The 144,179-nt window shown below is 39.8% G+C and overlaps 1 pseudogene; it reads left to right on the top strand.

Moving 5' to 3' along the window:
• Positions 1-36,246: 36,246 nt before the first annotated feature.
• Positions 36,247-121,226, top strand: LOC132650491 (zinc finger protein 431-like; annotated as a pseudogene).
• Positions 121,227-144,179: the final 22,953 nt, after the last annotated feature.

Below are 144,179 nucleotides of genomic sequence, written 5' to 3'. Positions count from 1 at the left end.
AAGAGTAAAAATGGGAATTATAAAGATTTCCTTCCTTGGCAGTATCAGAAAGCAGAATATGCCAGGCTACACTTATCAATGGAAAGCACTCTCATGAATTAAATGTGCAATGACTAAATAATTGTAAAAGCTTAAATGTTAATTCACTTCCTCCCCTCAGATCAGAAGGTGTGTATCCCTTGCTCAAGTCAAGAGTACCCAAACCCTGAGAGAAACTATTGCCTGCCCAAGGGATTGACCTTCTTGTCCTTTGAAGATCCTCTGGGCATGGCTCTAGCCTGCACAGCTCTATGCTTCTCTGTCAGCACAACTGCAGTTTTGGGGATCTTTCTTAAACACCGAGAATCACCCATTGTTAAGGCCAATAACCGGACTCTCAGCTACATCCTGCTCATCTCCATCCTCCTCTGTTTCCTCTGCTCTTTTTTCTTCATTGGCCGTACAAACACAACCTCCTGCATACTGCAACAAATAACATTTGCACTGTGTTTACCTTGGCTATTTCCACCGTTTTGGCAAAAACTATAACTGTAATTCTGGCCTTTAGAGTCATGAAACCAGGGAGAACAATGAGAAGATTCTTTGTCTCAGGTGTCTAAAATGCTGTCATTCCCATCTGTGTCCTGATCCAACTTATTCTCTGTGGAGTCTGGCTGGGAACCTCACCTCCCTACATTGACACAGATGCACACTCTGAAAATGCTCAAGTCATCATTTTATGCAACAAGGGCTCAGTAACTGTTTTCTACTGTGTGCTGGCCTACTTAGGGTCCCTGGCCCTAGGCAGTTTCACTGTGGCTTTTCTGGTGAGGAACCTGCCTGACACATTCAATGAGGCCAAGTTCCTGACATTCAGCATGCTGGTGTTCTGCAGTGTCTGGGTCACCTTCATCCCTGTCTACCAGAGCACCAAGGGCAAAGCCATGGTGGCTGTGGAAGTCTTCTCCATCTTGGCCTCCAGTGCAGGACTTCTGGGATGCATCTTTTTCCCTAAGTGCTACATTATTCTCTTAAGACCTGATATGAACTCTTTGAGATGTATTAAAAACAAAAAATAGCAAATAAAAATTGATCGTTTTGATGTATTAGTTTTCTAATAAACCCATTAGTATACTAAAATTAAATTATTTACATACTTTTAAGTAACCTTTTTCTGAAATGTATATTTAAACAAAAATAAGAGCTCCTCACTTTGTCTCACAATCACAGACATTCTATTTCAGAATAGAAGCTGCTGCTGAAATAATTTTAGTAAGATATTCATGTTACTTATTAATTTGTGGACAATATTAAAAATGTAATTACATGATAGTAATTTAGATAAACAGTGCATGAACTAAATACTTGTTTTATTTCTTATTTTGGGGAGTATAACAGGGCTTTTGGTGGTATTTGAGATTCTTCTATAGAACAGGCATGAAAATAGATCTCTGGAAAGGGGGAGGGTCTATTAAACAGTTCAGCCATTCCAAAAATCAGAGTAGAGAATTTTCTAAAAGAAAAAAAAATAAATCACTACCTGGCCCTGCTCTCCTTTCCTAGATTCAGCACCCCACTCTAGAAATACTTGCTCAGTCACCTTCATTGCTATTGTGTTCACAATAGGTAGGAAATGGAAAATTATAAATATGTTTAACATGATAAATATCATACACATAATTAGTTGTAAGTAGAAAAATTATAATTTAGGTAACCCATATCCAGAAGACAAATATCTCTCATTCTCTATACTGGGGCATCTAGATCCCATGTTTCAGATGTGAGTATCACCATGTAGAAACAAGAAAAAATGTTGGGCAAGCAATAAAATGGCAGGTACAATTGATCTGATTGGCATAATGTGGGGAAGGTCCCCTAATTATCAAGGTGGATAAATATGAAAGAATGAAGCAGAACAAATAACAGTAAATATTTGTGAAAGGGTTTTAAGCAATCATACTGGGAATTTATCTACATAAAATCCCTATAATACATGTAAGTCCATGCATGAATATGTTACATGTTACAACCTAAATATTTTTAATAATGAACACAGATAAGTATAGTTCACCACTGTCAGAAGAAGCTTTTCTTTGCAACAGCAATCATGACTGAAAAACACAACCAATCACAAGGCAGAATTCTGGAGAACACTCACACCTGATAAATCTACAAAACAATTCCCAGATCTAAGGCTCAGAGATTATGCAGAACAGGTGATGAAAAATTATATAAGGCAGAGGATCAGAGTATGTTCTGGTAGTGTGTCTCCTAATAATACCAGAAGCTACACCCATAAGATGAACCAATATTAAAAAAAAAAAGAAAAAGAAAAAAAGGCTTACCAATGTACCTGCACAAACATGAAGTGAAAAATGGAAAACACCAATAGGCATGCAAAAATGGTCCAGGAAGAAACCGTTGTCTTTAATCCTATGTAAAAAAAAAAATATATGTAGGGAACTAATAAAAGCTGCGAGTGTGAGAAAAAAAAATCTTTCCAGGAAAGAGCATAAAATCAGTTAGTTATTCAACACCAAACAATCAACCCTGAAAACATACAGGGGACCCAGAAATATCCTGAAAAGCCCTTTCCAGTTGCCACATTGCACACAGAGTTTCCCCTGGTTCCCGGTGTCATGTAAATGTCCCCATCCTTCACCATTGGCTGTCTTCAGAATCCAGAGCTTTCAGGGATTCGGGATTCCTGATGCCATCGCCCCGCCTATCTGCTTTCGGAAGTAAACAGGCCTGGATGCTGGAAGTCTCATTTGTGCGAAGGAAAAAATGTGCCCTTTGATTTCTCCTGATCTGACATGGTCCGGCTGGTCCCTGGTCCCTGGAGAAGGGATTCTGGGGTCTCTGCCCCCCTTTTTTAGTCATTTTGACTCTCCCAGTCAAAACAGAGCTGGTCTCTGGAAGGCAAAAAGGCACTCACACAGATAATAAATCTGTTTTAAAGATTAAAAAAAAAAGCTGGAGGCTGGAAAGATGGCTCAAAGGTTAACAGAGCTGACTGCTCTTCCAAAGGTCCTGAGTTCAATTCCCAGCAACCACATGGTGGCTCACAACCATCTATAATGAGATCTGGTGCCTTCTTATAGTGCACAGGCATAATGCTGGAGAATGAATGAATGATGAATGAATGAATGAATCTAAAAAAAATAAAGAAAGAAACAAATCACAGGACTCAGTGTCTCATGCCTGTCATCCCAAAAGCCAGGGGGCTCTCTGAAGCAGAGAATCCCTCTCTCTTCCCTAGGTGCCTGGTTCTATCCCCACGGATCACAGCATCATCTGTCAAGGGATGTGGTGCCCTCTCATGGCAAGCATGTGTCACTTAATAACGAGCTTTACATAGATGCTGTAATTAATTTAATACTATGTATTTATTTCAATTTAATAAGAACAGAGCAAGGATTGTCTCCAGAGCCGGCCTCCTCCTCGAGTCCTGTGGGGTTGGAACTCAGGAGGATTCTATGCTAGATCAAAACAGGGCCTGGGAACCACCTAACTTGAGTCCACCCTCTTCTGCTCTCCCAAACGTGATGGTAAGATTCTATTGCTGAGAACAACACCTCCGTTCATTGGACACAGAGAATCCTAGCTGGCACCTACCTAGAACCTTCACCTCCTTTGGACTACTGTTCATGATACTGGAACATTCACTGAGTGCCACCGGAAGAGAAAGGTCCACACCAACCCAGCCATGCAGCCTTTGCTCTCTAATGGTGACATGCCTACAAGATTTGCTGGTGCACTTGTTGTACAAACATCATGGAAGTGACCAACTAATATCTGGTTGGGTTTCAGGAGGCCCACGCCATGAGAAGGAACCTCGATCCAATACTGCTTGGGTACCCAGGAGCCTGAGTCTACACATGCCAGGAATATAAGAGAAATCTAAATGCTACAGTTACTCTAAAGGAGAACAGCCATAGTCACAGATCTGTGCCTTCTTTGGACATCATTGGGAACTTCCTCCTGCAGCAGATGGGAACAACTAAAGAGGCCCATGTCCAGTCGACCTGCAGAGAGAGAGAGGCCTTGAACCATCCCACCCTAAATGAGATGTCTCCAGCAAACTCTCACCCCTAAGGGCTCAAGGTACTTTTGTGTCTAGAGTGTAAGTGCCAGAGGGGATGAAGGACAGGAGGGTAACAATGCCTTGTAAACACTTCAGGACCAACACAAATAAGAATGTACCCTGACCCACAAGCTATCTTTTCTATCACTTTCCCCTTTCAGGGCTACCTCACCAGGCCACAGGGGAAGAGGATGCTCTCAGTCCTGATGTGACTTGATATGCTGACATGGGTGGACTTGGGGTTGGCGGATACCATTCTCTGAGGAGCCAGGTGAGGGGTGATAGGGGAAACAGGGAGGGTAGGCCTGTGAAGAGAGGAGGAAGGGGTCTACGACAGGGATGTAAAATGAATAAATAAAAATAAAAATTAAGGGAGCTGGAGTGATGGCACAAAGTTTAAGAGCACCAGCTGTTCTTTCAAAGATTTGGAGTTCGATTCCCAGCATCCACGTGGCAGCTCATAATCATCTATAGTAAGACTTGGTGACTTCCTCTGGCATGCAGACAGAATACTGTACAAATAATAAACAAATCTTCTATAATAAAAAGAACTACACCACGAATCATAAATAAAGTTTCACTCCAAAAAGAACACTCTTTATCTCTTTAAATACTACTACTACTACTAATAATAAATGAAACACTTAGTTTTCTCCAAGAGAGTCTCATTGGGGCAACAAACCAGACTAAAATCCTAGGTCCCATAAACAGCAACAGATGGCAACAGAAAAGCTCAAGGGTATACTTGTGGTTTGTCAATGCTTTATATGTATATAAACACACACACACACATATATAAACATATATATATATATATATATATATATATATACACACACTTCTGCCTACATACACACACACACACATACATATTTATATACTGTTCCTTTGTGTACATTATGGCTTCTGGTTTCATGCTTTTATGGTATTTCTTTGTGAATGGACATCTGTATCTCTGCACCCATATGTTTCCCACATGTTCTTTCTTTGCTGTTTTATTAATTACAATAGACATGTAAATCATTTTAATGATTTCTGGAAAACTGGAGCCTAACAATTTCCTCTTCATGAAATAGGAAAGTGTGTGTCCATGAGATAAAGCCACTTCCCCAAACAAGTGATCTGCCCCACCTTTTAGGGTCCTCTGGTTATCGCTTTGGCACAGCTCTGTTGGTCTTTGTTATCACTGCTGTGGGTTCCAGTCATTGTGTAGATTACTAAGCCTTGACCCTTTGTTGATGGTCCCAGAATTCTAAGACATATCTTGATTATCTGGTGCTGCTGCTGCTTCATCTGCAGTGATGTGATGATGTTGGTATGTCCAGAGCCTAATAACGATTTGTGTTGGGCCATCTTTAGCCCTTATTGGCCATTCTTTGCCAGCCTCTTTGGTGGACCTACTCTACTAGGACTGAGGAATACCTGTACGGTTGTGCTAACTGTAACACAAACTTCTACCAGACCCGGTGTTAAGAATTTTACCTGATGGCACTGGAGGCCCATAGCTGAGTTTTCTATGCTCTGCCATAACCCACTTTTGTAAGGTATAACTGAGAGAATTTATGGCTGTTCTTATAGTAGAAATACTTCGTGTGACTACCTCAGATGTGCTCAGTTCATGAGACCACAAAAGACCACCAGGAGTTGAATCCATTGCAAAACACATGAGGATCTTTTTATTACAAGCTATAGGGCCCACACCCTCACTGACTCAGCGGTTGAGAGTAGAGTACCTTGTGCTTAGGGTAGGCAGACTTGACTCCTTTCTGTTACAGAGTGCCAACTCTCCTAGTCAAAACAGGGCTGGTCTCAAAAAGGCAGACACATACACAGAGATTATAAATCATTTTTAATGATTATAACAAGAAGCCAGGTGTGGTGTCACACACCTGTGACCATCAGTGGGGCAAGCAGAGGCAGGTGTCAGTTCCAGGACATCCAGGTTTGTAAAGCAAGGCCAGGACATGAAAGCCCACACAGAGAAACCCTGTCTCCAAAAACAAGGGCTTGCATCCCCTGCCAGCTCATCACACTCACATGTCTAGACATGTTCTAAGTTACATAGTATGACTTTAACCAGGCTATAAGAGCCTGCTGCCAAGCATGGTGGCACAGAACTTTAATCCCAGCACTGGAGAGGCAGAGGCAAGAAGATGTTTCTGAGTTTGAGGCTAGCCTGGCGTACAGAGCAAGTCCAAGACAGCCAGGGATACACAGAGAAACCTTGTCCAAAAAATTCAAAATATTATTAATATTAATATTAATATTAATATTAATATTAATATTAAACCAAACATCAGAGCCATGCCTGCAGGCAGTTTGCAGGGTTCCTTTCACAAGGAAGGCACACAGTAGAGTTAATAGAAAAAATGGCAGATGGAAGAAAGATTTAAATCTTGATTTTATTTCAACATTTAAATCTCCATTATAAGAAATTCTTAATGGGTTGAAAACAAAAGAAGTCAAAGATGGCAGGAGAAACTACAGAAGACCCATGGGGCAAGGGCTAGAGGGAGACACAGGGTTCTATTTTTATTTTGTATAGAGAACATGTGAACACCTTCTACTGAAGAAGAATGGTATGAAACACTTGAGGAAATATTCTGCACATTAAGGTCACATTATCACGGTGCTTCTCAGCTACATCTCTTCAAAATGTGCTTTTCTGGTTGTGATGCCGATTACACATTTACTTTTTAAAAGACACATTTGTTCGTGTGTGTGTGTGTCCATGGAGGATAGAAGAGGATAGTGGATTCCCTGGAATTGGAATTTCAGTTGGTTAGGGGTTGCCTGACATGGCAGAGTGATACATTTTAATATCTTACTAAATGTGTGAGACATATTAAACATATCAAGTTTGGAAATCTTAAAAGGTGATAATCATCACAAACAGATAAATATACCATCTGCTTCAGTATTCTTACTTTAGTGGCCCAAGCTTTGAACCCCAGCATTCAGAAGGATGAGACAGGAGGATCACAAGTTCAAGGTTGGCCTCCCCACCTCCTGATGAAAAGGCACAATTTACTCATCCATCCAATTAGCTCAGCTAAGGCAGCATACAGCCTCCTAGTGGTCATGAGTAAGAAACACCATCCTGAAAACACAATGATAAATTTGATTCACCACATGGTGATATAAACTGCTGAGATATACTCGACAGTATTCAAATTTATGTGTGACCATAGTAAAGAATCATTAAGACATCTGTTAATCATCTTTTCATTTTCTTCCTTGAAAAAAAACTGGCTCCTTCTACATATGTTCATAACACATCATTTATGTTTTAGAATATTTAAGTAACATGAAGTAAAGAAAAGTGAGACCAGGGCTAGAGAGGTAGCTCAGATGTTAAGAGCATTGGCTGCTCTTGTAAAGGTCCTGACTTCAATTCCCAGCAACCACATGGTGGCTCACAACCATCTATAGTGAGGTCTCATGCCCTCTTATGGCTTGCAGTGGTACATGCAGGCAGAACACTGTAAAATAAGTAAATAGATAGATAGATAGATAGATAGATAGATAGATAGATAGATAGATAAACTAATAAATCAGAAGAAAGAAAGTAGGAAAGAAAAAAAGCACCATGAACAAATTAATACCTTAAATTCCTTCTTAATGTTTTTGGATGATGCTGGAGAGGTGGCTCAGAGGTTAAGAGCACTACTCAATATTCTTCCAAAGGCCATGAGTTCAATTCCAAGCAACCACATGGTGGCTCACAAGCATCTATACAGAGATCAAGTGTGCAGGCAAATGTTGTATAAATAGTAAAAAAAAATCTTTAAAAAGTTTTGGAAATGTGATCCTCCTGCCTCTGCCTCCTGAGTGCTTACCTTGCAGGTGTGTTCCCCACACCTAGCCTTACCAGGCCACAGAGGAATACACTGAAGCCACTCCTGACTAGTCCTTATAGACTAGAATCAGAGGGAAGGGGAGGTGGACATCCCTTATCAGTGGACTGGGGAAGGGGCACTGCTGGGAGAGATGGAGGGAGGGTGGGGTTAGGAGGGGAGGTGGGAGGGAACTACAAGGGGGATACAAAATGAATAAACTGTAATTAATAAAAATAAATTAAAAAATTCAAAAACATGATGTAGCCTTGTAGGAGAAATGCTAATTAATAGACATAAAGAAGGGGAGACAATTAAACAGATCAACTGTGCTTAGCCCACCTCAGAGAAATTGTATGAACAGTTCCTAAGTATAAAAACAATGGGTAAGCTGGGTGTATTTTGTCATGCCTTTAATTCCAACAACCCTCAGGAGGCAGAGGCAGGTATATCTCATAGAGTTGGATGGTAGCCTGGTCTATGCAATGAGTTCCAGAATAGTCAGGGGCACAGAATACTCTACCAAAAATTAATCAAACAAACGAAAATTAATCAATCAAATCAAAGAACTGACAGCTCTTTGCTCAATTTTCTACACAAGCTATTCATTCCCTCTAATTATGTACATATCATCTAGAAACTTGAAGTGCCTCACTTTAAATTATAGCATTGATATGATCTTCCTAAAATGAAATCTATATTTAAACAGTTACAAATAACAGATGAAAGCATCAGCAATGTAAATGGTGATCAAAAATAGGCAACATAGGGCATGAGAGTTGGCTCAGCAGAGAAGAGGTTTTGCTGGTCTTGCAAATAACTAGTCCTGATTGCCAGTATTTACATAAATATGGAAATCAGGAACCATGGGGAACTGGAATGAGTGGCAACAGGGCCCACGCAGAATCCTGGGAATCAAACACCAGAGACAAGACTAAGAGGGGCATATCTAACTTTATTATCCATTGTAACAGCCTGTAAATGACTGAAAGCCCAATCAGAACCTCCCATGCTATCCTCAAGTACCAGGAACAATCAATGCAGTTGGTTCAACTATAAGGAAAAGTGGGAGTTGAGTGGAGAGGCAAGGTCATGTTAGGAGACACATTGGGAAAGAACCTTCACCAACCCTTTATCTGACAGAGGGCTAATATCCAGTATATATAAAGAACTAAAGAAGCTGAAAAGCAGCAAACCAAGTAATCCAATTTAAAAAATGGGGAACAGAGCTAAACAGAGAACTCACTGTAGAGGAATATCAAATGGCAGAGAAACACTTAAAGAAATGTTCAACGTCATTAGCTATTAGGGAAATGCAAATCAAAACGACCTTGAGAATTCACCTTACACCCATCAGAATGGCCAAGATGAAAAACTAAAGTGACAACACATGCTGGAGAGGTTGTGGAGAAAGGGGAACCCTCCTCCACTGCTGGTAGAAATGTAAACTTGTACAACCACTCTGGAAATCCAGCTGCCGATTTCTTAGACAACTAGGAATAGTGCTTCCTCAAGATCCAGCCATACCACTACTAGGCATATATCCAAAAGAGGCTCAAGTACACAATAAGGACATTTGCTCAACCATGTTTGTAGCAGCTTTATTTGTAATAGTCAGAAGCTGGAAATAGCCCAGATGCCCCTCAACTGAAGAATGGATACAGAAATTGTGGTACATGCACACAATGGAGTATTACTGTGCAATGTAAAACAAGGAAACCATGAAATTTGCAGGTAAATGGTGGGACTTGGAAAGGATCGTCCTGAGTGAGCTGTCCCAGAAGTAGAAAGACACACACGGTATATACTCACTCATATAGACATATAACATAGGATAAACCTACTAGAATCTGTACATCAAAAGAAACTAATTCAGAGAGAGGATCCTGACTAAAATGCTCAATCCCCATCCCAAAAGGCAAACAGGATGGACATCAGAAGAAGAAGAAAACAGGAAACAACCTAGAAACCTGCCACAGAGGGCCTCTGAAAGGCTCTGCCCTGCAGACTATCAAAGCAGACACTGAGACTTACGGCCAACTGTTGGGCAGAGTGCATGGAATCTTATGTAAGAAATGGGAAATAGTAAGACCTGGAGAGGACAGGAACCCCACAAGGAGAGCAACAGAACCAGAAAATTTGAACACAGGGGTCTCCCCAGAGACTCATACTCCAACCAAGTACCAGGCATGGAGATAACCTAGAACCCCTGCACAGATGTAGCCCAGGGCAGTTTAGTGTCCAAGTAGGGTCCATAGTAATGGGAAGAGGGACTGACTCTGACATAATCTGATTGGCCTGCTCTTTGATCACCTCCCCCTGAGGAGGGAACCAGCCTTACCAGGAAACAGAAGATGACAATGCATCCACTCCTGATGTGATCTGATAAACTAAGGTCAGAAGGAAGGAGAGGAGGACCTCCCTTATCAGTGGACTTGGGGAGGGGCATGAGTAAAGAAGGAGGAGGGAGGGTAGGACTGGGAGGGGAGGAGGGAGGGATTTATGGGGGGATATAAAGTGAATAAAGTGTAATTAATAAAATTAAATTTAATTTAAAAAATTCAGGCTTGGCATGAACACTCACTTTCTGGGTTTTTACCCATTTTTATTGAATAAAATTCCTAGGGTTTAGGAAGATGTGCTGCTATTCAGATGAATTAATTCCTGATTATATAATTTCTGATTTGATTCAAACAATTGTAGAAGTTAACTTGCTTAGAACTTCTAAAACAATTTTACAGTTTTATGGCTGCAATAAATACTTTTGTGGTTCTCCATAAGCCTCACTAAGAGAAGGGCTTGAGACTAATTGTGGCTTCAGATAAGCTCTCACTCTAGGGATAGCTCCATTCATTCTTGTATACAGCAAAAATATAGGCAAGTTTACACGTCTAAAAATGGAAATTATAATGGGGCAACCAAGAAATGACTAAATTAAATACAAAACTTGATGTCAATATATATGAATTGTTTCACTGTAATTCCTATGCCTTGTCAGCTTATGGCATAAAATACTATCAGTCTAAATTCACTTTGTATCTTGGAATGGAAGACAGATAAAATTTTGGCCCTGAACTCACTACAAACTAAGAGATAGCTGGATAATCTGTAGCTAGGTCAGTCCTAATTGAGCAGACATATATCTTCTTCTAATCTCTTGGACCCTGTTAACCTTTAACTCCTGTCAACCTTTGTCATTCTGAACTCGCCATGAAATTCTATAATGGATACACAAATACAAAATATTTAGTTTTAATGAAAATACATGTAACCTGTTACAGTTTTTAATTCCTCTTTATCTGTAATCAATTACTTTTTTGATTATGAATTTATTCCTTTGTCTCAGAAATAAAAAAAAGCTAAGACCAGGCCATAAGCAGGACTGAAGCCCCTTGGAAGTTGCTTCATCCATGAGTTGTAAATATATAAATATGTGTATTGATGTGTTTGCATGAAATATGTCTGCTTTTGTACATGTTAAATGAGTGTATGTCAATTGCTGCCTGTAAGGTTCTCCTCTTTTGCATCATCCATGGAATATGTGCATAAATATGTACAGGTTTATATATCTGATCATTTGTCTATGTGATTGTATGTGGGAGCCAGCCATAACTGGTGAACAGGGAAGATCTTCTCCCAAAGGCAGCCTAAATTTGCTGCAGTTTATGCAGAGGAAATGCTAGCTAAAACCAACACCATCATCATTATCATATGTAAGCTTGTGGGAATTTGTTTGAAATGTTTCAGTGAGTGTGTATGCCTGAGACCTCTTTCTTTCCTCTCCATTTCTCATTCATCATTCACAGAAGGACAATGGGACCCTAAACCTCTACCAGCCCTGGGAGCCTACCTCAGAGAGAGGACAGAGGATGGCCAGTGAGCCCATAGTGTCCTGAAGAAAGTGTCTGAGTAAACAAGCCTGAAGCACTTTGTCAGTCTAATTAAGACCACCTGTTGTTAAGCAATAACAACATTAGGGAAAGAGTAATTTTGGTGGGAGGGAGACCAAAAAGCCTTAAGTGGCTCAAATGGTAAAGCACCAGGCTCCAAGTAAGGAGACTGGGGGTTAACACCTAAATAAAACTACGTTTGACTTCCTCATCAAGATGCTCAAACTAAGTTTAGGTATACAGAAAGATACAAATATCAGTCTCTGACCCTGAATTCATGTGCCACAGTCTTTTCACCCTCAGTATTTACTTCTGGATATTAAAATTTATCAATTATTTTGAGTCTATGGTTTCATCACAAAATTTCTTCCTTCCTTTTTTTCTCCCTCCAGGCCTTCCCACATACCCCCCCCACATACTCACCTTCAAATCAAAGACTTCTTTCTTCTTTGTTACTTCATGTGTGATATATATATATATATATTGAAATACAAACTGCTTATTTTTTACAATGCTAACTATATGTATGTTTTCAAGAATGAACATTTCTTTATATAAGACTAAGATCAGAAAGAAGGAGAGGAGGACCTCCCCTATCAGTGGACTTGGGGAGGGGTATGCATGCAGAAGGGGGGGAGGGTGGGGCCGGGAGGGGAGGAGGGAGGTGCGTATGGGGGGATACAAAATAATAAAATAATAATAAAATAATAAAGTGTAATTAATAAAAGTTAAAAAAAAGAAAAGAAAACTAAATATTCTAAGTGATTGTACTTATAGTTAAATACAGGAATGAAAGTAACGAATAATAATCAATTTTAAAAAAACTAAGGAAACACCAAAATGAACAAAATAATGGGAATTTATAAACATCTTTCAGTAAAACCTCAGTAGTAAGAGACCCAATCCTACAACAAAGTGGCAAAGATTGTTAGACAAAACATTTAGACAAAACAATTAGAATTTTTGCTGCATTCAAAGTTTAATACATCAATTACAGTGATTTTATTTGTTGTTTTTATTATTTTTTATTTTATCAATTACAATGTTATTTCAAGCATAATGTAATTTCATCATTACCCTTCTCATTCCTCCTTTGAAACACTCTCATATACTCCTCATTGTTCATTTGCAAAATTGTGGTGTCTTTTTTCATTGTTATTACACACAAAAAAAAAAAACAAACACACACAGTTTTTGAGCATAGCATTAGAAACAATAACAAAGAAAAAATATCAGGCTGGAAAATGCTTGCTTAAAAACTACCCCACACTCAAGAATAACTGCCAGCACTCACAATTCCTGAATGAAACCGCAGAGGCAGAACTAAGTCCAGAAATTTATACACTGAAACCCCAAATTTATGTCCTCCAGCATATCAAGCCACTTAAAATCCCCAGCCCCTAGTACTACAGCACAGATTCTCCACTTCTTCCCTCAAAAGACTAGCACATCAGTGTTCTGACTGTGAGAAAAATCCTGCTTCTGGAAATACCTGTCTTCTCTCTATTAATTCCGTGTCAACTGCATCAATTTCGATATAACAGACACGATAGCATGCATTGAGGAAAACAGGAATCATAGGTTCATATTTTAACTCTTCTTTCAAATAAACATTCCAATGTAAAATATAAATTGGTAGAGTTCTACATGTATAAAATCTAACAAGATTAAATCAAGATGAAGTAAATTATTTAAACAGACATATAACAACCAAAATAGAAAAAATAATTTAAATTTTTCAAATAAAAAGAAAATAAATAAAAGAAAGCAAGCATAGGTTTAGATTCAGCATGAATTCTACAAAATTCTCAAAGAACTCACTGCAATACTCCTTAAAGTATTCCACAGAAGGGAAAAGGAAGAAACACTTCTATATTTTGGTAAGACACCAGTATTATCCTGATAACAAAAAATCAACTCCTGAAAATTAGTAACTAAACCTAATACTGTGATAACTAATTCATAACTCATGTTATTAAAGAACTTCTGTATAGGTATACAGTTATCTGAACAAGAGACATATTAACTTACCGAACATATTATGACTAGAAGCCATGATTATAGACTATGTCAATATCTATGTCAAATATTACTTATTCCCATAACACTAAGTTACACAGTACACTAAAGATTCAGAGTTCATCTTGTATTTACCTATCATTGACTGAATGTAGAGATCTTGAAGAGACTTGCTCAACAATATTCTTGATGATACCCTATTTGGAGGTGATCTCCAAGGCTTGTTAAGTGTAAATGAGTCCTAAGTCTATATATTGTTTGTTTAAAATCCTCATATTACATTTATCACCAATACAATGAAATACGTCCCAGGCTCAAGAGCACTGTCTGTATTCCAAAATTTCATAATGGAAGCAGTTTTGGTTTCAACTTCATCTTACTTTACTAATACTAAATAATACAAAATACTAAATTAAAATTTGAAAGCAAATTACTTTTCAGTTACTGTTGACTCTAGGACAGAGTATTTATTGTCCACAAAGGGATCTTCTTATGTCTTGTGTCATAAATATAGATTGTAATTTTGGTGAAATGGCTACTTTGGATATGATCCCCTTGTTTATATCTTATGGTATTGGACATATTCCATGAAATATAAAAAAAATTGTTACTGAACTTGCTATATTTTTGCAATGATTACGCTTACAACTTACAGAATTTTATCTCACATTGGAGAAACATTTGTTGAAATATATTCAAATTTAATGTCTTGAAATTGGTGCTTTCAGTCTCAAAATCATGTAAGATAATCATATTCATACATGCATACATTGTAATAGTTCCCTTTTCATTTGAACTTATACTTTTAATTATAAGATGAAAATGTTTTATTGGCTTGACCACAGTAAATAACTTACCAATAATGTAAGATCCTGGTGCTTCTCTTGCTCATGGGTGAGGCTTACCAACCATGGTAGAAGTCCACCCTTGTTTTTGTCTTATTTAGATCCAATTTTTTTATTTCCTCAAAAGCATTTCATGGACGGTATAGGCCACTGCATACACTACATTCCATATAGAATGGCTGGACTCAGAATTGATCATTACAGCCATTTCTTCTAGATTAATCTTCATAGAAATATGTTCTGGGTATGGATTACAATTTCTACAAAGCAAAGCTGGATGCGAGCAATCAAAATTGTCAATCCAGGATTTATGGAAGTAAGAATCTCCTGGGTACTGGGTAAGTCTAGGTGCCTTGAGAAAATGCTTTAAGCAAGGGATGGTTCTTGTCTTTGAATATGTGAAGCTTCCTCTGAAAGTTCATCAAATCATTCTAATTTGATACAGACTCTAAATACAATGTGCTGCTTTGCCATGTTCAACAACTTCCTTCTAGTTGAAAATGTTATTTGCCATGAGGAAAAACATCAATTATTTATATAACTATAGAGAACGTGAACATTTTCCTATGTATTCTGGTTCAAGTTCAGCAAATTAACACCAAATATGATCCAAGTTTCAAATAGGTGGGAGTTTTTTTGAAAAAAAAAATCACAGACTGATCGATCTTTCTTCTTTCTTTCCTTCCTTCCTCCTCCACCTCCTCCTTTTTCTCTTTGCCCATGTGTGTATGCCTTCAGGTCAGCAGAGGTGGCAGGATTCTTATGTACTGTGTACCCAGCACCCTAACCACTAAGCACAGAGCAATTTTCCTACTCAGCCCCTAACTCCCTAAGCGTTATTTACAGTGTCCTGCCTGCTCGGGCACCTGCAAGACAGCAGAGGGCGCCAGAACACCCTTTACAAGGTCGTGTACAACCTCAGCCCTGGCAGGGGTAAACCCATTTCCCCAGGATGCACGCAGGTAGAGTGGGAGAGGCTTGTGCCTCTCTCTTCCCGCCATCCCCCTGCCTGTGGTCGGCCCCAAGCACGAGTCGCTCGAGGACTCTAGGCAGGCGGGCGGTGGACTGGGAATCCCGCAACCTCCTGATTGTGGAGTTCTGGCGAAGAGCTTGCATAAAGATGCTGACCTGGAAAACCCCGCAAAGGTACTGGCGCACCGATTGCGGAAGTCCCACCCCTTCCGGCTTTGTTTTCGAATCTGCCCTGCAGAGAGCAGAGACTTCAGGGCTTGGAGGCTCTGAGTCCCCTCCCCCACCCCCTTTCCACTTCCCAGAATCTCCCTGGCCTCGGACACTGGTTCGTAAATACAAATCTTCTAGTCACAGACCAACCATTGTCATTGGTTTCCCACTTGGGAGCGCTCACTGGTCAGTGAAGTACCAACAGTCCCAAGATGCATCGCGGCAGAGACCCACCTGCCTGAGAACTACAAACATGGCTTCGGAGCAAAGACTTCTGGGATTGTATCTGAGAACTACAAAAATGGCGTCCGGTCGCGCGATGCCTTCTCCCGCATACACCGTTGCCAGGGTACCGCCTACAAATCCCAGAACACCCCGCGTGCTGGACCCACCATCACATGTTGGCGTTCCTGGGCTTAACTCTCGGGTGGTTAGGCGAGTAGCCCGGCAGTAGGCCCAGTAAGCCTCTTCACCATGCTGATGGCCGCTGTGGCATAACGTCGTCCTCAAAGCCCACAGAGCCTTTCCCCTGGTCGGGGTGTATGTAAATCTCCCTGCCACGCCATACTGATTCTAGCATCACGATTGGTCAGAAGCTTTGTGATGTCATCGCCCCGCCCCATGTCCCGTAGTTAACACACTTAGCTGCTGTTTCTGCTTCTGCTGCTGCTGCTACTACATACAGTAATAAAGGCCCAGGCCCTGGTAGCTGGAGAAGGAGTCCTTGGTTCTCCTTTAATTACGTCATTGGGAGTCAGACACAGATATTAATTCTCTTTCAAATATTAAAAAAAAAAGATGGATGAGGCGGCACACGCCTGTCATCCCAGCATTCCTACAGACAGTGGGAGGAGCGTCTCTGAATTTTATGCACTGCAAAAATTTCACTATCTGATGAATTGTACCATTTTGTTTGACAGTGATTGTACTATATTTTTAAAATTACATAATGAGCAGTGGATAAAGCAGTGTCTACTCTTCGAGGTGAACCTAGGTTCAATCCCTAACACCTACCACTATCTGTGAATCCAGATCCAGGGTATATCACACCCTCACACAAACAGGAAGGCTGAGAGATTTTTTTTTTCTAAAAATATAAAATAAAATTTCTTAGTCATGAGAATAAAAGCTCTGCTCTGAGAAGGACTGTGAGAAAGGCAGCAATGACTGATTTAACATCTATGCACCCACAGACACACACACTGATAATAATAATCAGAGGTCCCCTCATTCACACACTCAGAAACTTTTTAAAAAAGATTAGGATATATGAATCCCTCCCTTAAACAAATTCTTAAAAGTCTAAGGTCCTGCCAGGTGTGCTTGCACAAGCTTTTAATACAGGCACATGAGAGGCAGACACAGACCAATCTCTGTGAGTTCAATGTCTGTCTGGTTGGCAAAGAGAGTCCAGGATAGACAGGCCTACACAGTGAAACCCAGTCTTAAAAAAAAATAAGATTAAAACAAAAAAAAAACTGAGCCAGGCATGTTGGCACATGTCTCTAATCCCATCTCTCCAGGAGACACAAACATGCTGCTGTATGAGTTCAATGTCACTGGGGTCCACAAAACAAGTCCAGGACATCATGGCTACAGAGAGAAACCTTGTCTAAAAAAACAGGTTCCTTTGCACCCACACGACTAGATATGTCTGAAACCACATAGTGTGCCTTGGCTATAAGAAAGTCTTGTTAGGCATGGTGGTACACATCCTTTGTCCCAGCATTTTGGAGACAGATGAAGGTGGGTCTCTGTGAGTTCAAGGTCAGCCTGGTTTACAAAGAGAATTGTGGACTGGCAACGATGCACTGAGACACCATGCCTCAAAATTAAAACACATTAAATTAAATTAAATATTAAATTAAAAGAAAAATCAAAGCCTGGACTGGTAGCAAATGCTTCTAACACCAGCATTATGACTGGCAGAGGGAGATGGATCTGTGTTAGTTCAAGGCTTGCTTGGTCTAGAAAGCACGACAGGTCAGTCAAAGCCATTCAGAGAATCTCTTTCAAAAAAAAAACATCCTAGGATGTAAACAAAAACATTCTAATGATGAAAGATAATTTCATTTCTTCACTTTTTAAAAAATTTATTTATGATTTTATAAATTACAGTTTATTCACTTTGTATCCATGTGGTAACCCCATCCTTCTTCCTCTCTTCTTCTCTTTAACCATCCTTCCAAACTTCCTCCCATTCCCACCCCCAAGTCCACTGATAAGGAGGTCCTCCTCCACTTCCATTTGATCCTAGCCTATCAGGTCTCATCAGGACTGGCTGCATTGTCTTACTCTGTGGCCTGGTAAGGCTGCACCCCCTGAGGGGGAGATGATCAAAGAGCCAGACACTGAGTTCATGTCAGAGACAGTTCCTGTTCACATTACTAGGGATCTCAGTTGGAGACTGAGCTGCCATGTAATACATCTGGGCAGGGGTTGTAGGGGTTCTAGGTTATTTCCATGCATGTTCCTCAGTTGGAGTATCAGGCTCAGAAAAGATCCCTGTGCTCAGTAGTTTTTCATTTGTTGCTTTCCTTGTGGAACTCCTGTCCCCTCAAAAGTCTTTCTTAGTTATCAGAAAAAAATGCAAATCAAAATGACCCAGAGATTTCACATTACACCCATCAGAATGAATAAGATAAAAAACTCAAGTGACAACACATGCTGGAGAGGACGTGCAGAAAGCAGAACCCTCCTCCACTGCTGGTGGGAATGTAAACTTGCACAACCACTTTGGAAATCAACCTGGCACTTTCTCAGAAAATTAGGAATAGCGCTACCTCAAGATCCAGCACATGTCCAAAATATGCTCAAGTATAAAACAAGGACATTTGCTCAACCATGTTTGTAGCTGCTTTATTTGTAATAGCCAGAATCTGGAAACAACCCAGATGCTCCTCAGTTGAGGAATAGTTACAGAAATTGTGGTACATTTACACAATGGAATACTACTCAGCATTTAAAAATAAGGAAGACATGAAATTGGCAGGCAAATGGTGGGATCTAGAAAATATCATCCTGAGTGACTTATCCCAGGAGCATAAAGACACACAGGGTATACACTCACTCATAAGTGGGTATTAGACATATAATACAGGATAAACATACTAAAATCTGTACACCCTAAGAATTTAATCACGAAAAGAAACATTTTTTGATCTGTTTTTCATCATAGCTTTGGAGGAAGTAAATTATTTACCATGTTCACTTATAATGTAATGGAGGAGGTCACCAATTGTGGTTTGTGTGCTATATTTTGAAACATTGGTGTAGGTATTGAAGTTTGCTGTATGCGTATCAAATCCAATCACAGAAGCTTATTAGGTCTTTCTGATATTATTTCTGTGGCTGTTGTTGATCTAATGCATTTCTACTTGGTGATAGGTATTTTTCTCCTGCAAAGTATAGAATGGGATTCCCATCATCTATATAATCCATTGCTTATTAATATTAGGTAGAGTGTGATCATGCTTTTCAATGAAGGGTCTCTGAGAAAGTGTGGTGATTTTTTTTCATTTTCACAAATTCCTCTAAGATGTTTGTTTTCAAGCCTGATTTGGATGTCAGTAATTAGGCAAAGCTACATTTGAAATCTTGATTCTCATGTGTCAGCCATCTGAGTACACATCCAAGGGTGGAAGATGTTCCCCAATGTGTTCTATTTTTACCAACATTAATGTTAAAATGCTTAATAGTGTGTATGAATGTATGACTGTATATATATATATATATATATGTGTGTGTGTGTGTGTGTGTGTGTACAGTTTGAAGTTCCATTCTTCTTCATGTTCCCTTTAGTTACTATATGGCACCTAATGTTGAAGTACTGCCTTCTGAATGAATTAGATAGAGGTGCTAACTAATGTAACAGCAATTATATTTATTTCAAAAAAGGATGTTATGGTGTGTAATGTTATTATGGGTTCTTAGGCCATGACAGATGTGTGAAGACCTGGTGACAGCTTTGTGGGGCTTATTTTGGTCATTGTTATATGATGTTCAAAGTCATGTTGCCAGTTTTGCTTACCACAGACATTCTCCACTCATTTCATTGATACTCAAATAACCTTAAATGAAATATTACATCAGTAAAATATTGTCTTCTATCCAGATTATAAACTTATTGTTATATAAGGATGGAAGAACATGAAATAATTTGAATAATAAATGCTATTTCCAAATTAAAATTATATAATCCTTTTGTGTTTTGGAATATGTTTGTTCAGTCTTAGGAGTAAAGACTTGCTCATGACACTGTCTCAGTTCTATAAGTGAATGTCAGAGAACTGTCTCAGTGGGAATAGTTGGTTGTTTCTGAGCCTGATAATTTGAACTGAATTTCTGGGTAGCCCATATTACTCCTATAGAGTTTTCTAATATTTCTATACTTGGTCACTTGTATATACAAATTCACACACCAGCACATACATAAATCATTTTTAAACCTAAATAAGGGCCAGATTTTTTCACTGGTCAAAAGACTCTTTGGGTTTCATGTTGAAAACTCATATATGGGATGCAAACAGATAGCAAACAGCAATAAGTTGTCCTCTCACTGGCAGATACGTACTCAAACATTTTTCAATGTATGAAATTAAAGTAAAGGAGAAAACTCACCTATTGACAACATCAGAAATGATTTGCAATTGTAAATAAATGTAGATATTGAAGACTTATTACTGTTCATTAAAAGAAAAATGGTAGCTTTGTACATCTTATTTTATCCTTTCATTCCTTGATTCAAGAATAGGTCATTAAAAATATCTTAGCTTGGCTCAGAGGTGCATCCCTGTCATCCTAGACCTGGGAGTCCATGGTAAGCTAATCTTTCTGAGACTGTGGTCAGCTTGGTCCACAGAGTGAGTTCTCTTTGGGTTTGTTCATTAGTTTCTATATTTGTTGGTTTGTTTGTTTAGACAGAATTTATTTGGTGTAAGCTTGGATGTCCTACAGTCACGTTATAGACCTGGCTGGACTCAAATTCAGGCCGCTTCCTCCCTGAGTGCTGGAATTTCAGGTGTGTGCCACCATGCCCAGCTCCAAAGATTGAGTTCTAAAACAGGCGTGCTATGTAGACATATCATGTATTTAAATGATCCACCAAAATGTACTCTATATCTCAAATTATAGGTCCCCCCTCAGGGATAGTGCCCAAAAAGCTGGGTCTTGGTATTGGTCCTGGTCCTTGACCTCAGATCCTAGCCCTAGACCCAGCTGTGGCCCCAAAAGTCTGCTGTCAAGTGCTGACTCTGTTGGGCTTTCTCTCTGGGACTCAATCTATCCCAGTAGACCCCCTGGGCACCAACTACACACCTGGCAGCATCGTCTATAGATGGATTCACATGCCCAATTCACAGGAAACTCTCAACAAAAACAGGCTCCATACCTCTTGGCTTAGTCAGGAACACAACCCAGGAATGGCTCCAACCACTGTGGGCAAATGGGGAGGCCCCATCTCCAAATATATCACTTAAGATGAGTAAGCAACACCTTTTTAATAATAATATGAAACCAATAACAATAATGCAACAGTGAAAAACAGCAATTTAAAAATATACAAAATTAAGGCAATCTTTTCTCTAATGGGAATAGGCACTGGGTGTGCTCAGTCGGTGATTGTACCAACTATATGTCTACCTTGGGCAGTGAGTACACAGGATCAGGTGCCCCCAAGTGCACCACATTGGAGAGAAACAGTAGCTCACTCTCCAAGTCCACAAGGGACTGTGTGTCCTCTGATACTAAAGCTGGAGGTTGCACTGGTCCAGGTTCTGGCAAGACTGGGGGTCCCGCATAGTCCAGCAGCCACCTCACAATGGCCAGTTCCAGGGCTCCAGAGAAATCCTGGGGGAATTTCTGCAGTCACTGGGACAAGAACGAGAAGATGGCACTGTGGGTGAGAGCAGGGCAGAGGGACATAGGGTTGGGAGCCTGGCCTAGCTTCGCTGCTGCGGGGGGCGGGCATTGGTATCCTTCCTTTCCTGTCCCTCCCTCTGCTGCTCAAAACCCAGGAGCCTGGTGGGACAGTCCCTAGGGAGAGAACCCCAAAGGTGAGGCTCCTGGCCAAAATTGGCCCTCCACCCTGGCCTCAAACGTCCCTCCCCGCTCACCTCCCCCTCCACCCCAAGCCCACTCACATCGTTGTCTGCTGGTCCCCATCACAGTCTGACCTGAAGGATCTATACCTGTGACAGTCCACGGGGGTGTTACCCCTAAGGACCTGTGTCCCCAACCCACCCAGACATCTAGAAGGAACTATTATAATCTTCCAGGGTGGGGCACGGGGGTGCTAGGGGCTCCATCCATAACAAACACTGCAAATGGGGTCCAGAATCCTTTACACAAACGGGGAAAGGACGCTCAGGGCATGAGAAAGGGTGGTGTCTGACATTCCCTGGGGAAGGTGAATGGCACCTGCTAGAGCCCCACCTCTGTCCCAATTGCCATGTATGGACATGTCACTTTAAAGGGCTAGGCCCGGCACCTAGGCTGCTGCAACTCTGTCGTCCCGGTTCTGTGTGGGCACAGGCCCTAGGAAACAGCAGGAGGAGGACTGAGGGCTGCCTCCCTGGTGGAGCCGCTCAACTGCCTTTTCAGGATCAGGTCCAGAACCACTCCTGTGGTCGCAAACTTTGGATAAAGGGCCAGAAAGAGTGGTGGGCAAATAGGGGATCATCTGCTCCATGAAGTTCACGCCATCATTGCTGAGCAATGGGGATACCATGCTGGAAGGCTCGCTTCCTTTCTCTCTTGAGAAAGGACCAGGGCAGGAGGTAGGCGTGAAGTGTGCAAACCCCGAGGGGCACCAATGACTTCTTTGCCTACACCAAAGCGGGCTTGAAAAGTGTTCCTCAGTGACCCAATAGGAACACTTGCCCAGGCCGCGACCACGGTGGATAGGGGGTGAGAGTGGACCAGAAAGCTCCCCCACCACATAGAGGCCGTGGTTACCTTGGTCTCCCGGTGGGGAACAGGCCAGAAACGTGTCAGTGAGCGCACCATATGTCTCCAGCAGCGGCCCAGGCGACCACCGCTGACTTCCAAGAGACCTGAGACCCTGGAAGTCTGGAAGCAGAAGAACAGATTCATCTCTCCAGCTCCTCTGGACCAGCTGGTCTGTCCAGGCAGCTGTTGCTGCTACTGGCTTCTGGTTACCTGGCAACCAGGGTTCCGAGTTCCACCTGGAACAATGCTGAGGAAGCATGGTCACTTCCTGGAGTCACCTGCCCAAGCCTCCCCAACATGGGCTCTCCCTGGGAGCCACCAGCCCTGCAGGCTCTGCAACAGTTCCAGAGAGAAATGATGGAGAAGTTGCCTCCCATCACCACTAGAGGGCACAGAGGCACATGAGAGGGTGCAAGGATGAAAAGAAAAGCAGCAGCAGAGAGGGATGGCTATCATCCCTCTTTAATCTTTTGTCATTATTATCATCATCATCATCATCATCATCATCATCATCATCATCATCATTATCATTCCTTTCTTCTTCCCTAGTATACTTCAAACAAATTCACCTTCTTTCATTTCCCCTATTGAACTAAAATGTTCTCATCTTTCAGCCTTTGAATATGTATGCTCTTTATCATTTCTGGGGTGTTAGGTCCCTCTTGCTTTCCTTTAGGTTTCATAGTGTAATTTATAGTGCTGTAAACATTTCTATGCATGGTCTCTGGGTTTGTTTATGGTGGATTACCCCACAAGACTGTAAGCTTATAGAGAAAGAGTGGTGTTTACATCAATCATTTTTGTGTGTTTAGGACTTAGCACAGTATTGGGTACCTAATTCACAATTTGTCCTTCTGTGGAAGGACTAATAACCTTTTAAACAGTAAATTCCTTTAACAAAATCTTCATAATCTCATAGTACTACAGAATTCCCACCTAAAGGATGGGAGCATGTAGCATCTTATTTGTTAATGCCAGCCATTGTGCTTTTCCTCAAGTCTTTTTATCTTGTTCTGTTACTGCTGTTACTAGGACAGCCTCCTCTATCCCTGTTGCCTTCTCTGTGTTCTCTTTAATTTATCCCATAATAAGTTACTTCCTCTAAGCTTTAGTGAGCTTTAGCATCTGGGTTTATTATATCTAAAGACTATCTGTTTCTGCCTGTTTTGTACAGAAGGCAGGAATACAACTCAGAGGTAGAACATTTGCTTCACATATAGAAGGTAAGGAAGGAGAAGAAAGGGGGGAGAAAAAAAGGAAGAGGAGAAGTGAAACATTGCTTTTCTTTATGAAGATGCACTTCCTTAAATACAGGGGTTAACAGTCTTATTGTCTCTGCATTCCAAATAAAGTAGAAATTCCAGATACAGCAACAGTGATACTTATTTGGTGTTAGTTTTTAACCTGATCCTTCTCCTGACATTTACTCTGTACCTGCTTTATATGTAGTTGGTTTTATGTACATGTTCATTTTCTGGGAAGAATCATTTTTTTTTTCATTAGGTTTTATGAGAAGTCATATCCTCAGAAAGTGTCCTGGGCTTTTAATCCTACCATACTTATCCCTAGGAGACCATATCTGCAATGGTGATTATGTCCTCTCTGTACATAATTTGATGTTATGACTTCAGGATGCATCTTGAACCTTTTTTTCAAGAGAATGTTATAAACAAGCCTTAAGCTTAACAGGCATTTGTGCCTCATGAAAAAATTTTCATCATAAAATGTCCTGTCTGAAAAGAACATCTGAGATCATTGTAAAATGCACTCTGTTACTTTCATTTTAGTCATTAACATTATTAGTACTATTTACTGTTCTTCATTATTTTGTTAGAGATCCAAATATGATGACTCAGGTGTAAGAGACTGTGTACACACTGTTAACTAAAAAAATAAAACCACACATTCAAAACAAGTAAAACCTCCAAATATTGATAAGAATTAGGTTTAGATTTAGTGCCCAAAAATAATTCAGTTGAAATGTGGGAAAAACATTGAAACACCATTATTCAGCAAGCATTTAGAGTATATATGTAAATATGATGAAAGGAATGTACACATAAACACAACTTAAAAATTCTTGGCACACGGTATATACTCACTCATATAGACATATAATATAGGATAAACCTACTAAAATCTGTACATCTAAAGAAACTAATCAAGAGGGAGGATCCTGACTAAAATGCTCAATCCCTATCCTGTAAGGCAAAGAGGATGGACATCAAAAGAAGAAGAAAACAGGAAACAAGTTAGGAACCTTCCACAGAGGCCCTCTAAAAGGCTCTGCCCTACAGACTATCAAAGGAGATGCTGAGACTTATGGCCAACTGTTGGGCAGAGTACATGGAATCTTATGAAAGAAGTGGGAAATAGTAAGATCTGGAGAGGACAGAAACTCCACAAGGAGAGCAACAGAATGAGAAAATTTGAATACCAGGGTATTTCCAGAGACTCATACTACAACCAAGTATCATGCATGGAGATAACCTAGAACTCCTGCACAGATGTAGCCCATGACAGTTAGTGTCCAAGTGGGTTCCATAGTAATGGGAAGAGGGACTGCTTCTAACATAAACTGATTGGCCTGCTCTTTGATCTCAGGCCACAGAGGAAGACAATGCAGCCACTCCTGATGAGACCTAACAGACTAAGATCAGAAGGAAGGGAATGGAGACCTCCCCTATCAGTGGACTTGGGGAGGATCATTCATGAAGAAAGGGAAAAGTAGGTGGGATTAGGAGGGGAGGAAGGAGGGGTTTATGGGGGGATACAAAATGAATAAAGTGTAATTAATAAAAGTTTAAAAAATTAAAAAATATTTAACACAAAAAATTAAATAAATAATAAAAAAAATTCTTGGGCACACATACAAAAAGTGGGACTTCATTAAGATTTTTTTTCATTTTTGTTTTCTTGACAGGAAAAGTTTGAACATGTTCCTCCCCTGTCCTCCTTTTTATTCTCCTCCCCTCCCCTTCCCTTCACTGCCTTCCTTGCTCAGTGTGAATTTACAAACATTGCACTTGAATAGATGCAGTTCTTCGAAAGCATTGCCAAAAGGACCCCTGCAGCCTCACTTCTAAACTTTGAACCTCAAATGCATTCTAGCTATTTTTTTTTCTTGCATTGGTGATTAAGTAAAGCAACTCATTTTCTGGGGCGTAGGGGTAGATACCCAGACATGGTGAATTCCTCATCTACCCCTCCCCGTTCCCCATGCTTACATCCTTTAGCACTTTGGGGAGCACATTGATAGAGGTTCCCCACCCATTCAAACCACAATCAAACATGTGCTTTATAATATTTTCTAATAAAATTCTTTTAGTTGCCAGTATGAGACCTTGACTAAAAAAGAATTGGCTTCATTCTCAGGTGACAATCTCATAAGTACAGCCAGGCTAATAAGTGACATCTCAAGGTGCTCAGGTGGGTATTCTGTGTACAGTGCTAGTACACAGGCTCAGACCCAGGAGCTCAGTGGAGCCAAGCCTTCCTTATTTGAGTTTGGTTCACTTCCTTGTTGAAGCCACCTATGGCTAAAAAAGAGAAGTTTGTGGGATTGGGATTGCAGCTCAGTTGATAAGTGGTGAAGCAGAAGAATCAGAAATTCAAGGTCATCTTATAGCTGTTTAGTTTAAGGCCAGGCTGGGCTACAGAGGACCCTAACCAAATAATAATAATAATAATAATAATAATAATAATAATAATAATAATAACTACAATACGTTTCAGCTAAGAGCATTATTTGGCGGTCATTGTTCCAAGCCAGAGCTATCCTCAGGTCACCGACCTTACTCATAGAGATAGCAAGGAGGCAACAAGGTTGAGCCCAGCAAGATTTTCTGTACACAGACCCCTCTCCAACCGAGCCTTCCTAGCCAAATATGTGGAAATATGTGTTCCCACTGATGACCAGAGGTGCCCCAGCTTGTAGTGTTGGGAACATGGGGAAGGCAAAGTCACAATGGAGCACAGCTGTTTGATCACCAGCCCACTGAGACCATCACAAGCAAACAAAATCACAAAAGTACAACAAAGGAAAAAAATGTACTGGGTATAATGTGCTCAAAGAGTATGGAAGAAGAAAATACCAAAACTCAAAACAGTGGCCTGTCTCTCTATGGGCCCTCTATCCTGTTCCATTAGTGGTGACCCACCCCCAAATCAGGCTCCACCCAACTACACCCGAGTTTGGAATGGTGACCTGCATTCAGCCAGACCAGAGAATGGAGCAGCAACATATCTGTTGATCTCTGTCTACCAGACCACAGGCCAAAGCACCAGACAAACTCTGCCAGACCAGAGACCACAGCAGCAGGAAATCTCTCCGAGATCAGAGTCCAGAGCAGGGGACACACTCTGCCAAACCCGAGGCCAGAGTAGTGGATAAGATCTGCCAGAACAGAGACCAGAAAACATTGGCAGAGGTGCCAAGCTTGGGGCTCTACATACTGTATCAATCCCTTGCCACCTCCTTGCCACTCTCACTGGAACTTATGAAGCATGGCTTAAGCCTCCCTGAAATGGGAAAGAATCAGGTCTAGGGGGATAGAAGGATTTTGTCCCATGTCCTCAGTCAGTCCCAGAGACAAAAAAAAATGCAGTGAGAGTCAAAACAGTTAAACAAGACACAGACTAGATCCCATTGCTTGTGAAGCAGAAAAATACACAGAGCCAGACAGCAGATCCCACCACTCCTGCAGTGGAAAAATGAAAGTAGGATATCAGTGAATCCCTGATGCAGGAGTTACCTGCATTGTCCTTGTCCAAAGATCCAGAGATCACAGAAAACTGGGTACTCTACCACCCTTTACAGATAGGGGCACATTCATCCTCTCTGAGGTCCAGAGATCACAGAAAAGTGGATGCTCAACTCCCTTTACAGATGTGGCCCTTCAAGGGGGGGTCTGGATTGTCTTCCAGGCTCCCTGTGGCCCACAGTTGTCCAGAGCATCAGCTCTAACCTTTCTGACCACATAGATGCATTTTGCCCCATGGCCCGAAAAAAGAAACTAGAGAAACACAGCGACAGACACAGACAGATACAGACAGAGTGCTCACTTACTGGCTGTTGTTCAGTTCCTTGTGCCCGGGGTGCTTGGGAGTCTTGAGGATCCAATATGAGACCCCACATGTTATGCGCAGATCTTAGGGTCCCCAAAGATCATCAGGAATTTTTGGTATGTTCTTGGATTTGGTTTGTGGTTAATTTATTGAGTATTTTTGCATCATTGTTCATAAAAGAGATTGGTCTGAAGATTTCTTTCTCTTTTGGGGTCTTTTAGGATTTATCAAGGTAACTGTGGTCTTACAAAAGGAGTTTGGTCATGCTGTGTCCATTTCTATTTTGTGGAATAATTTGAAGAATATCGGTTTTCACTCTTCATTGAAGTTCTTATAGAATTCTGCTCTGAAATCATCTTGCCCTTGGCTCTTTTTATGGAAGGATTTTGATAGCTGCTTCTATTTTTTTAGGCAGTATAAGTCTCTTTAATATCTTTACCTGATTTTTATTCAACTTTGGTAAGTGGAATCTAACAAGAGAATTGTATATTTCATTTAGAGTTTTCAAATTTTGTGGCATATAGGCTTTTGACATAAGAGCTAATGGTTCTTCAGATTTTCTCAGTGTCTGTTATCTCTCTGTCTTCCTTTCAGACTTTGTTGATTTGGATAGTGTCTTTCTGCCATTTACTTAGTTTGGCTAAGAGTTTGTCTATATATTTGATTTTCTCAAAGAACTAGCTCTTGGTTTCGTTGATTTTTTTAAATTATTTTCTTTGTTTCTAATTTATTGATTTCAGCCCTGATGTTGGTTATTCCTAGTGGTCTACTTCTGTTGGGTGTGTTTGCTTCTTTTTTTTTTCTAGGGCTTTCAGGTGTGCCATTAAGTTGCTTGTATGGGATGTCTCCAATAGCTTATGAAGGCCTTTAGTGATATTAAAAGTCCTCTTAGGACTGCTTTCATTGCATCCCATGAGATTAGGTATGATGTGCATTCATTTTCATTGAACTGTAGGAAGTTCTTTCTTTATTTCTTTCCTCACCTAGATTTCATTGAGTAGGGAGTTGTTCAGTTCCCACGTGTGTGTAGGCTTTTTATTATTTCTGTTATTGTTGAGGTTCATCTTTAGTCCATCATGGTCTGATAATGTACAAGATATCATTTCAGTCTTGTTGTATCTTTTGAGGCCTGGTTTGTGACCTACTGTATGTTCAGTTTTGGAGAAGGGTCCATGAGGTGCTAAAAGAAGATAGATTCTTTTCTTTTTGGGTTTAAAAATTCTCTAGATATCTGTTAGGTCCATTTGATTCATGACATCCATTAGTGTCATTATCTCTCAGTTTAAGTTCTTTTCCATTGCTCTGTCCCTTGATAACAGTGACATGTTGACTTCTCCCACTATTAATGTATGGTGATTGATATGTTCTTTAAGTTTTATTAATGTTTCTTTTACAAATGTGGGTGTCCTTGTATTTGGGGCATTGTTGCTCAGAATACAGATGCCATCTTGGTGGAATTTTCCTTTGATGAGTATGAAGTAGTCTTCCTCATTATTTATTTATTTATTTATATTTAGGAGCAATAACTGACATCAGGCAATATTTTCATAATTTGAAACTATGTGTAACAGCATAGTTTTTTAAAAAAATCTTTCAACATTTTATTGTGTTCTTTTTACATTTTTATTAATAACAGTTTATTCACTTTGTATCCCCCCTGTACCTCCCTTCCTCCTCCCCTTCCAATCCCACCCTCCATCTTTCCCACCCCTGGTCCTTTCCCAGTCCACTGATAAGGGAGGTCCTCCTCCCCTTCACTCTGATCCTAGTCTATCAGGTCTCATTAGGAGTGGCTGCATTGTCTTCTTCTGTGGCCTGGCAAGGCTGATTCCCCCTCAATGGGAGGTGATCAAAATCAAAAAGCAGGCCAATGAGTTCCTGTCAGAGACAGTGCCTGTCCCCATTACTATGAAGCCCACTTGAATACTGAACTGCCATAGGCTACCTTTTGTGCAGGGGTTTCAGGCCATCTCCATGAGTGGTCCTTGGCTGGCGTATTAGTTTCACAAAAGACCTCTGTGCCCAGAATTTTTGGAACAGTTACTGTCCTTGTGGAGCTCCTGTCCTCTCCAGGTTTACTATCTCCCAGTTCTTCCATAAGATTCCCTGCACTCTGCCCAAAGTTTGGCAATGAGTCTCAGCATCTGCCTTGACACCCTTCTGGGTTAGAGCCTTTCAAAGGCCCTCTGTGGTAGGCTCCTGTCCTGTTCCTTTGTTCTCCATCATCTGATGTCCATCCTCTTTGCCTTTTTGCATGGGGTTTGATCATCTTAACCAGCATACTTCCTGATTGACTTTCTTAGGTGTACAGATTTTAGTATTTTTATCCTATATATTATATTCTATATCCACTTATGAGTGAGTATATACCCTGTGAGTCTTTCTGCTTCTGGGATACCACACTCAGCATGATCTTTTCCACTTCCCACCATTTACCTGCAAGTTTCATGTTTTCCTTGTTTTTCATTGCTGAGTTATATTCCATAGTATAGATATACCACAATTTCTGTATCCATTTCTCAACTGAGGGCCATCTCTGCTGTTTCCAGCTTCTGGCTATTACAAATAAAGCTATTACAAACATAGCTGAGTAGATGTCCTTGTTGTATACTTGAGCGCCTTTTGGATATATGCTTAGGAGTGGTATAGCTGGATCTTGAGGAGGCGCTATTCCTAATTGTCTGAGAAAGTGTCAGGTTGATTTGTAAAGTGGTTGTATAAGTTTACATTCCCACCAGCAATGAAGGAGGGTTCCCCTTTCTCCAAATCCTATCCAGCATGAGTTGTCACTTACGTTATTCTTCTTAGTCATTTTGATGGGTGTAAGGTGAAATCTCAGGGTGGTTTTGATTTGCATTTCCCTGATGACTAAGAATGTTGAACATTTCTTTAAGTGTTTCTCTGCCATTCTATATTCCTCTATTGAGAATTCTCTGTTTTGCTTTGTACCCCATTTTTTAATTTGGGTTACTTGATTTGTTGCTGTTTAACTTCTTGAATTCTTTATAAATACTGGATATTAACCCTCTGTCAGATATAGGGTTAGTGAAGATCCTTTCCCAATCTGTAGGCAGTCGTTTTGTTTTGAAAACAGTTTCCTTTGACTTATAGAAGATTTTCAGTTTCATGAGGTCCCATTTATTGATTGTTGCTCTTAGAGTCTGCACTGTTGGTGTTCTGTTCAGGAAGTTGTAGCCTGTGCAAATGAGTTCAAGGCTCTTCCTCACTTTTTCTTCTAACAGGGTTAGTATGTCTGGTTTTATACTATACTGAGGTCTTTGATCCACCTGAACTTTAGTTTTGTGCAGAGTGGTAATTATGGATCTATTTTCATTTTCCTACATGTAGACATCCAGTTAGACCAGCACCTTTTGTTGAAGATGCTATCTTTTTTTCCGTTGTATGGTTTTGGCATCTTTGTAAAAATCAGGAGTCCATAGTGTGTGGGTGTATTTCTGGGACATCTATCCAATTCCTTTGATCCACTAGTTAGTGTCTATGCAAGTACCATGCAGTTTTTATTACTTTTGCTCTAGAGTACAGCTTGAGATCAGGGATGGAGATACCTCCAGAAGATCTTTTATTATGGAAGATTGTTTTAGCAATTCTGGGTTTCTTGTTATTCCATATGAAGTTGGGAATTTTTCTTTCAAGGTCTGTAAAGATTTGTGTTGGTAATTTGATGGGAATTACATTAAATCTGTAGATTGAATTTGGTAAGAGGACGATTTTTACTATGTTTATCCTGCCAAGCCATGAGCATGGGAGATCTTTCCATCTTCTGATATCTTCTATTTCTTTCTTTAGAGACTTGAAATTTTTTCATACAAGTCTTTGACTTGCTTGGTTAGGGTCACACCAAGGTACTTTATGTCCTTTTTGACTATTGTGAAGGGTGTTGTTTACCTAATTTCTTTCTCAGCACTTTTGTCATTTGTATACAAAAGGGCTACTGATTTTTTGAGTTGATTTTGTATCCAGCCACATTGCTGAAAGTATTTGTCAGGTTTAGGGGTTCCCTGGTAGAATTTTGGGGATCACTCAGGTATACTCTCATATCATCTACAAATAGTGATACTTTGACTTCTTCTTTTCCCATTTGTATCCCCTTAATCTTCTTTAATTGTCTTATTACTCTAGCAAGGACTTCGAGAACTATGTTGAAGAGATATGGAGAGAGGGGGCAGCCTTGCCTTGTCCCTGAATTCAGTGGGATTGTTTTAAGTTTCTCTCCATTCAGTTTGATGTTGGCTATATGTTTTCTGTATATTGCCTTTACTATGTTTAGGTATATGCCCTGTATCCCTGATCTCTCCAATACTTTAAAAATGAATGGATGCTGGATTTTTTCAAATGCTTTTTCAGCATCTAAGGAGATTATCATGTGTTTATTTTTCTTTCAGTTTGTTAATATGGTGGATCATATCGATAGATTTTTGCATATTGAACCACCCCTGAATACCTGGCCTGAAGCCTGCTTGGTTGTACTGGATGATATCTTTGATGTATTTTTGTATTGGGTTTGCAAAGTATTTTGTTGAGTATTTTTGCATCAATGCTCATAAGAGAGATTGGCCTGAAATTGTCTTTATGCTGGGGTATCCAGGGCTGCTTGCTCCTGAATAACTGAGTTCTGGAGATGCCATATTGTTTGTCTTTTGTTGGTTGAGCTTTTACACTGGCCTCTACCCATTGGTATATCTTAGGTGTTGGATGTTAGTTTCTGGTACTTCCTGGAATCCTGTGGTGGGTCGAATCCCCTTGGCAGAAAGACTTTTCCCAAAGGAGCTCTCCTCCGTTTTTTAGGTATGGTCAATGAATGGCAGGTGTTTTTCAAGAATTGCCACAGCTCATCTCAGGCATACAGACCTGAGTAGTAATTGTTGCCTTTGTTAGTAAAGGGGGCTATCCTCTCACCCAGAGAAGTTCTGGAGACAGCTGCCCTGCTGCTGGGTTTCTTGCTGTAAATTTAGTGAGCTGCTGCTGTAACCTGGGTGCCTTCTGGTTTGGTCAGTTTAGTTAGGGAAAACTGGTTGTCCTTTGGAGCAGTATCTGGGGGTTGATCTCAGGGAACCCAGGCTTCTGTAGGTTTGAGTTTGGAGCTCTATACCACAGTAGCCAAGTGGTAATCAGTGGCAGGTGAGCACCACTTTCATGTATACAGCAGGAGGCTAGAGTATGGATCCTGTGGATAACCAGAAACTTTTCTGGAGCTAGGTGTCCTGAGGTAGGGCCAGATATTTTCCCTACCTTTGGGTTTTCTCCCAATAGGAAGACTCAGTTTGTGGTGTTTGACATGGTGTGTAGAATGCGTAGGCACTTGCCAATGATGGCTCCAAGCTGGCGACTGGGAAAGAAGCTGAGAACTTTTCCAAAAATGTTCCTGTGTATGGTGGATGTAGTGTGTGTGTGGAGAGTTGGCTGAGTTCTCTAAGCTGGGACCTGCTGTTTCCCTGCCTGTGGGGTTTTCTCCAGACAGGGAAACCCAGCCTCTAGTGTCCGGGGGCACACAATTCTGTGATGGAGAGTAGGGCATATAATCCTAGCAGCTGGAAGCACACTCAGGCCTGGCGGCTGTGCACCCACCAGTCTGCAGAACCTTTCCAGGGATAAAATGGGTGACCTGAGGTCAGTCCTGCTTTCTTCCCTGTTTTTTTTCCTAGACTGGGGCTCCCAGTCTATGGTGCCCTGGAGAACATAATTTAGTCTGGAAAGTTTATCAGGACAGAAAGGTGTATCCTGGGACCCGGGATATCTTCCGGGTTTTTGCTGAGTGACCTGAGAGTGGACCTGACTGACTCCCACACCGTGGAGTTTCCTCTCACCTGGGAAACAGGATCTCTGTTGTTTTAGGGCCCAGAGTTCAGTCTTTTAGTTGCTGTACCAACATTGCTGTCCTACTCCTCAGACCCAATGTCCTTCTGGCACCACCATCTTGGATTCCCCCCTTCCTCATCCCTTTCAATTAATTTTGGTTGAAAGTCTATTTTATTAGATATTAGAATAGCTATTCCTGCTTGCTTCTTGGGTCCATTTGCCTGAAAACCTTATTCCTGCTGCAACATCCCAGGAACTTTCCCAGAGATTAGCTGGGTGCTCTGAGGTTGGACCCGATTGTTTACCTCATCATTGGTTTTCTTCTTACATTTGAAACACAGTCAGTTGGGACCCACAGATCCAACTATTGGACGCCATGCAGTCTCTGCTACCCAGCTTATCAGACACAGTATGCAATCAGCCCAACCATCTGGGATCTATTTTTTTTTTACAGTTTTTTTCTTTATTTTTTTTATCAGTTACATTTTATTAACTCTGTATCTCAGCCGTGTCCCGATCCCTCATTCCCTCCCAGTCTCTCCCTCCCTCCCTCATCTCCACCGTGCCGCTTTCCAAGTTCACTGATAGGGGGGACCTCCTCCCCATTCATCTGATCCTGTTTTATCAGGTATCTTCAGGACTGGCTACAAAGCCCTCCTCTGTGGCCTAACAGGACTGCTCCTCCCTTCGGGGGTGGGGAGACCAAAGAGAAAAAAGATAATCAATTGAGCGGACATGGGGTAAGATGATCAATCCTCATTTAGAAAGACAGATGGGATGTGCATTGAACGTATGACAGGAGTCTACTGAGCACATCTGAAAGACTCTAACTAGCAGTGTTTTCAAAGCAAAGACTCATGACCAAACCTTTGGCAGAGTACAGGGAATCATAAGAAAGAAGGGGAGTTAGTCTGATGGGGAAAGGATAGGAGCTCCACAAGGACCAAATATATCTGGGATCTATTTTTAATTTTTACTGAATATGAGTATTTTGATTGTATGCATGAATATGCACCTCTTGCGTGCCTAATCCTCACAGTAGTCTGAAGATGTCTTCAGAACTCATGAACTTATAGCAATTGATAGTAGTGGGTCCCAGGTAATCACTGACAATTGAGCCCAATTATTTGAAAGAGCAGCAAGAACTCCTCACTGCTGAGCCATCTGTCCTGTTTTATGTTGCTTATTTATGATCAGCATTTACATTTACATGTTAATATTTTCATCTTTCTATTTTTAGGTGTTTAAACATGCATTCCCTTTTAGTAAGATATCATTGAAGTTACAGTTTAAGCTGGGGCAGTGCAATTTCTGGAGAATAAATATACAACAGGAGTGAATGTATAATTCCTTGTAGGAGCTTCAGTAAAGACCTCTGAGTTCTTTCAATATTTTGTGTTTGTTTGATTGACTTTTAGAGGAGGCTCTGTCTTACTCTATAGGTCTGGCTGTCCTAGAACTTTTTGAATAGATAATGCTGACATCCAGTTCAATAAGATACAGCTGCGTCTGCCTCCTGAGTGATGGAATTGAAGGCATGACAGAATACACCCAGCTTGTCCACCATTTTTTGTAGTTAATAACTGTTAATAAATTTCTCTGATCTGTACTTAGTATTGATCATCTGTTAATTTCTCTCTCTCTGTGTCTCTGTCTCTATGTCTGTGTCTCTCTATTTCAAACCTTTCTCTCTGTTTGTCTTTGTCCACATTAATTGCCATGTCTATTCCAAAGCTATATCCTCTTCAAAAAGTTCATATATGATACAGTTAAAACTTGTTATTCCGTTTTCTTCTAAAATGACTTAGTGATAACATTAATACTTCTTTTTTAATAGAAAAGTTTTAATCTTTATTTTTAATCTATAGACTACATTATTTAGTAAGGAGGATATACAAAACAATGATAAAAGAATAATCATGTGTTCTATTCCCTTTCTTTTGTCTGGTCACTCAGAAATATGGTGTTATTGGCTATGATTGTTGTTGCTTGCCACTCACATTATTTTTTATCCATGTATTCACTGTAGTCCACTTTCCCTTCCACAAATATATGAGCCCCCCTCTTCACATACAGATATGCCACATCCTTGATCCCTGGTCAAAACATAATATTCAGTACCATGTTGTCTTTTGACTGATGTTACCCATCTGTTCAGTGTCCCCTGATCAACACATCTCATTTGTTGCTATATAAAATATCATGACTGTGTTTTGTCCTTTCACTTGTATCATGACAGGGTCCTGACCTACTCACCCAAGTAACTGAAGATGATTCATAGATTGCTCAAGAACCCAACTAATGGCTACTTTATATTCATATCTTACAAACTGATGAAACACAGGTTTTTGAAGCACGCCTTTGTTTTTTTTTTCAATCTAACCTTTAGGCTTTTTCACCTCCCCTACTTCACATCAAACATAGCACCTAACTGTATAACATTCACACTTCTGTGTCAGAAAATAAATTGAAGAAACAGTAGAATTATATGATTATATTGACAATGATGTATAAATTATATTGTTGCCACTGTTTCTGTTGTACAAATGTATGGCATATTTTAGAATTCGGTGACCTTCAATGATGTGCATGTGAAATTCAGCCAAGAAGAGTGGGCCTTGCTGGAACCTTCCCAGAAACAACTCTACAAAGATGTGATGCTAGAGACCTGTGAAAACCTCACTGCTATAGGTAAGACTGCAATTTTTCTTTCACTTTTAAAATAGACAACTTTTACTTTGTTATTGATCCTCTTCTATAATTCCAATTGAGAATGAGGAGGAATGAGGTAAATAAAGCAGGCATGGTTCTAAGGGTCACAGAAGATAGTGATTTAAATTTTGCCTTAATAATAACATGATATTTCCAATAATATATATTTTCTGGTACTATATTTTAGGCTACAATTGGGATGACCATAATATTGAAGAACATTTTCAAAGTTCTACAAGTAATAAAAGGTAACTTTATGTGCATGTTGATACAGATAGAAATCTTAAATTTGAATGTGTCCTGGAAGTCTGGTGTTTTTTGTTTGTTTGTTTGTTTGTTTGTTTATTGGCTGCTTTTTATTTTATGTTTTTTAAATAGATTTTTTTTCTGGGTATCTGTGACTTTCTTAGACTTGCTTATTAGACCAGCCTGACCTCAAAATCACACAGATCTGCCTGCTTCTTCCTCCACAAGTGCTGGAATTGAAGGCATGTACCAGCACACATGGCTGTGTCCTGGAAGTTTTAAAGAAAAGCAACAGTGTAAAAACAGCACTGCTTTAAGTGTACTGATGATCATTAAAATCTCATAATTCCATGTACTTCAATGTCAGATATCTGATTTGTGTTTACAAGGCACTCCCCTAAGATAGAAGAAAATAAAATAATATTGTAACAAAAATACCATTTGAATCATATGGACATTACGGCTACTGACTTGAACTGCCAATCTGTTTAGTCTCATTCTATCTACTCAGATATTGTAAGAGGTGTACACAAATGAATTGGTGATCAGTATGTGTCCAAAACCTTCTAATAAGCAAAAATTACATAGTAGAACCAGTGTTACTAATTTTCGTGCAGTAACATTGTAAAGTTTAGTGAAAGGAGTAGCTTATGAGAATCAAGAATATTGTTGTGGAGAAACCTTAATCCCTATATGACATCTCTATGATGAACAAAAACAAACTATGTTAATTCAATGTGGGAATCTTTATTACTTTTGTAAATTAAACTGGTATATCATATGTCAAAATGATTCTAAGACACATGAGCATAGGGTTATTGAAAGAAGCAGTGTCCCTGTCTTTCTCCAAGAACAATTGATTTGGTAGTAGTCCCCACTTTGAGTAAATTTTCTGAATGTGATAAATGGTTACTGTTAATTGGTTTTGCAACTTCACTGATAATTCATCAGCAAACTCATATTGCTAAAAATACCCATGAATACTAGGAATTTGGAACTTCTGCTTATCTTGGCTCACTTTGTAAATGAAGTATTATTCATACAGTACAAAAATTTGTGAATGGGATTGCTTGGTAAAACTCTGAATTCTTACAATACTCTTCATATATAGGAGAAAACTTCTCATAGAAAAATGATGCTATAAAAGTGATCCACATAACAAATGCTTTTACCATCACAGGGATCTTAAAAAATACCCATAATGAAGGGGAATACCGTGAATGTGAATAAAGTGGTAAAACTTTAAAATTTGATTCTTCTTTACAATTGGACCAAATTATGAAATTAATTCATATAGATAAATATATTTATTAATATATTTATATATTTATATAGATAAATATATTTATTAGTGTAATGAAATCATTGTGGTAAATCTTTCACATGTGCCAATTTTCTTTGCAGGCATGAAAGCAGTCATACTGGAGAGAAACCCTTTAAATGCACTCTATGTGGTAAAGCCTTCCCCTATATCACTGTTCTTCTATGGCATAAAAGAACAAACACTAGAGAGAAGCCTTACAAATGTAATCAATGTGGTAAAGCCTTTGCAAAAAGCAGTCAGCTCATACAGCATAAAAGAAAAGACACTGGAGAGAAACCTTATGAATGTAATGAGTGTGGTAAAGCCTTTGCAGAAAACAGTACTCTCTTAAGCCATAAAAGAACACACAATGGAGAGAAACCTTATGAATGCAATGAGTGTGGTAAAGCCTTTGCACAAAACAGTCATCTCATAAGCCATAAAAGAACACACACTGGAGAGAAACCTTATGAATGTAATGAGTGTGGTAAAGCCTTTGCAGAAAACAGTACTCTCTTAAGCCATAAAAGAACACACACTGGAGAGAAACCTTATGAATGTAACCAGTGTGGTAAAGCCTTTGCACAAAACAGTGTTCTCTTAAGCCATAAAAGAACACACACTGGAGAGAAACCTTATGAATGTAATGAGTGTGGTAAAGCCTTTGCAGAAAAGAGTACTCTCTTAAGACATAAAAGAACACACACTGGAGAGAAACCTTATGAATGTAATGAGTGTGGTAAAGCCTTTGCAGAAAAGAGTACTCTCTTAAGACATAAAAGAACACACACTGGAGAGAAACCTTATGAATGTAACCAGTGTGGTAAAGCCTTTGCACGAAACAGTCATCTCATAAGACATAAAAGGACACACACTGTTGAGAAACCTTATGAATGTAACCAGTGTGGTAAAGCCTTTGCACAAAACAGTGCTCTCTTAAGCCATAAAAGAACACACACTGGAGAGAAACCTTATGAATGTAACCAGTGTGGCAAAGCCTTTGCACGAAACAGTCATCTCATAAGACATAAGAGAACACACACTGTTGAGAAACCTTATGAATATAGCCAACGGGATAAAGCCTTTGCACAGCAGAGTAGTCTCTGTAAACAGGAAAATACACACAGTGGAGAGAAGCCTTGTGAGGGTAATTAGTGTGATAAATCCTTTGCATGTAACAATCATCTCCTAAGACAACAATACATTCTGGAAGGAAACCATAGGAATATAACTATGTGGCAAAGCCTTTGCACATAACATCTCCTAATACATAAAATAACACATACTGGAAAGATGTCTGACTGTAACCAATGTGAAAAATCTTTTGGACTTCAGAATAATCTCCACACTCATGAAAGAAATCCTAATGGACAGAAAGCCTGTGAGTGATTTTAACATGGTGAAACCATTCCACATTTGTATAATCTTCATCATCATGAAAGGATTCATAATAGAGGAAAAACTTATGAATGTGTTAAAATGGTGAGGCCTTGCACGAATCCAGAGTCATCATCAACATAAAAGTATCCTTACTGGAGAGGAATTCTGTGAGTATAAGCAACGTGGAAATGCCGTTGTGTACTTTGGTCCACTGAGATGCAACAGAACTGTAGAACTAGCTCAAAGGAAATGACCTCCCTTTTCTGAAAGGGAAAGGGGATAGGGGCAATAGAAACGGAGGGTAGTCATGGGCAGAGAAGGGAGGGGGATTACTATTGGAATTGAAAGTAAATAAACTTATTTTTAAAAAGAATACAATGAATGGTGAATGTCAATTACATGCAACAGTATTATATAATGTGTTTACGGAAGACTTATTGATAATCCTGATTCTCAACATTTACTATTTTCAGTTGCCTCACTTTACACAAGAAACTTTTAGTCCAGTGGATGAATATGTAGGGAATGGTGAACTAACACCAGCCAGGAAGTTCTCTGAGAGTAACACAACAGTGGTAGCCTGTAGAATTTTCTTTGTGTACACATACCTATTGTTCCAGGGGTAGTATTGAAGAACATCACAACCCACACTGAATTTTGAGATATGAGGGAGAAGGCTTTCTTTTCCATGTATGAACCTGCTTCTGGAGTAGATGTGTAACCATGTCAAGGGTGAGTTTTCTCTGCCTGACTTCATCTAGAGAGTGTCTTTAGACATAGACACCACCAATCAAATTTGATAGATGGCCTTTGACACAGATCACTGATAACTCTCCCCTCCCTTCAAATATAGGATAATTTGGATCTGTGTCCTTGTTCTTATTCATATAATAGGAATGTGCTGTTTAATGCAAATCAAGCATCCTTGAATTGCCTAGCATTAAACAATTATCTACACCTATGCTTGGAGCATCCCAGGCACTCCCCAAGGGATATAAGCCTCTGTTTTCTGTTTTCTGGAATTAAAGTTGAAGCTACTTTCTAAGGTGGTTCCCAGAGTGGCTGACCACAGTTATGCTTGCGGGCTTTCCAAGCTTTATGCTAATCATCTTCTGCCCCTTATGCCTTCCTGGGCTGGTGGGAAACAGCCCTCCAGGCAGCAAGAGAACCACATTCTCTGAAATGCCTGTGATAAAATGTTTCAGACATCATAAAATTTCAAATTTCACATGTTTCTGGATGTGAAATGGTCATTCAGTGTCTTGGGGTGGGACTCTTTAAAATGAGTTATACTTAGTGTTTAGTTCATGGTAAGGTTGCAGGCAAGCTTCATGGTATGAAATCTTCTGAGGTGAGTACAGTGGCCGATGGAAAAGAAATAAGAGCAGAAATTTTACTTCTCTGTTTTTAGTAGCTGAGCACTGTTCCAATAAGGTATGGGTGGATGGCAGAGGAGAGAAACTCCCCTTTTGAGTAGGCTAGGGAAAGGGGATGGGGAAAGATGAAGGGAGGGTAGGACCAGTAGGAGTTGAGGGAGTGACCTTCAACCATCATACATAATGAATAAATTGTGAAAAATAAAAACAATTAATAAAATGAAAAATAGTATGAAAAACAAAAGAACAAAATAGCAAAATTTTGAGTCTAGTTTGGGTAACTGCCCTCCCTCAAAGAGAAGAAAGAAGATATATAGAAAGAAAAGAAAAACATAATCTTTGTCTTTGTCACCTTTCTTCCCTGTGGGCTCACTTGATAATCATTATCCAATGGAGACCATGCTTCTCTCGCTGAAGTTTATGTTACCATAGCAGTAGGATTCAAACCTGGAACTAATTGCAGAGGTTCCTAGTTAACATATCAAATCAAATCTACCTGGCATTTTCTCCCAGCAATCCTTCAGTTCTTCCATGTTGTCTGGTCCTCCAGGCTAGTATAGCCCATGCAATAACCTGAATTCTCCTTCCCAGGGCCTGAGCTAACCTCACTTCCCCTTCACCCATATATAGGCAAACTATTTTGGCTACCCAGTCCTGTCAAGAGCCATTCAGGAGCAACAGCAAATGAGCTGTAGAACTCATGGAATGTGGCTCCACTGTCAGCGTAGTCATGAGGAGTTTGTCTTGGAGAAGCATAATTCCTAGAACTGCTTGTCCTGAGGACTTTGTGCTCTTATGTAGCATATCTCTGCTTGTTGCCCTTATGATGCCCATATTCCTCATAGCATGAGTTGTATGAAAACTCTAAGGAGGCTTCTAGGCCATCACTGGGCGATATCACTGACATTTAAAATTAACAATGTTTGATCTCTTTCCACCTGTTTACTGGAGCAGATTAATGAATTAACCACTGCCCTTGAAAGGAGCCATAGATGTAGATTGTTAGCAATGGCCATTACACTTAGAAAGAATTTGGAAAAATAGATTGTTTGACAAGGTCAGGGAGGATTTTTTTTTTATTACTGTTGCTCTATAGTATTACTTGAGATCTGGGATGAAGATACCTCCAGAAAATATTTTATTGTACAGACATGTTTTTATCAATTCTGGGGGGTTTTTTGTTTGTTTGTTTTTAAATATGAAACTGAGAATTGTTCTTTCAATGTCAGTAAAGAGTTGTGTTGGTATTTTTATTTGAATTGCATTGAGTCTGTAGATTTAGTAGAGTGGTCATATTTACTATGTTAATCCTACCAATCCTGGAGCATGGGAGATCTTTCCATCTTCTGATATCGTCCTTGAATTTTTTTCCATATAAGTCTTTCATTTGCTTGATTAGAATCACAACAAGGTACATTATGTTATTTGTGGCAATTGTGAAGGGGTGTTGTTTCCCTAATTTCTTTATGATCCTGTTTTTCTTTTGTATACAGGAAGGCTTCAGTTTTTTGTTTGTTTGTTTGTTTGTTTGTATGTTTTACTTAATTTTGTATCCAGCCACTTTGTTGAAGATGTTTATCAGCTGTAGGAGTTCCCTGGTTGAATTTTTAGGGTTATTTATATGTACTATCACATCATCTGTAACACAAGCTGGACTGGATGTGGAGAAAACACTCCTCCATTGTAGGTGGGAATGTGAACTTGTACAACCACTTTCGAAATCAATTGGTGCTTTCTCAGAAATTTATGAATAGTGCCACTTCAATATTCAGTTATACCACCCCTGGGCACATATTCAGTAGGTTATCAACCATACAACAAGGACATGTGCTCATCTATACTCATAACAGTTTTGTTTTTAATAATAGCTAGAGTCTGGAAACAACCTAGATTTCCCACAACTGAGGAATGGATACAGAAATTGTGGTACATTTACATCATGCAATACCACTCAGCAATTAAAAACAAGGAAATCAGCAGGCAAATGGATGCAACTACAAAATATCATCCTGAGTGAGGTATCCAGAAGCAGAGAGATACTCATGGTATATACTCACTTATAAGTGGATATTAGTTGTATAAGATAAAATTAAAAATACTAAAATCTATAGTCCTAATTGAGCTAAACAACAGGGAGGACCCTATGGAAGCTGCTTAATTCTCATTCAGAAGGGTAAATAGGATAAACATCGATAATGGTAGAAGATAGGGAACAGGACAGGAACCTATCAGAGAGGGCCTCTGAAAGAATATACATAGCAGTGTATTGAAGCAGATAGTTAGACTAATAGCCAAACTTTGGGCAGAGAGCATGGACTCAAATGGAAGATTAAGGAGATAGAAAGACCTGGATGGGAGAAGCACTCTATAAGGAGGCCAATTAAGTAAAAAAAAAAAAAATGTGGGCCCAGGGGGTCATCTTCCAACAAAGGACCATGCATGAACACCTAGAAACCCTGCTCAGATGTAGCCCGTAAGTATCTAACTCAATCTCCATGTGAGTTCCCTATTAAAGGTAACAGGGGCTGTCTCTGACATGAACAGAGTGGCTGGCTCTTTGATCACCTACTCCTAGGAGGTGCAGCCTTGCCAGGCCACACAGGAAGAAGTTGCAGCCATTTCTGGTGAGACCTGATAAGGTAGGCTAGGATAAGATAGGGGAGGAGGACTTTGCCTATCAGTGGACTAGGAGACAGGCATAGGGAGAGAAGTGGGAGGTAGGTTGTAACTGGCAGAAGATGAGCAAGGGGCCTACAGCCAGAATACAAAGTGAATAAACTGTAATAGTTAATAAAAAAGAAAAAAAATGAGTTTTTTTTTCCTGACATGGCTGGTCTCAAGCAACTGTTTCTTACCAACAACTAGAAAGAATACTATTTCATCTCTATACATTTTCCTTTTTCCTGTAACAGTATTTATAATAAATATCCTTGACTAAATTCAGTGATTTGTTGTATATTTCTAGTATTATAATATAGAAAAATATTTTACAAATCAAATTTTGACATGTTAAGTGTGTAAAAATAGTTTATGAAAAAGTGGCTTGAATTTTCAAAAGAGTAAAGAATGATTACTCAAAATTCTGGAGGGTGAAAATGGAAGGAAAAATGATGGAAGAATAAATAATACATAAATAAATTAATATCTCTTACACATTAATTACAAAATTTTGGTTATTGAGATTTAAAAATATAAACAGAATATTTCTCAAGTAAACAATATATCCTACTATTAATAGCCGTTCTGCACACACCCTTAAGTATTTCTTTACATTATTCCTTTTTTGTCACTGAAATGTGTTCTTTGACATGTCATGCCACAACACCCTGATGTTCGGGCTCTAAAACTGACCATCCAGTTCTTATTTCAGGGTACTGACTACTTATAACCCAATTAGGAGTGAAGTCAGACAGAGTTTGATTCCTGTGTCTAGCTCAGGTTACATTTTTTGCTTATACATTTTGAGTTAATTCACAATTTCAAAGTAAGTTGACTGCCTTTCTTGAAATGTTACATGTTACTCTCACATACACATACACCCCCCCCCCCCACACACACACACTTGCCTGATGAACAAGACATGTAATAGCAGTTACTGACAACACAAGACTTGAAATTGTGTTTCAAAAAGAAGGCTGTATGGGAGATTTTGTAGGGAGGACAGAGATGTGAGTAATAATGTGATTATATTAAAATCTCAAAACAAAAGTATTTGTTTTCCATGAATTAAAAAATTGAATAATATGATATTTTGCACTCATGCGTTTCAGGACAATGAAGTCAGATCTAACTGAGCAGACAGTAAGTTGTGCTTCAGTAAACATGAGTGTAGATGTGTGCTGGACCAGCCCAAGTCATCTGTTGTTTTTATATGGATAATGGTGGAACTCTTCATTCAGTGTGTACAGTATATACTCTCTTTTAAATTGACTTAAGGATTTTAAGTATTTGTGTGAATTGGACCACAAAAGTTTCCCCCAAACTTCTTTCTTGGTCCACTTTCTTCTACTGTCTCCTTCTATCCTTTTACCAAGAGATGGTGTCCAACCTGGATGGTAAAGAGTGTTCACCATCGCAGCAGAAGAATGATATTGTTGTCTAGTCCATTCTGTTAGTTTCTGTCATTCTATTGGAGAATTGAACTTTCAAACTGAGAGTTTTCAATGAACAATGTTTACCATTTCCCATTATTTTGTAGTTATGGTTTGGGGTTTTGGCTTCTTTTAATTTGAAGCTTGGGATTATTCATTCTTTGTGTTTTTTTTGGGTGTGGTTAATATTTTTAGATAGGAGTGTTCCTTCTATTGGCTTATATAGTGAAGAAGTTTTACATAGATATTGCTCATATTTGGTTTTATTATGCAATATATCTTTATTCATCCTTTATTATTGAAAGTTTACCAGATATAGTAATAAGGGTCTCTTAAAGATTATAAACAATCTGTATCAGCCATTCTGGGTTTACAATCTCTCATGGGAGATCAGGAGTTATTCTAATGAGCCTGAACTTATATGCTACTTAGTCTTTTCAGATTTCAACTTTTAATATACCTTCTTTGTCTAATATACTTTTCTTTAGATTTAGTATTTTGATTTTTATGTGCTGAGCACAATTTCTTCTCTGGTACACTTTAATTGTTGTTCTGTATAATTTTTGTACTTTTATAGGCTGACCCTTCTTCATTTGGTTAAGGATATATTCTATTACTTTACTGAAAATATTTTCTGGTTTTGATGTGAGTTTTGTCTTCTTCCTCTATTTCCATTATTCATAAATTACTTTTTGGCACTTTGTAGATCTTCTGGATCTTTTGTGCCTGGCTATTTAACATTTCTTTTGACAAAACTATCCAGTTGTTGCTGTTTTTCTTCTTCTTCATCTTCATCTCCTCATTGTTCTCTTCCTGCTTCCCTTTTTTCCTCTTCCTCCTTCTTCTTTTTCTTTTTTTCCTCTTATCCTCCTTCCTTTTTCTTTATGAAATAGACATTTTACTCATATATTCATTCTGATTAAAGTTTTCCCTTCCTCTAATCCTGAAAACACTTTCCCACCTCCCCTTCTATCTGGTCTAAATTCACCCTCATAAAACAAGGAGGGCTATAATTTATAATAAGAAAATAAAATAGGAAAAAGACAAAAACAATCACATCTTAGTAGGAAAAACAAACAAAAGAAAAAGAGGCCAATGGGGGAAAAGATGTAGACTTGTTTACACATGCAGAAACCTCATAACTACTAAACTTGAAACAATGGTACACACACAAATGACATGTAGCTTTAAAAATAGAAAAAAAATCCAGAACATTAAAATGAGAACATTGATAAAATTTTTAAAATACATGCCAGAATTATAGGACATGAAAATCCAAATGTGCCAGTGAGTGAAGTTTTGGCCATCTACCTTTAGAAATGCATTCTTAAGCATACAATTAAGAGTAGTGCCTTGGATAAAATCAGTGTCCCTTAGAGAAAACTATATTTTCATTTGCAAGTGCTTATCAATCACATACAGGGCTATGGACACAGATTGATGTGCACTTCTCATTTCAGCTTTATGACCACATCTGGTGTAGAACATTAAAGACTTGTGCATGCTGCCTCAGTCTCTCACAGTTTATATATGCCTCAGTCCTCTTAATTGATAGTGCTTTGTTCTTTGGTATCCTCGATCCCTTTGTTTCTAGCTCATATACTCTTCTGGCTGAATTACTGAAGAGCCTGGAGGCTTGGTTGGAGATCGCCCATTTATACTTGAGTATCCTAAGGTCTCTCACTGTCTATTTTCTCTATGGGTCTCTGAATTTGTTTCCATCAGCTGCAGGATTAAGATTCTTTGATGATGGCTGAAAAAGATACTGGTCTATGAATATAGTAGAATGGTGGCAAGGGTCATTTTATTACTTTTAGTAGAACGTAATATTTCCTTTTTCCCTGGAACCCTGGGATATGTAATTTATTTTTCTTGATCAATAATCCAGTGTCAGGTGTGGATTGCATCATATGAAGTGGGACTTAAATCAAACTATAGATTGGTTATTCACTCCTACTAACACTTGCACTAATAATGTCCAAAGGTAGGACATTGTCATAGTTCAAAAGTTTGGTAGGTGGGTTAGTGTTTCTCCTCTTGTAGTTGCAGAATACTTCCCATATCAAAATTGCTAGAATGTAAGTGTGATGGTTCTATGTAGGCAAAAGCTCTATTTATCTATGTTCCATGTAAATGTAAGTGTTGTCTCCAGCAACAGAGCATTGCAGTCAATTTGTGGAGAGCAGCCTATAGTTTTGGCAAAAGCCTGTATTGTTTGGGCATTACAATCACACTACTTTGGCCAGTACCTCAGTTAAATATAAACCATTACCAGTACTGGATGCTTAATTTAGTGACAAGAGATTTCCAGTTGGGACTTTCTTGTGTGGTGATTTCATTTATATTGGCTCTTAATATGAACATGATTTAAAATGTTTCTATTGCATTAGGTTTCCACTGTACCAAACAAATGACCCTTAATTTTCCCTGTGTTTTCTCATGTTACCTTTTCATTGTGCTCTTCCTTTTCCAATCCCCTTCAATTCTATCTTTTTAGCCCAACTTCCATTTGTACCAAGTATTTTATTTCCTTTTCCTATGGAGAAATCTCTACCTCCCCTAACCTCCAGTTCTTAATCTGTATGTATCCCCTGTGGTATTATGTTCAGTTGCTTGGATATTATACATCTTGCAACTAATATATATGTAAAATCAAATACATACCCTATTTGTCTTCGGGTGTCTAGGTTCTCTCACTCTCAGTTACCTGCAAAGGTGCATTTACCTTCACATTTCATTATTATATTTTTTAAATGTCTGAGTAATATTTGATTATGTAAGTATACTAGCACTATAACAAAAATAGAAATACACACTGGAAAAACAGATAAAATCTTCACCAATGATGCTGACCAAACTAGATGCCTATATGTAGAAACATGGAAATAGATGCTTATTTTCACTCAAAAGTCACCTCCAAATGGATTAAAACCTCACCAAAGTTTATATACAGTTAAAGTCTTGAAGTCAGCACAGCTATTTCACAAACATCCAGCATAGCTGAATTGCATGTTAAAATAGCCTTCATGCTATCTTTCAGGCTTGGTCTTGATCTCCACTTGCTACATGCTTAGAGGGTTTTCAATACATGTACAACCTGGGGACATTGGAGCAAGGGAAAATTTTTTAATGAATCATTTATGCCTTCACCCTGGAGTACTGCTTCTAAGCTTCCCTAGAACAATCCTGAGCATACTGCTACTCTCATTTTTAGGGGGAATATCAATTATCTGGCCCTACATGAATGTCTTCCTCATGGAAGTTGTAACTCACATAAATATGGCAGAAAACTCCTTATGAGACTTCAGCTCCAAGATAGTCTTGTGAAACCTACCCCTGTGCTTCCTCAAGAAGAAAATAATCAGAAAAACATACTCTTAAAAAGGCAAACACAGTTTCTAGAGCTAAGAGAGTTGACAGTATTTGAGATTAATTACCTTGTACTGCTGTATCTTCAGATGATTACTTGGCATATAAGATTAGGAGTTACATATGGTATGCCCTCAATGATTAGATAAAGATGTAAATGAATGGCTGGAGACATCATCACCTTACAGTAGGGTCTATAATGATGGACAAAGAATGTTTTATAAAAATGATTTTTAAAATTAGGTATTAGGACCTCCTTTTTTTCAGAAATATCAGCTTTCACAGTATCACTGTGGTGTCGTATGACCAAAACAATAAAAGAATACTTAGATTTAGCATATAAATAAATTCTACAAAGATATGAGGTATAGACATTGAATTATGCCAGTAATGGAATAATAACTGTTGCTGCTTTGGCCTAAATTGTTTTTCTTGAGGCTGTCCATTAAAATATGATAATATACTTCTTGGGACAAAGCAATATGCCCAAGCTGGCTTGAATATTTTCTGTCTATTGCCATTGAATCTGAGAATGCTTTCAACCTGAGGATGGGCTTTCAGGCTGTGGCAAATATGCCTCCAGATTCTCAAAAATGTCAGGTTATGGGATTGATGAAGAAAAAAGATAGTAAAAGATAAGGTTTATCACTGATGACTAAATTTATGACCAAGAGACAGTTAAAACTCCTGTCTGGGGACAAGAAGGATATCATCTATATTTTAGAAGAATGTGAATCTATCTTTTATTATTGAACTCTGTATAAAGAAAGAAGTACTCTAACTGCCAGTCAGTCAAGACTCTAAGTTTCTTTGGACAACCATGTATGACTCATTTCTGCCCCGCCTTATCCTTCCCTCCTCTCTGGATACTATCAACTGCTGGGGCTGGTCCCCAGTCTTTTGCCACACTCTTTCTTTTCTTTCACAGTAGGGTGAATACTCACAACTAAAGATCTAGAGCTACATGCTTCAGAGTAGATAGGACATGTGATATCTGTTTTCTGAATCTGAGTTACCTAAATCAATATCATCGTTTATATTTCTATCTACTTATGTACATACCATTTCACTTATCTGTATCAGGTGAAGGATATTTAGGTGTTCTCATATTATACCTGTTGTGAACAGAATAGCAATGAGTTTGGTTGAGAAAATATTTTTGAAGGAGTATGTTGAGTCCATTATACATGTGTCAAGGAAAGTTATAAGTGGTTCATATGGTAGATTTATTTTCATCATTTTGAGATTTCTGCACACTGATTTCTGCTGGATGTACAATTTTTCAAGCTCCCTTTGCCAGAAGTCCAGGTTTTTGCCTGTCCAACAGAAGATGTCAACTGTCAACCTAATTCCTGTTTCCTCCAGAAAAATAAAATACTAAGGGAAAAATATGTAGTATCTGTATTATTTATCACAATTACTATTATGAAATTAAAATTTGAATACTTATCTGTCCACAAATTAAAAAGTAGCATGTATAACTTACTAGAATGTTTTTTTCAGAAGTGGTTTCTATTCTGAAATAGAGTATATCTATATAACATTGCCTAAATGAAGGGCTCTTTTAGTTATGGTTCGATATACAGTTTACATAAACTTACTAAAAGTAGGGGTAAATAATTTCATTTGAAGACATTAAGGGATTTTATTATTGTCCAGTTATTTGACTTAACAATGGGTGAGTCATGGGGCTTGAGAAAGATCCCCAAAACGACAGCTGTGCTGACAGATAAGCACAGAGCCATGCAGGTCAGGAGTAACCCAGAGGATCCTCAAAGGACAGGAAGGTCACTGCAATGGGCAGGCACTGGTTTCTCTCAAGGTTTGGGTACTCTTGAATTCAGCAAGGGCTACATTTCCTGCTGATCTGTGGGAAGAAAATAAATCAACATCTCAACTCCTACAAGTCACTCCATGTTCAGTCCATGAAGAAAGATTTCCAATGATATTGTGTGTATCCTATCACATCCTCTTTTACTATAGTGCCAAGGACACTAAACATACATTATTTGTCATTTGAGGTATTGGTTGCCTAAGTTCTTTTTTTCTAGCTAGATCTATGATTAAAGATGGTGAGTATTTTTTGTGTGTTTCTCAGTCAATTGTGTTTTATTTATGCTTTATTCTGTCACCCATGTTATCATTAATTTTTACAATTTATTCACTTTGTATCCAATTGTAGCCTCCTCCCTCATCTACTCTATGTCCCACTATCCCTCCCTTCTCCTCCCCTATCCTTCTCCTGTAGTCCTCTGATAGGAAAGGTCCTATCATACCCTAGCTTATAAGGTTCCTTTAAGACTCCCTGTATCCTATTCATCTGTGGACTGACTAGGAGACCCCACCAGGGAGAAGTGATCAAGAAGCAGGCAACCAAGTTCAGAGACTGTCTCTTCTCCCCTTACTAGGAATCCTATATGGAGACTGAGCTGTCAGTGGGCTACATCTGAGCAGGGGGTCTAAGTCCTCTCATGTTCTTTGGTTGATGCATCAGTCTCTGCAGGGCCCCAGGACTCAGATTTTTTTGCTTTGTTGATCTTGTGTGACTCCTGTCCCCTTTAGGTCCTTCTATCTCCTGCTTTTTCAATAAGACTTTTTGTGCTCTATACAAAATTTTTCTGTGGGTCTCTCCATCTGCTTCAATCACCTGTTGAGTGGAGTCACTCAGTGTACATCCATGGAAGGCTGTTCTCTCTCTTCTATGGGTTCTGGTGTCTATCCTGATTTCTTTTCTGAGTGAGAATTAAGCATCTTCCCTCCTTGTACTTTAGCTTTTAAAAGTCTGTAGATTTTAGTATGTCCAATCTATATTGTATGGGTAATGGCCACTTATAAGTGAATATATACCATACATGTATTTCTGCTTCTGGGATACATCACTCAGGGTGATCTTTTTTAGTTCCACCCGTTTGCCTGCAAATTTCATGATTTTCTTGTTTTTAATACCTGAGTAGTATTTCATTATGTAAATGTACCACAATTTTTGTATCCATTCCCTCATTGAGGGACATCTAGTTTGATTCTAGTTTCTGGCTATTATGAATAAAGCTGTTATAATTATAGTTGAGCAAATATCCTTGTTGAATGGTTGAGCATCTTTCTGATATATGTCTCAGAGGTGTTTAGCTGCGTCTTAGGGTAGCAGTATTTCCAGTTTTCTTAAAAAGTGCTAGACTGATTTCCAAAGTGGTTATACAAGTTTAGATTCTCACCAGCAATGGAGGAGAGTTCTCCTTCCTGCACATCTCCAGCATGTGTTGTCCCCTGAGTTTTTGATCTTAGCCATTCTGGTGGGTGTGAGGGGGAATCTCAGAGTCATTTTGATTTTCATTTCTCAGATTTTTAAGGACGTTGAGCATTTTTAATTGTTTCTACACCATTCAATATTTTTCTGTTGAGAATTTCTCTTTAGCTCTGTATCCAATTTTTAATTGGATTATTTGATTTGTTGGGTTCTTTATATATTCTGGTATTAGCTTTCTGTCAGATGCAGAGTTGGTGAAGATCCTTTCCCAGTCTGTAAGCCATCATTTTGTTCTGCTGACAATGTCCTTTGCTTTAGAAAAGCTTTTCAGTTTCATGAGATCCCATTTATTGATTGTTGATCTTAGAGCCTGTGCTGCTGGTGTTCTGTTCAGGAAGCTGTTTCCTGTGCCAATGTGTACAAGCCTCTTCCTCACTTTTTTTAAAATAACAGATTAAGTGTGTTAGTTTTATGTTGAGGTATTTGATCTACCAGGACTTTATTTTTGTGCAGGGTGATAAGTATGGGTCTATTTGTATCTTTCTATATGTGGACATCCAGTTAGACAAGCACCATTGGTTGAAGATGTTTTTTTTTTTCCATTGAATAGCTTCTTTGTCAAAAAGCAGGTGTTTTAGATGTGTGGGTTTATTTCTGGGTTTTGATTCAATTCCACTGATCCACCAGTATGTTTCTATGCCAGTACCACACCGTTTTTACTGTTTCTCTGTAGTACAGCTTGAGATCCAGGATGGAGATAGCTCCAGAAGTTTTTTATTGTACTGGATTATTTTAACTATTCTGGCTTTTTTGTGTGTATTTTTTAAGTGATATTGAGAATTGTTCTTTCAAGGTCTGTAAAGAATTGTATTGGTATTTTGATGGGAATTGTATTGAATTTCTATATTTCTTTTGGTAAGATGGCCATTTTGCTATTATTCCTACTGATCCATGAGTGTGGGAGATCATTCCATCTTATAATATCTTCTTCAATTTCTTTCTTCAAAGACTTGAAGTTTTTATACAGATTTCTCACTTGCTTGGTTAGAGTCACACTAGTGCACTTTATGTTATTTGTAGCTATTGCAAGGTTGTTGTTGTTTTTCCTAATTTCTTTCTCAGCCCTTATGTCTTTTATATACAAGAGGGATTCAGATATTTTTTAGTAACTTTTTTTTCCAGCCACTTTGCTGAAGGTTTTTATAAGCTGTAGTAGTTCTCTGGTAGAATTTTTAGGGTCACTCATGTATACTATCATATCATCTGTGAATAGTGGTACTTTGACTACTTCCTTTCTGCTTTGTATCCCCTTGATTTCCTTTAGTTGTTTTACTTCTCTATGTAGAACTTCCAGTACTATGTTGAAGAGAAAGGAGAGAGTGAGCAAACTTGACTTGTCTCTGATTTCAGTGGGAATGATTTAAATTGCTTTCCATTTAGTTTGATGTTTGCTATAGGCTTGTTGTATATTATCTTTACTGTGTTTAGGCATATTCCTTTTATTTCTGATATCTCCAAGACTTTAGTTATAAAGTCTTGGTTATGGTTATAAAGTCATAAATCCAACTGAGCTTGGATTTATTAAATGGTTTTCAGCATCTATTGAGATTTTCATGTGGTTTTTATTTTTCAGTTTGTTTATGGATTCCTGCATATTGTACCTCCCCTGCATGCCTAGGATGAAGCCTACTTTGTCATGGTAGGTGAGATATTTGATGTTTTCTTGGATTCATTTTGTGGGTATTTTATTGAGTATTTTGTTTCAATATTCATAGGAGAGATTGGTCTGAAATTATCTTTCTTAGTGTATCCCTGCCTTTTAGTTAGCCTTTGTGAGGTTTAGGAATCAAGGTTAATGTGGCCTCATAGAATGAGTTTGGTAATGTTCCTTATTTTTCTGTTTTGTGAAATAGTTTGAAAAGTATTGGCATTAGCTCTTCTTTGAAGGTCTGGTAGAATTCTGTGCTGTAACCATCAGTCCCTGGGCTGTTTCGCAAGGAGACTTTTGATGACTGCTTCTGTTTCATTAAGGCATATACGTCTATTAATTTAGTTACCTGATCCAGATTCAACTTTGATAAGTGAAATCTAGCAAGAAAATATTCCATTTCATTTAGATTTTCAAATTTTGTGGCATATAGACTTTTAAGGTAAAACCTAATGATTTTTTTGAATTTCCTCAGTGTCTGTAATTATACCCCCCTTTATTTTCTGATTTTGTTGATTGTATAGTGTCTCCCTGCGTTTTAGTTAGTTAGGCTAAAAATTTGTCTATCTTTGTCATTTTCTCCAAGAACCAGCTCTTGCTTTTGTTTATTCTTTGAATTCTTTATTCTTTGAATTGTTTTCTTTATTTCTAATTTATTGATTTCTGCCATAAGTTTGATTATTTCTAGCCATCTACTCCTCTTGTGTATGTCTGCTTCCTTTTGACTAGGTCTTTCACGTGTGTTGTTATGTTGATTTGAGATGCCTCAGATTTCTTTATGAAGGCACTTAGTTCTATAAACTTTCCTCTTAGAATTACTTTCATTATGTCTCATTAATTTGGGTAAGTTGTGCCTTCATTTTTGTTAAATTCTAGAAAGTGTAATTAGTTTATTTCTTCCATAATCCAGCTGTCATTGAGTAGAGTTCAGTTTCCATGCATATGCAGGCTGTTTAGTAGTTTTTGTTAATATTGAGGTCTAGTTTTAGCCCATGTTGTTCTAATATGATACAAGGGATTATATCAGTATAATGTTCTTTTTTTGGAATGTATACAATTTACACTTGTTCATTCAAATGCTGATTTATCTCCTCCACTGTCTGGTTTCAATCCAGATATTGCATTGTGTTGCTTTTTCTAAGCATCACCTGTCTCAAGTTTGTATAAACATGCCACCAATTGTTCTCCATCTTGTCAATTAAAACAACCTGCCCCAATACTGAGCAATGGAGAGGATAGGGAGAGACATCCTGGTCCAAAGTGGGAGGAAGAGGAAAAAAGCAGGAGAGGAAAGGAGGAGAATCTGCAGTAAAGGTCTTGTCACCACATGCAGAAATGAACTGGAACTAAGATATCACTAAAAGCAAGTATGATGGGTGAATCTGAATAGTAGGCAACTCTTTGGGCTTAGAGATTTAGGATGGAGTAACTGTTGGCCAGCATTGTGCTCTAGGTTAATTAAATAAATCCTAGTCTCTGTGTAGTGATTGGGTTATACAGCTGTTTAGGAATAACCACTGCTTAACTAAAAGATTTATCAATAGTGAATATTAATAGCTGACAACAAATGGCACCCATCTAATCTAAGTATCCACACCATTTAAATCCTACTTTAATATAATTTGGTGGGGGAGAGGAATAAACTCCCAGCAATACAACCCAAACTTTAAACCTAAAAACTCCCAGAAAAATTACTGGCTCTTTAAAAGAGACTCTCAAATAAGCCTCAAAGCAAAAGACAGCCTACTGTGAGCAGACCTGAGACTGAACAAAATTGGTTGCCACTATAATCTAACAGGATGAGAGGAACATTAAAACAGACTTCATTGAGCTTTGCTGATAACTTCTTCTACGGTTTTAAGACAGAAATAAAGGAAAGTTTAGAAATTATGACTATGGTTACATTCATATTCCTCAATTTAACTTTAAAAATTGATTTAGCCTTTTATGTCTTCTCAAAGGCAAAGCCTTTAGAAAAGATACTGGAACAACACAAAGATCAAGTAGAACAATATGAAGAAAAAAAAGGATGGTTGGAAACAGGACATAAAACAAGAGATATAAAAACTTACAGAACATGATAAACAATAGGAAAAGAGGGCAGAGGTTTTATAAAAGATACTGGAAAACACAAAGAACAACTAGAACAATATATAGAAAAAAATAAAAGTTAGAAACAAAGCATAAAAACAAGACATTCAAGAGATTATTGCATAAAACAAACAACAGAGAGATAGGTGTGAAATATGTGTACAGACCTTAAAAGAAGAGTTTAGAACACCAAGTAAAGAAAATACTCAGGCAGACATGAAATATAATAGTAAAGAAAACCAAACAAAGGTGGTTAGAAAACAAATGTTAGTTTATCCAGTCAGTGTACAACAGAGACCAGCAGATGATGATCAACCACAGGATTACCATGAGGCTGAATGGCACCTTGTGAAGTGAGAAAATTTAAAGAAAGTGTCACCAATTTTGAAATGCATTCACCATTTGTAAAACAAATGCTGATGTCCCGGTCAATCAGTAGAATAATCCCAAAGGACTGGGAGGATATGTCAAAGCCAACAAAAGAACCTGAGCCATATTTACAATGGCTATCATGGTGAAGAGAAGAAGCTAGAGAGATAGCTTACAAAAATACAGCCAGGGCTGTTGGTGTTTCTAAGGAACAGCTGCTTGGGGATGGCCAATAGACTGACACAGAGATACAAGCTGTATATAATGAAGAAAACTTAGCATTATGTCACCTAGCAGCCTTAAATACCTGGGACAAGATTGAGGAATCAGGAGAAAGGCTTGAGCCATTCTCTCAGGTCATACAAGCTCCAAGTGAAATATTCATTAACATTTTGCAAAGATTGACCTCAGCTGGGGATACAAGTATATCAGTTCCACTAGCTAGAAGAGCACTAATAGAATCTTTAGCTTTTGAAAATGCAAAGATTTTTGAATGCAAAGAGGTAATACAGCCATTAAAATCAAGGTGTGCACAAATAGATGAATGGGTTATAAATATGATTGACATAAGACATCAATTTGACCTTGATAGGAGAAGCTACCCCTAAAGACATTGGGAAATGTCTTAATTTTGATGGGCAAGGTTGCTGCAAATAGAGTTATCAGAAAAAAAATAATTCAAAAAGGGAGCCTATACGTCCTAGAATATGCAGAAGATGTGGCAAGGGTTGACATTGGATTAGTGAATGTAGAGCACAGATAAATGGGGTAATCCTTTATCAAAAAATGCCTGAAGGGGCCTTTCTCAGGCCCTTACAGGACAGGGATACTCTTCCACAAGAAAGTTAAATGCCACTGCTCTGGGAATAAACATTAAAAACTTGGACAGCAAGGACAAAGCAGATTCTATATATAAATTAAAAAAAGGAAGAGAACAAAAAACATATATATTTTCAAGCCTTTATAAATGATCAAAAGCCAAAGTTAAAGATAATTTTAAATAATATTGAAATTGAAGGCATGGTAGATACTGGGACTGATGTCACAATTATTAGTTCTAAATCCTGGCCCCCAAATTGGCCACTTCAAGAGGTGGATATTCAATTCCAAGGAGTTGAAACTTTATCTAAAGTGAAACAAAGTGTTAGATGGCTTAAATGTACAGGACCAGAAGGTCAAATAAGAAAACTAAGACCATATGTGGCAGAGATAGCCATAAACTAATGGACAAGAGATCTGTTACAACAATTGAAGACCCAGATTAACATCCCCCCAAGTTCTGAGACAAGCCAATAAAACAGGTAATATTCCTGATAAAGAAGCTAAAAATATTTTAAAATGTCATCAAAAACAGTTTCAGACTGTCCAGGCTGTTCATAAACAAAATAGAGCAGAGGCCATCTTTTCAACTTCATGTTGGAAAGCCACTGCTAATAAAATTTCCACAGCCTTACCACTAAGGTGGTTGGCAAACCAACTTATTTGGATTGAACAATGGTCTATGAGTAAAGAAAAATTACTGGCACTAGAACAGTTAGTGTTGGAATAGCTGGAGGCTCAACATATAGAGGAGTCCAACAGCCCTTGGAATTCTCCTGTATTTGTCATCAAAAAGAAATCTGGCAAATGGAGGATGTTAACATATCTCAGAGCTGTAAACAAAATTATTCAGCCAATGAGATCGTTAATGATACAGAATTCCATTGCCATCCTTGTTACCTAAGGAATGGCCTATTATGGTGATTGATTTAAAGGATTGCTTTTTCACAATTCCGTTACATGAGCATGATAGGAAAAGGTTTGCTTTCTCAGGACCCATTTGAATAGAAGCTGTCCAATAAAGAGATATCACTTGAAGGTCTTACCACAGGGGATGTTGAACAGTTCTATTTTATGCCAATATTTTGTACAAGACCTGTTGGAGATAATTCATAAGCAGTTTCCTCAATCCATAATTTACAACTATATAGATGCTAACTTATTATCTGATTCAGATACAAAAACATTAGAAAATATTTTTGATGATATAAATAGAACTTTTCCTTGTTGGGGTTTAGAGATTACTCCCAAAAGATTACAAAGAGGAGATTCTATTAATTACCTAGGATACAAAATAGGTCTACAGAAAACTCGACCACAAAAAGTACAAATTAGAAGAACTCAATTAAAAACTCTTAATGATTTTCAAAAGTGCTGTGGAATATTAACTGGCTATAGCCTACCTTTGGTTTAGCTACTCAAGAGCTAAGTAACTTATTTCAAACCTTACAGGATAATACGGACTTTAAAAGTCCAAGAACGTTGTCAACTGAAGATGAAAATGAATTAGCTCTGGTAGAAAGGAAATTACAAAATGCATATATAGACCATATTGATTCAAAGAGGGCCTGTATTTTGGTTACCTTGCTTTCCACTCATTCTCCCACAAGAATTCTTATGCAAAGGGAGGACTGTATTAGAATGGATATTTTTGGCACACAAACAAAATAAAACCTTAAAAACTGAATCCTTATGATTCAGTTCAAAAATCAAAATTATATACAATTCTTTTGGTGTTATCATATTTTCAAGAATCTCTTAATATAGCCACTGACTCTCAATATGCAGAAAGAGTTTTTTTGCATATGGAAACTGCTGATCTAATTCAGGATAATTTGGACTTAACTTCACTGTTTCTTCAATTACAACGAGTAATCAGAAATAGTAATAATCCACTGTATATAACATAGATCAGATGTGATATGGGTCCACAAGGCCCTCTAGCACAAGACAATGATGAAATTGATCAACTATTGATAGGAAGTGTGTTAGAGGCCTCAGAATTTCATTAAAACACCATGTTAACAGCAAAGGTTTCAAAAGAGAGTTTTCTATCACTTGGCAACAAGCCAAAGAAATTGTGTGAAAATGTCCCACTTGTTCATTATATAACTAAACTCCACTAACTGCAGGAAGTAACCCTAATGGCAACCAAAGAAATGAAATTTGGCAAATCACGTGTTTTATTTTATAGAGTTTGGTAAACTGAAATATGTGCATTATACTATCGACACATATTCAGCGTTCCAATGAGCAAAACCCATAAGTTCTGAGAAGGCTGATTCTGTTATTACACATTTATTAGAAATGATGGAAATTATGGTTATGCCTACACAAATTAAGACTGATAATGCTACAGCATATGTCTCTAATAAAATGGAAAGATTTTTTTTTTTACATATTATAAGATAAAACATGTAACAGGTATACCTCACAATCCTGCCGGTCAAGCAGTCATTGAAAAATCGAATCATACTTTAAGGGAAATGCTTAACCAACAGAGAGGGGTATTAAACCCTCCCAGAGATAGATTACATAATGCTTTATTGACCTTAAATTTCTTCAATGTTAATGAACAACAAAAAACAGCTGCACAAAGACACTGGGTTATAGAAATAACTGCTGAATTATTTCAGCCTATACATTTCAAAAATACCCTAACTTCACAATGGACAGTAGGGAATGTGTTACACACTGGGGAAGAGGTTTTTCATATGTTCGTACAGGAGAAGAGAAATTATGCGTTCCTTCAAAACTAATAAAAATCAGATATCACAGAGGAAGACCACCTGAAACCTTGGCCACACACAAGAAGAGAGAAATCAAGAATACCAAACAGAACAGGTAATATAAATTGATAATCCCTTCACATGGGAAAAACTCTAAAACTGACGGAGACATGAAAAATGTCTCTAGCCAGAACTTCAACAATACATGGCCAATAAATCCTTGCCTATAATATCCTCAATATTTATTATGCCATTCTTTTAATGGGCATTGATAAAATTGCTTTACAGTTTAATTTCATTCTGAACATCTCTTACATTTATACTTTTAGAACTGTATAATCCTTGTGAGAAATTATATGTTTGCAGAACAAAAGGAGTGAATACTGGAGATGCTAGACCAAACCTGACAGAATCCTCCTTTCAGCATGCTGAGACATTGACACCTGTTTCAGTATCTTGCATGTTCCAGAATTCTGCTTGTTCCTGCCTCAACTGCTTCAATTGCTGTTTCTCATCATGACATGTTCTCAAGAGAGCTTTGAAGAAAGCTACAAATCTTAATTGGTCCAGCGTTTTAGACTGTTCTAAACAGGACTTTTATTATTTTCTCAACATTCAAAGACTGGACCACAAAAATTGCTTGCTTAATTAAACATTTTTCCAATTTTCTTTGGGCCCCCAAAAGGATTTCTGCATGTCCAAAATGTCAGCTAGAAGAAATCAATGAGAATTATGTCCTATTTTTCTTAAGGGGGATTGGGTAGGTTTTGGGTTGTTTTCTGTGGTTACAAGTGTTTATTGTCACTCGGAGATGTTTATAAATTACTAATGATTTTATTCTGTGTGAAATTGTTATGCCAGTTTTGGGAACCCCAAAAGACCAGGGATACACTCTGCTGTAAATACATGAGGTTTTTAAAATTGTATACGTGTTTGGACATGGGACACAAACTTCCTTTGGACACAGGAGAGTAATGTAGCCCTGAGATATAGGGAAGCAAGGTTTTTATGGGGCAAAACCGCAAGCAGGGACTTACATGCTTTGGCATTACATGATTGGGTAAGGGAAATTGACTTTTGAAATGATTGGTCCACTTTGGGCAGCAAGACTACAAACAGTTCTGGCCTGGTCCTATGGGCTGGTTTCCTAGTAACTGTATAATTAGTGGGCAGGAAAGAATGCAGTAAGGCTAATTCTTCCCCTCAGGGCATTAATGCTAGCTCTTCCCAAAGGAGGCTGGACATGTTTCCTACTAACTAGCCTTTATTCATGCTTCCGCTTTAAACTTTAAAACAATACCCACTGATTTTTAAGTCTTTGGTCTCTCAAATCCACTAAGAATTCATGTAATTGAAATTTTAAAAATGAAATAAAATGAAGTTTCAAATCTTTCTTCCATCTGCTATTTTCCCCATAAACTACTGTGTGCCTTCCTTGTGAAACGAACCTGGCAATGTGCCAGCAGGCCTGGCTCTGATTTTTTTTATTTCAATCTTATTATTAATTTGGGTTTTTGAGACAGGGTTTCTCTGTGTAGCCCTGGCTGTCCAGGCCTTTTTGTATACCAGGCTGGCCTCAAACTCACAGACATACTCACAGACATCTACCTGCCTCTGCCTCCCGAGTGCTGGGGTTAAAGGTGGGTGCACTGTGCTTGACAGGACTTTCTTATGGCCTTTTTGAAGTCATACTTTATGACTTAGGACATGTCTATACAAGTGAGTGTGAAGAGCTGGCAGGGGTGCAAACCCTTGCTTTTGGAGACAGGGTTTCTCTTGTGGCCTTGCATGTCCTGAACTCGTTTTGCAAACCCAGATGGCCTGGAACTCACACCAGCCTCTGCTTGCCCCACTGACAGCCACAGGCATGCGACACCACACCTGGCTTCTTGTTATAATCTTTAAGAATGATTTATAATCTCTGTCTGCCTTCCTGGGACCAGCTCTGTTTTGACTGGGAGAGTTTGCAATCACTAAAAGAAAGGGGGGCAGGGACCCCAGGATTCCTTCTGTAGTGATCAGGGACTGGCTGGACCCTGGCTGAGCAGGGGAATTTAAACTGGACACATTTAAACTGGAAATACATAAATTTAAGCTGAAGCTCTGTGTGCAATTAACTAGATTTACTTACTAATGGACCCTTTTGCTTTTTTCCCCCTCTTCTAAGAAGTATAAATCTGATCTATTTGTTTATTTTTACACGTATGACTGTTTTGCCTTCGTGGATAGGTGTGCCTGTGTACCAGGTGGATGCCTGGCACCTGAAGTGGCAGCATTGACAACCCACAATTATACCCTTGAGTTTTTCTGTTGCCATCTGTTGCTTCTCATGGGACCTACACATTAGTCCGGTTTGTTACCTCAACGAGAGTCCCTTGGAGAAAACTAAGATTTTCTATTATTATTATTATTATTATTATTATTATTATTATTATTATTAAAAAGGGAATGAGTGATATTTTTGGAGGAAACTTTATTTATTTATGATTCATGGTGCAGTTCTCTTTATTATGAAAGATTTGTTTATTATTTGCACACTATTCTGTCTGCACAACAGAGGAGGGCGCCAGGTCTCAGTATAGATTCTTATGAGCCACCATGTGGTTGCTGGGAATTGAGCTCAGGACCACTAGAAGAGCAGCCTATGATCTTAAACTCTGTGCCATCTCTCCTGCCCCCTCATTTCTTATTTTAATTTTTAAATTTTTATTTATTAATTTTACATCCCTGTCTTAGACCTTTCCCTCTTCTTCTCCAAGTCCTACCCTCCCTGTTTCCCCTATCATCCCTCACCTGGCTCCTCAGAGAAGGGGATCATACTGTCTCTCCTGTGCACATCTATCCACCCCAGCATATCAAGTGGCATCAGGACTGAGCACATACTCTTTGCCTGATGAGGCAACCCAAACAGGGGAAAGTGAAAGAAGAGCTAGTTTGTGGGTCAGGGTGCATTCATATGTGTGTTGGTCCTGCTGTGTTTATAACGCCTTGTTACACTTGTGTCCTTCATCCACTCGGGCGCTTACACTTTGCACACAGAGTTTCTTGAGCCCTTAGGAGCTTAGGGTTTCTTGGAGACATCTCATTTAGGGTGGAATGGTCCAAGGCCTCTCACTGTTTGCATATGGAATGGATGTGGGTCTCTGTATTTATTCCCATCTGCTGCAGGAGGAAGTTCTAATGATGGTCCAGCAAGGCACCAATCCATGAGTATGGCTGTGCTCCTTTAGCACAACTGTAGCATTTAGATTTCTCTAATGTACTTGGCTTCTGTAGACTCAGGTTCCTGGCCATTCAAGCAGTATTGGATCAAGGTTCCTTCTCATGGAGTGGGCCTCCATGGCAGGGTTGGTGTGTACTTTTCTCTCCTGGTGGCATGCAGCATATGTTCCAGTATCGCAAACAACAGTCTATATGGGTGAAGGTTCTTGGTAGGTGCCAGCTGGGATTCGTTGTGTCCAATGACTTGTGAAGGTGTTGTCCTCAGCAACAGAATCTTACCATCAGGTTGGGGAGAGCACTGGAGGATGGACACAGGTTGGGTGGCCCCAGGCCCTGCTTTGATCTAGCACAGAGACCTCCTGCGTCCTGACTCCACAGGACTCTGGGAAGCCTGCTCTCAAGACACGCCCTTGTCTGTTCTTATTAAATTGAAATAAATACATAGTATTAAATGAAAACATCATATATATAAAGCTAGTTATTAAGTGACACGTGTGCTCCACCAGAGGGCACCAGATTCCTTGACAGATGGTTTGAGCGCCACCGTGTGGTCCCTGGGATGGAACCTGGCACCTTGGTAAGAGAGGGATTCTCTGTGTCTGATGGCTGTTGCGATGACAAAGGTCGGCTTTTTTTTTAAGATTCATCCATCCATGTATTCATTCATTCATTCATTCATTCTGCATTCTGCCTGTGCACCAGAAGAGGGCACCAGATCCCATTACAGCTGGCTGTGAGCCACCATGTGGTTGCTGGGAATTGAGCTCAGAACCTCTAGAAGAGCAGCCAGCATTGTTAACCTCTGAGCCATCTCTCCTGCCTCCAGTTTTTTATTTTTTTTAATTTTCAAAATGATTTATTTTCCATGTGAGCGCGTCATTGCCTTCCCAAGACTAGTCCTGCTCTGACTGGGAGACTCGAAATTAATTTTAAAAAGGGACAGGGACCCCAGGATCCCTTCTCCAGGGACCAGGGACCAGCTGGACTGTGTCTGATCAGGAGACTTCAAAGCGCTGTACATTTTTCCCCGCACACAAGTGGCTTTCAGCAGCCCTGTGTGTTTACTTCCGGTACTAGGGGGCGGGGCTATGGCATCACAAACTGGCTTTGAAAGGCTCCTGATCCTGAAGACTGCGAGGGGCACAGGGCGGGGACATTGACAGAACACCAGGGACCAGGGAAAACGCTGTGTGCTTTGTGACGACGGGGAAAGCGCTTTCGGGGTATACTTCTGGGTCCTGACAAAGCTCCAGGCTAAGTAAGGAGGAGGAGGATGGCTTGTGAGGGCATAAGCAGTGCGCACAGCCTTCTGGGAATTGTATTTCTGCATCTGCGAATTGGCAAAGTTGACGATACAGTGAGACCTGGCTATGTTACTACAAACAATCCCAGAAATCCTTGCTCTGAGGCAGTTCTCACAGAGGCTCCCAGCCCAGCCAGCACAATGCACTCTGGGATTATTTGTAGTTCCCTGGCTATGGAGTGCTTGGCTTTAAGAATTTCCGTGTCTGGGACATTTCATCCTGAGTTCAGTGCTCTGTCGTAAGGATGTTCACAGTCGTACAAGATAAAACAGATAATTCTCTCTTTTTTTTTTGTCTATGAGACACATATAATACAACGTGAATGGCTAGAAGTGGAGCTTAAATGCGGTAGATAGATTTAAAGCCTGGACAGCTCCTAAGAGGGTGGATGGGGTATTGGAGCTTTTGGACAGGACTGTCCTGAATGTTAAGTGGAACGCGAGCACCCACAAGCATACATGCCATGTCTTCAATGTGTTATGTACTGTTGAAAAAGCAGGCACTTGAGGAAAACTATAAGGTTATATTCCAAGAAGCTGGCAGTTGAAATTCAAAGTTTAAGAGTTAGCTCGGCACGTCTTCATTTTTCTAGTTTCTCATTCTGCATCCTGTTATTTTCAGGTATTTCAGACCGAACAAACAGCATCTTTTGGGGCTGGAAATGGACTGTAGTTTTCAGTTCAGATAGGTAGTAGCATATAATTTTTGAGGATTCTCTTAGAAAACCCTTCCCAATAGCTCAAAAGTTGACTTCTCATGCCTGATGTTGGAGTTTTTATTAGATGGACAATTGTCATCACAGATGGCAAAATTTCATTGAAACTAAATTTTAGTTTTATACAACAGCTTACATGGATTGTACATATCTTAGATAGTTACTAGTATTATTACATATTACTTTTTCAGACATCCTTATTGTTATTTTACCATCTTCCCTTTTGTATTTCTTTCTGTCTTACCTCCGAAATTATTTTAACCCCTTTGTTTTTCGCATTTCCTCTTTCATATCTCTATACCATTCTACGTCCTACTGCCCCCACACACTTCCATTCTCACCTTGGAAATGGTCACTATTTCATTCTTGGTTTTTCAATTACTGCCGGATATGGACTCACATATGAGTACACACATATTCAGTTTAGAGCTGGGAAACATAGAAGACGGACTATGTGAAGTTTGTGTTTGGATTACCTCATTTTTTTTTATGCAGTTTATTCAGGAACCTTGAACAATCATCTGACCCTGGGGAAAGCCAGCCCACAGTTTAAATAGCCTCTGGGTAGCCAACCCCAGCGTGCCACGTGGGCAATGCAGATAGGTCCACATACATGGAAGCAAGCCAGATCCTCAGCCTTAGCCAAATGTGGAATTGTTCGTGACAGAGAGCACTCACCATCAGGAAGGCGCAAGGCGGAAACAAGCTCTATCTTTAAGGCACAGCATTCCGCAGCTCTCTACAGTACCCCCTTTTTGTTTTAGATGCATCAGGCAAGAGTAGAGGTCTGATCTCTGGAATTACCTCATTTAACATGATTTTTTTCTAGTTCCATCTATCTACCTGCAAGTTTTATGTTTGCATACTACTCAATAGTGATGCATTTTAAAATCATGACCTAAAGAGCTAATATTTAATTCATTTTAAGGTTATTTAATAAATACATCATTTTGTGCCTTCTCTTTTCTTCCCTCCAAACCTTCCCACAGACCTCTCCTATTTTTCTTTCAAATTCATCTTCTTTTTTCAAAATGGTATTATGCTCTTAATATAAGTTGCTTAGTTTAATAATGTTACTTCCATGCATGTTTTCAGTGTTGATTGCTTGGTATTGGATAACTAACTGATTTTATGCACTTTCCTGGAAATAGTTTTTTCTCACACTCTCAGCATTTATTAGTTCCCTGCAGATTTTTGCATAGGATTAAGGAAAATGGTTTCTTCCTAGACCACTTTTGCATATTTATTAGCATTTCTAATTTTCAGCTCGTTTTTATACAGGTATATTGGTAAGAACCTTTTTCTTTATTTTTTTTTATATTGGTCCATCTTATGGGTGTAGCTTCTGGTATTATTAGGAGACACATTACCAGAACATACTCTCATCCTCTGTCCTATATAATTTTTTTTACCTCCTATTATGCATGATCACTGAGTCTTAGATCTGGGAATTGTTTTGTAGATGTATCAGATGTGACTGTTCTCCAGAATTCTGCCTTGTGATTGGTTGTGGTTTTCAGTCATGATTGTGGTTCAAAGAAAAGCTTCCTTGGTCAGTGTTGAACTATACTTATCTATGTGCATTATTAAAAGTATTTAGGTTGCAACATGTTTATATTCATGCATGTACTTACATGTATTATAGGGATTTCATGTAGATAATTCACAGTATGATTGCTTAAAACTCTTCAAAAGTTTACTGTTATTTCACCCACTTACTTCTTTTATATTTATCCTTTAAGACCTAGGGTTTCACAGCTCAGGAGTTCACGATTGTGCCCTTCTTGGGAATTCCCAGAGACCACAACTCGATGCAAAAGCAAGAGTTTTTTATTATGATTATTATTATTATTTCAATCATGATAGGGTCACCCCTCCTAAGGCAGGAGATGACCCCGAGCATGCAAACCACAGGGTTTTTATACTTAAAAATCTGGCCACTTTTGCTCTATACATTGATTGGTCAGCAAGAATAGCATGAAGATAGTTTACAGCTAGTTGTTTGCAGTTTTTGGCTCTTTGTGACTTTTCTCAAAACAACTCGCCCTGCCCTTCAAGAGCTGCCTGCTTCTGGCTTCAATTCAAGGCTATCTTGGAGCAGTTCATCCTGCCATTTAAGAGCTATATGCCTCTGGCTTTAATTCAAGGATGGGAATAGTCACAGCTGTTTTTCTTTTAGAGTTGTTTTCATTCTCAGGTGGGCTCTCATCTCCCCATTTTCTTTGTGCTCCAATTTTAACCCTAAAATTGTGGATCAACCTCAAAGAGAGGTTGATACTGCCTCTGGAGCATCAGGACCTGAACCACACTTACACATTCCCTAAAGAAGGCGAGTAGTCAGTTAACAATACAGGGTACTATTGTGACAAGGAGCAAAAGGGTAGCAAATGGTCCCATTAAGAGAAGCACATAGGGGAGCCGACCATTAAACCCATTTCAAAAGGGAGATTCTATTAATTCTCATCTCCTTTTTTCAAGATCTTTTTGTAATGTTTTAATCTTTCCTTTGACAATGCCTGATTTATTAGTGTAAAAACAGCATTTTTCCTGTAGGGTTAAGCAGATTCCTCCTTTTTTGGCCATAAGGAGGTCTAATCCACTCCAGGTCTGGAGAACTACTTCTGATAAGGAATTGAGCTGGTCTTGGAGGTCATTGATGGTGCTCGAAAGCAATTGTACATCACTAATTACCTGTTGGGACAGTTTGTTGTACAGTTGTACAAGAGGTTACCACTAGTTATGTCAACGGGGTCCCCAAGAAGAGTCAAGGGAGCAGGAACCTTATATAGTAGTTCAAAGGGAGTTAAGCCTAGTAGGGAGGGAGTATTTCTGACTCTAAAGAGGGACAATGGAAGGATCACTGCCAAGTAAGCATCAGTCTCCATGGTCAATTTGGTGAGAGTCTCTTTGCGAGTTCTATTCATTCTCTCTACCTGTCCTGGACTTTGATGTCTATAAGCACAATGTAACTTCCAATCAAGCCTGAGAAACCTGGCCACCTCCTGGCTTACCTGAACAACAAAGGTTAGCCCATTGTCTGATCCAATTACCTTTGGAATACCAAACCGAGGAAAAATGTCTTCCAGAATCTTTTTGGCCATGACCAGGGAGATTTCTTTCTTTGTGGGAAAAGCTTCCATCCATCCTGAAAAAGTGTCCACAAAAACCAGGAGATATTTATTGCTGTACCTGGCTGGTTTAATTTCAGTGAAATCTACTTCCCAATGCATTCCAGGTCTAGTTCCTTGTCACAGGCCAGCAGTGACACCTGAATACCACCTGAGAGAGGGCTGGGAGAGAGAGAGAGAGAGAGAGAGAGAGAGAGGGTGACACAGAGAAGGACACCAAGTCTACATGCTGATCCAGGTGTCGATTTAATGGACGTCAGGTTAACAAGTAGGCAAAAAAGTACAAGCAGTTTCTCATGTAGGAGCTTTACTTGGTCAGAACATAGGAGAGCTCACTCAAGGTTACACAGAGCCTGCTGTCTGGTTACTATGGTTGCACACAGTTTCTCAGGGTCAGAGCAATCTGCTGTAGGACCACCAAGGTCAGTTTATAAGAAACTGGACTTTGGAAAATAGCCAAAGCCAAGAGGCAGGGTTCCACTGCTCAGATGCCATTAACTCCAAATTTGCCATTAACTCCAAAAAGGCTGCCACAGTTCCTCTCAGCCGCTTCCCTGGGCTCTGGAAACTCTCACCTATGTTTACACTCTGACAAGGTTCACAAACCCTAGTCACTCACTCACTCAAGGTGGTGAGGTTTAGTATTAGGTACTGGGATTGGCGGGCAACTGCAGCCAATTTCTTTGCCCTCAAGTGAATCCATTTATACATCTGAGTTATTAATCTCTCAGCGTCTTCCTGTGGTAGAATGATCTTACCTTTGGAGTTAATCCATGCCCCCATGTCGGTGTCAATTATCCCCTTTTTTTGCCATATTAACTTTAAGTCACTTTCTGAGTAGTTTATTCATTCTTCTCTGGGCAGTTCAGCAGTTAGTACCACTGGGACAGAGTTTCCTCTAGCAGCTGCTTTAGCCTCCTGATCCGCCATGTTATTCCCCTTTGCTGCCCTGGAAGTCCCCTTCTGATGTCCTGGGCAATGAATAATGCTTACCTTGTCCAGCAGCAACAAGGCATTAAGCAAAGCCAAAACCTTGTTTTTATTTTTTATCTCTTTACTGGCTGATGTTAGCAGGCCTCTCTGCTGATAGATGGCCCCGATCTCATGGGCTGTTGGTAAGGCGTACCAACTATCAGTGTAGATGTTTATCTTTTTGCCCTTTTCCAGAGATAATGCCTGGGTTAAAGCAATCAATTCAGCTCGCTGAACAGATGTGCCCTCCGGCAACGTCTGGGCCCATATTACCTTATGTCCATCTGCTACTGCTGCCCCTGCCTTTCTTTTCCTGTTCTCAAAACACTGCTCACATCCATACAGTATGTTACCTCGGCATTGGACAGAGGCTGATCTTTCAATACCTTTTGCAATCCCTGTTCCTCTACTAGAACCTGCAAAAAATCATGCTCCAGGGGCTGGATTTCTGGATCCTGCAATATGGTGGCAGGGTTTAGCCTTGTAGCCAGAGCAAAAATGACTCTATCATTATTCAAGAGCAAGGCCTGGAATTGTGTCATTCGGGCATTCATGAGCCAGCAATCAGGTGGCTGCCTTATGACACTCTCAAGGGCATGAGGAGCACAGATGTTGAGGTCCTGTCCCAGAGTCAGTTTGTCTGCATGTTTTACTAGTGCCGCCACTGCTCCTATTATTTACAGGCAGGTTGACCATCTTGCCACTACTCAATCAAGAGTTTTGGATAGATAGGCTATTGGTCTCTTCCAGGGTCCAATTTTCTGTGTTAGCACCCCATTGGCCATTCCCTGATTCTCACACACATAGAGATAGAACGGTTTGGTTACATCAGGGAGTCCCAATGCTGGGGCCAATATTAAGGCTTGTTTGATATTACCAAATGCAGCTTGTTCATCCTTTCCCCAGATGAAAGAGTCACTGCCCTTTGTAAGGGCATGCAGAAGGGCTGCCATGTTGGCAAATCCTGGAATCCACAGCCAGCAAAACCCCGCTGTACCTAAAATTTCCCTCAGTTGTTCAGTAGTACGTGGAGGGGGAATATGAAATACAGTCTCTTTTCTAGCCTCCGACGGCCATCTCTTTCCCTCTTTTAATATATATCCCAGATAACTGACCTGTTTCCTGCAGGATGGGACTTTTTCGCTGTAGCTGAGCTCACCCATCTCTTGCAACAGCTGGTCGGTGGCCTCAAAACAGCTTTCTTTACAATCTGCTGCTAATAGTATATCATCCACATATTGGAGATGAGTTACCTGGGAATCGGTGGCCCGGAGGTGTGCCAGGTCCAGGTGTAGGGCTTCATCTTCCTTTTGGGACAATCCTGGATCCAGTGTCCTTTCTCCTTGATATAGGCACACTGATCCTTAGACAGAGGGACCCTCCGATTTCCAGGAACTCTCTCCCTATCATTATGACTGCACTGCGGTGGCCAGGATCTTAGTCAAGTTTCTGTCTTGCCTCTTATCCTTTCTCTTTCTCTCCCTTCCTGCTCTTTCTGCTTTCTTTCCTCTTTCTCTTCTTCCATCTCCTGGCTGTAGAAAACCTTTTCTGCTACCTGCACTAAATCCTTCAAAGTCCTGTCCTGTAAACCCTCTATTTTCTGGATTTTTCTACAAATATCTCTGGCTGATGGGTCTATAAAGGTTATAGTCACCATTGGCTTAGGCTCATCTGAGATAGGGTCATAGGGCGTAAACCGACAGTATGCCTCTATCAGCCATTCAAGAAAGGCTGCAGGAGATTCATCCAGACCTGGAACCGTCTCTCTTACCTTCGTCAAATCGGTGGGATTTCAAGCGGCCCCATGGAGACCTGCAATTAGAGTCTGGCGGTAGACCTTCAGCCATTCCCTACTTCCAGATGTGTTGTAATCCCAGTTGGTGCGGGTGAGGGGAAAGCCATCATGAATCTCATTAGGGAGGATGGAAGGCCTCCTGTCCATTCGAGGCACAGTCTTTCTTGTCCCAATGAGGACCTGTCTCGTTCCTCAGTAGTTAAGAGTGCCTGCAAGAGTTTCTGGCAATCATCCCAAGTGGGCTGGTGAATAGGACAGATTCAAACAAATATGTGCCTTTTATCTCACCTCCAAGAAATGATAGTCACTGCCTGTCCCATAATAAAGTCATCCATCAAGAAAGTCAAAGAAGCAACAATGATAGAGACAAAGAGAACAAGACAGGCAGTTAGACAAGGACGCCATTACGGGTGGTACCACAGAATTCTGATTGAGAGGCTGCCTCATGGCGGCTGTCTATGAAGAGAAACAGATAGGAGGAAGGCCATCAGGACCTAGCCTCCCCAAATGGAATCTGGAACGTCCTCCAGTTCCCAGTCAACCGATATTCTGACAAGTTTGTCTATCTCAGGGACTGAGCAGATGACCAAAAATATCCAGTTAGGTGACTAAAGAGAAACAGTGGTATACCAGAAATCAGACTAACCTGCTCAGAGCTCGAGCTCTGAGCCCAGCCAGTTGAGGGTTAAGGAAGGGCACACTGTTTTCTGGGCAACGCACCAAAATGTAAGACCTGAAGTCTCACTGCTCAGGAGCTCAGGATTGCGCCCTTCACAGGAACACTCACAGACCACAACTCAATGCAATAGCAAAAGGTTTTATTGCTGTTGAGATAGGGTCGCACCTCCAAAGACAGGACATGACCCTGAACATGCAAAGCATAGGATTTTTATGCCTGAAAATCAGAACACTTTTGCTCTATACTTTACAGCTGGTTGTTTCTCAGAACAGTTCATCCCGCCCTTCAAGAGCTATCTGCACCTGGCTTCAATTCAAATAATCACAGTTGTTTTTCTCATTCCCAGGTGGTCCCTCATTTGTTCTGATGATGAAGTCACTGAAAATGTCATGTTGCAGTGTTAAGAGTGCAGAGTTCTGTTAAGGAGCCTGTGCAAAACAACAGCGTCATTCACTAAGGTAATTCAAGGCCCTAGAGAAGACTGTTCACCAACTTCATACAGAGATTGGGTTCAGCTCTAAAGAGGGCAGTATCAGACTGACACCAGATAAGCACTGATGCCATTCTTGGCACATGATACTGCAAATACCACATGTAGGAGAATATTTAGAGCATGAAAAGGAGGAGCAGCCCCAAGAGATGAATGATTAAGAGAGACAACTGCTATTGGCTCTCAGGAGCATCATGCCGACCTCACAGGACAAGCTACAGCTAGAGTTCCCAGTTCTCAAAACACCCAGTGTGCTATTTTGGGTGAATCCGGGAATTTACCAAAAAACTGTGAGGTTAAAATCTCTAGAATGCAAAATAGGAGGTGTGTTAACACAGAGGCAAGTGGTCCCTTTACTCACAGAAGGGAACAAGCAGATTCTGGCTCCAAGAGAATGCAAAGGTTCCCGGGGTTTCATGGCAGCTGTGGCAAGGGAAAGCACTGGTCTAGAGATCAGTGCTCCGAGAGGGACATACAGGCTAACCTCTTGCCATCAGGAAACCAACAGAGGGGCCTGTCAGGCTTAGGCCCCTCATGCAACAATACGAGCTGTCTCCCATCAGGCAGCCATGAGGTACTAGGCAGGTAGGAAAATCTCAACTGAGGATTTCAGATTTGATACACACCACTGCATGCAGCAGCGCAGCTTTGCATCTGGCTGCAGATAAACCTCTGACCCTATCCGCAAGAGTTCTATGTCACAAAGGAAATACAGATGTTTATGGACCTGTGAATTCAGGGATGGTAAAGAGGATCTCTGGAAGAAGCAGAATAACTTCTAAAGGATCTATTGTACACCCAGGTACTGTCGATGGGGACTGCAAGAAAAAAGTTAAAATTATGGCACATGTAAAACAGGAGATGCAAAAATAAGGCAGGAGTAGAATTGCTCAGCTGTTACTGTTCTCCTCCATCTAGGGCAAAGCCGCATCATTAAAAGGACAGGCACATTTGGCAGTCCCAGAAATTGTGTGTTCTGGAAAACAGTGCCTAATGATCAGAGATACAAATTAATGGCAGCAACAAGTAGTGTTAGTTGAAATGCAGGAGATGACTTCAGTATCCTCTCCCAAAAGTCTTGGGATCCACAATGTGTGCTTCTGAGGTTCATACACAGTTTCTAGGAATCTGTAAAATTTCTCCAGTAGGACAAAGTGTACGGTGGATTAAATAGGTGGAACCAGAGGGGCCAAGAGGGAAGTTGACACCTTCTGTGGCCTGTCACTGGAGGAGAAATTCTGAAATAATTCCAGGAGTCTTTCTGCAGGATAAGTCTCCTCTCTGCCCAAATGCTTAGACTTGCACGGTCCTAACCATATTTAGATTGTTGAAATCATACACCGGGAGACTGGAGCCGAAAGAAACTTAAGGCAGAAGCACACGCAGAATGCAAGATCTGTTCTAGCCACGTTCCTCCTTGAGCATCAGCCAGAGCTGAATGAATGACCTCGTTAAAGTAGGCAAAGACTGCTCTTGGCTTATGCATCTTCTCCTTGCCTGATCATCAGAAGCCGTGCCTTAGACTCTCCCCTCAAACTCCTTGTGGACGAACACAGGTGCGTACTGTGAGCTAAGCAGTGGGATTTGGGTAGAACACAAGGCCACCTGTTTCTGGAAAGGCTGCTTTAGGGTGGGGTATGGGAAAATTCGCAGGAGGAAGGAAGGGATGCACAGGTTGGAAGCAAAAGGGCGTTCCACGGTTTAGCCTGTAATTGGAGGCCTCGAGTGAGAGGGTGGGGCCTCAGGTCGATATATAAGGGGGAGCAGCGGGCCCCTTTACGTATTTGCCATAGCCTGCACTGTCCTGGGTGTTGTCCTGAAGAGGAAGAACTCCTGTCAAAGTGTCTTCAGCAGGATGGAAGATCAGGCAGATGTGGGTGGCTGCAGCACGGCAAAGACATCCCGGCGTCGAAAGACTGTTTGGCAGTCCAAGCAGAAGGAGGTATTGCTCTCAGTTTTCGCCAAGACACCTTACCCGAGCTTCAAGACCAGGCAGGAACTGGCCAGGGAATTTGGGGTTCCAGAGTCCTGCATCCGCGTGTGGTTTCAAAACCGCAGAAATAGAACTGGCGTGTCGAGGAAGACCTCAAAACAGACCACCGCAGGCTCCAGCCTTGTAGCCTCCCAACAGCCTCCTGAAAAGCTGGTCGCCAGGGTACAACAAGCAAGAGGCCCGCCCTCAGAATGAAGAAGGCCTCGAACGCGGCTTAGTCCAGCGCAGATCAGCATGCTAGTGCAAGCTTTTGAGATCTCTCCATCCCCAGACTATGCCACGAGGGTGCAACTGGCCCTGAGCACAGGTTTGCCTGAGGACACCGTCCACATATGGTTCCAGAACAGAAAGGCCAGGCAGAAAGGCCACGCTGGAGGCAGCACAGCTAAAGGTGAGGACCTGCCTGCCTCTCCTGGCCCGGAAAGGGCTCCTGGAGCATCGTGTTGCATTGAGCAGGAGGCTTCCCGGGACAGCTTGTTGACACCGGGTTCTGCAGGAGGCCAGTGTGCAGAAGCTTTGATGTCAAGACCCGAGCTCACCTTCTTCATAGAGGCCTACCCAGAATCCAGCGACTCCTGCCCTGTCCAGCTCTTCCTGGAGCAACTGGTGAGAACAGTGGAAAAGGAACAGGGACCAGCCGCTCTGGACCCAGATGTACCATGGGAGCAGATCGAATCAACACTCGAAAGCTCCTCTCACGGAAGAAGAATATCAGGCTCTGTTGGACGATATTTGACCGCATTGAGAACGCCCAGAATTGGGACTGTAAAACCCCGTTGCCTGGACCCTAACCTGACCATTGTCTCAGAGACTCCAGCCAGAAATGAGCTTGGACAGATGCTCAGACTTGCACCTAAGAAAGGTGCAGAGCTCTAGGGATCCTTAGTAAGTGTTGTGGAAAAGATGGAAGGCCCTGGAGGTGTGAGGAACCTCACAAGAAGACCAACAGAAACAGCTGACCCAGCCCCCGGGGGCTTGCAGAGACTGAGCCATCAAATAAGGAGCATGCTTGGTCTGGACCTAGGGACCCTGCACACACGTAGCAGGTGGGAGGTGAATCCTTGTGCTTAATGTGGGTTGCCCTACGAGGGAGGTGTTGTGGCGTGGCACAGCGGCGGTGGAGAGTTGTTTCTAACCTGAACTTTGTTGCTTCTATCCTGGACGGTTTTTGAAGGACAGTTATATAATGTTAGCTTCAATTATGATCAGGATAAATATGTAATTTGTCTGCTATTGTACTCTGCGTCATTAAATTATTTTTAGGCATTTTTATGAACTGGTTATTCTTTTCATTTGGAAGTTAATGTAAAGAGGAGATATGATTATCTTTCAAGCTGAAAAGAGGTGTGATCATGAGTCTTGGTTTTTAACTTGAGTGCATATGGAATTAAGCAAAACACGCAAATTAAGGACACAATTGTAAAGTACTCTTGCTTGTTTGAAATAGTCTTCTCTACTTCTCTTCTGGATCTATAAGCCTGAAAAACACACCTTTAATCCATATCTTCACACTGCAAAACCAACCACTCACCTTTGTCTCATCTTCTACTGGAAACCTATATAAGGACTTGGAAGAAGGAATATTTTACTCTTTTCCTGTTCCCTTTTGCTTTGGTAGCAAGTCTATTTCTTCATTGACTATAGAACCTTCTTCTTGAGGATTTCAGTGTATTTGAAGGTGAGTTGCGCCAACCAGCCTCATGGACTAAGCCACTGATAGATTCCTCGATTTTCCATTTTTAGCCATCTACTGTTGAATTAATTGACTCACAGATTGCAGCTAATAGAATGTCATCCACATATTGGGGAAAAGTTACCTGGGGCTTGGTGGCCCGGAAGTGTGCCAGGTCCCAGTGTATGGCTTCATCAAATATAGTAGAAGAATTTTTAAACCCTTGAGGAAGTGGAGTCCATGTAAGCTGGCCTGAGACCCCTGAGTCTGGGTCTTTCCATTCAAAAGCAAAAATGTCTTGGCTGGTAGGGCTGAGTTGGAGACAAAAAAAAATGTGTCCTTAAGGTCCAGGACCATATACCAAACCCTGTCAGGGGGAAGGGAACTCAACAGGTTATATGTGTTGGGGACGGTAGGGTGTAAGTCCATGACCTGTTTGTTAACTTCCCTCAAGTCCTGTAGGGGTCAATAGTCATTGCATCCAGGCTTCTGAATTGGCAGCAATAGAGTATTCCAGGCAGAATGGCACCTTCTGAGAACCCCTAGGTCAAGGAACCTCTGTTTGTGAGGGTGGATCCTCATGGGTTTTCTTAGACATTGGATATTGTTGCACCATGATTGGGGCAGCCTGAGGCTTCAGCTCTATTGGAACTGGAGCTGTTTCTCTGCTTTTCCTAGGCCATCTGTTTCAGCCCATGCCCTGGGAATCTCTGTAGCCACCAGTCAATGTCTTTTTCTGGACTTACCATCTTTTCAGAAAGGCGGCATTCATCTTCCAGTTGAGTTCTCAGTACATGAATGGGATCTCCTTTGTTGTCTGTTACCTGTGAGCCATCTGGTCTAAAATAGATATGGGCTCCTATCTTAGTTAAGATATCTCACCCTAACAGCGGGTATGGGCATTCCGGGAGAACTAAGAATGAGTGGTATACCCGGTCCACCCTAAGGTCCACCATTCTTCGGGTAGTCCATGAGTATTGTTTACATCCAGTGGCTCCTTGGACCCATGATTTCTTCTTTTTTAGCTTCAAAGTCTTGTAACAGAATAGAATGCTGGGAGCCAGTGTCCACCAAGAAGTGGACTGGCTTCCCGTCCATGTTAAGGGTTACCCTGGGCTCGGGTGAGGGGTCAAACCCTGTCCCCCCTAGTCACTGTCATCACCCAGGGTTAGGACCTGGGTCTCCAGGGCTTGGGCATTCGGTTTTTCTGGCTTTTTCTTCCTTTTAGGACAATCCTTGATCCAATGTCCTTTCTCCTTGCAATATGCACACTGATCCTTAGACAGAGGGCCTCCTGGAGTCTGGAGGGTCTTAATCTTGACAGCAAGAATCTTGTCAAGGTGAAGGGTGCCCTCCTGTGGCCATCCAACCTAAAAAATAGGCCACTCTGAGGAACAAAAAGTTTGCCATTTCTTGTTTTTAACTTCAACTGAAAGGTTATGTGCCCTATATCTCACCCCCGAGAAATGATCAAGGTTGAATAAGGGTATAGTCACAGTCTGTCCCATAATAAAGTCATCCATCAAGAAAGTCAAAGAGGGAATAATGATAGAGACAAAGAGAACAAGGCAGGCAATTAGACAAGGGCACCCTTGCGGGTGGTACCACAGAACTCTGACTGAGAGGCTGCCTGGGGGTGGCCGTTTCTGACAGAAAACAGATGAGAGGAGGACCGTCAAGGTCCTAGCCTCTCAAACTGGAGGGTCCTCCAGTTCTCAGTCAAGCGATAGTCTGATACGTCTGTCTATCACAATGACTGATCAGATGACTATAAAATTGTGATCCGCGTGAACTTCTCGCCAGCAAGAACGCACACGCAAACACTAGGATCCTTCTGCAGTAAACGTTTATTACGATGAATAGAGGAAGACGATAACCGCCAGAATGGTGCTGCTTAAATACACCTTATGGCGGCGTGTACTCCGCTGGTTGGCTGCTTGCCCATTGCCCCGTGTGACGCCCTGGACTGGGCAGTAACGCCCCCAGGCTGGACAGTGGCTTGGCGCGCTTTTGCAACTTGTAGACGTGGTCTATTGTTTGTTCATTAGGGACAGGGCCGGGTGTCAGCGCCATCTCGTAATGGCGATTGCACTCTCTCGGCTCTTCACATCTCCCCCTTTTGTTTTAATAAATGGAAACTGCCTCAAAGCCTTGTAAGCGCGGCACAAGAATGCCTTAAGCTCGATCAAGCGAACTCCTTCTTTGGGGAGTAAGCGATCAAGAGCTTTAGATTACTCCCTTACCCCACCAGGTGCAATGGAGACAAGTCCTCTGGGTGCAGGGGCTAAGGGAGAAGAATAAAAATGGAGGTGACACCCATTCCCGTGCAATGGAATAAAATTCCAGGGAGTGCAAGGGCTGTCATTCTCCTATCTTGGTAGCGCAGCCACTTAGGCAAAGGCAACATTGTGACTTGGATCACTCATTGACTCAGAGCAATGGGTAAAACCCCTGAGGTGCATCGACTGAGTGTCACAGTCTGTTTTAATTTTTTAACATGGATAACCAAATTTTGGGAGATGATCCTTGTTCCAAGGCCACAAGTGCTTGCGCGATCACGACCTTGTCATGTTGTTGTTGGGCTTTGAGCTTGCAGACCAACCAGAGTAAGAACACTAAGCCACAACATAGGGCTGCACCAAACATTCCAACGCCCACCCATTCCTTAAAATAAGAAAAGGCGGAAGAAACCCAGGATAATAAGCCATCTGTGAGTGATGAATCCACTGGAGTAGAATTAATGGTCACCACCACTGCCCTTAGCTCTTCAAGCGTTTCTTCAAATCCTTCTGACCAGTTTCCTGCAAGATATAAGGACAATTTCCTGGACAAATTAGCAGCTCGGGTAAGATTTTCATATTGTACACTGGTAATACAGAGTGCTCCTATTTTTCTCTCACATCCTAATTGAGCCAATTGAAATAAAATATCTATTCTTTCTTCCATAAGATCCAGACGCTGGTTAAGAATCATCAATCCACCTTTTAATTGTGCGCTAGCAGATACATGAAGGTTCATGGTTTCAGCCACACCTGCTGACAATTGATTTACAATTGTGCTTGTTTGGACTGAATTTGCCATTGCCAAGCCGGCTGCAGTGGCAGCAGCTGCACTGACAGCGATGGCAGTAACAATGGCTGCGGTGATGCCAAAATCTCTCTTCTGTCTAAACAGGGAGAGGGTGGATGGAGTCTCCACAGGGATTGGGATCCACTGCGGGACTCTAACAACCAGGGCACGAGTGTAACGCCTGGCTTTCCAACATTGCGACATCCAGCATGTCTCATTGGTACAATTTCTAAAAGAATTATTGGACAAAACAAATAAAAAAGGAGGATAAACACAGACAGGACTAGGTGGAAAAGTCGTCTGATTTGTAATGGTTCTATTCCAATGGGTAATCTGCCTTGTCACATTTACCATTTCCATAACCATTTTTTTTAACGCAGTACCATTTATGGCGCCCATGACGATTGATTACCCTACAGTACCACCACTAATGAATCCCAGAGGATTGAGGTTCGTACAACTACCATTTATCCCACAAAGTATCCATTTATAAAAAGGGGCCATATCTCAATGTTGTATAAAGAGCCCCTTTTTCATTACCATACTTTTTGTAGGATCCATCAACATATTTGGGGAAAAGGAAAAGGTTTTATTTTTGTCAGCCCATCGAGTAAAGCGCGACTGGCAGTCAGACCATGGAGGGATGGTCTCATCTTCCTCCCATGTACATGAAGGGGCCACCCTAGGTTGAAGAGGTCTATCTTTATCTAAAAAATTTGGTCCTAAAAAGGAACCGTTTATCCAGGTGACCTTATGCGAAAAGGTATAATAGATATCGATGGCGTCCTTACTATCCCTTTCCTTTTGGGACATAACTTCCCAATCCCAATCCTTATAGCCAAATGACCCAAGAATCCTTTTGGTAAGCCGAACACAATCTCCTACGGAATCCTCGATTTGAAAGCAAAGGGAGCCAGCTTCTGGAAAGTCATGGCTTTCCCCTAATGATGCCTCAGTCTCATCATAAGGCAAATAAGGCAGGCCTAAATCTTTATTGGACGAGAAGAATTTTGGGAAAGTCCATGAATTATGTCTGACCGGCATAGACTTTGGGAATGCAGACAAAATGGCCCAAGGTTGTACCCCCACAATACTAGGAACTCGATTTAGAAGGATCCAAGCAAGAACTGGAATTAGTTGCAGGTATATTCATTGGAGGATCATCTTCAGCTGCCGCGAGCTTTTGCGTGAGGCGCTTCGGTACCCAGAATGGATTGTTTTCTTCCTGTGGGAAAACACAGACAGCTCCCCTGGATCTTATTAAAATAGGATCCGGGCCTTTCCACTGACCAGTCAAGACATCCTTCCATTTGACCATTTCCTTAGGCCTATCAGGCTCTAAGCAGTGGCGATCAGCCATTGAGTGGCCCTGACTGTCCAAATTTAAAAAATTGAGAGTAAAGAGTGCCAAGGAAACAGTCACTCGTGGCACTGAGGGCAGGGCCTCCTCGACTCCCCCTTTTTGTTTTATGAAGTAGGATTTTAGAGTGCGATGAGCACTTTCAATAATACCTTGTCCCTGAGGGTTATATGGGAGACCCGTTAGGCGGGTCACTCCCATTTGATGACAAAACTGTCCACATTTTTGAGAAGTATAGGCTGGCCCATTGTCAGTTTTTAGAATTTTGGGCTTTCCCCAGGCACTCCATGCCTCCAAGCAATGTTGAATAACATGGGCTGCCTTTTCTCCAGTCAGGGGAGAAGCAAACATAACTCCAGAGCAAGTATCAATGGAAACATGTAAATATTGTAGTTTGCCAAAAGATGAAATGTGAGTAACATCCATTTGCCACATCTGTAGCAGATGGATTCCTCTGGGATTAATCCCAACATGAGGCACAGGTAAAAACTGACAGCAATTTTGACATTGGCTAACAATATCTCTAGCTTCTTTTCTAGTTATGTCAAATCGATGATGCAATGTCTCAGCTGTAACATGAAATTTTTTATGAAACTCCTTAGGCAATTCTAAATTTGAAAGGAGGGCAAATGCAATCATCATTGTGGCTCGATCTGCCAGGTCATTTCCATGGGACATGGACCCCAGTAGACCGGAATGAGCCCTAATATGTGTAATAAAAACAGGGGATCTTCTGGTAATTAAGGCAAACTGAATCCTTTGAAAAATTTTTTGCAAGCTTGCTAGATGCTTTAATTAACCCAGCAGCCTCCAAAATCTTTGTTGCATTAACCACATAACAGGAATCTGAAACAATGTTTAAAGGACCCAAAAATTTTTCCAAAACTTCTAATACCACTAGACATTCCACAATTTGGGGCGCGGTTTCATGATATTGTTTAGAAACAACTTTATTATTAACTACATAAGCTCCTACTCCTGTTTTTGATCCATCTGTATACACTACCAATCCATCCCGAAGTGGTTCCTGGGATGTTACATGCGGGTAGACTACCTCTTGAGTTAAAGCAAATTGCAAAACAGGGTGTCGAGGGTAATGATTGTCAATCAAACCACTAAAGGAGGTAACTAGCACCGCCCAAGTATCAGGGGTAGCAGTCAATACCTGAACTTGATGAGCTGTATGAGGCACTATTAAGGACTTTGGCTCCTTTCCAAAGTATGTAATGGCTGCTTTTAACCCACGAAGTGCAAGTTGAGCAACTGCATCTGGATACCATTCAATAATTTTTGCAGGAGAAGCATTGGGATGAACCCACAATAAGGGTCCATCTTGCCATAATACAGCAGTTGGTAAATGTTTAGTTTTAATGACACACAGGTCAAAGGTCTTAGTTTCATCTACACGTTTTAATTGGGCATCTTGTAAAGCGTCTTCTACCACTTGTAGGGCGCGGCTTGCAGCCGGTGTTAAGGCTCTGGGTGAAGAAATATGAGCATCCCCTTCCAAAATATCAAATAGGGGTTTTAATTCAGCAGAAGGAATCTTTAAAAATGGCCTAAGCCAATTTATATCACCTAATAATTTTTGAAAATCATTTAAGGTATGCAAATGATCCCTGCGAATTTCTATTTTCTGAGGAACTATTCATTCTGGATAAATAACAGTCCCTAGAAAGGAACCTACTTCTGAAATTTGGACCTTTTCAGTGGCTATATGCAATCCCCATTGTTGCAGGGTTTTTTGCAATGAAGGATACACATCTTGCAAGATGGCTAACTCCTCATGGCACAAGAGAATATCATCCATATAGTGAATCAGTAACAAGGAAGGAAATTGCTGTCTAACTGGTTCAAGAGCCATCTGTACATACAATTGACACATGGTAGGGATATTAGCCATGCCTTGAGGTAGAAATATCCACTGATATCTTTGGTCTGGCTCACGGTGATTAACAGCAGGTAGGGTAAAGGCAAATCTCTGTCTGTCTCGTGGGCACAATGAAATGGAGAAAAAACAATCCTTGATGTCTATTATTATAATTTTCCATTGCTTAGGCAGGGCTGAAAGCAGAGGCAAGCCTCGTTGCACTGTTCCAAATAATCGCATCTGTGCATTAATAGCCCTCAAATCATGGAGAAGCCTCCATTTTCCTGATTTCTTTTTTATAACAAAAATAGGTGTATTCCAGGGGGAAGTAGATGGTTCCAAATGACCAAGCTGTACCTGTTCTTTAACCAGCCTTGTAGTGGCGTCTAGCTTTTCAGAGGAAAGGGGCCATTGAGGAACCCATACAGCTTCCTCTGTGAGCCAAGATATGGGCATGGAACCCTCAATGGCAGCTAATGAAAATCCAGGCCTTGTTTCCCTGTATTACTTTCCTGTGAAATCGGGTGTAATCTCCCTTGTTCCTGGTTACCAAGGCCTTTTCCTTCCTTATAACCCATCCTTTTCATTATATCAACCGCTTGTTGAGAGTACTCATTGGTCAATGCTAATCCTAAATCCTGCAAAATATCTCTTCCCCAGAGATTTACAGGGAGAGGAAGAACATATGGTATGAAACTTCCTGTTTGACCTTCCGGTGCTTGCCACATTAAAGAACGTGAACTAACTGTAGGGCTGGCCTCATATCCCAACCCTTGTAAGGAGTGGGATGATTGTGTAACAGGCCACGGCTTAGGCCACCAGGTGGAAGAGATGATGCTTTTATCAGCCCCGGTGTCCAAAATACCAGTAAAACTTTTTCCTTCTATCTGCAGTTGTAGGGTAGGTCTAGTTTTAAGATCAACTACCAAATGAGCAAAATCTGTTCCTGTGGAACCAAGTCCTTTTGTGCCCCTTGGTGTCCTGGTAGATGGAAAACAGTCATGAAGGCTTGGGAGGAGGACTAATTGAGCAATCCTATCTCCAGGAGAAATAGAAAATACACCTTGGGGGCAGGAGCAAAGCACCCGGAGCTGTCCCGTAAAATCCTGATCTAATATTCCAGGATGAACCATAAGTCCTTTTAAAGTGAGAGAGGAGCAACCTAAAATAAGACTGATACTTCCTTCAAGCAGGGGGCCTTCAAACTCCACTGGGACAGGTTGCACCCCCATGTGTGGCATTAATAAGAATTGGGAGGTGGAACGGAGGTCCAGGCCTGCTGATCCTCTTGTTGCTTTGCAGCTGGATAAACCCTCCTGTTGTCTGCCTGTGTCCCATATTTGTTGTGGCCCTGAGACTTGGGGCCCTGAAATCCGTTTTTTTGGAATATTTTCATCCCTCTCATTGGGGGGGGGTTATGCTGGATAAGCTTTCCCTGAATATCTCTAACTGAACGGCATTCATTAGCCCAGTGATTGCCTTTTTTACACTTAGGGCAAAGTCCAGGAACTTTCTTTTGCGCAGACACACGACAATCTCTTTTAAAATGCTCCATTTTGCCACAATTAAAACAAACTTTATTGTTTCCAGAACTTGGGCGGTTCTTGGTCTGTGTTATGGCTGCCGCCAGGCCGGCATTGGTAAGTGGGCCTCCGAGTCCTCGGCAAACTTTTATCCAATCTGTTAGCCCTTTGTTCCTTCTAGGAGTAATGACTGTCTTACATTCTGGGGAAGCATTTTCATATACCAGCTGTTCTATCATTGGCCTAACTCGCTCCGGATCTCCAAATATTCTACCTGCTGCTTTTGTCATTCTGGCCACAAATTCTGAGAATGACTCCTGAGGGCCTTGTATAATCTTTGTCAGGTGTCCATTGGCCTCGCCCTTCTTTGAAAGGGCTTTCCATGCCTTAATAGTGGCAGCAGACATCTGACCATATGCTCCCCAGTCATAATTTGTCTGATTATGAACAAACTGGCCTTGCCCCGTTAGCAAATCAAAGGCCCATTGCCGCTGATTGTCTTCTGCATAGGCATTGGCCCTTGCCTGAGTTTGGGAAGCATCATACCACAAGGCTGTCCCATATTAGGGAGAGCAGCTTTTATGGTACTTTGCCAATCATTTGGAGTCATGGCCACGCTAGCAAGTCTTTCAAGCTGCATGATTGTAAAGTTAGCATCTACCCCATATTTGTTAACCGATTCAGCAAGTTCTTTAACAAGGGGATATTCTACCGGTGCATGAACACGGCCCCCTTCCGTGGCCTCAAATACAGGGAAGGCCTGTAAAAGCTTCTTTTTATCCCTTTTCCAAAAGAAGGAATCTAAACAGTGCCTTTCAACATAAGGTGGAGGAGCACTAGGGGTCAATGGGAAAGCCCCACGAATTCCAGCTCCTCCCCTCTTTTGCTCTCGATTTGGTGGTAAGGGCTGCTCATCAGGGTGGTACCTCTCTTCCTCATAGTGAGCCGCTTCCTCCTCTAAGTCCTCTTCCTCAGAGGTACTCAGCTCCTCAGATTCAGAACTATCAAGCCCCAAAGCCTCCAATTCTTTTATCGGATAAAGAGGCTTCTTTTTTGGGGTTTTCTTTCCCTTCTCACCTTTCTCTCCCAGGGCGTCCTTTCCCTTGTCTATCCTGTCTGTGGACTTACCGTCCACAGAAGGGCCTTTTTTCTTAGAGACGTCTTTTTCTTTTTCTTTAAGGGCCCCTAACCTTTTATCCCATTTGGCCAGCTGCCACAGATGAGCGGCATTTCTCATCTTCTAAGCAAGATTTTACTAAAATCCACAATGACCTAGTTCCAATTTTTAGCTTTCCATTTTCTTCCTCCCTCCGTAAATCACCTTCTAGCTTATCCCAGGAAGCAAGTGTCAGCGACCCTGAACATACAAACCAGGGAGCGATGCGATCAATTTCCGTAATAAATCCTTCCAACGTTCTTTTTGAAAGCTTTAGTTCATGCTGTTTTAAAAGTGACTGAAGTGCCATGATCACCGAATGTGAAGCTCCCATGTTGCTCCCTCATCTACGAGAGAAAATGACACAGCGAAGGGCACCGTGGCTTATCTACGTCCGGCTAACAGTACCCAACGGCACACCAAAAAGGGGACACTGCGGCTTATCTACATCCGTCTAACTGTGTCCCACCGAAATAGGGTGTTTTAACATGAATATTTGTGAAAACAAAATGAAACCAAAAGGAAGAGAATGAGAGCCACGATCACAAACGGTAAAGCTAGAAGTGCTCCTGCCAACTGGGGTAAAGATGAGACAAATCAAGACCAAACATACCTCTCAGAACTTACCTTAGTGCTGCAGTTCTGAATCCTCCCCGAGAGTGGGGGGTCTCCTCAGGGCCGGCGATAAAAGGCTGCCCGGCGTCCTGGGTTTCGGCACCAGTTGTTGCAACCCACGTAGTCGTCTCGCCAGCAAGAACGCACACGGACAACAGGATCCTTCTGCAGCAAGCTTTATTGCAGTCAAGCAATGACAGGAGGAAGACCCCAAGCCCCAGAATGGTGCTTCTTAAATACACCCTATGGCAGCGTGTACTCCACTGTTTGGCTGCTTGCTCATTGCCCCATATGATGCCCCAGGCTGGTCAGTGACGCCCCGGGCTGGGCAGTGACTTGGTGCACTTACGCCCCAGGCTGGGCAGTGACTTTGCGCCCTTTCGCAACTTGCACATGCTCTCTATTACTTGTTCACTAGGGCCGAGGCCGGATGTCGGTGCCATCTCGTAATGGCGATTGCATTCTCTCAGCTCTCCACAGTAAGATCTTTGGCCAACCAACTTGCATTAATTTATGGAAGATTAATTGGGTGGGGAGATTTTAACAAGTGTCAACAATGTATTCATATATTATGACATCCATCCTTGTTTTGTTTTCAATTGTAAGCTCATATGGACAAAAGTACTATGAATTTGTACATTGAGGTGACCCTTTTAGATTTTACAATTCTCTTCAATTACATTAAAAGAATCATTCAGTTGTAAAATTTATGGTGTGTATTAGTGCCTTTTCTGTGACAAAACACAACATCTAAGGCAACTTCCGAAAGTGTTTACTTTGCATTCCGGTTTCAGAGGGATATAGGATCACTATGAAATGGACATCAAAAGTGTCACACAGGGTAGATAAAGTAGGAAGCTTGGAGCTCACATCATCAACGTACAGCATGAGGTAGAGTGTGGGAACTACAATTGATATGCAGTTGAAAGCTATCAAGCCCATCACAAGTAACATACTTCTAAGTAACAAATCAGCAGGGCTGCATTTCTTAAACATTCCCAAATGACACCACCAACTGAGAAGGATTCATTTCTCTGACTTCAAACCTACATGTTTGATATCTGTTATATGAAGGAATTCATGATGAAGAAAAACTCTATAGACAAACCTGTAGGTACCTCAACAACTGAGCTCCAGAATAAATGGTTACACATGAAAAATATTCATGAGTAAACATATTAGTTTAGGAATTTGTTTTAATTTCCATTATGTGATAACAATATGTCTTTGTGTGTTTATGTGACTATGCATTCTGGTCTACAGGAAGAACAGACCATTTGATTTTCTTTAACCAGGGATTACAGGAAGTTTTCAAAATCCCAATCTAGATCCTGGAAATGAACTTGTCTTAAGTGCACAGCCATATCTCTAGTAATGTAAATATCATAAATCCTTTATATATCATCTTGATGTCAAGAAGTAGAAAAGAATTCATAGAAGAGAGCAACTCTATCTATGTAAAAGATTTAATGACTTTGGGCATAATAGATATATTCATTTTCATGAAAAGCAACCTTTTAAAATCTGTTTTTAGCATAGCCTTGAAGGAAATAGATTATTTACCATGTTCACATGGTAATGTTAGGATATCACCAATTGTGATTATGGTCTGTATTTTGAAACATTGGAGTAGGTTTTGATGTTTGCTGTATGTGTATCAAATCCATTCACAAATATTTATTAGGTAATTCTGATCTTCTTTCTGTGGCTGTTGTTCATCTTCTTATGCATTTCCATTTGGTGATAGGTATTTTTCTGCTGCAATGGATAGAATGGCATTCTGATCATCCATGTAGTCCATTCCTCATTAATATCAAACAGTGTGTGATCAGGCTCTTCAAGAAAGGGTCTCTGAGAAAGTGTGGTGCTTTTGATTTTCATGTTTTCACAAATTCATTTGAAACATTTGTTTTCAAGCTTTGTTTGGATGTCACCAATTAGTCATGGCTACAATTTAAATCTTGATTCTTATGTGCCACCCTTCAAGATGTTTCCCCAATGTGTTTTGTTTTGTCAACGTATTTTTACCAACATTAATGTTAAAATGCTTAATTGTATGTATGTATGTATGTATGTATGCATGTATTGTTTGAAGTTCCATGCCTCCTCATGTTCCCTTATTTACTATAAGGCACATCATCTTGAAGTACTGTCTTCTAAGAGAATTATCGACAGGTGCTAGGTATTGTAACAACAATGAGATTTATTTTTAAAAAGCATGTTTTTTTGTGTGTAATGTGACTATGGGTTCTTAGGCCATGACAGAGATGTGAAGAGAGTGTGAAAGCTTTGTGGGCTTTATTTTTACCACTCTTATATGATCGTCAAGATCATGTTGCCAGTTTTGCAAAACCACAAACATTCCCCATTAAGCTCATTGATACTCAAATAAACTTAGTTGAAACTTTACATCAGTAAAATATTGTTTTATATTCTGAGTATAAATATATTGTCACCTAAGGATGGGAGAAAATGAAATAATTTGAATAAATGCTGTTTGCAAATGAAAATTATTTACTGCTTTTGTGTTTTGGAATGTGTTAATTCATTCTCAGGAGTAAAGATTTGTTCATAACCCTTTCTCAGAACTACAAGTGAATGTCAGAAAATTGTCTCCGTGGCTAAAGTTGGTTGTGGTTATGCATGATGATTTGAGCTCAGTCTCTGGGTAGCCCATATTAATCCTACAGATTTTTCTAATATTTCTATACTTGGGCTGTTGTGTATGCATACTCATACACCAGCACATACATAAAAAAATTTAAACCCAAATAAGGGCGAGTGTGTTCACTGGCTAAAAGACTCCTTGGGTTTCCATTTTTGGAACTCACATAGGGCATGTAGGTAATAAACAGCAATAAGTTGTCCTCTTGCTGGCACATACACACCATTGCATAGGTGTGTATACATGCAAACACACTCAAACATGTTTAAATGAATGAAATTAACAAAGCAAAGGAAAGAACTCACTTATTGACAACATCATAAATGATTTGTAAGTATAAATAACTAAAGAATTTGAAGAATTATTACTGTTTATTGAAAGAATAATGGTTCCTCTGTACATCTCATTTGATCCTTTCGTTCCTGGATTCAACAATAGGTCATTTTGAAAACATATCTCAGCTTGGCTCAGAAGTATATCCCTGTCATTCTAGACTGGGAGTCAGAGGCAGGCCACTCTCTCTGAGTTTGAGGTCAGCATGGTACACAGAGTGAATTCTTTGGTTTGTTTGTTCCTTTGGGTTTTTTTGTTTGTTTGTTTGTTTGTGGGTTTTTTTTTTGAAGGGGAAATTTGCTTGTGTATCCTCAGCTGTCCTGGACTCACTTTGTAGACCAATCTGGTCTTAAATTCACAGAGATCTGCCTGCCTCTTGCTCCCTGGGTGCTGGGATTACAGGTGTGTGTCACCATGCCCAGCTCCACAGATTGAGTTCTAAAACATCCATGGCTATGTAAATATATACTGTCTCCAAATGATTCCAAAAAGTTAGACTATATCTCTTATTATGGATTTTTTTTCTAATATTAGCTGACTGGTTCCAACAAAGACTTTTGTTACATTTATTCATATCAAGAGAACCGTGGCGACAATGAAAATCAGAAGCAATGTGGAAATTCCATTTGCACAGGGGTAGAAACCTATATCTGACAAGAGGGTTAATATCCAGAATATATAGAGAACTCAAGAAGTTAAACAGCAACAAATCAAGTAATCCAATTAAGAATGGGCTACAGAGTTAAACAGAAAATTCTCAATGGAGGAATGGAAGAGAAACACTTAAAGAAATGCTCAATGCCCTTAGTCATCAGGGGACTGCAAATCAAAACAACCCTGAGGTTTCACATTACATCCATCAGAATAGCTAAGATCTAAGGCTCAAGTGACAATACATGCTGAAGAGGATGTTGAGAAAGAGGAACCCTCCTCCACTCCTGGTGGGAATGTAAACTTGTACAATCACTTTGGAAATCAATCTGGCACTTTCTCAGACAATTAGGAATAGTGCTTTCTCAAGATTCAGCTATACCACTCTTAAGCATGTATCCAAAGGATGCTCAAGTATACAACAAAGACATTTGTCCAACCTTGTTTGTAACAGCTTTATTTGTAATAGTCAGAAGTTGGACATAACCCAGATGCCCCTCAACTGAGGAATGGATACAAAAAATTATGATACATTTACATAATGGAATATTACTCAGCAATAAAAAAAAACAAGGAAATCATGAAAATTGCAGGCAAATGGTGGGAACTGGAATAAAATCAACCTGAGTGAGGTATCCCAGAAGCAGAAAGACACTCAGGGTGTATACTCAATCATAAGTGAATATTAGATATATAATATAGGATAAACATACTAAAATCTGTACAACTAAAGAAACTTACGAAGGAGGAGGATTCTGGCTAAAATGCTGAATCCTTATTCAGAAAGGGAAAGAAGATGGGCATCAGAAAAGGGAGAAAACATGGAACAGGACAGAAGCCTACCACAGAGGGAATCTGGAAGGCTCTACCCTGCAGGATATCAGAGAAGATGCTGAGACTTGTAGCCAAATTTTTGTCAGAGTGCAGAGCACTTCATGGAAGAATTAGGAAATAATAAGACGTGGAGAGGTCAGGTTCTCCACAAGGAGAACAAGAGAACCAAAAAGAATTGGGGCACAGGGGTCTTTTCTGAGACTGATACTCCAACCAAGGACCATTTATGGAGATAAACTAGAAACCTGCACAGATGTTGCCCATGGCAATTCAGTGTCCAAGTGGGTTCCATTGTAATGGGTACTGGAACTGTCTCTGACATGAACTGATTGGCCTGCTCCGTGATCACCTCCCCCTGAGGGGAAAGCAACCTTACCAGACCACAGAGGAAGACAGTGAAGGTATTCCTGATGAGCCCTGATAGACAATGATCGGGGGAGGAAGAGGAGGACCTTCCCTATCATAGGACTTGGGGAGGCACATGTTTGGAGAAGGAGAAGGGAGAATGTGATTGGGTGAGGAGGAGGGAGGGGGCATGGAGGGATTCAAAGTAAATAAAGTGTAATTAATAAAAATTAATATAAAAATGGGAAAAAAGACAGAAGCGGGATATGTAAGCTCTCATTGGTCAAATGACAAAACAATTTAAACATCAAAATGATCTGCATATCTATGTCCTCCCAAAATTCCTATGTTGAAGTCCTGAGACATAAAGTAACAGAACTGCATGAGATCTTTGGGAGGTACTAAGGTCTTGGAGGTGAAGCCCTTATAAATATGTTCATAACCTTATTGAAGAGATCCTATAAAATCATGTGGCCCTTTAGGCCACTGAGGTTAAAGTGAGAACAGGACTGTAGACAAGCATGCCCCCAACTAGACCTTATAATTTAACTTTAGACTTTCCAGAGTTCACAACCGTGAAAAGTAAAGCCTTTGTTTATAAGTCATTTGTCACTTAGCCCCAGCAGACTAAAATAAAGTCATAGTCCATTCCACTACAGAAGGCACATAAATCATGAATCCATATTGATGTAAGTGTATGGCAAATGCATTAACATTCTGATGAGGACCAAGACACAGAGTGTCAAGGTACTCATGGGGGTGCAGCATATTAACTGAGTAGTAGAAAAGCCTGGAAAACACTGATTACAAGTAATCAAAGTGAAAGTATGTACCACCTGACAGGACACAGTGTGTTACACTTTTGTGAGGACCTTGTCCATGTTTATGCATTGATCCATGAGAACACAGAGAGCTTAGAGAGAGTCTACAAAAATAACCAACCTGAGATATTAGCCATATAGTACAGGATAACCATGGTACAACCCACAGACTTAAATAAACTAAGTAACATGGAGGGTTGAAGAGAGGATTATTGAATCCCACTAAGAAGGGGACAGACTTGGGAAGCGGATCAAGAGAGGAAGTGGGTGGGAGACAGAGGTGAAGAGAGGATCAGGAGGGGGATCAGGTGTGGGTAAAGTGGGAATGGAGGTGAGAGGGCTAGGAGAGAAGGGAAATTGGTGTTGAGGCATCTCTGAGACAAGATGAAGACCTGGAATTTTGGAGGTGCCTGGGAAGATCTGAGGGTGACCCTGGCTGAGACTTCTAGCAGCAGGGATATTGAAACTGAAGTAGATACATCCTGTAGCCAGAAGAGGGAGGGGGACACGAACCAACTCAGAAAACTCTCACTCAAATTTGACCACTTACAAGATATGCAGGGATAAAAGATGGCAGAGAATGAGGAAATGGCCAACCAATGACTGGCACAACTTGTGACCCAATCCATGGGAAAGACTCAACTTCTGATACTATTAATAATACTCTGCTATGCTTGTAGACAGGGGACTAGCATAACTATCATCTGAGAGGCTTCATCCAACAGATTATGGAAACAATTGCAAAGACCCACAGCCAAACAAACATTGGCAAAAATCAGGGAGTCTTGTGGAAAAATTAAAGGAAGAATTGAGGGAGCTTGAGGGATAGGACACCACAAGACCTACATAGCCAGCTCACCTGGGACCATGGGGACTCATAGAGACTGAACCACAAACAAAAGAACATGTCTGTACTAGTCCTAGGTCCCCTCCACATATGAAACTGATGGGCTGCTTGTCCTCAAGTGGGTCCCCTAACAACTATAGCAGGGTTGGACTATGACTTGGACTCTGTTGCCTCCCTCTGGATCCCATTTCCCTAGCAGGGCTGCCTTGTCTTGCCTCAGTGAAAGAGGAAGTATTTAATCTTGATGTAACCTGTTGTGCCAGGGAGGGTTGGTTGGGAGCTACCTGGGGAAAATGGGTGGGTGGGATGAGGGTGGGACTGGGAGGAGAGGAGGGAGTGGGGTTGTGAGTGAGATGTAAAATGAACAAATAAATAAATTAATGAAGACAAAATACAATTGACCCACAGTCATCAAAAGTGACAGGATCATGAAAGAGACTAAAGAGATAAGTAAACAATACAACACTTAAATGTACCAACTTCCTCGACAATTATGTGAGTAATAAGATAGTCAACAAAACCCAAATTAAATGCAATACTGTGTCAGCGTGAATTATCAGTTTTGATAACTGCACTGTCATTATGTAAGACAAAGTTCTTGTTTTTATAAAAACAACACTAAACCATTCTGAGTGATAGGGCATAAGGTCAGCAGCTTCCTCTCAAAATGTGCAATGTAAAACAGCAATTAACTGTATATACTTGCAACTATCTTCAAGTTTGTTATTGTTTCAAAATTGTTTGGGAGAAGTTGTGCGTGGTCTTTAACTCCAGCACTTGGGAGGCTGAGGAAGGCAGATCTCTGTAAGTTCAAGGCCAGCCTGGTCTACATAGGGAAGCCCAGGACAATCAGGTCTCTGTAGAGAGAATTTGTGTCAGAAAGCCAAACTAAATAAAATTGTTGTAAGGAAAAGAACAATGTAACTGAAAACTGAACAAGATTAAAAACAAAGCTGATTCTCCACACTGGCAGTCTGAGTAAGATTATGTCTGTAAGAGACTGAAAAGTGAAATGACATGACATTTTGGAGCAGCAAGAAGATTCTCTAAATACAGCCCACAGTCTTCTTTTTTTATTGTGTATATGTGTGAGGGGGAGAGGGGAATGTTCATGATGTGGGTAAAGGATGAATACTAGTGAGCACATGGGAAGGTCAGATGACAACTCTGTGCAATCATTTTTGCCTTTCCACCTTTTCAGGAATTCAGGGATCAAACTCAGTTCTCCAGGGTTGCCCAACAAGAGCCTTTATCTGCTAAGCCATCCTACCAACCTGCAAGCGATTCTCTTAAATCACCTCAATTAGGTAATAGTGAGAAAAAAAAATGTGAAGAGAAAAAAAAAACGATTTCTTAGGGATGAATAAATAATAAAAAAGAGATGAGTAGAACATTAGTACACTAGTGCTACCAACGACTAACAATCATTCAAACACAACCAAGCACCTCCTGAGACAAGGGGCTGCTGGGCTGGTAGCTAAAATTCCTTGCAAGTGTAAAACTGGAATAATCCTGAAAGAAAAGAGCTTTCCCAGCTCTACAGTAACCTTGTTATTACATCCTGATTATCTACACATAGCAACCCAAAGAAATACAAATAGGAAAATAAGCCTGTGTGAACCATGTATACTCCTGGTTGTGCAAGTCCATCAAAGCATAAACAGCAGTGTATCTGCCAAACTGTTCTTTATGAAGAATTCTCTGACGAATTAAGAGAATAATAAAATCACATGGAAGCTAAGTGAAAGAGAGCACCTGCAGTGGCTGTCTTTACTTAAAAAGAGTCATTTCATTCTGGAATGCCAGCACATATGTCCTGAAAAATGTTCCTAGAAATGTGCACGGATCCTGTAGCCTTTCCAAGTACCCTGCTTCCTTTCGACCCAGATGTCCAAGCTCCCCCACCCCATGAGCCCCAGGGTAGTCTGGAGGCAGCACCGGACTCTGCATATCCTTTCCTGGAGGACTGGCCCCAGCATCACTCTTCCTCAGGCTGCAGGGCCCAAGTGTTTCCCTAGGAGCTCCACACAGTGTGCTCCTGCCCTCCCAACCAACCCCTGCGGCCAGAGGGCGCAGTCCCGGGTACCAGCAGCCACCACAGAAGCTCTTGGCAGGATTCTGGCAAGCTCTCCCGACCCGCCCAGTCCCCAGCTGCACCGCCCCGGCCTTGCCATGCCACCGCTGTCCTTCGGGTCCCTCACACATGCCCACAGCCAGACAGGCTCGCCTGCAACCTGATGGCTTATACCCGTGGACCCGCTGTGCCTCCACCAGGGGACCCAACCCTCTCGCCTTGCAACCTCCCAGCCGCGATGCCAGGCTCTGCAGAGCCCACTGTACAGCGGCCAGGCAAAGGAGGGAGGCGGAGCCCGGAGGCGGGGGCAGAGCCCAGGGAAGGAAGGAGGCGGAGCCGGAGTCCTGGGTGGGGCAGAGGTGGAGTCTGGGGAAGAGGCGGAGCCCGGGGCCAGAGGGACTTGGAGCCCGGGGGTGGAGGCAGAGCTCAGGCGGCCCCCACCCCACAGCCTTACTTGGCTTCTCCTGGTCTCAGCCTACCACGATGAAGTAGTCCACTAGTCGAGCCATGACAGCCGCCACTGTGCCCGGGAAGAGGGTTCCCGACGCTGCCCTCGCCGTCGCTGCCACCCACCAGGCCCAGGAAGAGCTCAGCGTTTTCCCTTAGGCTTACATAGCCATAGCAATGGCGCTTTGGTCACTCTTGACAATGGATGCGTTCACTGCGCCTGAGCTGCACCTCATGAAAGCCCCTCCCCCGCCCCACCCGAGAGGGCTAGGCCTTCTGGGTTGGGGTGCTCTGAGGCTTGAAATTTCTGAATTCTTACTGTTAATTTTACAGGACACAAAGATCTTTGAGATAAGTGTACATCAAAGCATTTCTCTCCGGTTTTCAAACCCCTTGTCTTAGCTACTTTTCTATCACTGTGCTAAGATACCATGACCAAGGCTGCTTACAGAAGAAATGGTTGGGTACCTAGAGTTTCAGAGGGTAAGTCCATGACCATCACGGCAGGGACCATAGTGGCAGACAGGAATGGCAGGCAGAGCACCAGAGAGAACAGTGGCTGTGAGCCTACATCCTGATCTACAAGTATGAGGCAAAGAGCTAACTGAGAACGGTGTGGGATTTAAAAACCTCAAAGCCCACCCACAGTGACACACCTCTTCAACAAGATCACACTTCCTAATTTTTCCACCAATGGGGGGACCATATTTTCAAACATATGAGACTTTAGGGGCCATTTTCATTCAAACAACTACACTCCTCAATTGCTTCCTATGTAGCCAGGAAATAAGTTAAAAAATGTCAATGTCCAAAAGCATCCCAGGCACTCAGATTCTTGTGATGTTTTGTTGTTGTTGCTGCTGTTTTGTTTTTGAGACAGTTTCAAATAGTCCAGGTTGACCTTCATTCCTGACCTTCCTGATGCTCCATTTACAGGCATGTGTCACCACACTTGATTTATGATCTTGTTTGTTTGTTTTTGTTGTTTTGTTTTGCTTTTCAAGACAGGGTTTCCCTGTGTATCTTTGGCTCTGTAGACCAGGATGGTCTCGAACTCACAGAGATCCTGTGTGTCTGACCTCCTTTTTTTTTCTGAGAGAGGTATTTTTATCTTTTGCATAGATGAATAATAAGAGTATTTTACTTGCACATATATCAGCATACCACATGAGTGCCTGATATTACAGGAGGTCATATGGCATCAAATTCCCTAAAACAGGAGCTACAGAAGATGGTCAGCCACCATGTACATGCTACGAACTCTAAGAAAAAAGGAGAGAATGTTTTGTTTTAAATTTTATTATTATGTATACAATGTTATGTTTGCATGTACAACTGCATGACAGAAGAAGGCACCAGATTTCATTATAGGCGGTTGTGAGCCACTATGTGGTTCCTGGGAATTGAACTCATGACCTCTGGAAGAGCAGCCAATTTTTTTAACCTCTAAGCCATCTCTCCAGCCCCAGAGAAAGTATTTTTCATCACTAAACCATGTCTTCAATCCCTCTGACTTCCTTTTTAATTATTATTATTGTTATTATTATTATTATTATCATTATTATTAATTTTTTTCTTTAAGGTCACCCTTGCTTTTCTTTTGCTTTCATAGTGGATTTTATAGTGATGTATATATTTTTATGCATGGTCTATGGTGGATTACCCCACAAGACTGTAAGCTTATAGAGAAAGAATAGTGTTTGCATGAATCATTTTTTGTGTGTTCAGGACTTAGCACAGTATTGGGTACCTAATTCACAAACAATAACTATTTGTGGAAGGACAAATAATCTTTTAAACAGTAAATGCCTTTAAGAAAGTCTTCATAATCTAATAAAGAATTCCTACCTAGAGCATGGGAACATGTAACATTTTATTTGTTAACGCCAGCCATTGTATCACCTGTAATAAACTTCTCCTGAAGTCTTTTTATCTTGTTCTGTTACTGCTGTAGGATAGCCTCTTCCATGCCTATTGCCTTCTCTGTGTTCTCTTTCAATTATCCCATAGCAAATTACTTCCTTTAAGCTTTACTGAGGTTTATCATCAGGCTTTATCATATGCAAAGACTATCTGTATCTACCTGTTTTGTATAGAAGCTAGGAATACAGCTCAGAACATTTGTTCCACAAATACGAGATAAAAAAGGAGGAGGAAGAGGAGGAGAAAGAAAAGGAACAGGAGAAACAAAGCATTGCTTTTCTTTATGCAGATGCTCTGCCTTAAATAAACAGGTTAACAGTCTTTCTGTCTCTGCCTTCCAAACAAGATAGAAATTCCAGATACAGCAACAGTGATACTCATTTGGTGTTAGTTTTTAACCTGGTCCCTCTCCTGACATTCACTGTGTACCTGCTATATACATAGTTGGTTTTATGTACATGTTCATTTTCTGGGAAGAATCTATGCTTTCATTAGGTTTTATGGGAGGTTAGATCCTCAGAAAATGTCCTGAGTTTTGCACCCTGCCATAACTATCCCTGGGAGACCATATCTCCAAAGCTGATTATGTCCTCTTGGTATATCATTTGATGTTATGACTTCAGGATGCATCTTGAACCTTGTTTTCAACAAAATGTTGTAAACATGACCTAAGCTTAACAGGCATTTTGTGCCTCATGAAAAAAAAAATCATAAAATGTCTTGTCTGAAAAGAGCATCTGAGAATATTATACAAAGTACTGGGTTACTTTCATTTTGGTCATTAACACTATTAGTAATTCTTACTGTTTTCCATTACTGTTTTTAGAAACCCAAGTATGACAACCCTCGTGTAAGGGACTGTGTACACACTATTAACCAAGAAAATAAATCCACACATTCAAAACAAGCAAAACCACCAAATATTGATAAGAATTAGGTTTAGATTTAGGGCCCAAAAACAATTCAGTTGAAATGTGAGGAAGACATTAAAACACCATTATTCAGCAAGCATTTAGTGTATAAATATGCATGTAAATATGATGAAAGGATGTACACATGAACACAACTTAAGAATTCTTGGACATACACACAAAAGGTGGAACTTAATTAAGCAGGAATTTTTTTTCCATCTTGTTTTCTTGCCAGGAAATTTTTGAACATGTTCCTCCCATCCCCTCCCCTTCCATTTCTTCCTTGCTCAGTGTGAACTTACAAACATTGCTCTTGAATGGATGCAGTTCTGTGAAAGCATTGCCCAAAGGACCCTGATGACTCATGTCTAGACCTTGAACCCCAAATGCATTCTAACTATTTTTTCTTGAACTGGTGATTAAGTAAAGGAACTCATTTTCAGAGGGAAGGGGAGATACCCAGACATGTTTAATTCCTCATCTACCCCCCTTATATTCCTTAGCACTTTGGGGAGCACATTGACAAAGGTTCCCCACCCATGCAAACCACAATCATACATGTGCTATCTAAGATTTTCTAACAAAATCCTTCCAGTTGGGATCATGCCTAAAAAATGATTGGCTTGTTTCTCAGGTGACAATCTCTTAAGTGCCAACGCAGGAAAGAGGTCCCAGGCTAATAAGGCATGTGCCAAGGTTCTCAGGTGGGTATTCTTGGCACAGTGCCAGTACACAGACTCAGACCCAGGAGCTCAGTGGAGCCAAGCCTTCCCTATTTGAGTTCAGTTCACTTCCTTGTTGAAGCCACCTATGGCTCAAAAAAAAGAAGTTTGTACGATTGGGAGTGTAGAGGTGGAGCAGAAGGATCAGATATTCATGCTGTTTAGTTTAAGGCCAGGCTAGGCTACAGGAGACCCTAATCAAGTAATAATAATAGTAATAACTACAATATGTTTCAGCTAAAAGCATTATTTGGTGTTCATTTTTCCAAGCCAGAGCTAACCTCAGATAACTGACTTTCTTCATAGAGGAAGCAAGGAGGCAACAAGGTCCAGGCCAGCAGGATTTTCTGCACACAGACCCCTCTCCAAATGAGCCTTCCTAGCCAAACATGTGGAAATATGTGTTCCCACTGGTGACCAGAGGTGCCCCAGCTTGTAGTGCTGGGAGCATGGGGAAGGCAAAGTCACCATGGAGCACAGCTGTTTGGTCACTGGCCCACTGAGACCATCACAAACAAACAAAACCACAAAAGAACAACAACAAAGGAAAAATATACTGGGTACAATGCACACAAAGAGAATGGAAGAAGAAAATACCAAAACTCAGAACAGTGGCCTGTCTCTCTATGGGCCCTCTATCCTGTTCCATTAGTGGTGACCTACCCCAAAATCAGGCTCCACCCAACTACACCAGAGTTGGGAATGGTGACCTGCATTCAGCCAGACCAGAGAATGGAGCAGCAACATATCTATTGATCTCTACCAAACCAGAGGCCAAATCACCAGCCAAACTCTGCCAGACCAGAGACCACAGCAGCAGCAAATCTCTGTGAGATCAGAGTTCAGAGCAGGGGACACGCTCTGCCAGCCCCAAGGCCAGAGTAGTGGATAAGCTCTGCCAGACCACAGACCAGAGAACATTGTCAGAGGTACCAAGCCTGGGGCTCCAAATACTGTATCAATCACTTGCCACCTCTTTGCCACTCTCACTGGAACCTGTGAAGCATGGCGCAATCCTCCTGCAATAGGAAAGAATCAGGTCTAGGGGGATAGAAGGATTTTGTCCCATGTCCTCAGTCAGTCCCAGAGAACAAGAGACAGACTAGATCCCATTACTTGTGCAGCAGAAAAATACACAGAGCCAGACAGCAGATCCCACCACTCCTGCAGTGGAAAAATGAAAGTAGGATATCAGTGAATCCCTGATGCAGGAGCTACCTGCATTGTCCTTGTCCAAAGATCCAGAGATCACAGAAAACTGGGTACTCTACCACCCTTTACAGATAGGGGCACATTCCTCCTCTCTGAGGTCCAGAGAACACAGAAAAGTGGATGCTCAACTCCCTTTACAGATGTGGCCCTTCAAGGGGGGGTCTGGAATGTCTTCCAGGCTCCCTGAGGCCCACAGTTGTCCAGAGCATCAGCTCTAACCTTTCTGACCACATAGATGCATTTTGCCCCATGGCCCGAAAAAAGAAACTGGAGAAACACAGCGACAGACACAGACAGATACAGAGTGCTCACTTACTGGCTGTTGTTCAGTTCCTTGTGCCCGGGGTGCTTGGGAGTCTTGAGGATCCAATATGAGATCCCACATGTTATGCGCAGATCTTAGGGTCCCCAAAGATCATCAGGAGCTGGACCACATATGTAAGAGCAAAGAATTTTATTTGGGCTTAAGCTTGGTCTCTCCAACATCACCAACAGAGTGGATCAGGGAGCAGAACCCTGAGCAGCTGCATGGCAGGGTTTTGACTGGGGTTTTAGGAAGGACCAGGAAGTTCCAGTTTAACAGTTACAGGATTGGGTGACATTCAGCAATGGCAAGCTTTTTATAAAGTGATTGGCTAGCTAACATAACTAACATTGAGCAAGCTATCTCTAGGCCTCAGGAATGTTAGGTATTTTCTATGTCACTGAATGTTCTACTACAAGGTTGGTAGGGTGCTCAGCACATATGTCCCACTTTAAGATACTTTTCCATCCTTGTGGTTATCCTCAGACTGTTCCTTGGGTAAGGAATCTTACAACATGCCCCAATTCCTGGTGACCTTATGGTAGAGTCACTAGTCTGGTGACCTTTAAGTGACCTTTTAAGGCCTAGTTCTTGGTGTCCTTTGAGAGGTGTCAGATAGGTTCTCTCAGTTCTAAAAGATCCATTTGAATTTTGTGGGGGTTGTAAATGATATGTCCTGTGTCAGAGAGCACTCCACTATCAAGCTATGATATAGAAGAGTAGAACTGATGATGTAAAGGATTTACTATTGCTGAGAAACTAGTGGTCCCGTTAGAATTTAGCTGAAGGAAAGCTGCCTGTAAAATACTTCACAGATAAGTAGTATGCTAACCAGGCCTGTTAGAGATTAGGATCCTGGATTATGTAGAAATGTGGCAGGGTGAGGTTTTTTAATTTGTAATTTTCCAACGTGTATTTATTAATTCGTGAATGTGAATGAAAACAGACCAGATTGGTGGGTGTTCAATTTGGGTCAGGTTGCTTGATCCAGTGAATATTGAATTTCAAATTAAGGGACTGTCCTATGCCCATATGTCCAATCCTGATTGACACAGTAATGTCAATTCAAATTTGAGACACAGGCTATTGGCTAAAGCTGTTTCTGTCAGGTTACAGGTCTTAGCAGCTAATATTGTACACAGGGGCAAGGTCAAATAGTATCTTATTAATTGCTTTCCCTCTATAAGAGAATGACCTGTGTTTTTCAAAGTCAGTATACCTATGTGTTTTGTTTTTGTTTTTGTTTTTTGTTTTGTTTTTTTTTCAACTAAGAGGTTAACAGCACTGGCTGCTCTTCCAGAAGTCAAAAGTTCAATAAACCACTGATAAACCACATGGTGGTGACTCACAACATCTATAATGAGATCTGGTGTTCTTTTCTGGCATGCAAGTATACATGCATGCAGTACACTGTACACGTAATAAATGAATATTCAAAATAGTCAGTTGTTGGTATTATTACATTTTGTTTTGTTGATGCATCATTGCTCTAGTCTCTTATTAGTTAATATTCTCTGATAATCCCCAGTCATGAAGAATTTCATTTCTTTTCTCTAGTCTTTGACATTTGTTTTTGTTTAAAGCAATGACTCCTGTAGATAAGCCTTTCACATGTTTTGTAGTTTACATTTTATTTGAACACTGAATGCTACCTCTAATGTCCAGTGCTTAGAACATAGTTCTGCAACTCTTTTCAGGTGTACCCTGACTGGTCAGTGTGAAGTAAAGAAGACCAGTGAATGAGTGTCCATTGACTTTCCTGGTTTGTTTGTTTGTTTGTTTTTGGAGGTGGGTAATTACAACTAAAGAGGGACCTGTGTAAGAACTGAGTTCACTGACCTACTTTGAAGCTTTAGTTACAACACAAGAAGGGAGGGGGAGGAGGGAAGATGGCAATGAGTCAGGTAATCAACTTTAGACAGTAAAAGTGAAAACTGTACATTTGGAGGGATTCATATACAGTGAAATCAAGAATATGGATTAGGAGCTGAGCTTGTTTCTGGAAAGCAAATTTCTATAGTTGAACTATAGATCTGGAGAAACTCATGTGGTAATTCCTAACAGGAATGTCCCCTCTGTCCCTGTTTGAAAATGCACAACCTGAGAGGAAAAAAAAAAGGTTTGAGTAATAATTGATGTGCCCTAATACATACCTGAAGTACCTGAAGAATATTGGACCATAAGGCCATTTTCAACTTTTAAAAATAATTTTTGAGACTATAATGAAATCATTTCATCCTTCTCTCTTCTCTCTACTCTTACATCTCAAATGCTGGGATGAATCGTTAAGGAGGCTACTTAACAATCAAAGCAGACGTGGCTGTCAGGTTCTCCCAGCATCCCTCAGTCCTCACCTGTTATAAGGTATGGGTGTCATACACAGATCTCTAGCCCAGGAGTTGAGTTGCCCTCCTCCCAGCTGTCCTTACTATGTATTCTAAATGTTTTGGTTACTTGGTCTTTTTCATTTGTCGTTTATCCTCCTGGCCCTTTTTCAGGCTCTCCACTTCTCTTTCTCCTCTCTTCTCACATAGCTCAGGGTCATGTCAACTCTAGACTGTCCCAGATTTCCCTGTGTCTGACTATGTTCTCTCGTCTATCTATAATAAACTTTCTACTCCAACATACGTAGGAACAGCCACATCCTTTTTGTTTTATATCTCATTTTCATTGAGCTCCCATTAACTACTCCTTTCTTTCAAATTCATGGCCATTTGTTTCTTTATTGGTTGTTACTCTTTGGCTTTGACTGAAGTTTGGCTGATGGACTTCCCAACTATGAGGTAGAGATGAATTCACTGGACACTGAGTGTGTAACATAAATTACCTGTATCTTGGAAAATGAACAGGTGCCCTGGGAGAGTGGAAGATTGAATTTTAAATCATTTCCAAGATGAGGGTGTTGGAGGATATTTGATCCCAGGGTGATCCCTGAGATTGTGAACTGTAAAAACCCGTGCTTTGTTTGGTGTGGGTGAGCCCTAACACAAATCTTAATTCCAAGAATTTACAATTTATTGTAAACAGGTGATTACGGTATGGTTCCGTCAGCCCTAGAACATGCCTTTAATTCAAAAGCTCTCTGTGCACAGGATTTAATAGTGTTAATTCTAGGTCAAGAGGCAAAGCAAGAAACCAGCTGACAGATATTAAAGAGTAAGTGGAACTTTCAGCTGAAATATATTTAAGACAGAGGGTAAAAGTGGAAGGAGTTTTAGCTTTGTAGATTTTGGGCTTTTTGAACTTTGAGCTAGAAGCCTTTGGCCTTGGGTTCCTTTAGCCTATCCTCCCTGAGCTGTCATCTGAACTGGTGAGCTTTTGGGGCTTTTTCCTCTTAGAGGTGAGGTGAATAGCAGGGTCAGATGGATGCTTTCTTTGCCTGTCTGCACTAGCAGGTTTTAAAATCGAATAATTGGGATTTTCATTCTTTTATAACAACACTAGGTTTCTGTGTGCCCATAGGGTTTAGGACAAAGCTAGAATGCCTCTGCTATCTGCATCATTTGATCTTTGATCCACTGGTAGAGGAGCTACTACTGTCCTGAGACTCAGCTCTATTGTTCAAGATAATGATGTACTCTGGGGAGGGCTAACAATCAGGAGCAAGAGTGGGAGGTAGTTTATGGGTTTGTTCTGGGATTTTCCTCTGAGGTAGCTCTAAAGAGCTGTGAGTGAGACCAGACCATGTCATGCTGAGTGTGGGGCCATTGTCCCCAGGCCAGGAAGAGCAGGCTGCTGAGCTATCACAGCCTGTTCTGCTTTGAAAGAGATGGACTGTGGTTCAGACTGTGGTTCAGGCTGTGGTTCTGTTGGTCTCCATGTGGTGATCTCGGCAGAGACCCTTGGCCTCCAACCCTTCTTGAGTGTCCAGAGAAGTGAGGACTTTGTGGCCTGGGCAGTAGAAAGTTGTGGTGCTTATAATATCACTTTCTAGTGTGCACACACATGCATTGGTTTTGCAGTGGACAGATTGGAAAACTGAAGGTCTCATTTCTAGAAATGATGAATGTTGTATTCCACATACAGCTTTGAGTAACAAATTTTACAAATCGTTTTGAAACTGGAAGAAAATAGGTGGTGGTGCTCATCTTTCAGGAATACTTGATTATGTTTTTTTTTTTTTAACTTTCAACTACCACCAGTCACAATGGCATGCTTTAGAGAAATTTAATTCCAGGGTACAAAATGAATTTCTGAGATGCAGAATTTTGTCAGGTGTGCCTGGTTTTAGGTAAGTGGATAGGGCAGATTCCACATCTTGTGACATAATCCATGCATCAAAAAACATATTAAATTATTCTCCAACATTGCTTTGTGTGTGACTTTTGGCAAGGGCTGGGATGTGCCTGAACCCACCAGGGAACATGAGGGACTGCAAGCCATAGCTTATCTTTATGATCAACTCCATTTTCCACTTCCAGAGCAAAAGGGCTCTCTGGAAAGGAGGTTAGTAGTAGATGGAGGGTTAGAAATATAACAGTTTAGGTGTCACTTTGAGTTTGTCTTGTGTGATTTGTGAAATCTGTGTTTATTTGATTTTTATTAAAAAACAATCAAAGTTATCTCTGGTCCAGTGCACATTTTTCATGTTAGAGTTTCCTTAGGTCTTTTCATGTAAACTTGGCTATATTTTAGGCTTATGTTTTTGGCTTTTTCTCTCACCCCTTCATTCTTTCACAAACACTGTACACATTCTTAATTATTAAAGTTTGTGGTAAGTACAGAAGTCACATAATGCCAGAAGATTATGAGATTCATGACAATAGAATCATCCCTCATTTTTCTGTTTTCCTCTGTTTCTTACCAGGTGACTTTTCTGATATGAGATAGAGATTTTGGATTGTTCCTTAGCAATCACATAAAGACAATTTGCACTATGTCTGTAGAAGGCAGAAGAGACAACATGAAGGTGAGTGATACCAGTTGGACTGTTTATTCTTTCCTTTTGACAATTTCTTTTGGTGATCTGTCATTTTCTTCAGAAGTTTCATGTGTCCAGTTGTCTCCATATTCATTAGTTGGAAGATTTTATTCTCCTGAAAAGATTAAATCAAAACCTGCCCCATCCCTAATTCAGGGGAGAGGGTCCTACCTTTTTAGGCATGTTATATCTTTTATAGGGCAAAATGGTTTTTTGGAAATAGAAAAAGTATAATATCTCAATTAAAGTTAAAAGATCTTTGAAAGTTTATAAATATACCTTAAAGTGTATTTATTTCTAGATAATAAAGTGCATTCACTTTGATTTTCAGCCTGTCTTTTACATGTAGCTTTTAAATGAAATCAATGTAAATCATATGTGCCTGCCTCTGCTTCCCAGGTGGTATGTAAAAGGCATGTGCCTCCCAAATGCTGGGATTAAGGCTGTGAACCACCAACACCCTGTCATTGTAACTCCTGAATTCAGAAAACAACTAATTAATAGTGAACTGCTTGTCTCTGCTGGGATTAAAGGCACTGTCTGTCACTACACTGCTCAAAAATTTTATATTCACTCCAAATTATTCTATCTCAAACAAGTTTATAACTTTGAATTTACTTAAAACATTTAAACCTCTTAACTGTTTTTCATATGAAACAACGAAAGTATCCTTCTTTTTTTTCAATGCTGTTTATTCAGGAACATTGAACAATCCTCGGACCCCGGGGAAAGCCAGCCCACAGCTTAAATAGCCTCTGGGTAGCCAACCCAGGCGTGCCATGGGGGCAATGCAGATAGGTCCACATACATGGAAGCAAGCCAGATCCTCGGCCTTAGCCAAATGTGGAGTTGTTCGTGACAGAGAGCACTCACCATCGGGAAGGTGGAAGGCAGAAACTAGCTCCATCTTTAAGGCATAGAATTCCACAGCTCTCTACAGTACCCCCTTTTTGTTTTAGACGCATCAGGCAAGAGTAGAGGTCTGATCTCTGATATTAGAAATAAATTGGCATGCGGGTTGATGCCCCAGGTCCCGCCTCTGAGAAAAAGGTATCGGACGGGTCTGATGCTCTTTGGGTGGATGACACCTAAATGAACATCTGTACAAAGTCCCAATTTATTTCTAGTAAATCCTTTCTATTTAAGAAGAAAAAACTAGTCTTTATAAGTTTGTATGGACTCAATGACCAAGCTGTCTGATGAACAGTTACCTCTGCTTATTCAGGGGATCTCCACTATTCAAATCTAATCATTATCAATTTTGATAGGATCCACCATTCCTTTCCTGTGGAGACATTTAGTTTTACCTGTGAAGACACAGTTCAACCGTTTCTCATTGTCTACTCCTTTTAGTTTTGTTTACTTCTTTTTGTTGTACAGTATTTAGGTGTGCTGTTAAGTTGCTAGTAAGAGATCTTGCAGATTTTTTTTTTCTAAATGTACTTAGTGCTATGAACTGTCTTCTGGTCAACATTTCTATTGTGTACTATGAGTTTTGATATGTTATATATTCATTTCATGGAATTATTGCAAGTTTCTTATATCTTTTGATACTTCCACTGTTCAAGTATATCATCAGTTTTGGAGAACAATGTATGAGTTGCTGAGAAGATGGAACAATCTTTTGTGCTTGGGTGGATGTTCTGTAAACATCATTTGGGTATATTTAGTTTTTTGATGTTAGTTAGCTGGAGCATTTCTCTGTTTAGTTTGGTCAGGAGTGTCCATTGGTGAGAGTGATATATTGAAGTCTTCCTCTATTGGTTTATGAGGGCCAGGATGTGATGCAAGCTGCAGAAGTGTTTCTTTTATAACTTGGGTGCTCTTAGGTTGGGGGCATAGATGTTAAGTGTTGAAATGTTATATTGCTGGATGTTTTATTTTAATATGTCATGTCATTTGCCATCTTTTGATTAGTTTTTTTGGAAACTGTTTCGTTACATATTAAAATTTCTATACAAGCTTGATACTCTAGTCCATTTATTTAGAATATCTTTTTCCAACCCTTTACCTTGAGATAATGTCTATCTTGATGTGAAGCTTTGTTTGTTGTACTTAGAAGAAGGGTGGATTCTATTTTATCATCAATTTTGTGAGTCTGTGTCTTTTTATTGGTGAATTTGGGTTGATGTTATTAAGAAATATCATTGAACAGTGATTGTTATTTTTGTGGTGGTGGTGGTTTTAGCACCTTGAGTGGGGCTGTATTTATAGATACATATTATTTAAAATTGACCTTTTTATGGAACATCTTATTTTCCCCATTTGGTGATTAAAACTTTCTGGGCATGGTTAGTAATTTGTATTGTATTGTATTGGCTTCTGCAGTTTTTTAGAGTCAGAAGCACTCTGTCTAAGCCCTTCATCTTCTAGCATTTTTACTGAGAATACAGGATTAATTCCAAGAGATCTGCCTTTTTTGTTTTTTGGTTGGTTTTTGTTTGTTTTGGTTTGTCGGATTGGTTGGTTAGTTTGGTTTGTTTGTTTTCAGTTTCAGCTTTTCATATTCTTTCTTCGTTCTGTATATTTAGAGTTTTGATTATTCTCTGGTAAGAGGACTTTCTTTTCTGATCCAGTATCTTTGGTATTTTGTATGCTTCTTGTGCTTTGATAGACATCTTCTTCTTTAGGTTAAGAATTTTTTCTTGTATGATTTTGTTGAAAATGTCTTCTGGACCTTTGATCTCATCCTTCTTCTTCTAATCTGATTATCAGCATGTTGTGTGTTGTCATAATGTCCCAGAGTTCCTGGATGTTTCCTGAAAGTTTGTATGTAGACAGGTTGGTTTTGAACTTCTAGCTCTAACTCCAGTCGAGTGTTGGGCTTAAATGTAGGCCAACATGCCTGGCATCAACATCACCATCATTGGCTGCTGAGCATGGAATATATGGTTTTAGGTATTTATTTTGTTTTGTTTTGTATATGTAAGCATAGGCTATTGTGTTGATTTTCATCAACATCATGCATTTGAAATTTGGCAGGGAGTATGTTTAATTTCTTAGGATGGCATTTAATGATGACACTAACACTATATGAGCTTTCTGAGTCATTGAATTGTGGGTTTGTGACACTCTCCTTACCTGTTGTATTTTGTTTTTTTTTAATTTTATTTGTTTGTTTTATTCCCATTTAATTCATTTTTAATTTAAATTTGTTTTTTTTTTAATTTATTCTCTGACATGAACTCGAGTCTTTGATTACCTCCTCCTGAGTGTTGGAGTCTTGCAATGCCACAGAGGAAGATGATGCAGCCATCCTTGATGAGACCTGATAAGCTAGAAGGGAAGGAATTCCTCCCCAATTAGGAGACTAGAGAAAGGGCATAGGGGCAGAAGAAGGAGGGTCGGTGGGCCTGGGAGGAGATTAGAGAGGGGACTATGGCAAGGATACAAAGTGAACACATTGCAATAAATAAATTAATTAAATTAAAAAATAATTTATCCACTAAACATCCCAATTGTAATCTTCTCCCTTGACTCTTCCTTGTCTCACCCTCCATTCTTCTTTCCTCCTTATCCCACTTCCTATATCTCAGATACAGGGAACCTTCCTCTCCTACCATCTGAACCCAGCCTATCAAGTCTCACTACAACTTCCTGCATCTTCTTCCTCTGTGGCATAGCAATGCCCTCTCCACCAAGGGGAAATGATCAAATAGCAGACAACAGAGTCCATGTCAAAGCCAGCACCTTCTCCCCTTACTATGGATCGAACATGGAGACTGAGCTGCCTATCAGCTACATCTGAGCAGGGGTCTGGTTCCTCTTCATGAATGGTCTTTGGTGGGTCCATCAATCTCTGCAAGTCCCCATGGGCCCAGATTTGTTGTCCTTGTTGGTCTTCTTATGGAGGTCCTGCCAGCTCTGGGTCTTTCTACATTCTACTCTCCCACTCTTTCCTATGATTCCCTGTACTCTACCCAAAGTTTGGCTGTGAATCTTAGCATCTGTTTCGAACCCCTAATGGGCAGAGTCTTTTGGAGGATATGTATGTTAGGCTCTCATCCTCTTCCCTCTCCTCAGTCACTTCTGGTGTTGATTCTATTTCCACTTTTGCATAAGAATTGAGCATCTTTCATAGGGTCCTCCTTTTTACTTAGCTCCTATAGGTCTGTAGATTATAGTATGTTTATTCAATATTATGGCCATTATCCATTTGCAAATGAGCATATACCATGCATGTCTTTCTGGTTTTGGAATAACTCACTTAGGATGATCATTTCTAGTTCCATCTACTTGCCTGAAAATTTTATAGTTTCCTTTATTTTTTAAATACCCGAGGTGCATTCCATTGTGTAAATGTACTACAATTTCTGTAAAACAATGGTTTGGTTGAGAGACATGTAGTTTGTTTCCCTGTTATGGCTATTATGAATAGAGATGCTATGAACACAGTTGAGCAAATATCTTTGTTGAATGGTGGATCATCTTTTTGATATATGCCCAGGAATGGTAGAGCTGGGTCTTGAAGTAACACTATTTCCAATTGTCTGAGAAAGCATCGGATTGATTTTTATACTGGTTTTATAAGTTTGCACTCTCACCAGCAATGGAGGAGTGTTCCTCTTTCTCCACATTCTCACTAGCTTGCTGTCACTTCAGGTTTTGACCTTAATCATGATGGGTTTAAGATGGAATGTCATTTGCATTTCCATGATTACTACAGATATTGACCATTTAATGTCCACCATTTGATATTTCTCTGTGGAGAAATCTCTGTATAGTTCTGTACCCCAGGTTTAAATTGGATTATTCGGATTATTGGAGTTTAATTTCTTCAGCTCTTTATATATATTGTTTATTAGCTCTTTCTGTTGTATGTAGGGTTGGTGAAGATCTTTTGCCAGGCTGTAGGCTGTCATTTTGTTCTGTTGACAGAGTTCTTTGCTTCATAGAAGCTTTTTGTTTCATGAGATCCTATTCCTTAATTCTTGATCTCAGAGCCAGTGTTCTTGGTGTTCTGTTGAGGAATTTATTATCTATGCCAATGAGATCAAGACTCTTTCCCACTTTTTCTTCTAACAGATTTAGTGTATCTGGTTTTATGTTGAGGTCTTTGAACAACTTGGACTGTAGTTTGATGTGGGGTGATAAATATGGATCTATTTTCATTTTTCTACATGTAGACTTCCAGTTAGACCGGCACCATTTGTTGAAGTTGCTGTCCTTTTTCCATTGCATGCTTTTGGCTTCTTTGTCAAAAATCAAGTGTCGATAGGTGTGTGGGTTTATTTATGACTCTTCACTTCAATTCCATTCATCCAACATTCTGATTTTATTTCAGTACCGTGCATTTTTTTATTACTATTGATTTATAGTAGAGCTTGAGATCAGGGATGGTGATACCTACTGAAGATCTGCTATAGTACAGGAGTGTTTTAGCTATTCTGTCTTTTTTATTTATCCATATGAAGCTGAGAATTGTTTTTTTCAAGTTCGTTAAGGAATTGTGTTGATATTTTGATGGGAATATTATTTAATCTATAGATTGTTTTTGGTATGATAGCAATTTTTACTATGTTGATCCTACTGACCCATGAGCATGAGAGATATTTCTCTCTTCTGGTATCTTTTTCAATTTCTTTCTTCAGAGGCTTAAAGTTGTTTATTTTTTTTTCGTGCAGGTTTTTCACTTGCTTGTTGAGGATAACTCCAAGATACATTATGTTGTTTTGTTTTTTTCCTACCTATTGTGAAGGGTGTTGTTCTCCTAATTCTTTCTCAGTCCATTTGTCTTTTGCATACAGGAGTGCTACTGATTTTTTTTTAGTTAACTTTATATCCAACCACTTTGATAAAGTGTTATTCAACTGTAGGAGTTTCCTACAGTAGAATATTTGGGGTCACTTTTATATACTGTCATATATGTGAATAGCAATACTTTGACTTCTTCCTTATCAATTTGTATCCCCTTGATCACCTTTAGTTGTCTTATTGCCCTAGATAGGACTTTGAGTACTGTACTGAAGAGATTTGGAGAGAGTGTGTGGCCTTGTCTTGTCCCTGAGTTCAGTGGAATTGATTTAACTTTGTTTTCATTTAGTTTGATGTTAGCTTTAGGACTGCTGTATATTGTTTTTACTATTTTTAGATCTGTGCCTCTGTCCCCAGTCACTCCAAGAATTTAAACAAGAATAACTGTTGGATATTGTCAAATGCTTTTTTGGCTTCTAAGAAAATGATCCTGTGCTATTTTTTTTTCAATTTGTTTATATGATGGATTAAGATTCCATATATTGGACCATCCCTGCATGCCTGGAATGAAGCCTACTTGGCCATGTTGGATGATATTTTTAGTATGTTCTTGGATTTGGTTTGTGGTTAATTTATTGAGTATTTTTGCATCATTGTTCATAAAAGAGATTGGTCTGAAGATTTCTTTCTCTTTTGGGGTCTTTTAGGATTTATCAAGGTAACTGTGGTCTTACAAAAGGAGTTTGGTCATGTTGTGTCCATTTCTATTTTGTGGAATAATTTGAAGAATATCGGTTTTCACTCTTCATTGAAGTTCTTGTAGAATTCTGCTCTGAAATCATCTTGCCCTTGGCTCTTTTTTTGGAAGGATTTTGATAGCTGCTTCTATTTTTTTAGGCAGTATAAGTCTCTTTAATATCTTTACCTGATTTTTATTCAACTTTGGTAAGTGGAATCTAACAAGAGAATTGTGTATTTCATTTAGATTTTTCAAATTTTGTGGCATATAGGCTTTTGACATAAGAGCTAATGGTTCTTCAGATTTTCTCAGTGTCTGTTATCTCTCTGTCTTCCTTTCAGACTTTGTTGATTTGGATAGTGTCTTTCTGCCATTTACTTAGTTTGGCTAAGAGTTTGTCTATATATTTGATTTTCTCAAAGAACTAGCTCTTGGTTTCGTTGATTTTTTTAAATTATTTTCTTTGTTTCTAATTTATTGATTTCAGCCCTGATGTTGGTTATTCCTAGTGGTCTACTCCTGTTGGGTGTGTTTGCTTCTTTTTTTTCTAGGGCTTTCAGGTGTGCCATTAAGTTGCTTGTATGGAATGTCTCCAATAGCTTATGAAGGCCTTTAGTGATATTAAAAGTCCTCTTAGGACTGCTTTCATTGCATCCCACGAGATTAGGTATGATGTGCATTCATTTTCATTGAACTGTAGGAAGTTCTTTCTTTATTTCTTTCCTCACCTAGATTTCATTGAGTAGGGAGTTGTTCAGTTCCCACGTGTGTGTAGGCTTTTTATTATTTCTGTTATTGTTGAGGTTCATCTTTAGTCCATCATGGTCTGATAAGGTACAAGATATCATTTCAGTCTTGTTGTATCTTTTGAGGCCTGGTTTGTGACCTACTGTATGGTCAGTTTTGGAAAAGGGTCCATGAGGTGCTAAAAGAAGATAGATTCTTTTCTTTTTGGGTTTAAAAATTCTCTAGATATCTGTTAGGTCCATTTGATTCATGACATCCATTAGTGTCATTATCTCTCAGTTTAAGTTCTTTTCCATTGCTCTGGCCCTTGATAATAGTGACATGTTGACTTCTCCCACTATTAATGTACGGTGATTGTTATGTTCTTTAAGTTTTATTAATGTTTCTTTTACAAATGTGGGTGTCCTTGTATTTGGGGCATTGTTGCTCAGAATACAGATGCCATCTTGGTGGAATTTTCCTTTGATGAGTATGAAGTAGTCTTCCTCATTATTTATTTATTTATTTATTTATTTATTTATTTATATTTAGGAGCAATAACTGACATCAGGCAATATTTTCATAGTTTGAAACTATGTGTAACAGCATAGTTTTTAAAAAAATCTTTCAACATTTTATTGTGTTCTTTTTACATTTTTATTAATAACAGTTTATTCACTTTGTATCCCCCCTGTACCTCCCTTCCTCCTCCCCTTCCAATCCCACCCTCCATCTTTCTCACCCCTGTTCCTTTACCAGTCCACTGATAAGGGAGGTCCTCCTCCCCTTCACTCTGATCCTAGTCTATCAGATCCCATTAGGAGTGGCTGCATTGTCTTCTTCAGTGGCCTGGCAAGGCTGATTCCCCCTCAATGGGAGGTGATCAAAATCAAAAAGCAGGCCAATGAGTTCCTGTCAGAGACAGTGCCTGTCCCCATTACTATGAAGCACACTTGAATACTGAACTGCCATAGGCTACCTTTTGTGCAGGGGTTTCAGGCCATCTCCATGAGTGGTCCTTGGCTGGCATTTTAGTTTCACAAAAGACCCCTGTGCCCAGAATTTTTGGAACAGTTACTGTCCTTGTGGAGCTCCTGTCCTCTCCAGGTTTACTATCTCCCAGTTCTTCCATAAGATTCCCTGCACTCTGCCCAAAGTTTGGCAATGAGTCTCAGCATCTGCCTTGACACCCTTCCAGGTTAGAGCCTTTCAAAGGCCCTCTGTGGTAGGCTCCTGTCCTGTTCCTTTGTTCTCCATCATCTGATGTCCATCCTCTTTGCCTTTTTGCATGGGGTTTGAGCATCTAAACCAGCATACTTCCTGATTAACTTCCTTAGGTGTACAGATTTTAGTATTTTTATCCTATATATTATATTCTATATCCACTTATAAGTGAGTATATACCCTGTGAGTCTTTCTGCTTCTGGGATACCACACTCAGCATGATCTTTTCCACTTCCCACCATTTACCTGCAAGTTTCATGTTTTCCTTGTTTTTCATTGCTGAGTTATATTCCATAGTATAGATATACCACAATTTCTGTATCCATTTCTCAACTGAGGGCCATCTCTGCTGTTTCCAGCTTCTGGCTATTACAAATAAAGCTATTACAAACATAGCTGAGTAGATGTCCTTGTTGTATACTTGAGCGCCTTTTGGATATATGCTTAGGAGTGGTATAGCTGGATCTTGAGGAGGCGCTATTCCTAATTGTCTGAGAAAGTGTCAGGTTGATTTGTAAAGTGGTTGTATAAGTTTACATTCCCACCAGCAATGAAGGAGGGTTCCCCTTTCTCCAAATCCTATCCAGCATGAGTTGTCACTTAAGTTATTCTTCTTAGTAATTTTGATGGGTGTAAGGTGAAATCTCAGGGTGGTTTTGATTTGAATTTCCCTGATGACTAAGAATGTTGAACATTTCTTTAAGTGTTTCTCTGCCATTCTATATTCCTCTATTGAGAATTCTCTGTTTTGCTTTGTACCCCATTTTTTAATTTGGGTTACTTGATTTGTTGCTGTTTAACTTCTTGAATTCTTTATAAATACTGGATATTAACCCTCTGTCAGATATAGGGTTAGTGAAGATCCTTTCCCAATCTGTAGGCAGTCGTTTTGTTTTGAAAACAGTTTCCTTTGACTTATAGAAGATTTTCAGTTTCATGAGGTCCCATTTATTGATTGTTGCTCTTAGAGTCTGCACTGTTGGTGTTCTGTTCAGGAAGTTGTAGCCTGTGCAAATGAGTTCAAGGCTCTTCCTCACTTTTTCTTCTAACAGGGTTAGTATGTCTGGTTTTATACTGAGGTCTTTGATCCACCTGAACTTTAGTTTTGTGCAGAGTGATAATTATGGATCTATTTTCATTTTCCTACATGTAGACATCCAGTTAGACCAGCACCTTTTGTTGAAGATGCTATCATTTTTCCTTTGTATGGTTTTGGCATCTTTGTAAAAATCAGGAGTCCATAGTGTGTGGGTGTATTTCTTGGACTTCTATCCAATTCCTTTGATTCACTAGTTAGTGTCTATGCAAGTACCATGCAGTTTTTATTACTTTTGCTCTAGAGTACAGCTTGAGATCAGGGATGGAGATACCTCCAGAAGATCTTTTATTATGGAAGATTGTTTTAGCAATTCTGGGTTTCTTGTTATTCCATATGAAGTTGGGAATTTTTCTTTCAAGGTCTGTAAAGATTTGTGTTGGTAATTTGATGGGAATTACATTAAATCTGTAGATTGAATTTGGTAAGAGGACCATTTTTACTATGTTTATCCTGCCAAGCCATGAGCATGAGAGATCTTTCCATCTTCTGATATCTTCTTCTATTTCTTTCTTTAGAGCCTTGAAATTTTTTCATACAAGTCTTTGACTTGCTTGGTTAGGGTCACACCAAGGTACTTTATGTCCTTTTTGACTATTGTGAAGGGTGTTGTTTACCTAATTTCTTTCTCAGCACTTTTGTCATTTGTATACAAAAGGGCTACTGATTTTTTGAGTTGATTTTGTATCCAGCCACATTGCTGAAAGTATTTGTCAGCTTTAAGGGTTCCCTGGTAGAATTTTGGGGGTCACTCAGGTATACTATCATATCATCTACAAATAGTGATACTTTGACTTCTTCTTTTCCCATTTGTATCCCCTTAATCTTCTTTAATTGTCTTATTACTCTAGCAAGGACTTCGAGAACTATGTTGAAGAGATATGGAGAGAGGGGGCAGCCTTGCCTTGTCCCTGAATTCAGTGGGATTGTTTTAAGTTTCTCTCCATTCAGTTTGATGTTGGTTATATGTTTTCTGTATATTGCCTTTACTATGTTTAGGTATATGCCCTGTATCCCTGATCTCTCCAATACTTTAAAAATGAATGGATGCTGGATTTTTTCAAATGCTTTTTCAGCATCTAAGGAGATTATCATGTGTTTATTTTTCTTTCAGTTTGTTAATATGGTGGATCATATCGATAGATTTTTGCATATTGAACCACCCCTGAATACCTGGCCTGAAGCCTGCTTTGTTGTAGTGGATGATATCTTTGATGTATTTTTGTATTGGGTTTGCAAAGTATTTTGTTGAGTATTTTTGCATCAATGCTCATAAGAGAGATTGGCCTGAAATTGTCTTTATGCTGGGGTATCCAGGGCTGCTTGCTCCTGAATAACTGGGTTCTGGAGATGCCATATTGTTTGTCTTTTGTTGGTTGAGCTTTTACACTGGCCTCTACCCATTCGTATATCTTAGGTGTTGGGTGTTAGTTTCTGGTACTTCCTGGAATCCTGTGGTGGGTCGAATCCCCTTGGCAGAAAGATTTTTCCCAAAGGAGCTCTCCTCCGTTTTTTAGGTATGGTCAATGAATGGCAGGTGTTTTTCAAGAATTGCCACAGCTCATCTCAGGCATACAGACCTGAGTAGTAATTGTTGCCTTTGTTAGTAAAGGGGGCTATCCTCTCACCCAGAGAAGTTCTGGAGACAGCTGCCCTGCTGCTGGGTTTCTTGCTGTAAATTTAGTGAGCTGCTGCTGTAACCTGGGTGCCTTCTGGTTTGGTCAGTTTAGTTAGGGAAAACTGGTTGTCCTTTGGAGCAGTATCTGGGGGTTGATCTCAGGGAACCCAGGCTTCTGTAGGTTTGAGTTTGGAGCTCTATACCACAGTAGCCAAGTGGTAATCAGTGGCAGGTGAGCACCACTTTCATGTATACAGCAGGAGGCTAGAGTATGGATCCTGTGGATAACCAGAAAGTTTTCTGGAGCTAGGTGTCCTGAGGTAGGGCCAGATATTTTCCCCACCTTAGGGTTTTCTCCCAATAGGAAGACTCAGTCTGTGGTGTTTGACGTGGTGTGTAGAATGCGTAGGCACTTGCCAATGATGGCTCCAAGCTGGTGACTGGGAAAGAAGCTGAGAACTTTTCCAAAAATGTTCCTGTGTATGGTGGATGTAGTGTGTGTGTGGAGAGTTGGCTGAGTTCTCTAAGCTGGAACCTGCTGTTTCCCTGCCTGTAGGGTTTTCTCCAGACAGGGAAACCCAGCCTCTAGTGTCCGGGGGCACACAATTCTGTGATGGAGAGTAGGGCATATAAGCCTAGCAGCTGGAGGCACACTCAGGCCTGGCGGCTATGCACCCACCAGTCTGAAGAACCTTTCCAGGGATAAAATGGGTGACCTGAGGTCAGTCCTGCTTTCTTCCCTGTTTTTTTTCCCTAGACTGGGGCTCCCAGTCTATGGTGCCCTGGAGAACATAATTTAGTCTGGAAAGTTTATCAGGACAGAAAGGTGTATCCTGGGACCCGGGATATCTTCCAGGTTCTTGCTGAGTGACCTGAGAGTGGACCTGACTGACTCCCACACCGTGGAGTTTCCTCTCACCTGGGAAACAGGATCTCTGTTGTTTTAGGGCCCAGAGTTCAGTCCTTTAGTTGCTGTACCAACATTGCTGTCCTACTCCTCAGACCCAATGTCCTTCTGGTACCACCATCTTGGATTCCCCCCTTCCTCATCCCTTTCAATTAATTTTGGTTGAAAGTCTATTTTATTAGATATTAGAATAGCTACTCCTGCTTGCTTCTTGGGTCCATTTGCTTGAAAACCTTATTCCTGCTGCAACATCCCAGGAACTTTCCCAGAGATTAGCTGGGTGCTCTGAGGTTGGACCCGATTGTTTACCTCATCATTGGTTTTCTTCTTATATTTGAAACACAGTCAGTTGGGACCCACAGATCCAACTATTAGACGCCATGCAGTCTCTGCTACCCAGCTTATCAGACACAGTATGCAATCAGCCCAACCATCTGGGATCTATTTTTTTTACAGTTTTTTTTCTTTATTTTTTTATCAGTTACATTTTATTAACTCTGTATCTCAGCCGTGTCCCGATCCCTCATTCCCTCCCAGTCCCTCCCTCCCTCCCTCATCTCCACCGTGCCCCTTTCCAAGTTCACTGATAGGGGGGACCTCCTCCCCATTCCTCTGATCCTGTTTTATCAGGTATCTTCAGGACTGGCTGCAAAGCCCTCCTCTGTGGCCTAACAGGACTGCTCCTCCCTTCGGGGGTGGGGAGACCAAAGAGAAAAAAGATAATCAATTGAGCGGACATGGGGTAAGATGATCAATCCTCATTTAGAAAGACAGATGGGATGTGCATTGAACGTATGACAGGAGTCTACTGAGCACATCTGAAAGACTCTAACTAGCAGTGTTTTCAAAGCAAAGACTCATGACCAAACCTTTGGCAGAGTACAGGGAATCATAAGAAAGAAGGGGAGTTGGTCTGATGGGGAAAGGATAGGAGCTCCACAAGGACAAATATATCTGGGATCTATTTTTAATTTTTACTGAATATGAGTATTTTGATTGTATGCATGAATATGCACCTCTTGCGTGCCTAATCCTCACAGTAGTCTGAAGATGTCTTCAGAACTCATGAACTTATAGCAATTGATAGTAGTGGGTCCCAGGTAATCACTGACAATTGAGCCCAATTATTTGAAAGAGCAGCAAGAACTCCTCACTGCTGAGCCATCTGTCCTGTTTTATGTTGCTTATTTATGATCAGCATTTACATTTACATGTTAATATTTTCATCTTTCTATTTTTAGCTGTTTAAACATGCATTCCCTTTTAGTAAGATATCATTGAAGTTACAGTTTAAGCTGGGGCAGTGCAATTTCTGGAGAATAAATATACAACAGGAGTGAATGTATAATTCCTTGTAGAAGTTTCAGTAAAGACCTCTGAGTTCTTTCAATATTTTGTGTTTGTTTGATTGACTTTTAGAGGAGGCTCTGTCTTACTATATAGGTCTGGCTGTCCTAGAACTCTTTGAATAGATAATGCTGACATCCAGTTCAATAAGATACAGCTGCGTCTGCCTCCTGAGTGATGGAATTGAAGGCATGACAGAATACACCCAGCTTGTCCACCATTTTTTGTAGTTAATAACTGTTAATAAATTTCTCTGATTTGTACTTAGTATTGATCATCTGTTAATTTCTCTCACTCTGTGGTCTCTGTCTCTATGTCTCTGTCTCTCTATTTCAAACCCTTCTCTCTGTTTGTCTTTGTCCACATTAATTGCCATGTCTATTCCAAAGCTATATCCTCTTCAAAAAGTTCATATATGATACACTTAAAACTTGTTATTCCGTTTTCTTCTAAAATGACTTAGTGATAACATTAATACTTCTTTTTTAATAGAAAGTTTTAATCTTTATTTTTAATCTATAGACTACATTATTTACTAAGGAGGATATACAAAACAATGATCAAAGAATAATGGTGTGTTCTATTCTTTTTCTTTTGTCTGGTCACTCAGAAATATGGTGCTATTGGCTATGATTGTTGTTGCTTGCCACTCACATTATTTTTATCCATGTATTCACTGTAGTCCACTTTCCCTTCCACAAATATATGAGCCCGCCTCTTCACATACTGATATGCCACATCCCTGAGCCCTGGTCAAAACATAATATTCAGTACCATGTTGTCTTTTGACTAATGTTACCCATCTGTTCAGTGTCCCCTGATCAACACATCTCATTTGTTGCTATATAAAATATCATGACTGTGTTTTGTCCTTCCACCTTTCTCATGACAGGGTCCTGACCTACTCACCCAAGTAACTGAAAATGATTCATAGATTGCTCAAGTACCCAACTAATGGCTACTTTATATTCATGTCTTACAAACTGATGAAACACAGGTTTTTGAAGCACGCCTTTGTTTTATGTTTGTTTGTTTGTTTTTGTTTTTTTTTTCAATCTAACCTTTAGGTTTTTCATCTCCCCTACTTCACATCACGCACAGCACCCAACTGTATAATATTCGCACTTCTGTGTCAGAAAATAAATGGAAGAAGCAGTAGAATTATATGATTATATTGACAATGACGTATAAATTATATTGTTGCCACTGTTTCTGTTGTACAAATGTATGGCATATTTTAGAATTCAGTGACCTTCAATGACGTGCATGTGAAATTCAGCCAAGAAGAGTGGGCCTTGCTGGAACCTTCCCAGAAGCAACTCTACAAAGATGTGATGCTAGAGACCTGTGAAAACCTCACTGCTATAGGTAAGACTGCAATTTTTCTTTCACTTTTAAAATAAAGAGACAACTCTTACTTTGTTATTGATCCTCTTCTGTAATTCCAATTGAGAATGAGGAGGAATGTGGTAAATAAATCAGGCATGATTCTAAGGGTCACAGAAGATAATGATTTAAGTTTTGCCTTAATAATAACATGTTATTTCCAATAATATATATTTTCTCGTACTATATTTTAGGCTACAATTGGGATGACCATAATATTGAAGAACATTTTCAAAGTTCTACAAGTAATAAAAGGTAACATTATGTGCACACTGATACAGATATGAATCTTAAATTTTAATGTGTCCTGGAAGATTGGGGTTTTTTGTTTGTTTGTTTATTGGCTGCTTTTTATTTTCTGTTTTTGAAATAGATTTTTTCTGGGTATCTGTGACTTTCTTAGACTTGCTTGTTAGACCAGCCTGACTTCAAAATAACAAGCAAGATATGCCTGCTTCTGCCTCCACAAGTGCTGGGATTGAAGGCATGTACCAGCACACATGGCTGTGTCCTGGAAGTTTTAAAGAAAAGCAACAGTGTAAAAACAGCACTGCTTTACGTGTACTGATGATCATTAAAATCTCATAATTCCATGTACTTCAATGTCAGGTATCTGATTTGTGTTTACAAGGCACTCCCCTAAGATAGAAGAAAATAAAATAATATTATAACAAAAATACCATTTGAATCATATGGACATTACAGCTACTGACTTGAACTGCCAATCTGTTTAGTCTCATTCTATCTACTCAGATATTGTAAGAGGTATGCACACTGAATTGGTGATCAGTATGTGTTCAAAACCTTCTAATAAGCAAAAATTTCATAGTAGAACCAGTGTTACTCATTTTCGTGCAGTAACTTTGTAAAGTTTAGTGAAAGAAGCAGCTTAGGAGAATCAAGAATATTGTTGTGGAGAAATCGTAATCCCTATATGACATATCTATGATGAACAAAAAACAAACTGTGTTAATTCAATGTGGGAATCTTTATTAATTTTGTAAATTAAACTGGTATATCATATGTCAAAATGATTCTAAGACACATGAGCATAAGGATATTGAAAGAAGCAGTGTCCCTGTCTTTCTCCAAGAACAATTGATTTGGTAGTAGTCCCCACTGTGAGTAAATTTTCTGAATGTGATAAATGGTTACTGTTAATTGGCTTTGCAACTTCACTGAGAATTTATCAGCAAACTCATATTGCTGAAAATACCTATGAATACTAAAAATTTGGAACTTCTGCTTTTCCTGGCTCACTTTGTAAATGAAGTATCATTCATACAGTACAAAAATTTGTGAATGGGATTGCTGTGGTAAAACTCTGAATTCTTAAATTCTCTTCATATATAGGAGAAAACCTCTTATAGAAAAATGATGCTATAAAAGTGTTCCACATAACAAATTCTCTTACCATCACAGGGATCTTCAAAAATACCCATAATGAAGGGGAATACCGTGAATGTAAATAATGTGATAAAACTTTTAAATTTGATTCTTCTTTACCATTAGACCAAATTATGAAATTAATTCATATAGATAAATATATTTATTAGTGTAATGAAATGACGGTGGTAAATCTTTCACATGTGCCAATTTTCTTTGCAGGCATGAAAGCAGTCATACTGGAGAGAAACCCTTTAAATGCACTCTATGTGGGAAAACCTTCCCCTATATCACTGTTCTTATATGGCATAAAAGAACACACACTGGAGAGAAGCCTTACAAATGTAATCAATGTGGTAAAGCCTTTGCAAAAAGCAGTCAGCTCATACGGCATAAAAGAACACATACTGGAGAGAAACCTTATGAATGTAATCAGTGTGGCAAAGCCTTTGCAGAAAACAGTACTCTCTTAAGCCATACAAGAACACACACTGGAGAGAAACCTTATGAATGTAATGAGTGTGGCAAAGCCTTTGCAGAAAACAGTACTCTCTTAAGCCATGAAAGAACACACACTGGAGAGAAACCTTATGAATGTAACCAGTGTGGTAAAGCCTTTAGACAAAACAGTACTCTCTTAAGCCATAAAAGAACACACACTGGAGAGAAACCTTATGAATGTAATGAGTGTGGCAAAGCCTTTGCAGAAAACAGTACTCTCTTAAGCCATAAAAGAACACACACTGGAGAGAAACCTTATGAATGTAACCAGTGTGGTAAAGCCTTTGCACAAAACAGTCATCTCATGAGCCATAAAAGAACACACACTGGAGAGAAACCTTATGAATGTAATGAGTGTGGTAAAGCCTTTGCAAAAAACAGTACTCTCTTAAGCCATAAAAGAACACACACTGGAGAGAAACCTTATGAATGTAACCAGTGTGGTAAAGCCTTTGCACAAAACAGTCATCTCATAAGCCATAAAAGAACACACACTGGAGAGAAACCTTATGAATGTAATGAGTGTGGTAAAGCCTTTGCAAAAAACAGTCATCTCATGAGCCATAAAAGAACACACACTGGAGAGAAACCTTATGAATGTAATGAGTGTGGCAAGGCCTTTGCACAAAACAGTACTCTCTTAAGCCATAAAAGAACACACACCAAAGAGAAACCTTATGAATGTAACCAGTATGGTAAAGCCTTTGCACAAAACAGTACTCTCTTAAGCCATAAAAGAACACACACCAAAGAGAAACCTTATGAATGTAACCAGTGTGGTAAAGCCTTTGCACAAAACAGTCATCTCATAAGACATAAAAGAACCCATACTGGAAAGAAACCTTATGAATATACCCAACCTGATAAAGCCTTTGCACAGCAGAGTAGTCTCCAAAAACAGGAAAAGACACACAGTGGAGAGAAGCCTTGTTAGGGTAATTAGTGTGATAAAGCCTTTGCATGTAACAATCATCTCCTAAGACAACAGCACATTCTGGAGGAAAACCATATGAATTTAACTATGTGGCAAAGCCTTTGCACATAACATCTCCTAATACATAAAAGAACACATACTGGAAGGATGTCTGACAGTAACCAATGTGAAAACACTTTTGGACTTCAGAATCATCTTCACACTCATGAAAGAAATCCTAATGGACAGAAAGCCTGTGAGTGCTTTAAACATGGTGAAACCATTCCACATTTGTATAATCTTCATCATCATGAAAGGATTCATAATAGAGGAAAAACTTACAAATGTGTTAAAATGGTGAGGCCTTGCATAAATCTAGAATCATCATCATCATAAAAGTATCCTTACTGGAGAGGAATTCTGTGAGTATAAGCGATGTGGAAAGGCCTTTGTGTACTTTGGTCCACTGAGATGCAACAGAACTGTAAAACTAGCTCAATGGAAATGACCTCCCTTTTCTGAAGGGAACATGCAACAGTATTATATATTAAGGGGCAATAGGAACGGAGAGTAGTCATGGGGCAGAGAAGGGAGGGGGATTACTATTGGAATTTAAAGTAAATAAACTTATTTTTAAAAAGAATACAATGAATGGTGAATATCAATTACATGCAACAGTATTATATAATAAGGTATTTACGGAAGACTTATTGATAATCCTGATTCTCAACATTTACTGTTTTCAATTGCCTCAGTTTAAGAAACTTTTAGTCCAGTGGATGAATATGTAGGGAATGGTGAATTAACACCAGCCAGGAAGTTCTCTGAGAGTATCACAACAGTGGTAGCCTGTAGAAGTTTCTTTGTGTACACATACCTTTTGTTCCAGGGGTTCTATTGAAAACCATCACAACCCAGACTGAAGTTTGAGATGTGAGGGAGGAGGCTTTCTCTTCTATGTATGACCCTGCTGCTGGCCTAGTTGTATAACCATGGCAAGGATGAGTTTTCTCTGCCTGACATCATCTGGAGAGTGTCTTTACACATAGATGCCATCAATCAAGTTTGATACATGGCCTTTGACACAGATCCCTGATAACTCTCCCCTCCCTTCAAATATAGGATAATTAGGTTCCATGTTCTTGTTCACATGATAGGAATGTGCTTTTTAATGCAAATCAAGCATCCTTGAAGTGCCCAGTTTTAAACAATTATCTACACCTATCCTTAGAGCATCCCAGTCACTCCCCAAGGGGTACATACCCTCTGTTTTCTGGAATTAAAGTTGAACTTACTTTCTGAGGTGGTTCCCAGAGTGTTCTGATCACTGTTATGCTTGTGGGTCTTCCAAGCTTTATACCTCATCTTCTGGCCCTCCTTCCTTTCTGGGCTGGTGAGAAACAGTCTCCAGGCAGCAAGAAAACCACGTTCTCGGAAATGCTTGTGATAAAATGTTTTACATTTCATAGCATTTCAAATTTCATGTGTTTCTGGATATGAGATGGTAAATAAATCTTTGGGATGGGACTCTTTGAAATGAATTATACCTAGTGTTGATTTCACTAAAAGCTTGCAGGTATGAAATCTTCTGAGTTGAGCACAGTGGCCTATGGAGGAGAAATAAGAGCAAAAATTTTATTTTCCTGTTTTTAATAGCTGAGTAGTGTTCTGATAATGTATGGGTAGATGGCAGAGGAGGGGAACTTCTCTTTTCAGTGGACTAAGGAAAAAGGATTGGGGGAAAGAGGGAAGGAGGGTGGGACCAGTAGGAGTTGAGGGAGTAGCCTTTAATAGGGATATATAATGAATAAATTGTGAAAAAATAACAATGATTAATAAAATAAAAATGAAGTAGAAAAACAAAACTTATAAGCAAAACTTCGAGTCCAGTCTGGGTACCCACCCTCCATCAAAGAAAAGAAAGAAGATATAAAGAAAGAAAAAAAATTAGAAAGATATAAAGAAAGAAAAAATATTTTCTTGTATCTGTTGAGACTTTCTTCCTTGTGAGCTCATTTTTTAATCATTGCCTAATGGAGAACATGCTGCTCTCTCTGAAGTTTATATTTCCATAATCATATGTTTCATACCTGGAACAAATGGCAGAGGTTCATATTTAACATATCAAAACAGACATAGCTGCTAATTTTCTCCCAGCAATCCCTAAGTCCTTCCATGTTATATGGTCCTCCAGGCTGGCATAGTGCACCCAATACCCTGAATTCTTCCCAGGGCCTGAGCTAAACTCATTTCCCCCTTCCCCATATGTAGGCAAACTATTTTGGCTTCCTGGTCCTGTTGATAGCCATGCAAGAGTAACAGCAAAACATCTGTAGCACTCGTGGAATGTGGCTCCCCCGTTAGCATAGTCATGATGAGTTTGTCTTGGAGAAGCATAACCCCAAGAACTGCTTATACTGAGGACTTTGTGCTGTTATGGAACATAGCTCTATTTGATGCCATTATGATGCCCATATTCCTCATTTGGTGTCTGTTGTTATGCCCCCATTTTCATTTCTTATGTTGCTGATTTGCGTATTTTCTCTCTGGCTTTTAGTTAGTTTGGCTAAGGGTTTGTCTACCTTGTGGATTTTCTCAAAGAATCAGCTCTTGGTCCCATTGATTGTTTGAATTGTTTTCTTTGTTTCTAATTCATTGATTTCTTAGTTTGAATATTTCCAATCATCTACTCCACTTGGGTGTGTCTGCTTAAGTTGAAGTCACACCATAATTCTTCCAGACATTTAAAAGGAGCTACAATAATCCTTCCTAAACTATCAAGAAAAGAGAAGATAAGAAAAAAGGAAAAGAAACAGAAGGAACCCTTTGAAACTCTTTCTAGAAATCCAGCATTGCTGTCATAAGCAATCTAGTAAAACACAAAAAACAACAACAAAAGAAAACTATAGGCCAAAACTGTTGATAAAAATAGACTTTCAACCAAAGTTAAACAAAAAAGATAAGGAGGGGGTGCTGGAGAGATGTCTCAGAGGTTAAGAACTGACTGACTGCTCTTCGAAAGGTCCTGAGTTCAATTCCCAGCAACCATATTTTGGCTCACAACCATCTATAATGAGATCTGGTGTTCTCTTCTGGTGTGCAGGTGTACATGCTGGCAGAATAATGTACACATAATAAATAAATAAATAAATAAATAAATAAATAAATAAATCTTAAAAAAGAAATTAAAAAAGATAAGGAGGGACAATTCATTCTCATCAAAGGAAAATTCCACCAGGAGGACATCACAGTCCTGAACATCTATGCCCCAAATATAAGAGCACCTGCTTTTGTAAATAAAAACATGATTAAATCTTAAATCACACGTCCCAACACCTTAATAGTGGGAGACTTCAACACTCCACTCTCATCAAGGGACAGATCATCTAGACAAAAGCTAAATAGGGAGAAATGACACTTACAGAGCAAATTTACTGAAGCAAATAGACCTAATGTGTACAGAACTTTTCAACCAAACACAATGGAGTATGCCTTATTTTCAGTACCTCATGGAAATTTCTCAAAAATTGACCACATAGTCAGACACAAAGCAAGTCTCAACAAATGCAAGAAAATAAAAATAATTTCTTGTATCCTTTCAGACCACCATAGCCTAAAACTTGACCTCAACAACAACAGAAACTACAAAAGCATACATACATATGGTAACTAAACAACTCTCTACTCAGTGACAGCTTTCTCAGGAAAGAAACAAAAAAAGAAATTGGAGACTTCCTAAAATTCAATGAAAATGAAGGCACAACATACCAAAAGTTATGGGAAATGATGAAAGTGCTCCTAAGAGGAAAGTTCATAGCACTAAGTTTCTTCAAAAAGAAGTTCTAGACAAGCAATTTAATGGCAAACCTAAAATCCCTAGTATAAAAAGAAGTAGACACACACAAGAAGAGAAGATGATTGGAAATATTCAAACTCAGAGCTGAAATCAATGAATTAGAAACAAAGAAAACAATTCAAAGAATCAATGTGACCAAAAGCTGGTTCTTTGACAAAATCAACAATATAGACAAACCCTTAGTAAATCTAACTAAAAGGCTAATAGAAACTATCCAAATCAGCAAAATCAGAAATCAAAATGGGGGCATAACAAGAGACACTGAGGAAATCCAAACAATCATTAGGTCATAGTACAAAAGCCTACATGCCACAAAATTTGAAAATCTAAATGAAATGGACAATTTTCTTGATAGATTCCATCTACCAAAATTAAATCAAGATCAGGCAGAAAGATTGAATAGTCCTATATCCCCCAAGGAAATAGAAGCAGTCACCACAAGTCTCTCTTCAAAAAAAAATGCCCAGGCCACATGGTTTCAGCACAGAATTCTACCAGACCTTCGAAGAAGTGCTAACTCCAATTCAACTTAAATTATTCCACAAAATAGAAACAGAAGGAACATTACCAAATTCATTCTAGATAGCCACAGTCACCTTGAAACCTAAACTACACAAAGACCCAACCAAAAAAGAGAAATTCAGACCTATTGCTCTTATGAGAATTGGTGGAAAAATATTCAATAAAATATTGGCAAACCTAATTCAAGAATATATAAAAGATATCATCCACCATGACCAAGTAGGCTTCATCTCATGCATGCAGGGGTGGTTCAGTAAATGGAAATCCATCATTTAAACAAACTGAAGGAGGAAAACCACATGATCATCTCCTTAGACATTTGACAAAATCCAACATCCATTCATGTTTAAAGTCTTGGAGAGATCAGATATACAAGGCACATAGCTAAACATAGTGAAGAAAATACACAGCAAGTCTATAGCTAACATCAAACTAAATGGAAAAAAAACTTACATCAATCCCACTGAAATCAGGGACAAGACAAGGCTGCCCAAGTACTGGAAGTCTTCGCTAGAGCAATAAGACAACTAAAGGAGATCAAGGGGATACAAATTGGAATGGAAGAAATCAAAGTATCACTATTTGCAGAAGATATGATAGTCTACATGAATGACACCAAAAATTCATCCAGAGAACACCTTCAGCTGATAAACACCTTCAGCCTTGCCAGGCCACAGAGGAGGACAATGAAGTCAGTTTGGATGAGATCAGATAAGGTAGAGTCAGATGAAAGGGGAAGAGGAGCTCCCTTATCTCTGGACTTGGAGAGGGGCATAGGAGGAGATGAGGAGGAGTAGGTGGAATTGGGAGGGGAGGAAAGAGGGGGCTACAGCTGGGATACAAAGTGAATAAGCTCTAATTAGTATAAAAAATAAAAACTTAATTTAAAAAATTGAACAGCAAAAAGTTTAAAGAAAAAAGTTGCACTTAGCACTTTTGGAACTGAATACAGCTGGCAGCCTTCAACAAAGATAGTGGTAAAACCATGGCTCCACCTTCTTTATCCATGAACCAACATGGTGGCTAGCCATGTGTTGCTGCATACTGTGGCCGCCAATGCAAAACACCATGTCACTGATGGTGTTACTACAGCCTACAGTATAGCACTGTGGAGCATTTACAGTTCCCCATAACTAAAATTTCTTAAATTGTAATCAAATACGTTTTAGAACCAACTGCATAAAAGAACAGTACTTTAACTATTCTGGCCATACCAAACCTGTCAGCCAGAAAGAAACGGCATTAATCCATTCACTCAGGAGCTGGTGGTAGGTATATAATGGTTAACAATTACCTGAATACAACCCTGTATAACCCTATGGTAACATGGAGCTGCAGTTTTATTCTCCTGTTAAAGAGCATAAGCAGACATTTTGCATCGAATAATCTCCAGCCTTTTAAGTGAAAAACAACATATTTTACAGTTCTTTCTCAAATCATATTCGCAGGAACGCAAAACCAAAGCAAATACAGTTCATATGTCCTCTGGCTTTCTATACATACTCTGATCTTCCATAAAATTCTATATAACTTCTGGTTACTTTGGACAAGCGATTCCTTTCTTTTTTTTCTTTTTTTCTTTTCTTTTCTCTTCTTTTCCTTTCTTTTCTTTTCTTTTCTTTTCTTTTCTTTCCCTTTCCTTTCCTTCCCTTTCTTTTCTTTATTGTCACAGTCTCTTGCCTTCTCTCTTGCTTTTCAGACAACATAAAAACCTTCATCAAAATCCTCTCAACATTTCTTTACTAAGCCATGGGTTTTTTACCATCTTGAGATGATACACTGTAAAAACTGCACTTTTCTTAATTGCTTCAAACAATATGGCTTAGTTTCATTTGGTAAAATGAATAAAATAAATACCAAGGTCTCTTGACCGTCCCAAAGGGTCAAGAAACTGTTCTATGTTCTTTGTTAGATAGCCCAAGGTCATTATTTTAAATGCCTGATAAACTTTAAAATGTGTCATAGTCTTAAACATTTAAACATTCTCCAAAACTTGTTTTTGCTATATGAAAATAAATTACTCTTTTTATGAGTAAAACCACAAAGCATAACCATAGTTTTGAAAGTCAGAATCAAATTTTAAAACCAAATTTTACCAGTGCGAACAATCCAATCTCTAAATTCAATACCAATTTAGAATGAGTCTTGTTTTCTTAGTCTAAAAGGAAATGGGATAAACAAAATTCATTTTGACTAAGAGGTTCTGTAACCACTCTTTTCCTTTGTTCTACCCCACGTGGCAATTTCAAAATGGTGGAGTCACATCACAATGCATGAAAAGCCACATGGTTGCTATTTAAAAACATCTGTGCTTCTGTAGATCTAATAAACACATATGCACACATATATGTTCTAAACAAGAGTTTGAATTTAATCTTTAGACATATTCAATAACTGTTAAGCTATAAACAAGACATACAGAGCATATTAACCATTTAAGATCAGTCAAAAATATGAAGTGGCAATATATACATTTAAACTGAGAAAACTTCTCTTACTCCATCCAGCTGTAATTGTCCTATCAGTCTGGGAAAGCTCTCACAGCCCACCCTGCTCTTGGGAGTCCTCTATCTGTCCCGCCCCGAGGCATGCTCCCACCAAAGACAAAAGGCTTCCCAGCTTATAGTGCTAGGAGCATGGGGCAAGCAAAGTCACCATAGTGCACAGCTGTTTGGTCACCTGCCTATTGAGAGCATCATAAAAAAACAAACCCATAAAAGAACACAAGAAAATAATGTACAAATACAATGTGTACAAAATGAAAGGGAGAGGAAGGAAAGCCCAAAGGGGAAGTGGACCATCTCGCAATGGCCCTCTTCCCTGTTCCATTAGGGGTTGGCCTTCCCCCAAATTGGGCGTCATACAATTACACCCGCCTTAAATGGCAGCCTGTTATTATACCAGACCAGTTGATCTGAAATCTCAATTCCCTCAGCCCACTCCTGCCATGGGGCATTGCTGCTGCTTCCCCCACCATGAAGAAAATGCACTCAACAATCATAGCTCCTAGCTGGGCAGGAGCAGTCCTGACAATTTCATCCCCAGACCCACCCTTGTATTCTCTCCCTCTGGCTGCCAGAACACCTGATTCTGCCACAGCAGGAAGTGGAGAAGGTGAACAGGACGAGGGTGGAGGGGGTGAAAGGAACAAGGAGGGATTACAGCAAGTCTGTCTCATAGCATCCATCACAGTCCCATACTCCAATACAAACAAACATTCATAAACACAAGGAACAAAATAGACAGACAAATGCATGCATACTTGCTGCTACACTACTGAAAACAAAACCAGAACCAAGTGTCTGGCTTTTGTTCATGGTTAGAAAGGCAAAAGCAGAAACAGGTTCTTCCTCTGGGAAAGGCACATCTGTCCCAAAGAAGTTTCTAAACACAAGGAATAAAATAGGACAGGTGTAGACTGAGTGGCCGTGTAGCCAGATCATAAGGTAAGCTCAGATCCATGGAACTTTAGATCACTGCTCTGGTTTCCCTGCCACAAAAGCTCCAGAGCAGTGTGTGATTCTGCATCACCTCCCAACTTCAGGACTCTACCCAAGTGCCCACCAAAAAAAAGAAAAAAAGAAAAAAGAAAAGAAAAAGAAAACAAACAAACAAACAACAACAACAAAAAAAAAACTTACCCTGAAGTCTTCCTCTGATCACATCCTGCTGCCATCATCAATATGAACACCTGAGGATTTTTTAGAATAGAGGACAGAAAGTAATCACACACATGCACACTTAGATACTTATGAGCCGCAATAAGACCATCTAGGTCAGGGTCCTGGAGTCTTGGGGATCCTGATGAGCCCCGCAAATGTTATTCTCAGTTCATGAGACCCCAAAAGGTCACCAGGAATTGACTCCACTGAAAACATATGAGGGCTTATTTAATACAAGCTCGAGTCTGGGTCACAACAACCTCCTTGATGAAGAGGAGGAGTATGGCAGGGTGGTCTAGGGCAACAAGGTTTTTAAAGGGAAAAGCCATAGGCAGTGAGTTACATGCCTTGGAGTTACATGACTGTGTAAGGGAAATTTACTTTTGAAATGATTGTTTTACTTTACATGCTAAGACACTAAATGGTTCTGGCCTGAACATCTGGTTTGGTAACCTAGCAACTATATCTCTACTGGGCAAGAAAAGAATGTGGTAGGGCTAGTTCACCCCTGAAGGTGGCTGGACATGTATACACCTGTCTGGTCTTTCTTCAGTCTTATGCTTTAAACTTTAAACCAAAGCCCTTCCCCAAAAAATTAAAAAAAATAAAGCTTAAATTTTGATTCTTTGGTCTCTCACTATGTAGTAATTCCTTTGTCTCAGAAATGTAAAAACTATGAAGCCCACTGGAATTTTCTTCACCCATGTGATGTAAATATGTATATTGATGTGTTTGCATGAACTAGGTCAGTCTGTTTTTTTGGTATATTTTACATGATTGTATGTCAGTTATCTGGCTATTAGGAGTTCCTTTTTCATCGTCCATGGAATATGTGCAAATATGTACAGGTTTATATATCTGATCATTTGTCTACGTGTATGTATGGGAGAACAGGCCATAACAGCTGGTCAGGGAAGATGTTTTCCTAAAGGGCAGCCTGAACTTGCTACAGTTTCTGCAGAGGACATGCTAGCTGAAATCATCATCATCGTCATACATAAACTTGTAGGAATTTGTTAGTAAAATTTCTTGTTTCACCCACTTTTTTCAGTAAGTGTATGCCTGCAACCTCTATCTTTTCTATCCATTTCTCTTTAGATCATGGAGGGTTAATAGGACCCTAAAACTCTACCAGACCTCTGAGCCTGCCTCAGAGACAGGAAAGATGATTGCCACTGAGCCCATAGTGGCCTGAAGAGTATCTCGGGGTAAACAAGCCTGCAATTCTTTGTCAGTCTAATTAAGACCACCTGTTGTTAAGCAATAAAAACATTAGGGAAAGAGTGACTTTGTTGTCAGTGACCAGAAAGCCTTAAGTGGCTCAATTGATAAAGCACTAGGCTCCAAGTAAGGAGACTGGGGATTAACACCTAAATAAAACTGCTTTTGACTTCATCAAGATGCCCAAATCAAGTTTAGATATACAGAAAGAGACAAATATCAGTCCCTGACCCTGAATTCACCTGTTTCAGTCTTTCCAAGCTGGGTATTCACTTCTGGATATTAACAATTATCAATTATTTTGAGGCTAAAATTTCATTGTGAAATTTCTTTCTTCCCTTTTCTTTCTCCAGGCCTTCCCACACACTGCCCCATGCTCACCTTCAAATTCATGGCTTCTTTCTTCATTGTTACTTCATGTGTTATATATACATGTATTTTAAAATATAAACTTTTTGTTTTTTGAAGTATATGCAAATTTATTGTCTTTAATCAGTGCTTTCAGTTCCAAAATCATGTAAGATAATTACAGACATATATACATAAACTGTGACAGAACCCTTTTCCATTTTATCTCATATTTTTAATTATAAGATGAAAATGTTTTACTGTCTTGATCACAGTAAATTACTTACAAATGATGTAAGATTGTGAAGCTTCTCTTGCTGATGAGTGAGGCTTACCTGCCATGGTAGACTCTCACCCTTGTTTGTGTCTTCTTTAGATCCCGTTTCAGTTTTGCTCAACAGCATTTTCTGGAGGGCATGGGCCACTGCCTACACTACATTTCATATGGAATAGCTGGGCTCAGACTTGGTCATCCCATCATTTTCTTCTGATTTAATCTGTATTGAAATGTTTGCTGTGTATGGTTTATGATTTCCACATAGCAAAGCAGGTGAGCAATCAAAGTTGTCAATCCAGAATTTGTGGAAGAATCTCCTGGGTATTGGGGGATGTAGGTGCCTCGAGAAAATGCTTTAAGCCAGGGATGGCTCTTTTCTTTTAACATGAGAAGATTCCTCTGAAAAAGTTTATAAAATCATTCTTATTTGATAGACTCTAAATATAATGTGTTGCTTGGCCACGTTCCACACCTTCCTTCTGGTTGAAAATATTTTGCCATAAGGAAAACACATCAATTATTTATATCACTATAGACTACCTGTATATTTGCCTGTGTATTTTGGTTCAAGTCCAGCAAATCAACACCAACTAGTACCCAAGTATCAATTAGCTGGGATTTTTTCCGAAAACAGACACACACATAGATTGATCTTTCTTCCTTCTTTCTTCCTCCTCCACCTCTTCCTTTTTTTCTTGGCCCATGTATATATGCCTTCATGTCAGCAGAGGAAGCCTTATGCACAGAGCTTACCACTGAGCACAGAGCACCTTACCTACTAAGCCTCCAGCACACCAAGCATTATTTAGTGTCCTGCCTGCTCACACACCGCTGGCCAGCAGAGGGCGCCAGAACACCCTAAACAAGGTCATGATGCCCAACCTGAGCTCAGGCGGGTTGGACCAATCCCCCCAGGATGCAGGCAGCAGTGTGGGAGTGCAGGATTGTGCATCTCTCTTTAGTCACCCCCCGCCGTCTGCGGTTCTGCCCCACGCACGAGGCGTTAGGGGACTCCAGGCAGACGGACTGACAGATGTCGGTGGACAGGGGAGGGATTGCTTGCAGTCAAATATCTGAGTCCCCCACCCCGTCTCCTTCATGAATCCTGTCCCTTGTGCTGCCTATAAAGCCCCTGCAGGCTAGTCCCTAAATCACGTGCCGGGGTCCCTCAGTTTTGCTCATGGGTGGCATGGCAAAAAGCCTGGAAGTAGGCTGGGGAAGCCTCTTCACGCTACTGCAGGCCTCAGTGGCATACAGCCAACACAGCCTTTCCCCTGGTCCCTGTGTTGGTAAATCTAAGGTCTTGCCAGACAAGCTTGCAATAGCCTTTAATCCAGGCACATGGGATGCAGACACAGGATGATCCTTGTGATTTCAATGTAAGCCTGGTTGGCAAAGACAGTCCAGGACAGTCAGGCCTACACAGAGAAACCCAGTCTTAAAAATAAAATCAGAAAATAAGATTAAAACAGAACATTTGCGCTGGGTTTGGTGGCACAGGCCTTTATTCCCAGCAGTCTAGCAGGCAGAAGCAGGTCAATCTCAGTGAGTTCAATATCAGCCTGGTCTACAAATTTAGTCCAAGTTAGCCAGGGCTAAAACAGAGAAACTCTGTCTCAAAATACCAAATCATTCATGTATATAAATTCATGCATATAAATTTTAATATATATTTAAATACATCTTTAATATATTTATTAAATATAGTTATTGAATGTATTAATATGAGTTAATGTTTGATAAATATATAATGTAGTTAATATATTATATATTTAATATATATCAATACATATTTTGTTTTAATCATATATATAAAATCTGAGCCAGGCATGGTGGCACATGTCTGTAATGCCAGCTCTCTGGGAGGCACAACTATGCTGATCTGCATGAGTTCAATGTCACCCTGGTCTACAAATCAAGTCTAGGACATGCAAGGGAACAGAGTCTAATAAAACAGGGTCCTTCACACCCACATATCTAGAGTTGTCTGAAATAACAGAGTGTGACTTAAACTATGTTATAAGAAAGTCTTGCCAGGCATGGTGGCACACATCCTTAGTCTCAGCACTTGAGAGGCTGAAGAAGGTGGGTCTCTGTGAGTTCAAGGTTAAACTGATTTACAGAGAGAATCCTGGACAGGCACCAATGCACAGAGACACCATGTCTCAAAAAAAGCACATTAAGTTAAATGAAATGAAATTAAAAGAAAATATCAAATCCTGGCGTATTGGCACATGCCTTTAATACCAGCACTCTGGCTGGCAAAGGGGGTGGATCTATGTGAATTTAAGGCCTGCTTGGTCTAGAAAGCATGTCCAGATCAGTCAAAGCCATACAGAAAAAAAACTGTGTCTCAAAAAACAGCTTCCTGAGATGTAAACAAAAAAGGTTAATTTCTTTACTCATTTCTGAGGGCTCAGGTTGGAGCTGAGGACAGAGATCTACTTGAGTGGGAAAACGACCTCAGGCATGTTTCTTTCTTTCTTTGTTTCTTTGTGTGTTTTTATTTTTAAATTATTCACATGGCCCAGGGTCATGTCCACTTTGGATTTTCCCAGGTGTCCCTGCTCTGTCTATACTCTTCCTCAGATCTGAAATAACTTACTCCTCCCCCATACCTAGTACCCATCAGGTTCATTTCTTTTATATTTCTTTTTTATTCACTGAACACTTCTAGTCTCTCACTCAAGGGGGAAGAAACTTTTCATTTTCCTGTAGAGACATTGAACCCTCCTAAGCTGACCAGGCTGGAAACCCAGTCCCCAGCAAGCAGCCGGAAAGAAGAAATGTTAATATTTACAAGAAATTGTGAACATCATGATTTATTGTACATAAAAACATTTTCTGGTCCTGGAATTACCATGATTAGATGAATTTTTAATGCTGTGACAGTTCAGGCAGACTGTTGGGTGAACGTTTTGAAAGGCAAATGTTGTTATAAACAAAAATGAAAATTCCAACCATTCTATTTTACCAATAAAGATTCAGGAGCCAGATGCTGCAGAGAAAAGATTCTAGCTCAGAGATGCAGATAAAGCACCCAGCTGGCCTTCCTTCTCAGCTTCAGTCGAAATGGAGAAAAAAAAATGTTCACTAGCTCAACTCATGCCCAGGAGAAAAAAAGCCAAAAATCTTGAGGCCAAAGGCTTCCTAGAAATCCCAAGGTGCTAAGGAGCTGAAGCTTAAGCTAAAGCTAAAGCAAAAGTCTGAGATAAGCCTTTCCACACTGTCTTAAATACCCCTCAACTCAAAGTCCCTCCTGCTCTTTAATGTCTGTAAGCATGTTTCTGGCTTCAATTCTTGACCTAGGGTTAACTTTAGTAAATCTTGTGTCCAGAAAGTTCTTGGATTAAAGGTGTCTGCTAGAGCTGGTTGAACCATACCATAATCACCTGTTTACAATAAACAAAAATTTCTTGGATTGTAGGTGTGTGATAGGGCTCAAACACACTGATCAATAAACAGTGTTTTACCATTCACAATTTTGGGGTTCATAATGGGATCAAATATACTGCAACATTTCCCCTGTTGGCTAAATGAAAGACTTCTCCCTCTAACATCAATAAACTATCTACTATCAGTTATAAATGACATTCACAATGTCTAGTCTGTATGTAATTAGCAAACTTGAAAAAAGTATTCTACTCTCTATCTTGATGAATCAAAAGTTCTGTACCAATTTTAGTAGGTTTATCCTCTTTTATATGTCTATATGAGTGAGTATATACAGTGTGCATCGTTCTGCTTCTGAGATAGCTCACTCGGGATGATCCTTTCCAGGTCCCACCATTTACCTGCAAATTTCATGATTTCCTTGTTTATTTTTTATTGCTGAGTAATATTCCATTGTGTAGATATACCACAATTTGTGCATCCATTCCTCCACTGAGGGGCATCTGGGCTGTTTCCAGCTTCTGGCTATTACAAATAAGGCTGCTACAAACATGGTTGAGTAAATGTCCTTATTGTGTACTTGAGCCCCTTTTGGGTATATGTCTAGGAGTGGTATAGGTGGATCTTGAGGAAGTGCTATTCTTAGTTGTGTGAGAAAGCACCAGATTGCTTTCTAGAGTGGTTGTACAAGTTAAACTCTGTACACCTAAAGAAACTAATCAAGAGGGAGGACTCTTGCTAAAATGCTCAATTCCTATCCAGAAAGGCAAAGAGGCTGGACATCAGAAGAAGGAGAAAAGAGGGATCAATTCAGGAGCCTGACACAGAGGACCTCTGAAAGGCTCTGCCCTGCAGAATATCAATGCAGATCCTGAGACTTATGGGCAACCTTTGGGCAGAGTGCAGGGAATCTTATCAAAGAAACAGGAAACAGTAAGATCTGGAGAGGACAGGAACCCCACAAAGAGAGCAACAGAACCAAAAAATCTGAGCACAGGGGTCTTTCCTGAGATTGTTACTCCAACCAAGGACTCTGCATGGTGATAACCTAAGACCTCTGCACATACGTAGTCCATGGCAGTTCAGTATTCAAGTGGGTTCCATTGTGATAGGAACAGGGACTGTCTCTGACATGAACTGATTGGCCTGCTCTGTAATTACCTCCCTCGGAGGGGGAATCAGCATTTTCAGGCCACAGAAGAGGACAAGGAAGCCACTCCTGATGAGACCTAATTGACTAAGATCAGAAGGAAGGAAAAGAAGTCCTCTCCTATCAGTGGACTTGGGGAAGGGCATGCATGCAGAGGGCTGAGGAAGGGAAGGATTGGGACAGGAGGAGGGAGGGAACCACGGGGGGATACAAAGTGAGTAAAATGTAATTAATAAAAATAATGATAATTAAATAATTATAAATAAAATAAATAAATAGTAAACAAATAATTAATTCTAAATTTAAAAAATTAAATAATTATAATTAAAGAAAAATTGTGGTTTTTATTTTTTGAGGTATTTCTGCATTGGGATTTTTACGTAATGAGTTATTTCATAGGTAACATGGTTTTCAAACCACCTTTGATTTTTTCCCCCCAGAAGTGTTCATAGTGTTCAGAATGGGGCAACTCATAGCAGTCTTGGAAACATTTAAACAGTTTTACTATTTTTATGTATGTCTGTGCATGACATGCATGCCTATTGTCTGTAGGGGCCAGAAATAGGCAATGGATCTTCTGAAATTGTTCTTACACAAAGTAGCGAGATACTATGCCCATGCTGGTAAGAGAATTCAAGACTGTGGAAGTCTTATCAGTGATTTGATTTGATTTTAGTTCTTATTTTTTTTCACAATTTCTTGTTATATAGCCTGATTGAAACCCCCTTCCTCCAATCCCCCCAGTCCCACCATCCCTCCTTCTTCCTCCTCTCCTCTTTTCCTAGTGCAGGTAAAGGGGGAGTGCTTCACCATTGCCATCTCACATAGCCTGTTAAGTCCCATCAGGAGTGCATGGATCCTCTTCCTCCATGGCGGCATCCCAAGGGGTGAGTAATTAAAGAGCAGGCAATGGAGAATTTCTTTACCAAAATATATATATATATATATCACCCCAAAAAATTTACTTTAGAAATCATGAAAATAACATAATATCTTCCACAAGCCAAAAACAAACAAACAAACAAAAAACCAGACATTTTACTCTTTGGGCCATTATACTGAAAAAAAAAATTTAAAAGCTTGAACATTATCACAGCTTTGAGTTTATTACTTTCATATTTATACCATTGAGAATTTATTTAGTCTTCCTACATGTGTATGAGTGTTTAATTAATGTTTTCTTGTGTGTCCCTGGTTGTATGCCCTTGCACCAACCACAGGCATGCACTGCTTTCGGAAAATTCTGAGCCTCTGACTGAGTGATCAAAATCCTTTACATGAACTGCCAGAGTTCTTAAATGAGGAGCCATCTCTCAAGACACATTATTTATTTATTAATGAAATTCCCTTTTTATTTTCCATATTATTGTCTGTTCACTCAAATGTGATCAACATGTTTGCTTATAATAATTTTATTAGTGAATCTGTTATTTAAGTGAAAGTATATTATTTTTTTATTAAAATATTTCGTTATGAATTTTTAATTTATTTTTATTATTACAATTTATTCACTTTGTATGCTATCTGTAGCCCCATCCCTCATCTCCCCCAAATCCCACCCTCCTTTCCTCATCTTCTCCTATACCCTTCCTCAAGACAACTGATAGGGAGATCCTCCCCTCCTTCCATCTGACCCTAGCCTATCAGGTCTCATCAGGACTGGCTGCCTTGTCTTGCTCTGTGGCCTGCTAGCACTGCACTCTGCTTCAGGTGGAGGTAATCAAAGAGTTCATATCAGAGATGGCCCCTGCTCCGCTTACTAGGGTGTTGACTTGGAGGCTGAGCTGCCACGGGCTCCATCTGAGTATGGGGTTTAGGTATCTCCACGAATGGTCCTTGGTTGGAGTATCACTCCTTGAAAGAAGCCCTGGGCCCAGAATTTTTCATCTGTCGCTCTCTTTGTGGAGCTCCTGTCCCCTCCAGGTCTTCCCAGCTCCCCCTTCTTTCATAAGATTCCCTGTGCTTTGCCCAAAGTTTGGCTGCGAGTCTCAGCATCTGCTTGGCTACCCTGTTAAACAGAGGCTCTCGGAGGCCCTCTCTGGTAGGTCCCTGTCCTTTCACTTCTTATCCCGGTCCCCCCCCACCCATGTAAGTCACATTGGCTTTCTGGGTGAGGACTGAGCGGTTTCCCGAAAGTCCTCCTTCTTGTTCTGCAAATTTTCACATGTTCATTCTGCATGATATGACTCAAAGTTCCTTATAAGTGAGTCTCTACCAGGCCTGTCTTTCTGCTTCTGGGATACCTCGCTCGGGATGACATGGGAAGACTAAATAAAATCACAGATATAGAAATACGAAAGTAATAAACTCAAGGCTGTTAAAGTGTTCAAGCTTTACTTTTCGGAAGGGCCACTCTCTTTCTCTAGTGGCCCAAAAAAAGTAAAATGTATGTTGTTTTGCTTGTGGAAGATATTATGTCATTTTAAAGATGTGTCTAAGGTAGATTATTGGGCTGTCTTTTCTTTTTTTTTAAATAAATTCTCAGTTCCATAGAATTTATTATTTATTTATTTATTATTGATTATTTTATTGATTTTTATTACAGAGTTAATAAAATGTAATTAATAAACAACAACAACAATAATAATAATAGTAGTAGTAGTAGTAATAAAATAATAAAACACTTCTCAAAAAAATTTCTCAGTTGCTTGCTCCTTGATTACTCACCCCCAGTGATGTAGCCTTGCCAGGCCCCAGACAAAGAGGTTCCATGTCCTCCTTATGGACGTTAAGAAGCTCGGGGAAGATGGCAATGGTGGAGAGAACTCCCCCTTTCAGTGGAACAGGGGAAGAAGATAGGGGGAAAAGGGAGGGAGGGTGCTACTGGAAGGGGAGTTGTGGAATGGGTCTCCATTAGGTAATGATTAAAAAATGAGCTCACAAGGAAGAAAGGTGGCAAAGACAAAGATTCTATTGTTCTTTGCTTTCTTTATATCATCTTTCTTTTCTTTGAGGGAGGGCGGGTACCCAGACTGGACTCAAATTTTTGCTGTCAAGTTTTGTTTTTCTAATTAATTTGTATTTTATTAATCATTTTTATTTTTTCACAATTTATTCATTGTATACCCCTTTTTAAAGGCCACTTCCTCAACTCCTACTGGTCCCATACTCCTTCCCTCTTTCCCCCAAACCCTTTCCCCTAATCCTCTCAAAGGGGGAGTCCCCCTCTTCTCCCATCCATCCACACATTATCAGAACACTACTCAGCTATTAAAATGAGGGAAATAAAATTTCTGCTCTTATTACTTCTGCATAGGCCACTGTGCTCAACTCAGAAGACTTCATACTATGAAGCTTGCCTGTAAGCTTACTGTGAAATAAACAATAGGTATAACTCAGTTTAGAGAGTCTCACCCCAAAGACACTGTTTGATTTACCATCTCACATCAAGAAACATGTGAAATTTGAAATGCTATGAAGTGTGAAACATTTTTTTCACAAGCATTTCAGAGAACGTGGTTCTCTTGCTGCCTGGAGGCTGTTTCCCACCAGTCCAGGAAGGAAGGAGTCCCAGAAGATGAGGAAGCCACCCAGAAGATTAGGAAGCTTGGAAGCCACCCAAGCATAACAGTGATCAGAACACTCTGGGAACCACCTCAGAAAGTAAGTTCAACTTTAATTCCAGAAAACAGAGGGTATGTACCCCTTAGGGAGTGACTGGGATGCTCTAAGAATAGGTGTAGATAATTGTTTAAAACAGGGCACTTCAAGGATGCTTGATTTGCATTAAACAGCACATTCCTATCATGTGAAAAAGAACATGGAACCTCATTTTCCTATATTTGAAGGGAGGGGAGTAATCAGGGATCTGTGTCAAAGGCCATGTATCAAACTTGATTGATGGCATCTATGTCTAAAGGCACTCTCCAGATGAAGTCAGGCAGAGAAAACTCACCCTTGCCATGGTTATACAACTAGGCCAGCAGCAGGGTCATACATGCAAGAGAAAGCCTCCTCCCTCACATCTCAAACTTCAGTCTGGGTTGTGATGGTTTTCAATAGAACCCCTGGAACAATAGGTATGTGTACACAAAGAAACTTCTACAGGCTACCACTGTTGTGATACTCTCAGAGAACTTCCTGGCTGGTGTTAGTTCACCATTCCCTACATATTCATTCACTGGACTAAAAGTTTCTTGTGTAAACTGAGGCAATTGAAAACAGTAAATGTTGAGAATCAGGATTATCAATAAGTCTTCCATAAACACCTTATTATATAATACTGTTACATGTAATTGATATTCACCATTAATTGTATTCTTTTTAAAAATAAGTTTATTTACTTTAAATTCCAATAGTAATCCCTTTCCCTTCTCTGCCCAATGACTACCCTCCGTTCCTATTGCCTCTTATTATATAGTACTGTTGCATGTTCCCTTCAGAAAAGGGAGGTCATTTCCACTGAGCTAGTTTTACAGTTCTGTTGGATCTCAGTGGACCAAAGTACACAAAGGCCTTTCCAAATTGCTTATACTCACAGAATTCCTCTCCAGTAAGGATACTTTTATGATGATGATGACTCTAGATTTGTGCAAGGCCTCACCATTTTAACACATTCATAAGTTTTTCCTCTATTATGAATCCTTTCATGATGATGAAGATTATACAAATGTGGAATGGTTTCACCATGTTAAAAGCACTCACAGTCTTTCTGTCCATTAGGGTTTCTTTCATGAGTGTGGAGATTATTCTGAAGTCCAAAAGTTTTTTCACATTGGTTACAGTCAGACATCTTTCCAGTATGTGTTCTTTTATGTATTAGGAGATGTTATGTGCAAAGGCTTTGCCACATAGTTATATTCATATGGTTTCCCTCCAAAATGTGCTGTTGTCTTAGGAGATGATTGTTACATGCAAAGGCTTTATCACACTAATTACCCTCACAAGGCTTCTCTCCACTGTGTGTCTTTTCCTGTTTTTGGAGACTACTCTGCTGTGCAAAGGCTTTATCACATTGGGTATATTCATAAGGTTTCTTTCCAGTATGTGTTCTTTTATGTCTTATGAGATGACTGTTTTGTGCAAAGGCTTTACCACACTGGTTACATTCATAAGGTTTCTCTTTGCTGTGTGTTCTTTTATGGCTTAAGAGAGTACTGTTTTCTGCAAAGGCTTTGCCACACTGGTTACATTCATAAGGTTTCTCTCCAGTGTGTGTTCTTTTATGGCTTAAGAGAATACTGTTTTCTGCAAAGGCTTTACCACACTCATTACATTCATAAGGTTTCTCTCCAGTGTGTGTTCTTTTATGGCTCATGAGATGACTGTTTTGTGCAAAGGCTTTACCACACTGGTTACATTCATAAGGTTTCTCTCCAGTGTGTGTTCTTTTATAGCTTAAGAGAGTACTGTTTTCTGCAAATGCTTTGCCACACTCATTACATTCATAAGGTTTCTCTCCAGTGTGTGTTCTTTTATGGCTCATGAGATGACTGTTTTCTGCAAAGGCTTTGCCACACTCATTACATTCATAAGGTTTCTCACCAGTGTGTGTTCTTTTATGGCTTATGAGATGACTGTTTTGTGCAAAGGCTTTACCACACTGGTTACATTCATAAGGTTTCTCTCCAGTATGTGTTCTTTTATGCCGTATGAGCTGACTACTTTTTGCAAAGGCTTTACCACATTGTTTACATTTGTAAGGCTTCTCTCCAGTGTGTGTTCTTTTATGCCATATAAGAACAGTGATATAGGGGAAGGTTTTCCCACATAGAGTGCATTTAAAGGGTTTCTCTCCAGTATGACTGCTTTCATGCCTGCAAAGAAAATTGGCACATGTAAAAGATTTACCACTGTCATTTCATTACACTAATAAATATATTTATCTATATGAATTAATTTCATAATTTTGTCTAATGGTAAAGAAGAATCAAATTTTAAAGTTTTATCACTTTATTTACATTCACGGTATTCTCCTTCATTATGGGTATTTTTGAAGATTCCTGTGATGGTAAGAGAATTTGTTATGTGGATCACTTTTATAGCATCATTTTTCTATAAGAGGTTTTCTCCTATATATGAAGAGTATTATAAGAATTCAGAGTTTTACCACAGCAATCCCATTCACAAATTTTCGTACTGTATGAATGATACTTCATTTACAAAGTGAGCCAGGAAAAGCAGAAGTTCCAAATTCCTAGTATTCATAGGTATTTTCAGCAATATGAGTTTGCTGATAAATTCACAGTGAAGTTGCAAAACCAATTAACAGTAACCATTTATCACATTCAGAAAATTTACTCACAGTGGGGACTACTACCAAATCAATTGTTCTTGGAGAAAGACAGGGACACTGCTTCTTTCAATATCCCTATGCTCATGTGTCTTAGAATCATTTTGACATATGATATACCAGTTTAATTTACAAAAATAATAAAGATTCCCACATTGAATTAACACAGTTTGTTTTTATTCATCATAGACATGTCATATAGGGATTAAGGTTTCTCCACAACAAAATTCTTGATTCTCATAAGCTGCTCCTTTCACTAAACTTTACAATGATACTGCACGAAAATGAGTAACACTGGTTCTACTATAAATTTTTTGCTTATTAGAAGGTTTTGGACACATACTGATCACCAATTCAGTGTGTATACCTCTTACAATATCTGAGTAGATAGAATGAGACTAAACAGATTGGCAGTTCAAGTCAGTAGCTGTAATGTCCATATGATTCAAATGGTATTTTTGTTACAATATTATTTTTTTTCTTCTATCTTAGGGGAGTGCCTTGTAAACACAAATCAGATATCTGACATTGACGTACATGGAATTATGAGATTTTAATGATCATCAGTACACATAAAGCAGTGCTGTTTTTATACTGTTGCTTTTCTTTAAAACTTCCAGGACACAGCCATGTGTGCTAGTACATGCCTTCAATCCCAGCACTTGTGGAGGCAGAAACAGGCAGATCTGTGTAATTTTGAGGTCAGGCTGGTCTAACAAGCAAGTCTAAGAAAGTCACAGATACCCAGAAAAAAAATCTTTTTCAAAAACAGAAAATAAAAAGCAGCCAATAAACAAACAAACAAAAAACACCAAACTTCCAGGACACATTAAAATTTAAGATTTATATCTGTATCAACATGCACATAAAGTTACCTTTTATTACTTGTAGAACTTTGAAAATGTTCTTCAATATTATGGTCATCCCAATTGTAGCCTAAAATATAGTACGAGAAAATATATATTATTGGAAATATCATGTTATTATTAAGGTAAACTTAAATCACTATCTTCTGTGACCCTTAGAACCATGCCTGATTTATTTACCACATTCCTCCTCATTCTCAATTGGAATTACAGAAGAGGATCAATAACAAAGTAAGATTTGTCTCTTTATTTTAAAAGTGAAAGAAAAATTGCAGTCTTACCTATAGCAGTGAGGTTTTCACAGGTCTCTAGCATCACATCTTTGTAGAGTTGCTTCTGGGAAGGTTCCAGCAAGGCCCACTCTTCTTGGCTGAATTGCACATGCACGTCATTGAAGGTCACGGAATTCTAAAATATGCCATACATTTGTACAACAGAAACAGTGGCAACAATATAAATTTATACTTCATTGCCAATATAATCATATAATTCTAGTGCTTCTTTAATTTATTTTCTGACACAGAAGTGCGAATGTTATACAGTTGGGTGCTGCGGGTGATGTGAAGTAGGGGAGATGAAAACGCCTAAAGGTTAGATTGAAAAAAAAACCAAAGGCGTGCTTCAAAAACCTGTGTTTCATCAGTTTGTAAGACATGAATATAAAGTAGCCATTAGTTGGGTTCTTGAGCAATCTATGAATCATCTTCAGTTACTTGGGTGAGTAGGTCAGCACCCTGTCATGAGACAGGTGGAAGGACAAAACACAGTCATGATATTTTATATAGCAACAAATGAGATGTGTTGATCAGGGGACACTGAACAGATGGGTAACATTAGTCAAAAGACAACATGGTACTGAATATTATGTTTTGACCAGGGCTCAGGGATGTGGCATATTAGTATGTGAAGAGGGGGGCTCATATATTTGTGGAAGGGAAAGTGGACTACAGTGAATACATGGATAAAAATAATGTGAGTGGCAAGCAACCACAATCATAGCCAATAACATCATATTTCTTTGTGACCAGACAAAAGAAAAGGAATAGAACACATGATTATTCTTTGATCATTGTTTTGTATATCCTCCTTACTTAATAATGTAGTCTATAGATTAAAAATAAAGATTAAAACTTTTCCATTAAAAAAGAAGTGTTAATGTTATCACTAAGTCATTTTAGAAGAAAACGGAATAACAAGTTTTAACTGTATCATATCTGAACTTTTTGAAGAGGATATAGCTTTGGAATAGACATGGCAATTAATGTGGACAAAGACAGAGAGAAGAGTGTGAAATAGAGAGACAGACACATAGAGACAGAGACACACAGAGAGAGAAATTAACAGATGAACAATACTAAGTTCAGATCAGAGAAATTTATTAACAGTTACTAACTACAAAAAATGGTGGACAAGCTGGGTGTATTCTGTCATGCCT

The sequence above is a fragment of the Meriones unguiculatus genome, assembly GCF_030254825.1.
Source record: "Meriones unguiculatus strain TT.TT164.6M chromosome 13 unlocalized genomic scaffold, Bangor_MerUng_6.1 Chr13, whole genome shotgun sequence".
Classification (NCBI taxonomy): domain Eukaryota; kingdom Metazoa; phylum Chordata; class Mammalia; order Rodentia; family Muridae; genus Meriones; species Meriones unguiculatus.
Note: the sequence above shows the minus strand (reverse complement) of the source record. Positions and strands in the feature narration are given on the sequence as shown.